The sequence below is a fragment of the Natator depressus genome, chromosome 8, assembly GCF_965152275.1.
Source record: "Natator depressus isolate rNatDep1 chromosome 8, rNatDep2.hap1, whole genome shotgun sequence".
Lineage (NCBI taxonomy): Eukaryota > Metazoa > Chordata > Testudines > Cheloniidae > Natator > Natator depressus.
Genome location: NC_134241.1, coordinates 15,138,619 through 15,261,504, shown reverse-complemented (window position 1 = coordinate 15,261,504; position 122,886 = coordinate 15,138,619). Strand labels below are relative to the sequence as shown.

General features: G+C 43.9%; 1 protein-coding gene and 2 long non-coding RNA genes across 4 annotated transcripts in view; 1 reads left to right on the top strand and 2 right to left on the bottom strand.

Annotated features, from left to right (window-relative positions):
- Positions 1–2,566: 2,566 nt before the first annotated feature.
- On the bottom strand, positions 2,567–70,859 carry LOC141992750 (uncharacterized). Its single transcript, XR_012640639.1, has 4 exons — positions 70,758–70,859; positions 33,885–33,942; positions 32,843–32,998; positions 2,567–3,595 (listed from the first exon to the last, which is right to left on the bottom strand). It is a non-coding gene; the product is annotated as an uncharacterized LOC141992750 (long non-coding RNA).
- Positions 70,860–89,210: 18,351 nt separating this feature from the next.
- Positions 89,211–98,664, top strand: IRF1 (interferon regulatory factor 1). Of its 2 annotated transcripts, none has more exons than XM_074962085.1 (10): positions 89,211–89,337; positions 92,297–92,388; positions 93,353–93,452; positions 93,647–93,823; positions 94,296–94,345; positions 94,480–94,615; positions 94,849–94,971; positions 95,936–95,979; positions 96,792–96,924; positions 97,540–98,664. In XM_074962085.1, exons 2-10 carry the CDS (start codon positions 92,302–92,304, stop codon positions 97,644–97,646), a joined length of 957 nt encoding a protein of 318 aa, XP_074818186.1. In that variant the 5' UTR covers positions 89,211–89,337; positions 92,297–92,301; the 3' UTR covers positions 97,647–98,664. The 2 variants fall into 2 exon arrangements, with proteins under 2 accessions (XP_074818186.1, XP_074818187.1); XM_074962086.1 differs by lacking the exon at positions 89,211–89,337 and adding an exon at positions 89,499–89,617.
- A 17,738-nt stretch (positions 98,665–116,402) lies between these two features.
- LOC141992751 (uncharacterized) overlaps positions 116,403–122,886 on the bottom strand; it is a 23,539-nt gene continuing 17,055 nt past the window's right edge. The window contains exons 2-3 of the long non-coding RNA XR_012640640.1: positions 118,614–118,791; positions 116,403–116,954 (exon numbers count right to left, since the gene is read on the bottom strand). This is a non-coding gene — a long non-coding RNA (uncharacterized LOC141992751). The remainder of the gene's footprint in view (positions 116,955–118,613; positions 118,792–122,886) is intronic.

The following is a 122,886-nucleotide window of genomic DNA, read 5'->3' as shown; positions in this document are numbered from 1 at the left end:
ATTAACACCAGTTCCTGTTTCAGCTCTACACTGTGGGAAAAGGAAATCTCTTCTAACCAGAAAAAATGTTTTTGATCTCGGTCTTCCTTGCCAGTTGCTCAAACCTACTGCTGCCCTCTAGCTGAGCCTAGGATATCCTGTTGGTGGACAATGGTGTAGGCAATAACTCCTATATTTAAGAATTCCAAAAGGTCTTTTCATTCAATTAATGAGTTTCTGTGCTTCAGTGAATCTTTATTTTGCTGAATTTCAGAATTAATCATGGGAGTCAGAAACATAGCTTTTCAGTTGAAATATTTTTAGCCACCATATTCTGCAAGACAAAGCAATATCTATTCATATTCATAAAATTAGTACGTTATCCAGAAAATAAGTTCTGCCTCGGCTGACTTGTTTATGTGACATACGTCTTCTGTTGCCTTTAAAAGGAATCTATAAAGTAGGAAAAAGTTCAGAGTACATTCTGTAGTACAGAAACAGGGTGACTCTTCTATCCTGTTGTTCAGAGGTATGTGTTTAACCTTTTTTAGCAAGTTTTTTATGACCAATTTTTGTCTTCTTATAAGCACTTGGCAAACATATTATGGTAGTTTTTGTTCTTTATGCAGACTCCACCGATTTTTCAGCACATGCACCTTCCCTTGAAAAACTGAAAGACTTCTCTGTACACACATTTTAGGGCTAATGGGTGCTTTCGTTGCTAGTTTCTACTCTAATTTCTATCGTGGATTAGCTAGTTGACTTTGGTCAGCTAACCCTTTCTGTGCTTTGGTTTCTCCATCTGTAAGGTTAATAATACCTAGTACATTTCACAAAGGATAATGAGAGTTAACAAAGTAAAGTTTATAAAATGCTCAGAGATTCTTTGGGCTTTTAAAATGAGCTATTATTATTTACAAGGAAGAATACCAGCTTTACAACTGATCCGGCAATCAAATTTTCCATTGAATGGAGGATCTCATCTAAAATAAACCAAACACAAGAGTTCCCCAGGTGTCCAGGTTTCCAATGTGACGTCTGTGATGTGAAAGCATGAGCAGAATCACACATCTATATTTAACAGCATGAGGAATACTCCCATTTCCTTTGTAAAAGTTTTTGGTATCATGTAGCAAAATGACAAATCTTATCTGCAAAGGTATTTTTCCCTTTTTGATGTCAGAGTGAAAGGAAACCCCCATCTCCCACAGTGAGGCCTCCCACAATATGTAAAATAATTACGACTCTGTACTTGTACCTTTTCCTACATGAGAAAATTTTCCCTTTATGATACACAGTTAATTTAATATGCAAGGTGTAGGTGAGTATATATAAACAGGTTCTGATGTCAAAAATGCATGAATCAAATATAAGCTTTCCTAGAAGTGAAAATGCTGTTTCTCTATTTGTTCTTGTTGAGTTGTTGCCTATCACTCTCTGTGGGCAATGAGATAGAAGAATTTAAAGAAGACTTGGAAGCTTTTATGAATTTGACAAAAAAGCAGGTGGGCCATTAACTTTTCCCCTTCATTTTCTTTCGCTTTTTTGCATTGTAGCATAAAGTTCGCCACTTTCAACTCTGGTTTACAGACATGGTTTCTTGTTTATTACAATTGAATGTTCAAGGTAATGTGTGTTGAATCCTTTTCTGAAGTCAGTGCGGCAATTGCTTACCCAAAGGAAGTTCAGAAATAGAAATGTAGATGAAGATGATATGAAGCTAGAGATAATGAACAATGGCAATGTACGTTTAAAAGCATCGGTTTACAATATTCCTTTTTTTTTTAAATTTAGATATTTCTTCCAATACTAAAGAATTGTGAGGTAAGAATTTTTTTAAAAGTTTTTTTATTGTTATAATTATTTCATATTATGGACATCCACCTAATGCAAATTATTGATATTTATCTGTAACACACTGTTAAAAAGAAGATAACTCAGTGATAGTAGCAGATATGTACTGTAGTTTAGTAGAAAGATTATACTAACATAGACTACTGTAGATTAAATGCAGTTTATATATTTGAAAGGTTTAATTATGATCTGAGATACAAGTATATTTTAAAATTTCCACTAATTATTATTATTGTTATTGTTATTATTATTAATTCTGTTACATTTTAATTGAATGGTTGTAGACTTCCAGGGTCATATTTAATGCCAATAATGTTGAGGACAGTAAATTGTTAAACAATGCCATGAAAAATCTGATCCTATTACCACTGAAATCAATAAGAGTTTTGACATTCACTTCAGTAGGAGCAAGACTGAGCCTCAAAAGCCCTGATCCTTTTAATATTTACTCATTGGCCTAACTTGCTGCATATGAGTAGTTTCACTGAATTTAATGGAACTACTCATGTTATTCCAATAAAATAAAAACCAGCAGGATCTTATTAAAGGGAATAAGGCAAAATGCCACATTTATTGTGAATACAGAAAGAATCATAGTAAGCAGTTAGTTATAGCTATAACATTTCATTCAATTTCATATTTATTCACACATTCATTCACACACACACAGGTTCTGCAAGGTTGTTATCATAGTTACCAGCCTTAGAGCTGTGCATGCTAAGACACTGGACAGGTGGCCTGGACACGAGGAGGGAGCAGGGCCTTGTCAGATGAGCATCTGATGCTCCTGGAAGTTGGTTTGCAGAATCAGACCCCAAAGTTCTCAGTTGCTAGAGTCCATTTTTATAGGAATTTATTCCTATGCCAGTCTGTGGGAATTGCTTCAACATGCTGTTGCTGACTCAATCAGCAGATGGCACATTCCTGATGGCTCTGTGCTGCCAGATGTTATCTTGTTCCTCAGTTCTCCCATCCTTGAGGCTGTTGGGTGGATTCCAGTCTGCCCTCCGGGGGTCATCTCGTTGTCTCCACTCTGTGCATTCGTCGGCCGATCAATACTGAACTCCCAGGCTGGCACCTCCCTGATCATTCATTTATTATCCACACCATGCATACATCCACATACATCCTCTAACTCTATTTTAGTCACAATTGTTAACAAAGCGAAATAAATACAGCAAAAGGGCGGGGAGTCTCTGGGTGCTGTTTCTGTTGTTACAAAGTATCGCTTTGAGTCTCTCTCTCTGTGTGATAGTAGTTGTTACAAAGTATTGCTTTGAGAACAGACTCTGTCTTAGGATGTATTAGCAGCTTGCAAGTTTCACACAGAGAGGGAGAGAAACAGTAAAAAATAAGAGACCAAAACCCAAGAGACCTCTTAATTAGTAATACCCTGGAATTTAAACTATGGGGAATGAAACTCATTTGTGATTTTAATACAGAACTTCTTTAATATGATCCAACATAACTCTCATGTGCATAAAGTTAAGCACACGTGGTAAATCTTTGCAGATTTGGGGCTTTAGTCTGTCTAGCATGTGAACTGCAGTGCATATAGTTGGTTACTGAGTTGTGTGTGAGTGATTAATATTTAATTTGTTTGAGTAGAATATAATTTTGTCATTGTTTTATATTATAGTGCAAATGTGCTCATGATTACCTTAATAATACTGAGAAATATCTGGAAAAATTAACAGAAAGATTTAACGATGAGCCAAAGGCGAAGGAACATCTTCGTCTGATGCGATTCAATATGAAGAATCTGATGTATAGATTAGAGAAAGGAGATAAAGTAAGTTTATTGGTATGTTTCTGATAATGGTTACACAGGCGGAAACCTGAGATTATTACTACAGGTCTGCTTATTTGTCTGCATTAACAAATCCAAAACAAGCCTGGACAAAATCCTGGCCCCTTTGAACTCAATGGAAAAATTCCTGTTGACTACAAAGGGACAGAATTTCATCCTCTGTACCTACAAATTGTGCAGACAGCTAGTCTATACAAAATCATATTTATATCATTGTTTGACCAGACTCATCTCTCACCCCCATGTGTTTGTTTTGCCTACCTGTTCCATCTTGTCCTCAACTATCATTGTAAACTCTTAAGGGCTCGATCCTACAAAGTACTGAGTGCTCTGTTTCCCATCCAGCAAAGCACTTTTGCCCATTTTTATCTTTAGGCATGTGAATAATCCCATAGAAGTTAATGGGGTTTGGATCAGACTCTTAGTCCCCTAAAAGATGTATTAGATTTTAAACTAAAGGTGCACTTGAGATTAGCTAAAAGACCAAAACGACATGTGAAGGTCAACTAAAACCCATTAAACAGACACACAAAATAACCCAAAAAGAAACATTCCTGTTTTTCCAAGGTCTTATTTTCTTTGTTCACTTATGTAGATGATTTCTCTCTCCTTCCTGAAAAATGTACATTGAACAAAATGTCATTCTTAATTTGTGCTGCTTTTTTGTTTCAACCAATGTTTCCTTTTTTAAAAAATGTTGACTGTTTATAGCAAGCAAAATATTAACTCTTTAATTTTTCTAGGTAAATCCATCTAAAAGCTGTGAGACAAAAGAAGCAGGACTGAAGAGGGCATTGCATTTCTATAAAAAGTTCTTTGAAAGACTGAATGAATTTAATTGCATTAAATCCCAGTGAACTGAGAGGAGCAACCCATTCTAGTTGGATGTATGTTTTAGGTTACATTAAGTATTAAGAAAATATTGCAAAATTACCATGGAAATACATAAAGACACACAACGTTAACGTGAATATTTAAAACATACCAAATGTTTGTAACTTAAATTTATAGTGCATTTATTTATTTATTTATTTTATTTTATTTTATTTTATTATTTTAGAGGGTGCCTTTATACTTATATAAAGCCATAGCATTCAAACTATGTTACAGAATGAAAGGGGCAACTAAAATAATGAATTCTATCTTATTCTTTCATGAGGTATTTTAGTATTTAGTATCTTTTTAAATGGTCAAAATTAAATCCTGTAAATGAAAATTATTTAAAATGCATATTAGATGGTAGAATTCAGAGTTCTGTCTGTCGACATCTTTGAAAACAGATAATAAAAACTGGCCTAATCATTACAGCCTCAAATCACAAAAGCACTTCAGAAAATACTTACCTTTCACTCCCATGGCTGTCAATGTACTTTCCTGAATCAGGGCCCAACTGCATTTCTGTGGCACCCATTACGGCTCAGTATATTTATTGTATCAATGTCATAGCACAGTGGTTTTCAATCTTTTTTCATTTGCGGACCTCTAAAAAATTTCGAATTGAGGTGTAGACCCCTTTGGAAATCTTAGACCCAAGGCTGAAAACCACTGTTACAGTATATTTATGTCAACAACTGTATATTCATGTCAACATATTTATTGTGGAAACAGAATGTTCATATTTTATATAATTCCAGACTAATATTTATTGTCAAACTATGTTAGATTGTAAACTCTTCGGACAGGGACTATGCCTTCATATCTGTTTGTAGAGAAACTAGCATAATGGGGCTCTGATCCTAAGTCTTCGCACTACTGCAATATAAATATTATATTAGAATAATAATAAATAATTATATAAATTTAATGTTTAATTTGGATGTACTAGTTTTATCTAAAATTTTGTTTGGAATAGTTTTGAGTTAGTATTTTTATAAAATGAATTCTGTATTCATGATTTATTTTCATAAATAAAGATGTTGCTTTACATACACTAACTACAGTGTGAGATGAATAATCTGTGGATTTTTTTCTCCAATCATAATTAAAAATGATACTCTAAAAATAAAAATAAATTGACCACATTTTACATACTAGAGAATATTTCTGAAATCAAAGGCAAAGGTATTTTTCACACTCATTAATCTAGAGAATTTTTTTGGCATTGTAAGGATGTGTTTAGACTCTATAAAATGCTTGTAAGTTGCTGCATATATTAATCTTACTTGTAATGTATCTATCCCAAGCAATAAGGTAATATGTAAGTTTTGCTTTATAACTGTAAAAATGCCTGCTCTGAACTTGTGAACTCAGGCAAGAGAAGTGGTTCTCCCGCCCCCGAAGGAGGACTATCAAAACTAAGTGGGCCAATGTGAAGAATCACGATAAAAAGACAGGCTAATGGCCCTCTCACACCCGTAAAGGTGCTATGTGTAAGGAAGCTTCTCCCATCAACCTAAATTCTGGAAGAAGGAAATAAAGATCTCTGACATGAGAATTCTTCTCTCTTCACTGTATGAACTCTGATAGGGCTGGGGCTAGGAAAAAAAAGAAGAGATCCCTGTGGTCAACCTGGATTAGCCCTAAAAGACATTCAGTGCTCACAGATTACATCTCTGTCACCTTTTGGAACCATAGATGGTTGCCAGCTTCAACCTGTAAATAACTCTCATCGCTTTTTCCTACTTAATAAACCCTTCGTTAGTTTATTACAGGTTTGGCTACAGTCTGGCCTGAGGTTGTCACTCATAGTTTTCTTTGGGGTGAGATCTAAAGTACAAATTGACCTGAGGTAAGAGACTGGTCACTTGGGACTGGGAGCAAACTGAATATTTTGTGATCTTTGGTGTAAATGACCATTTATCACTAAGTCCAGCTTGCCTGGGTGGCAAGGTACACTGGAGTCTGTGACTCCATGGTCAGTCTGTTATAGTGCGTCACGAATTAACATTTGTTACTGGGTTGATGAAATCTACTTATAGAACATATCAACAGTTTGAGGTGTTTGCCCTGCTTTTTGACAGTCTGCCCTGAGGTTGTCACTCATAGCTGTGAACCACTCCAGACAGAGCCAATGAGTACTAATAAAATGATCTCAAATTTCAATTTCACCCTTTCCAGCAGGGGTCATCAAAAGGTAATCAGTCTTACATGATTTTAATCAATTAAAGACCCTTTGGCTAGAGTCTGGATATTTAGTATACTTGTTAATTCAGGGCTGCTGAATACAGAAAAAAATCTGAAATTTGAACTCTGAAATTTCTTCCACATAGGTCACCGATTAATAATTGTGATGTAGGGTCACATGCATCCCAGAGTAAGAAATGGAAGGACTCAAGAAATAGAAGAGCAAATCCCAGTTTAATAGCAACAATTTAAAAACCCAACAACTTAGATATAACCTGTGCCTCCAGACCAGGCTCCCTTCACAGAGGCCTGCATCCCATACTGCAGTGCCTTCATATTTTACCAGACCTTGACCCAGACTCCCTCCAATCTGTTAACTCTCATTTTATATGTTGGATAGGGTTCCCAGCACCCCCTTCCTCTTAAAGGGATAGCACCCTATCAAACTGATCCATCTAGTTTTACAAAAATTGTGTTAATTTCTTTCATGAGGTACATTGGGTAAGTGGCCTCCAATTTTTGACAAATCAAAATAATTTTAGGCCATCAGTTCTGCTGATCAGATTTTTAACCAAGAAAACTGCCAGAAGCAGGTGAGTGTGCCATAGGCAGCAACAATGAGAGTCAGATTCCCCTAAAATTCTGCAAACACACATCAGTTTTCTATGTGTTATCTGTTCCTCATGCCATGCTGCACCTGATCCCTTTTCTCCCTCCAACTGGCTCAGGAATTGGGGCTGAAATAGAGGGAGGGAAAGAGCTGGAGAAAGCATGTTGCATCTGGAGGGTTAAATCAAAAAGGTTTGCAGACTGCTTCAGATTTTCTTACGCCAGTCATGGGTAATACTAAGTACTGGCATGATGGAACTGACTAATAGCTACTCAGATGTTGGTAATACAGAATAGGAGGCTCTGAGTTGCATTTTGAGAAAAGGGGGAGACTAGAACTGGGGTAGGAAAGGAGGTGGACTTTATGTTCCAAATAACCTGTGTAGCAACAGAAAAGGAACCACCTCTGCCAAAAGTGGGACCTGAGGTCTGAAAGGTCGTCACAACTAGTAGAGCAAAGAAAGCAATTGGATTCACAGAGGTAAATGGAGTATTGCAATGCAGAGTCTTGGTACAATTAAATTAATTTTTGTAGTGATTAGGGAGCTAGTGGAAGTCTTTCAGGTTGGGCATGATGTGACATTGGTATGAATGGATGAAAGGGCATGCTGCAGAGTTCTAAGCAGGATGGACTTGGGATAGGTGTGATTTTGGGAAGCCATAGAGGAGAGACTATAACAAAGGCAAAAAGTAACAAATGTGTAAATAAGTGACTTGGCAGAGTAAGGATCAAGGTGTTGGCTGAATCAGGCTGTGTTGGAAAGATCATAATAGGCAGACATGCAGAGTGCAGTAATGTGAGGAGAAAAGGAAAGCTCAGATTTGAAAATGACTCCAAGATTACAGATAGGCAAAACGAAGATCAGAGCTGAGGATGTCCATCTTGGGACTTTCAGCTGAAGAAAGCTAAGCTGGAGACAGGTGTTTTGGTGAAGACAGATTTGAGAGAAGTCAATGGAGAATTGAAGAGAAAGAGAGAGTTGTGCCATTAGAATAAAAGTGGCAGTTGGAGTTGAATTGTAAAATGTTAGGCCCACATGGGAAGAAATGTGAAGGAGGAATGCAAAAACTTGGGACAATTCCACTAAGGAGTAGTTTACTGTCTATGGTGAGGTTGCAACTAGAGACAAAGGTAGTGGTGGAGAGAAGGGAACAACCCCAAATGAGGAGAGAGCCATCAAGACCAGAGTAGTGTTTAAACTTTAAAGCATTCAGGAAGTTGCAAGGCATTTAAGGTGTGGTCCAGATGCTTCAGTGAACACCTGGAGGATAAGTAATATGAAAGAGCCAGAAGCAGCAGAGTAGAGGAAGGTGGTTCAGTGCTGTGGAAGAAATGGAAACCAGAATGGAATGGATCAAGGATTCTGTGGACAAGGAGGTGGCTGGAGAGCTGGAGAGGCCAGCTCCAGTATTTTGCTAGGAAAACATAAGATAGACACAGAGCAGGAGGGGTTGAGGGTGTTAGGCGCACTGAATAGTGTTGTGCGTGTTGCAGCGCAGGGCAAGTTTGTTGAGAAGTGTTATGTCACCTGCAGTTTGGTAAGACTACTGTGTGCACTTGAAAGTATGATGTGTTGGATTACAAATACCCCTTGCCTTATTTTTACTTGCTTATTGCTGAAATATAAAATAGACAGATTTTGTACCGAACAAACATCCTGTCTGGGTAACTCATACTCTAATGTCCTCTAGTATTAAACTGAACATAAAAGTGTTCTGATACTTCAGTGTTAAGTATAGTGTAAGTAAACCGGACAAATAGATACATAAAATAAATATCAAGTGGTAATGAGTTTCATGTGTTAATTAAACATTGCACAAAAAAACCTATTTCCTTTTATCTTTTTAAATCTTTGTCTTTTCATTTCATCTAACATCTTCTTGACCTAGTACCAGGGGAAAGAGCAAGGGCATTCAGCTGGCCTTTACCATGTGTATTATTTATTTTTCATTCAAGCCTTTCTAAAGTAAATGTTACTCTTTTAAGATTGCTCCTTGTTATGAAGAAACCCCACACCATTCCACCCTGTTTTTGTTTCCCTTTCTGATTCTGCCAGGTGAATGAGTACTATCAGTTTATATTGCAACCATCAAAATATCCCACATATTATTCTTTGTCCCTTCATTACTACAATCTACCATATTATCTGCAGAGTTCTTATTCATTGCTCCCTAATTATCAGTTTGAGATGATTTGCTATTTATCATGTTATACCAATAAATTAAAAACCAGCAGGATCTTATTAAAGGGAAAAAGGCAAAATACCACATTTATTGTGAATACAGAAAGAATCATAGTAAGCAGTTAGTTACAGCTGTAACATTCCATTCAATCTCATCTTTATTCACTCATTCATTCATACAAACACACACACACACACACACAGGTTCTGCAAGGTTGTTATCATAGTAAGCAGTTAGTTATAGCTATAACATTCCATTCAATCTCATATTTATTCACACATTCTCACACACACACACACACACACACACACACACACACACACACACAGAGGTTCTGCAAGGTTGTCATCATAGTTACCAGCCTTAGAGTTGCTCATGCCAAGCCACTGGCCAGGTGGCCTGGACATGAGGAGGGAGCAGGGCCTTGTCAGATGCTCATCTGATGCTCCTGGAAGTTGGTTTGCAGAATCAGACCCCAAAGTTCTCACTTTTTAAGAGTCTATTTTTATAGGAATTTCTTCCTATGCCAGTCTATGGGAATTGCTTCATCATGCTGTTGCTGAATCAATCAGCAGATAGCACATTCCTGACGGCTCCAAGAAGTTATCTTGTTCTTTGGTTCTCCCATTCTTGAGGCTGTTGGGTGGATTCCAGTCTGCCCTCCGGGGGTCCTCTGGTTATTTCCACTTGACGCCTTCTTCAGCCGATGGACACTGGATTCTTAGGCTGGCACCTCCCTGATCATTCAGTTGTTATCCACACCAAGCATCCGTCCACATACATCCTCTATCTCTATTTTAATCACAATTGTTAATACAACAAAAGGGCGGGGAGTCTCTGGGTGCTGTTTCTGTTGTTAGAGTATTGCTTTGAGTCTCTGTGAATTGCTTTGAGAACAGATTCTGTCTTAGAATGTACTAACACAATTAGCAGCTTGCAAGTTTCACACATAGAGGGAGAGAAACAGTACCAAAACCCAAGAGACCTCTTAATTAGTAATACCCTGGAATTTAAACTATGGGGAATCAAACTCATTTGTGATTTTAATACAGAACTTCTTTAATATGATCCAACATAATCCCCCTTTTGACACTAAGATTTATAATCGTCAGTGTCACTTTCTATGTAGCCTATTCAAGAGAAGGTACTGTGAGGCAATTTGAGTTTGTGATTCCAATTCATGCCACATACACGATCCTAGTGATGTATCTTTACTACAAGGTTCTGGGGCAACAGGCAAGGTGAGTCACACCCACTTTTGAGGAGTCCATTCGGTACAACCTCTAGTGTCCAATAGCTTCCCTCCCTCCCCAGCCCACTGGCTCAAGGTCCAGGGTAGCCAGAAGGATCCCATGTGTAATATGGGGAGTGGGTTAACCTTCAATACCTTTGCCTCCAGGGACTGTTGGTGTGCAATTTTGACAACAATTTCTCCCATTAACAAGTCTGGTTTCACAATACTGGAAACATATTGCATCCATTCATGTTGATAAGTGTCAAACAATGATCTCTTTCTTTGTTTTAACAAATGCATCAAACCCTTAATATTTCCCAATATGACGCAGAACATTTTGTGTTCCAAAGTAGCTCGTGCAAGTATCTGCATTTCAGTGCATCCCAGAGCTATGGCTGTGTAGTTTCCTATTTCTAATATTTTTTTTTAATGGATAAGCCATGTGGTAGTATTAAGCCATTACTAAAGATTCCATCGGCCTTTTAGGTTACCCAGACCAATTTGGACCAAGTCTACGTTGGCATGTACTTGTTTTTGTATCAGGCTGTCCTGTAGCTGGGACAGAGAGCTTAATTTATTTTTAAGTTCCTGCAGGTCTTCAGTATCTTTTTTTTTTTTTTTTTTTTTTTTAACACACAACAGTGCTAGCAACAAGACAAAACACAAGACAAAACATAGAACACAAAACACAATTTCTATTGTGACAGTAGATTCATGGTATTGGGTTACTTTTCAGCTGGCATCAGCTTTTCCTGATTTTTCTGAAAGACAAAAAGAACATGTTTCTACCCCTTTTGGGGTGGCAGATTATTGCTTAAAATATTTCTTTTACAAATACCCTTGCTGATTGCAGGCAAAACAGAGGAATTGCCCCCACATTTTCCTGTTTTTGTTCTATAGGTGGGCCAGGTTTCAATGGCTTTTATCTTTTAAGGGTTATGGGGAAATTATCCCACTGTTTAGTCATTAAATCCCTGAGTTTTCCTTCTTATACAGCAGACCAAGTTTATAATGTTTTTCCTGCTGTGTTAAGCTTTAAGTTTTATTTACAGGTAATAACTGAGAAGCATCATTACCATACGACCTTAAAGGGTTTTTCCAAAAATCATACACACTATACGTTGTTACAGGGATACTTATTATCATTAAATTTATTAAAATTATCTTGTTATCCCATGCCTTTTATTTAGGCAATTTGTTTGCTGACCAGGTGTGTCCTTTATCTGCAGCTCCTTTGTGCTGCTAGTTCTTTCCTTCCTTTATCATTTAGGTAATTTGCATTTTCACAGAAGCTTCCTGCTTTTGGATTTAAAGCCATCAGCAGCTCAGAGACTCTATCTTAAAAGGGACACAATCAGCTTTCACCAGAGTTTTGATTACTTTTAACTTCTGCTTCCAAAACACACAGCAATCTGAAAAAGAAAACCCAACCTATTGTGGCTCCCTTTGGAGCCCTAATAGCATTTTAATTAAGTAGCATGGTATGTTTGCATTTCTTTTGCCCCTTCTACAATATACCCTGCACATGTTCTGGGGCAAATGCACATTCCTTCCATAGTTTAACTTCTATAACATTATCCAGATCCATTTTTACATAAGGTGTCACTATTCCTTTTTTTTGCTTGCAGAGGTTTCATGTACCTTTATCAAAGTGACAGTCTGATTACTCAGAGCCATTTTAAGACTCAGTGTTTCTCACATTGCTTCTTTTTGTTTTGTGCACCTCACCCCTGCTGTTGCTTCAGAGAGGCACTGTTTTTTTAATTTTTTTTCTACAACTCTCATCTGTTATTTTGTTACAAAAACAAACAAACAAACAAAAAGAATCGAGAAAATTTTTTTTTTTATATTCTCCTGATTTTGACTGCCCAGCTGCAGCCACAACTTAAAAACATTTTAAATTTTGTAAAGCATTGAGTTACCTTTTAAGGGTTGAATGCCAAATCCCAAAGCCAAACAGCACTAATTACCTGTGTCTAGCAAAAAGGTCTGTCAGTTTTGCAACTTTGAATTAAAGAGTCAAATGGATTTTTAGTGGCATTATTTAAAACAAAAACAAAACCAACTGGTCCTTAGAACTTTACATATTTACACACACACAGATAGATACATACACATTTTCTTTTCTTTAACATCCCTTCCACGTTGCTCTGTTTTTTTACATCTTACATTCCCTTTATACATTTGAGGCAGTTAAGTTCCAATAGAACCCCCTTATGTTCTTTTAGCAAATTTGACTAAATTGTCCAGTCAAATGATTTTAATCAGTTTCTTTTGCCTGGCTAATTTACAGACATTCCTTTGGAAAAGGGCCCATTTTTCCCTCAGAATGGCTGCAAAAAAACCAAGAATGCTCTTTCTCTAACACTTTTTTTTCCTTTTTAACATTTTCACAAAGTTTAGCTGCTTAATTCCCTCCAGCCTCTGCAGAGTTAACTTTTTTTTTTTTTACTCTTTCTCTTTGTAATTATGCCTGGGGGTGCCATACATAGGACCTTCTCCCCCTTTACCTGCCTCCCTCCAGCCTCTGCAGAGTTAACTTTTTCACTCTTTTTGTATTCCTGGAGTGCCTCTTTCACTATTTTCAGCTGGCTTTGGGTATTTGTAGCCAGCACCTTCCAATTGTCTGCTCCCTTTTCCGTTTGTGCCTTTTCCTCTTTACATGAAGACAAGCGGAGGGAAGAATCCTTACATGCCTCCCACAACAACCAAATTGCTGCTGCATCTCTTTTGGCAGCACTAGAAGGTTTGTATATGAGGATATACTGAGCCAATCTATCCTCTAGGTCCGAAATAGTGCAGAGATCAGCTAGGGCTTGTTTAGTCCAAGGACTGTGCCCAAATTTTTGAAGGTTTTGTTTAAAAGGTGTAATTTCTTTAACAAAAGGTGAGGTTGGAGTTCCTTCTGACTCCATTCCTCCCTCTGGTACTGGCTTACCCTGTTTTCTTTTAAACATCTTAACATGGATATTTCAATCTCTTTGTCACTGCTGGTATTACTTAGCAAGTGACACAGCCTAGATTCTGAAATCATAGCTTAATCTATGCGTTTTTCCCCTGCTACCTTCCCGGAGGCCAGCAGGTCCCCTGCTACCTTCCCGGAGGCCAGCAGGTCTGGTTAACCTATTTCTCCCTGCTACCTTCTCGGAGGCCAGCCGGTCCGGTTAACCTGTTCTTCCCTGCTACCTTCTCGGAGGCCAGCAGGTCCCCTGCTACCTTCTCGGAGGCCAGCAGGTCTGGTTTAATCTGTTTTTCCTGCTACCTTCTCGGAGGCCAGCAGGTCCCCTGCTACCTTCTCGGAGGCCAGCAGGTCTGGTTTAATCTGTTTTTCCTGCTACCTTCTCGGAGGCCAGCAGGTCCCCTGCTACCTTCTCGGAGGCCAGCAGGTCTGGTTAACCTAATAGAAATGCCTAGCTCACTAGAGCTGGCGGTGTGCACACCAATATTTACAATAACTGAGGTTTTTTACCAATATTCCCCCTTTCGCAATTCTCCACCAAAATGTTATACCAATAAATTAAAAACCAGCAGGATCTTATTAAAGGGAAAAAGGCAAAATACCACATTTATTGTGAATACAGAAAGAATCATAGTAAGCAGTTAGTTACAGCTGTAACATTCCATTCAATCTCATCTTTATTCACTCATTCATTCATTCATACAAACACACACACACACACACACACACACACAGGTTCTGCAAGGTTGTTATCATAGTAAGCAGTTAGTTATAGCTATAACATTCCATTCAATCTCATATTTATTCACACATTCTCACACACACACACACACACACACACACACACACACACACACACACACACAGAGGTTCTGCAAGGTTGTTATCATAGTAAGCAGTTAGTTATAGCTATAACATTCCATTCAATCTCATATTTATTCACACATTCTCACACACACACACACACACACACACACACACACACACACACACACACACACACAGAGGTTCTGCAAGGTTGTCATCATAGTTACCAGCCTTAGAGTTGCTCATGCCAAGCCACTGGCCAGGTGGCCTGGACATGAGGAGGGAGCAGGGCCTTGTCAGATGCTCATCTGATGCTCCTGGAAGTTGGTTTGCAGAATCAGACCCCAAAGTTCTCACTTTTTAAGAGTCTATTTTTATAGGAATTTCTTCCTATGCCAGTCTATGGGAATTGCTTCATCATGCTGTTGCTGAATCAATCAGCAGATAGCACATTCCTGACGGCTCCAAGAAGTTATCTTGTTCTTTGGTTCTCCCATTCTTGAGGCTGTTGGGTGGATTCCAGTCTGCCCTCCGGGGGTCCTCTGGTTATTTCCACTTGACGCCTTCTTCAGCCGATGGACACTGGATTCTTAGGCTGGCACCTCCCTGATCATTCAGTTGTTATCCACACCAAGCATCCGTCCACATACATCCTCTATCTCTATTTTAATCACAATTGTTAATACAACAAAAGGGCGGGGAGTCTCTGGGTGCTGTTTCTGTTGTTAGAGTATTGCTTTGAGTCTCTGTGAATTGCTTTGAGAACAGATTCTGTCTTAGAATGTACTAACACAATTAGCAGCTTGCAAGTTTCACACATAGAGGGAGAGAAACAGTACCAAAACCCAAGAGACCTCTTAATTAGTAATACCCTGGAATTTAAACTATGGGGAATCAAACTCATTTGTGATTTTAATACAGAACTTCTTTAATATGATCCAACAATCATTCAGGAAGATTTGGCTGTAGTACTTGCTGAGAATCAAGATACTGAAACTTGTCAAAACACTGAAACGTTTCATAGAACAAAAAGTGCCCAAAAAATTCAATTTAGAAGTGTCAAAATTAGGGCTGTCAATTAATCACAGTTAACTCAAGACAAATTAACTTGATTAAAAAAATTAATCACGATTAATTGCAGTTTTAATTGCACTGTTCAACAACAACAGAATACCCATTTAAATTTATTCTAAATATTTTTGGATGTTTTTCAACATTTTCAAATATATTGATTTCAATTATGCTAAACATTCGTATGCCCCTTCATGCTTTGGCCACCATTCCAGAGGACATGCTTCCATGCTGATGAAGCATGAAGGGGCATACAAATGTCTAGCATATCTGGCACATAAATACCTTGCATTACTGGCTAGAACAGTGTCATGCAAACACCTGTTCTCACTTTCAAGTGACATTGTAAATTAGATGCGGGCAGCATTATCTCCCGTAAATGTAAACAAACTTGTTTGTCTTAGCGGTTGGCTGAACAAGAAGAAGGACTAAGTGGACTTGTAGGCTCTAAAGTTTTATCTAGTTTTATTTTTGAGTTATGTAAAAAAAATTCTACATTTGTAAATTGCACTTTCACAATAAAGAGATTGCACTATATTACTTTTACAAAGTGAACTGAAAAATACTATTTCTTTTGTTTATCTTTTTTACAGTGCAAATATTTTTAATCAAAACTAATAATATAAAGTGAGCACTGTACACTTTGCATTCTGTCTTGTAATTGAAATAAATATATTTGAAAATGTAGAAAACATCAAAAATTTTTAAATAAATGGTATTCTATTATTGTTTAACAGTGTGATTAAAACTGTGATCAATCATGATTTTTTTTTCTCTCATGATTAATCGTGATACATTTTTTAATCCTTTGACAGCCCTAGTCAAAATGTTTCCTTTTGAGTTTGTTCATCATTAAACTGCATCTTCCTTAGGTGCTGTGGTGCCATGGTGCACTGTGATGGCTCAGCCAGAGGAGACTGCAGGGCATCATGGGAGACACAGTCCAGCCACATAGTCTGCCCGATAGAGGAGAAAAGGGGCATGAGACACTTGAATGACAGCTTCCATGAGGCACTGTAGCAGATGCAGTTAAATGCTGAACTAATTCAAACCGAAATGTTTCATTATTTGTTTCATTATTCATTCAGCATTCCATTTCAATTCTTCCAAAATGCCAAGAAAGACCTCTTTATGCTCTTGAACTGATTCAAGATGAAGTTTACACTAAAAAAATGTTTGCTGGTTTACTATATCAGTACAGCTATAACAGCAAACCCTCCTAGTGTAAACGCCGCTTATTCTGGCAATAAAGTGTTTTTGCAAGTTTAGTTTATACTGATTTAGCAAGGAAAATAAGCTGTACTGGCAAAAGTACATTGGTATAACTGTGCCTATGCTAGTGCTTTTGCCGGTATAGAAATGTTGCCAGAAAAAAAAAGGCACACTCCTAAATGAAGCTGTCAAAAGTTCCTAGTGTAGACCTGGCCCAAGGCACACAAGAGGTAGGTAGCCACTTGTAATGGCAAATAGCTTGCTGAAAATATTGAATGGAACCTCTCAGCAAGTCCATGATGCCAAGGTGCGGACTATAACCACGGGATGAAGGAAAAGCCAGAAGTCACTCTCTAAGGATATTCTTAAAGAGCCTGCCTGGGATCCAGTGAAAGGCTGCAGGCTCCCACTCAGATTGGGAGTAAAAGACATCATGGAAGCGCTCCATAGTGAATGTGGTGAAAATCCTCAACAGTAAACACAAGGACATGAATTAAAATCCGAGCACCTTGGAGCACCCGTAGATATGGTGCAGGAGACCTTAGGTGGGAAGAATTTCGGAGGTAGATTTCAGAAGCCGCATTCCCTATATGCCGATCCCATTCACCAACTGCAAAGAGGAAAAGGTGGAAGATTCAGAAAAGACCTATCAGACAGAAAAGCAAAAAGACGAGGGACGTTTACTCATAAATTGCTCATGGGTCACTTCTCAGGAAATTAGAAGTTTAAAACACTGATTGTGGAATGGGGACATTGCCTAGAACAGTTGGGTGGATATTGGGGTTGGAGCAATGAGGGAAGTGTTGGAACAGTGCAGGAGAGAATGGGGTGGAAAGCAGGGAGTCAGGACTGTGCAGTGGTGGATGTTGGGGGCTTCAGCTCTGTCATTCCAAAAACCCCATATCCATCAATCAATTATAAGTTCTTAAATGACTCCCTATCACTGTAGTATCTGAGCACCTCTCAATCTGTAATGTATTTATCCTCACAACACCCTAAGAATTAAGGCAGTACTATTATCCCCATTTTAAAGATGGGGCTCTCAGGCACAGAGAGACTTAATAACTAGCCTAGGGTCCCACAGGAAGTTTGTCACAGAGCATGAATTTGAACCCAGGTCTCCCAGGTCCCTGATCCTAACCACTGGCCTATCCTTCCCTTGTCTCCTCTGACTCCACTCTAGTCCCTGCATCCTCTCACCAGTTCCTCAGCCTGTGGTTCCCAGGCTGACACCTCCCACTCAGTGGAGAAGATGGCTAGGAAAGGAGAACCAGACTATATGGACATTAAGAGAAACGGGAGATGATGCAGATGCAGTGAAGGGACTATCATGCAGCCAGTGCATTCTGTGTCCAGGGTAATCATTGCTGAAGAGCCAAAGGCCGTGGAGGGAGACAACTAGGTTGTGGTAAATGAGGGTGCTTTTTAAAAATCATGCAAATTAAAGGCCTAAAAATGTAGTTAACACAGAGCTAAAGTTGTCTAGTGGTCTCTAGTGTCCTTCCATAATGTAGAGAGAGGCTAAATTTAGACTGACAAAAACCAGAAAATGTAGAGTTAAGGCTTCATAAATTTAAGCCTTTGAAAATCAGGAAATACAAAGTCAAAGTACATGCCAACCCCACAAGTCATGGCAGGAGGAGGGCTAGCTGGAGTGGGAGGTGATGGGGCCTGCTTGGAGAAGGGGCGCAAATTGGGTGGGCCAGGGTCATGGAGACTATGTCAAAAACCTTTCTAAAGTCAAGATAGATGTGATATATCAGTTTTAGTAAGGCTTTTAACACAGCTTTTAACACATGACATTTTTATAAGCAAACTCAGGAAATGTGGTTTAGATGAAATTACTGTAAAATGGACATAGCTGATTAAAAGTTCACACTCAAAGAATAGTTATCAGTGGTTTGCTACCAAACTGGGAAGGCATATCTAGTGGTGTCCTCAGGGGTCTGTCCTGGGTCAGGTACTATTCAATAATTTCATTAATAGGTTGGATAATGGAGTAGCGAGTATATTTATAAAATGTGCAGATGACACAAAACTGGGAGGGGTTGGTAGCACTTTGGAGAACATTAGAATTCACAATGACCTTGATAAATTAAGGAATTGGTCTGAAATCAACAAGATGAAATTCAATAAAGACAAGTGCAAAGTACTGCACTTGGGAAGGACAAATCAAATGCACACATAAAAATGGGGAATAACTGGCTAGGTGATAGTACTGCTGAAAAGGATCTGGGGATTATAGTGGATCACTAACTGAATATGAGTCAACAATGTGATGTAGTTGCAAAAAAGGCTAATATCATTCTGGGGGATATTAACACGAGTGTTGTATGTCAGACACGGGAGTGGGGCACTGGTGAGGCCTCAGCTGGAGTACTGTGTCCAGTTCTGGGTGCCACACTTTAAGAAAGATGTGGACAAATTGGAGAGAGTCCAGAGAAGAGTGACAAAAATGATTAAAGGTTTAGGAAACCTGAACTATGAGGAAAGGTTTTAAAAAAATGGGCACGGTTAGTCTTGAGAAAAGAAAACTGAAGGGGGACCTGATCGCAGTCTTCAAATATCTTATGGGTTGGTACACAGAGGACAGTGATCAATTATTCTCCATGTCTACTGAAGATAGGATAAAGAATAATCAGTTTAATCTGCAGGAAAGCAGATGTAGGTTAGATATTAGGCAAATCTTTTTAACTATCTGGATAGTTAATCACTAGAATAGGCTTCCAAGGCAGGTTGTAGAAGCCACATCATTGGAGGATTTTAAAAACAAGTTAGACAAACACCTGTCAGAGATGGTCTAGATCTACTTGGTCCTGTGTCAGCATGGGGTGCTAGACTAGTTCTCGAGTTCCCCTCCAGCCCTACATTACAATGATTCGATAGCTTGGGAGGCCAGGCCAGAGTGGGGGGCGGGGTGCCCAGCTGAAGTGGAGGAGCATCCTGGAGCTGCAGGGTCTCTCTTGGTGCACAGTTTGACCTATGTTACCAAGGAACTATGTGAGCCTCCTCCAGTAACCAGCTGCCTCTAAGAGGAGTCTGTAGCCTCAGAGAGCACCAGATACGAAGAAGCAGCTTTTTACATGCTAGCTAATGGGCTTCTCAAGTGCTAAGGGCTTAATGGGACCTCAGCACTGTTAACCCCAAAGGGTCAAACCTCAAGAGTCAGACCTCAAAAACAATAAGATTGGCCCCAAAATCATGAGTGGTTATATTCTTTTTTTAAGATTATATTATGGTTTTTTTTGATCTGTTGTTTGATTTTGGAACTCATCCTGCTCCTCTCCAGGGCGTGCATGTGTGTCACAATTAGTATTGCCCACTCATTCAAATTTAGTGGGAAAGGCCATTTTGGGCCTCGCTTAGGGTGACCACCCATCCCTAATTGGGCAGGACAGTCTCAGAATGTACACTTCAAGTCCTGATCCAGAGTTGAAATACTCTGGGACAGCATTCATCCTAGATTCCCTGTGGTGCTGCTCTGCATCTGCCCGAGGCTCAGGGGCAGCACCAGCTTCTTCCCGGTGGGGGCTGAGGTGGGCCATAGCCCCCCTTGCCATGAGGCTCCACCCCCTTCTCCTCCTCTTCCCCCCAAGACTCCGCCCCTGGCCAGGCCGGAAGGCCAAGCCGGGCAGTAGTACGAGTCCCCCAGGGAGCCCGGGTGTCCTGTACCCTCAACCTGCCAAGGGCAGCATGTCCTGGGGGGCAGGGATATGGGCTGGGGGCTACTTTTGGGCCACCTGACCCTTTGCCCAAGGCAGGTGGAGGGTCCAGGGTTCCCCACAGCAGCCCAGACTCCCTGGGTGGTTCTTACCACTGCCCAGTTAAGGCTTCCAGCCTGGCCAGGGGGCAGGGCCTCAGGGGGGACTAGGAGGAGCAGGAGGCTGGCCATGGGGCCTGCATGTGTCCCATTTTTGCATTTTGAAATGGTGGTCACCATAGCCTCGCTGCAGGAACTCTCACTCCCACATCTACCCATCCCCTGCCTGCCCAGCAATTAGTTCTTTGCCATAGTCTCCAAATCTATCCTGTCCTCCAGTTCTCACATCAGTTCTATCCCCCCAAGCTTGGGTGGGGGCAGATGCAGCAGGGGTCTCTTCTCCCCCTTCCTGGGATGGGTGTTTCAGGAAGGGAAATGGGAGGGGGTGAAGCAGGGAGGAGCCTGCTGTTACTCATAGGAAGGGGCTGGGGGCTGGGTGCAGAGTTGTTCTAAACTCCTGGGCTTTCTGCTCCCTCCTTCCCCATCTCTTGTAAGAATAGTGTCAGCTCCCAAAGGGAGAGGGAGAAAGTACTGCCCAGGGGTGGGCAAGTGGGGAAGACAGCCAATCAGAAGGATTTCCCCACAAGGCAGCCCCGACATTGCTGAGTGGGGTTGGAGCATCTTGTGTCACATCAAGACCAGGTCCAGCCCCAGCTGAATTTCCATAACTCATGAGAAAAATCCCAAGTTGGCAACACTAGGACAGGAAGGGAGAATTAGCTGAAAATGTTGGTGGGAAGGGGAAACTATATTGTGGGGCATGGTAGGAGAAGGGAATGGAGAAGGAGATAGACACCCTAGTCTTCACTCACATGCTTAATATTATTGCAACCAGCAGACGGACCATGTTGTGGTTTCTCTCACTGGATTTCTTGGCCAATCCCCCCTCCAAACATTTCAAAGCATGACCCTTACCACCATTCCACCATAACAGAGTGTATAGGGTGGGGGAGACGTCCTTTCCTAGCATCCTTTCTTTAGCTAGCTTCACCAACACTTCTACTGAAACCTATGTGAACTACAGCTTCCTAAATGACAACCAACTTCTACAAAACACATTTTTCTTTCTGGTAAAAAACACAAACAAAAAGAAAATTAGGCAATTCACTGACATTAAATTTTGTTGACACAGAGTTAAGGTTGCCCTGAGAATCGTGTGCTCTTCTGGAACATCAAGTTCAGCAAAACCAAACCTCAGAGAAGTAGAAAATAAAGAAATCAGGTGCATGCAGACATAACCTTAACTCCACCCAATACATCCATAATAAAACATCCTTGCACTCTGCCTTTGCCTGGGAATGGGGAGCATGATGACTGGAGAACAGTCTAAAGCCTTCGTTTTGCTAAAGCAAAACTTGTGTCTCGGTGTTCTGAGCAGGAGCTACCCACAGCTGCCATTCGCATAGACACTGAAGCTGTTCCACAAACCCCCACACCTACTATGTTGTACAATCCCTTAGCCCGTGCTAACAACGTCACCCTTACACACAGGCTTCCATAACAGCACTTTTCCTTACCCATCATAATGTCCTCACACCACTCTCATATCCCATCTCGCGGCTGACAATCCCCCACAGGAAGGAAATTCCTGGATACCGCTGCTGACACACACTACACAACTCAGCACTGAAATAAGGCAAACTGCATCCCTCCGAGTACATGTGCACCTGTTTCTTTTCTTTACACACATGGGGTGAAGGACAGACAGAGGCACTCAGATCCTCCTCCCCTGAGAGGCAGGCCCCCGCCCCATGTCACCTCATATCACAGTCACAGCTCTGCCAAGCTTCTCCAATTAATCCCTCCACCACTCAATACAGCTACACCTAACACACTGATGTTGCTGGAGTGCATGCAGATAATTGCCAGTGGTAATAGCAGCTTTGCGGGGGTCAGAAAGAAGTTTGCATTGGCATGTTCTGCAACCTTATTTCCTGGTTTTCAGAGGCTTGAGTTGTGCTGAAATCAGTATTCTGTAAGGCACAAGATATCCCTGGGCAATCTTAACTGTCTGTTAAGTAAGTGGGGTTTTTTTAATCAGTGAATACACTTTATCTTATCTACATAACTCTAAGGTTATCTAGATGAAGTGAGCAAAAACTGCCATTGCAGACAGTTGCAATTTTCACGTAATGATTCCAGCTACAGGTTTTAGTGTTTACATAGTGCATGGTAGCCTGACAGCAGTTCCCGTAAATAATTTTACTTTTATCCCCTTTGTATAGTCCAAAATTAGTAACTATCAGGTCATTCTTCAACATCCTTAACTGCGCTTTTAACAATTAAAGGGGCTTGATTCTGCGTTCTGCAAGACCAGAGTGCAGTATGTGTAGGCACAAAGGATAAAAAGTGATCAGCAAGGGAAAAAACAGAAAGGACCCAGGCCCTGCATCAATGAGGATGCTGCTGGTGGCTGCCCAGTAGCAGGAGTGAAGCTTAAGAGGTGAACACATAGCTAAGCACTTCATTAGCATGATGAGCTTCAAACTTACACCTGGTCATTGGAGAGTAAAGTAGCAAGGCCACGGTGAGCAGAGACTTTCCACAGCCTACTGACTACACCAAACATTTAGCCTTAATTGTATCTGCATGGATAAAGAAACTGTGTGTCATGATTTTATCAGACCAGTCCTGTTTTCCACATGATGCCCCAAGGTCCCAAGAACTTCTTTCTGAATGCCTGCAATGTCCTGGTATTTCAGTTCATCAATCAAAGCATTCAGGGTTTGAGGGGTTTTATGAGTATAGTAGAACCTCAGAGTTACGAACACCTTGGGAATGGAGGTTGCTTGTAACTCTGACCAAAACTTTATGGTTGTTCTTTCAAAAGTTTACAACTGAAACATTGACTTAATACAGCTTTGAAACTTTACTCTGCAGAAGAAAAATGCTGCTTTTAACCATCTTAATTTAAATGAAACAAGCACAGAAACAGTTTCCTTACCTTGTCAAATCTTTTGTTTTTTTTAAACTTTCCCATTTTTTTTTAGTAGTTTATGTTTAACACAGCACTGTACTGTACAGTACTTGAATTTTTTGTTTCTGCTACCTGATTGTGAATTTCTAGTTCCAAATGAGGTGTGTGGTTGACCGGTCAGTTCATAACTCTGTTGTTCATAACTCTGAGGTTCTACTGTACAAAAGATGTGTTGGAGACATACTGCTTATGACAGGTTTCAGAGTAGCAGCCGTGTTAGTCTGTATTCGCAAAAAGAAAAGGAGGACTTGTGGCACCTTAGAGACTAACAAATTTATTTGAGCATAAGCTTTCGTGAGCTACAGCTCACTTCATCGGAAGTGCTTATGTTTCATATGCCCTGTTCCATTCTTGTCATGTAGCAAGCCCGTTTCATGTCAACCATTGCTCAAAGCCAAAGCTTGTCATAATGTGCCAGGTGGCAACATTGCAATAGAGTTCGAATGAACTGATGATTTGGGTGGAGCTTTCAAAGTAAGGATCCAGAATGAGGAGCACTTGAGTATTTTATGACTCCAAAAAATGTTATCACAAAACTGTCCTGATATATTTTTTTGAAAATATGACACTTGTAGCTTCCACACACACTGGTGTTAGATTTTCAAGAAACTTGCACACCATGCTGCCCTAGGCAACAGAGACTTAAAGGGTCAGACCAATGTGTTAGGGACCAATCATACTTCTATTTAAGCCAAATGGCCCTACCTTTAATGCTAGCAAGATTGGGCCCTTTACTTTTAGTTGTCTTGTCTTTATAGTTAGGGAGACTTAGGAAATAAAACAGAGTGTCAGATTTTAATTAATTGACTGCTAAGTATTTTCTTATTTCAATTATACAAAGTACATCAAACTTCTTTGATGTACTTCCGCTGAATATCTATTGTGTGATTCAGTGCTGTATCCAAGACTTCTGAGAGCAGTTTGCCACAGGTGCCCATACAGCTGGCATCACGTGCATTTAGCTGGCATTTTGAATACTTTCAACCCTGTTTCATTTTCTTATTCAGATCATTATCTGATTTCTTCCTTTACGTCAGACAGTTTCATCAGCTGTGGAAATCACTCACCAGCCCCAGAATAGATGTTTTACCAGTTGTGACCTTTTCCATTTGATACCAGTTTCAAAGGTCACTGATTAATTCACTAGCTTATATAATATCACTGTTCAATCAACATTTTCTTTGGGTCACCAAGGGCCAAAATGCCAGCCTCCACCGGTATCTAGAATGTATCCCCCTTTTCTGCCTTTCAACTTGGAATCATTTCTTTTTGCTTCCTATTTCTAGTGGTGCTGGTGCTTAAGACCCTGACCCTACCGACACGTACACATCTGAGTAGCTTTACACACCACTGAGCTCAACGGGACTGTCTCCATGCTTAAATTCACTTACATGCGTAAGTGTTGGCCAGACCAGGGTCTACACTTGCTTGTATTGCACTGTTGTTTTTGTCTATATCTATGTCTAAGCATTGCACTCTTGCCTTCTGGACAATGTTCTGACGTGCGAACAGTGATTTGCAACTCAACATATCACAATAAGAAGTCAGTGAGGTGGGGGGGTTGGCTGTCTGAGGAGCAGGGGATTCCTTAGGACACCAATAACACAAGATTTGAGAGTCATACTTTTGATCCACAATGTGTGCTGGACTTAAATTAGTATAGACCCAGCTCAGCTGCCCCTGCCAATATGCCTGGAAAGCAGCACCTCTAGCAGTGAGAGTGGAGTCCATTCTCCATTGAACGTCTATTTACCTTCCAAATGCTGCTCACTGCTCTCCTGCATAAGAGCTCCTTCTGCTTTAGGTGATGTTACAGTTACAAACCAGTGGCCTTGCTTCTTTACATTCTGCTCCTTTCAAAGCCACTTCTGATGAAGAAGAAGGGCCAAATCCTGGACCCCAGCTCAAAGCAGGAGTAAATAAAATACACTGCTCCTCCTCCAGAACAAGGGATCACCAAACCAGCCACTGCAACAGCCCTCAGGCTCAAATAGATGGGGATCCCAATTAAAATAATTCCTTTCCTCTCTGGGGTGTTGCGAGGATAAATTCATGTCTCTAGAGCACCACTGCAGTTTTTCCATCCCAACCACCCCACCAAGCAATGGTGGCGCCAAGACCACTGTCCAACCAAGACAATGCTGAAGCTTAATGTCTTGAGGTGAAGCCTCAACTGTACCCAAGTTGTGCTTGGCAGAGCTGAGGAAATGGGCGCAAAGGTGCCTGTAAACCAGCTTTCTGTACTCCGGGTCCTGGGGACAATTAACAGTTGCTTTGCCCCTTAGCACAACTCAGATGTGTCTGCAGAAACTGCATTTGTACACCTTGATTGCAGCTGATAGCAGCGAAGCTGCGGCAACATGGGCTCGACAAACCCACTTAGGACCCTGGGTAATTAAGTGAAATTTGATTCTGCTACAGTTTCACTACTCCCGTACCTGAGCTAGCTGGATTAAAGCTAGCTCAGGGATATTTGCATGCGCTGTGATCACACCCAATGACTGCAGTGTAGACATAGCCCTGTAGTTACCCGAGCTCTGCTACAAGTTGGACTACTTGGTTATGACCCCAAAGGGGTGGTTCCACAAACTCAGGATTGCCAGAACCCAGCAGTCCTTGAGCCACACCCCTTCCAATAGAGGAGCAGGGTTCTTGGCAGGAGTGTGGCTGGTGAAAAGGACTGGGCTGAAGGAGTACCCTCTACATATTCCCTAGAGAAGGACAGTCCAGTGGCTAGGGCACAGGCCTAGGGAGATCAGGGTTCAAATCCATGCTCCTCCACAAGCTTCTTGTGTGACCTTGGGCAAATCACCTATCCTCTCTGTGCCTTAGTTTCCCATCTGTATAGTGGGAATAACAACACTGCCTTACCTCACAATGGTGTTGTGAGGGTAACAACATTAAATAGATTGTGGTAGTGGCCACATAAGTACCTAAAATAGATAAATACACTGGAGCAAAGAGAATGGGCAGAGCACAAAGCTGCATCTGTTGAATTACCACCACCTTGGGGATTGCCCTACACTGGGAGAATGTCCAATTGGCCTAGTTCGTACAGTTGCTGGAGATTTATGAAGGAGACAGACAGATCAGTCCTGAGATGGAAAGCACTATATATCTGAATTTCACTTTGCTTCTTCACCACACAGAGTGCAGCCTCTTTGAGTTTTCATATTTTCCTGCCTCTTCCAACTTCTGGGCTGTAAGTTAATTTTTGTAAAATAATGTGAGATTTTGTGGATTTTTTGATATTCTAATAGAATTTTGCAAAACTCTCACAAATGGCTTTTGCCACCTTACTTTTTTTTTCTGGGCAACATTCCACGTGTTTTGCATAAAACTCCTTTTTAGCACAGCCTCTTTACATATCAAAACTATTGCGTTCTTCTGCTCATTACTGAATGGGCTGGCTTTGTGTTTTGGGAAATTAATCAGAGTGGCAGCAGTTCAACAACAGGTCAGGTTATTATTTATTTAAATGATAATATGTAGAACAAAGATCCAGCTCCTGACATTTTTTGTTACTCACCTCCTTGGAGGTTTTACTTGAGTAAGGAGTGAGATGAAGGTGAAAAAAAATTTACTGGAAATATTTTGTTTCAAAAAGTCCCACACAATGATTGTTTTATCAACCTCAAAAATCAAGAGAAATTATTCATTTCCTTAAAGAGAAACCATAAAATGGTAGTGTATAAGTCCAGGAGTATGCGTTTGCAGACCCTCTTTGAGCATTTCAGAACAATGACGTTGAATGTATATTTTCTTTTGCTAGCTTTGAGTATCTATGCTGCTCCTGACTCTATTACAGTTCGAGAAATTCTGAAATCAACAAAAATGATTAAAAATTTAATGAAAGAAGATCAGGTAACTGTCAACTTAAACCTTTCTGAGAATTGATACATGCAGTCATTTTTATCCGTGTTGTATTTACTTTTTACTGAGATGTGAAGATGTTAACCAACTTACTAATACTATGCCACATCTTTTATAAGTGTTATGAAAACAGTATTTGAAGACTTTAATTGCTATTTTCTCTTTCAGAGTGTCAGGATACCAACCCCAGTTCATCAAAATGTAAGTAAAAATTTGATTAAAACGAGCTTCATGATACTAGAAGAGTACACATTACTAAGTTGTAATGTCCTAAAATTGTGCAGCCAGTAGTTTAGAAAAACGGATTGTTCTTTCAATTTAATTTTCAAATGAATATTTGCCTTTTTAAAGCAGTTATTATATTAGTTACCATGAAATTAAAAAGCACTTGCTCCAAATAAACCTTGAATAAACATTAATTCAAAGAAAAATATTTTGTGATATGAAAGGAAAGCAAGGACAGTGAACAGTTTGTTTTTATATTTTACATATACATACACACATTTTGAATAGAATTGATTTTCTGAAGTGACATGTTTAAATGAGTCGATGCTTTGATCCAGGTCCAAGAAGTCAACCACATTATAAAATACTTATCACAGTAAAAGGCAAACAAAAAGGGAAATAAGGATTAAAATGTCAGCACATTCCCTACATATGTGTATATGTTCTGCATTTCCTACATATGTGTATATGTTCTGCACACACAAATACATTCTCGGTAAAATTCACAAAACGACAGAGCCTCAAAATGTTTAGTGTAGTTTTAACACTGTTTAGCTAGTGTTATAGTGACATCCATAAGAGTGTTTAATAAAGTAATTGTAAAAAAAATGAGATATTAGGGTGTATGCTTATTAGATATTAACATTTTCCCCCAAGTAGTAGACATTTGGTTTAAACACATTTGTAAAATGTTCCTAAAAAGTTTTCTGTATGTAATGTTGTTACTTCCATAGTACTGATTAATTTCAAGAGAATTTAATTCCTCTCTCACTCAATGTAATATTTTATCAGTCAGTTTCAATTGCAAATATGTGAAGAGCCTTACATTGAAACTGCAGCCACAAGGCCATAACCTCCTGTGGTGGAAACCGAGGTAGCTGCTTTATTTCATCTGACCTTAACGCAGTGAGGACCCTGTTTTCAAGCAATCATGCACCTAATTTGCTTAAGAAATTACAAAAAATCATGCATGCCAGATCAGCCATTTGCACATTGTACTTAATGTGTGCCTGCAGTCTTGGTACATATACATATAAGTTAGGTATGCAATTGGTTGCCTAAATTACTTGAAAATCAGGCCATTAAATATCAGAGCCAGTTTCACAATCCATTTGTCACCCTGCTGTGTGAAACCTAAGTCAATATTTTTTTAACCACACATTTCCATTTAACAGCTGACAATTCTTGAATCTCATTTTGAATAAACATCCTTTTCCTTTAACTTTTTTTTCTCAGATTGCAGATTGTGTCAGCACAATCTTTGAAGGGATAGACTGCCTGGAAAAATATCCTGGAATGCAAAAATTCTCAAATTTTTTTCTCAACCTCAAAATGCTAAAAACATCACTTCAAAAGAACATGAAAACACAGGTAGCTTTTTATTTCCTCGCTATGTTTATTCTTCCAGAGATCACACATTCTTCATAGGCAGCATAATTTAATGGATTGATCAGGAACTTCTAGGGGTCATACCATACCATTGTTTTTTAAGCTGTGTTGAATGGGGACTTCTGCTTAAAATGAGATGGCAAATTTTGACTCTGCATTGTGATTGCTGTAGCATGGACAAGCCACTAAACATCTCATGACTCCAGCTTCAGCTGATCTCAATGTAGTTTGTTGTAGTCAGACCAAATATTTAGTTGTCTTTTCTCTTTTATCTGTTCTTCATCTCTTTCTACTGAAAGTTTAAAGCAGTTCATGAATTCCAGTTCTCTCTTTCTGCTACTCTGTCTGACTGTGTTTCTGTCCCCCTTTTTCTACATTTCAGTTTGACCCCTCCGCAGAAAGGGATCATAGTACAGTATAGAAGAGCCACGTTTATCCGACTAGCCACTATCCGGCTCCCTGTATTAACAAAGTGCATACACGGGATCGTTACAAAGCAATAAAACCTAGCGCACCCCCCCTTCACTTACAGCGTATATGAACTATTACATCTACAGTACTAGTTTTTAAAAATGCAGCAATGATAAACTCAAGCAACTCAAAAACAGTACAGGATTGCTGTTGTTGCAAGTTAAAATGATCATTGCTGCATTTTTAAAAACTGGTACTGTACTCTTTACTAGGAGTACTGGTTCATGCATACTGTAAATAAATAAATACTGTAATTATGTTTTAATGTTTTTCTGGGAGGAGTCAACTAGTTTAAAAGCAACTCTGCACCTTAAAATAACAACTAGAAAGCTTTTTGCCCATTCTCCAGGTTATCCAAATTTTTGATGATCTAATCTGGCCCCTGTCCCAATTAGATCGAATAAACGGGGCTCTGCTGTACTTATGCGCGTACGTACATGACTGCAGGGTCTGCAAGGACTCGTGAATGTTTGTCCAATGTTTTCAAGATATAAAGAACTATAACTGTTAAGTATTTATTAGGTAATTTCCAATTTTTGGTTCATTTTGCAGGAAAGTTGTGATACAGAAAATGTGACTGTGAGTAAATTCATAAACCAACTAGAACATTTCATCAAAACACAATACCTAACAGCAAAACATTGAGAGTGATGTTATTAGATTCTACAGTCAACACAAATTTAAATGAACAGGGGACATTCATATTTCTTTTAGAGTTATTCTTTCTCTGTCTGAAGACGTAGGAGATGTGTATATTATCGCCTCCTCAGGCACTGTACTGATTTGTGTTTGGAATATTACCTTTGCAACCATCGGGACCAAGAATGTAATTTTTGTTTTTAAATGGAATTTTAATGCTGCAGAAACAGAAATGCCAGTGTGGTATATTCCCATGTCCCAGCTCAGAATACCTGTTTTATCTCATCTAATGGGTCAAACTCACCTTGGTATAATTGTGATTTCAGCACAGATACACAGAGGATGAATCTGGACTACTGTGTCTAAAGTATTTTTGCTTTCCTGGTATTTTGAAGAGCATTCGTCAGGATAGAAACAATAATGTAACTGGTGTAAAAGTGGCTTAGAGATGTCCACAAATGCAGTATAAAGTATGTTTGAATATTATATACACATTCACAGACGAATTATATTTATACGACTTATCTTATTATGAGAACTACTGCATGAACTTGTGTTATGTAAACTAAGGTATAAAGTTTGAGTCATATACAGTGATGATGATGATAAGATGTGGTATAAATATACTTCCTTTGCATTTTAATCTTGCAAAGATTATCTATTTATGGGGATATATTTCATGAGGGGACCGAATGTAGGGGATGGTGAACCTTTCAAGTTTAAGGCCAAGCCTACATTAGAAACATGTGCCACTATAGTAGTGAAAAGAAAAGGAGGACTTGTGGCACCTTAGAGACTAACCAATTTATTTGAGCATAAGCTTTCGTGAGCTACAGCTCACTTCATCTCACGAAAGCTTATGCTCAAATAAATTGGTTAGTCTCTAAGGTGCCACAAGTCCTCCTTTTCTTTTTGCGAATACAGACTAACACGGCTGTTACTCTGAAACCTGTCACTATAGTAGTGGTGGGCAACCTGTGCCTGTATAGTAGTGGTGGCAACTTGTGGGAAGCGGCAGCCAGCACATCCGTACAGCCTTCGCTGCTTCCCGCCGCTCCCATTGGCTGGGAACAGCAAACCACGGCCACTGGGAGCTGCGGGCAGCTGTGCCTGCAGATGGTCAATGTAAACAAACCTGCGTGCAGTCCATGGGCTGCAGGCTGCCCACCACTGCTGTATAGCAATGTCAGTTAGGGGTGTGATTTTTTGCAATATTTTTATATCAACAAAACCCCAAATGAAGATCATAGAATCACAGAATACCAGGGTTGGAAGGGACCTCAGGAGGTCATCTAGTCCAACCCCCTGCTCAAAGCAGGACCAATACCCAACTATACTGTACAGTGCCCTCTATTTTGTGCACAAGCAATTCAATGACTTGCACAATGTCTTTTATTCAGGATGCAAGTTCTGGGTGAAACTGCCTTTGTACCTATTTCTTGCTATTTATTATCAGTATTAGTATTATTTTAGCACTTATTTGGTGCTTTTCATCTTCAACTCAGGTTCCAATAACTGGGCCAAATCCTGCTTGAGTCATATGAATAATCCCATTGGAGTCAACAGGATTGCCAAATGGGTAAGGTCAGCAGTATTTTGCCATTAAGTAAGTTTTCTGACACTGCTGTGAGGTAGATAAAAAAATTAAAAGAGCCACATTTCATACATGGAGAAATTTAGGAAAAGAGGTTAGGTGGTTTGTCCAAAACTACAGAAGGAGTCGTTGTCAGAACTGGGATTAGAAGGCCAGAATTCCTGATTCCCCATATACATGGCTGCTGTAGTCGTGCTTCTGAAGCCTGGATATCACCCCAGAAGCTTACAGGGTGAAAAATAATAGTGGAAGGGATGGAATTTATCATGAGTCTGACTATCCTATTCAGTGTGCTTTTCCCACATAACTCTGCCAACCTGCTTTGACAATGACCGGCACACCCCATGCCAACTCAAGGAATCGCCGAAGCAGATATCAACAACCATAGCAAGCTCTGTGGTGGTTTTATGATGTGGACAAGCACACGTAGTGACAAGTATATAGTGTATGACGTGGACAACCATATTTGGTGACATCACTAAAATCAGGTACACTTGTGTCATAAACCAGATTCAAAGTAATCTTTTCACAGGTGGCATTGCTATATGACTATATAATACCACCAAGCTCCTCTCTTTAAACATCTTTGATAGACAGCTTACCTGGAAAAGTCATGGACGGTGGTAAAGCAAGGAAAGCAAGAAGCCCAAAAATAAAGATGAAGTTATACCAGCGTAAAAGTGCTTTTTCTGGTATAACTTATTTTGCTCAGGGAACTGGCATAAGCTATACTGGTTAAAGCACTCTTTTGCTGATACAAGCTGTGTCTACATTAGGAGGGTTAGTCGGCATGGCTATACTGGCAAAACTTTTCTACTGTAGATTTGGCCTTAGTCACTGGTTTGAAATGAACTTAGGATAACTAGCAAAATTCATTTTCACCTGCTGTTTGTTTGGTGGTCTCTCTAGACTTGGCTGTAGAGCTTATTTTGTACAACGATCAGCAAAGAGTAAAAAAGCACAGCGGTTAGCAATGATTTAGGTATTGGTGTAGACAGCACTCAGCTTGTTGCAGCATCTTATCAAGAAGATTTGACTACATTAGATGTTGAACTTGGTGCAACAGCATCCATTGATGGAGATTAGGTACAGACTGTGTGTTAAAGTACACCTGCCACCTTATAAAACTTACCACCTCTGGACCAACTGTTGGCAGAAGTCTCTGCAGAGAAGCCAGGGACTGAATGAGCCATCAGGACTGAACTCCCTCCTCCACACCAGAGGAGGTCTTCCAGGAAAGAGATGGAATGCCGAAGCTGGGTGGGGGAAAGCTTGCACTCCACCGATTCTATGGGGAAATGGAGGACTTCAGTCTCCTAAGCCATCAGCTCAACAACTTTCATAAACATTAAATCACTTTGAAAATTTATGTATTTTCCTAGGACAATATGAAATAATATGAGTGCTCAGCTCACTGAGATAAGAGAAACTTATTTTGTGAAGTTAACTTAATTATATTACATTTTACCGGTATATGTATTTTGTGGATAAATATTTATTCTATATTTTATTTTTTAAATTGTGAATAAAATTGTTCTGCCTCTCAACAAATTTGTTTCTGTACGTGTTCATGTCTAGCAATTGCCAAATCACTTTTGTGAATTAGACTCTTGGTTTTTGAGAAGCATGGGTCAAGTTGTTGCTAGAGTCAGTTTTTAGGGAGGCACAGATTAAGCAATAGGCAACAACAGGATGTACACTATGGTGCCTGCCTTGAGTGCATTGTGAGGCAGGAGAGAAACTGCCTGCAGGCATACCAGTAGCAATAGCCCATAACTGCACTTAGCAGAGCCATCCAAGAGATCAGAGGTTCTCCACTGGTGGCCCCAAAAAACATGGACATTTGTTGATGAGCCATGGAGACCTGGCTAGTCACATGTTGCTGACTCCTTTTCCTCCTCCTTTCCGGCTCTTAAAGTGGGAGGGGAAGTGATCCACATGACAATCCTGCTACAAGATGTGCCCCCATCCAGTGATAAAGTTTCAGGCCCTTTGGAACAGGTAAAAGCCAACAGCCCCGCTGTTATATGCCCACCCTCAAACTCAAGAACTGCCAATATTTTAACGAAGGTCTCTGTCAAAGAGTGATTGGCTTCTTTAAGGGGTAATGGGTCCATCCCTGCACATGATTCATTCATCTCTCCTCCCCAGATAGGGAAAATTAGTGTAGTCACCTGACAGGAAGGTCGTGTGGTTAAATCAGTCCACCCTTGGAGACAAATGAGAAGCCTCCTGAAAGACAAAGAAAGGAGACTGCAAGAAGGAAGGCTGTCGGGGCCCTGAACCAAGGAGCAAAATCTTGCAGAATCACAGCACAGGCCTCAAGAAGGAGGTCTTTGGGGCCCCAGAAGCATGGAGAAGGTACCTTGGGACTGAGGGCCAAAGAGTCTGTATTCTGAAAAGACTTAGCAAATAAGACCTCATAAAGGGGGAACTTACTTTAAGTAGATACATAGATATTAAGGTCAGAAGGGACCATTATGATCATCTAGTCCGACCTCCTGCACAATGCAGGCCACAGAATCTCACCCACCTGCTCCTGTGATAAACCTCTCACCTGTGTCTGAGTATTGAAGTCCTCAAATCATGGTTTAAAGACTTCAAGGAGCAGAGAATCCTCCAGCAAGTGACCCATGCCCCATGCTACAGAGAAAGGTGAAAAACCTCCAGGGCCTCTTCCAATCTGCCCTGGAGGAAAATTCCTTCCCGACCCCAAATACGGTGATCAGCTGAACCCTGAGCATATGGGCAAGATTCACCAGCTAGATACCCAGGAAAGAATTCTCTGTAGTAACTCAGATCCCACCCCATCTAACATCCCATCCCAGGCCATTGGGCCTATTTATCATGAATATTTAAAGATCAATTAATTGCCAAAATCATGTTATCCCATCATACCATCTCCTCCATAAACTTATCGAGTTTAATCTTAAAGCCAGATAGGTCTTTTGCCCCCACTGCTTCCCTTGGAAGGCTATTCCAAAACTTCACTCCTCTGATGGTTAGAAACCTTCATCTAATTTCAAGTCTAAACTTCCCGATGACCAGTTTATATCCATTTGTTCTTGTGTCCACATTGGTACTAAGCTTAAATAATTCCTCTCCCTCCCAGGTATTTATCCCTCTGATACATTTATAGAGAGCAATCATATCTCCCCTCAACCTTCTTTTGGTTAGGCTAAACAAGCCAAGCTCCTTGAGTCTCCTTTCATAAGACAAGTTTTCCATTCCTTGGATCATCCTAGTAGCCCTTCTCTGTACCTGTTCCAGTTTGAATTCATCCTTCTTAAACATGGGAGACCAGAACTGCACACAGTATTCCAGGTGAGATCTCACCAGTGCCTTGTATAATGGTACTAAAACCTCCTTATCTCTACTGGAAATACCTCGCCTGATGCATCCCAAGACCGCATTAGCTTTTTTCACGGCCATATCACATTGGCGGCTCATAGTCATCCTGTGATCAACCAATACTCCAAGGTCCTTCTCCTCCTCCGTTACTTCTAATTGATGCGTCCCCAGCTTATAACTAAAATTCTTGCTATTAATCCCTAAATGCATGACCTTACACTTCTCACTATTAAATTTCATCCTATTACTATTACTCCAGTTTACAAGGTCATCCAGATCTTCCTGTATGATATCCCGGTCTTTCTCTAAATTGGCAATACCTCCTAGCTTTGTATCATCCACAAACTTTATTAGCACACTCCCACTTTTTGTGCTGAGGTCAGTAATGAAAATATTAAATAAGATTGGTCCCAAAACTGATCGCTGAGGAACTCCACTGGTAACCTCCCTCCAGCCTGACAGTTCACCTTTCAGTATGACCTGCTGTAGCCTCCCTGTTAACCAATTCCTTATCCACCTTTCAATTTTCATATTGATCCCCATCTTTTCAATTTAACTAATAATTCCCCATGTGGCACGGTATCAAACGCCTTACTGAAATCGAGGTAAATTAGATCCACTGCATTTCCTTTGTCTAAAAAATCTGTTACTTTCTCAAAGAAGGAGATCAAGTTGGTTTGGCACAATCTACCTTTTGTAAAACCATGTTGTATTTTGTCCCATTTACCATTGACCTCAATGTCCTTAACTACTTACTCCTTCAAAATTTTTTCCAAGACCTTACATTCTACAGGTGTCAAATTAACAGGCCTGTAGTTACCTGGATCACTTTTTTTCCCTTTCTTAAAAATAGGAACTATGTTAGCAATTCTCCATTCATACGGTACAACCCCTGAGTTTACAGATTCCTTAAAAATTCTTGCTAATGGGCTTGCAATTTCATGTGCCAATTCCTTTAATATTCTTGGATGAAGATCATCTGGGCACCCTGATTTAGTCCCATTAAGCTGTTCAAATTTCGCTTCTACCTCAGATATGGTAATATCTACCTTCATATCTTCATTCCCATTTATCATGCTATCATTATCCCTAAGATCCTCATTAGCCTTATTAAAGACTGAGGCAAGGTATTTGTTTAGATATTGGGCCATGTCTAGATTATCCTTAACCTCCACTCCATTCTCAGTGTTTAGCAGTCCCACTTCTTCTTTCTTTGTTTTCTTCTTATTTATATGGCTATAGAACCTTTTACTATTGGTTTTAATTCCCTTTGCAAGGTCCAACTCTACTTGACTTTTAGCCTGTCTCACTTTATCCCTACATGTTCTGACCTCAATAAGGTAGCTTTTCTTGCTGATCCCTCCCATCTTCCACTCCCTATATGCTTTCTGCTTTTTCCTAATCACCTCTCTGAGATGCTTGCTCATCCAGCTTGGTCTACAACTCCTGCCTATGAATTTTTCCCCTTTCTTGGGATGCAGGCTTCCGATCGCTTCTGCAGCTTTGACTTAAAGTAATCCCAGGCCTCCTCTGCCTTTAGATCCACAAATTCTTCAGTCCAATCCACTTCCCTAAATAATTTCCTTAATTTTTGCAAGTCAGCCCTTTTGAAATCAAAAACCCTAGTTGCAGATTTATTTTTGTTTATCCTTCTGTTCAGTTTGAACTGAATTAGCTCATGATCACTTGAACCAAGATTGTCCCCTACAACCATTTCTTCTATGAGGTCCTCACTACTCACCAAAACCAAATCTAAAATGGCATCCCCTCTAGTCGGTTCAGCAACTACTTAATGAAGGAATCCATCAGCTATCGCATCTAGGAAAATCTGAGCCCTATTATTATTACTAGCACTCGTCCTCCAGTCTATATCTGGGAAGTTACAGTCTCCCATGATCACGCAGTTTCCATTAGTATTTACTTCATTAAAAACATTAAAGAGGGCTCTATCCACATCTAAATTAGATCCTGGCGGTCTATAACACACCCCAAGCGCTATCACAGGGGAGGCTCTAGTAGTTTTCTTCCCCAATGTGATTTTTGCCCAGACAGACTCTGTCTTATCCATTCCATCGCTTCTTATTTCTTTACATTCTACCTCATCATTGATATACAATGCTACTCCACCACCTTTACCTTTATTTCTGTCTTTCCTAAACAGCACATACCCTTCAATACCTGTTATCCAGTCATGACTACTATTCCACCATGTTTCTGTTATCCCTAGAATATCTGGTTTCACTTCCTGCACCAGTAGCTCTAGTTCCTCCATTTTGTTACCTAAGCTCCTCGCATTGGTTTACAAACATCTTAATTTTTGCTGTTTGGCCTTGTTCACATTCTGTACCCGATTAGGCACGGTCATTCTACAGCCAGTATGACCTATTAGACTGGAATCCACACTGCCCTTCCTCCTTATGTCCATTTTCCTACCCACAGCTGTATCCTTTCTTACTTTGTTTTCCTCCCTCTCAATGCTAAAATCCGGCGTGGAGATTACCTGGACATATCCCAACCATCTCCCCCGAATTCCTAGTTTAAAGCTCTCTTAATCAGTTGTGCCAACCTCCATCCTAGAAATCTATTTTCTTCCCTACTCAGATGAAGTCCATCCCGAGAGAACTGTCCTCTGTCCATGAATGCCTCCCAGTGGCCATACATCCCAAAGCCCTCCTTATAGCACCACTGCCTGAGCCATCTGTTGATAGTCATAATCTTGTCACACCTTTTTTGCCCTTCTCTAGGAACAGGCAGAATCCCACTAAAGATCACCTGAGCCTCGATTTCCTTAAGCGTCTTCCCCAGCCTAGCATAGTCTCCCTTGATACGTTCCAGCGAGAATCTACCGGTATCATTTGTTCCCACATGAAGGATAATTAGGGGATTCTTTCCCGCTCCCTTTAGGATCCTTTTCAACCTCAGGTCTACATCCCGTATCTTAGCACCTGGAAGACAGCACACCCTTCTATTCTCTGGATCAGCTCTGGTAACAGGCCTGTCTATTCTTCTCAATAAGGAGTCCCCGATCACGTAGACCTGCCTTTTGCTGGTGACGGTGCTATTCTCCAGTCTATCCCCTGTTCCCAAGTTCTTTCTATTCCTATTCTCCCTTGTAATCCTCTTCAACCCATCCTATATCCTTCTGGGACTCATATTGGGTGTAGTCTCCATTGACTCTTCCCGTTTTCCTATAGGACTAGCTGCTCTTCTCTTCTTCCTTGCCCTTCCACCTTCAGTGACCACCTGCTGAGCCCCTTCTTCATTTTCCAACTCTGCAAACCTATTCTTGAGCTCTATTTCTCCTTCACTAGCCCGTCTTTTCCTCTGCCTGGTTCTTTTAGTCACATGCTTCCACTGTCCACTTTCCTCACTCAGCAGTCTTCCCTCAGAATTCCTCAGTCCTGCTTCCATCTACAAGTCTGAGCTTTTCCTTTCGGCTACCTCATGTCTTTGCTCCATAATCTGCTCAAACCTCCTTCTAAACTCAACCAGACTTTCCACCTCCATCTCCAATCCTCGGATCTTTTCCTCCATCAGCTCTATCAGACAGCATTTCATGCAGACAAAACTCTTACCAGATACCCCCTCCAGGATCATGTACATACCACAGCTTCCACATACAGTCATCTTCATTGTGTCTTCCACTACATGGGTCACTCCCACTGCTGCCTCTGTATCTGTCATAGCCTTCCCACCTAAATCCTGGCTTCAACCCCTCTCTGGAAGTATTTTGGCTTGTGAGCAAATTATTGCAACAACCACGGGGGAGCTGAGGGTGGGGTGGCTTCAGGGCCATGCTGTGCCACAAGGGGCCAGGCTCAGGGATGGCACCCTGCTAGTCTCCCAAACAAATCCTTGAATGTAGCCTGCAGTATATGCTATGTATCAGGTTGGCAGATGCTGCAGAAAGGAGTGAAGACTAGAGAGTCCATCCATTTATTTAAAGAAAAATGCTTTCTTACACCCACAATAAGGCAAGAGGCTGCACCACTGGGTAACAAACTCCTGGAAATAGCTTCAGTGCATCCCCGAGAGCTGTACTGAGTTTGCTGGTAAATTTTGACAAGCATCCAACTTGTGTAGCTGGAAGTTTGGGATTGAGATAAAGAACATGTGGGGAATTCAGAGGATCCACTCCCTCTGAGAAAAGTTTGGAAAAATCCCTGCACTTTGTGCAATCTGGTCAATTCCAAGGGCAAAATTTTTGCAGGATTCTTAGGAGACCCAGGGATGAGTTGTCTCTGGCATAGATAACTAAGCAGCATCCAGAGAGGGGTTGAAGTCCACCAAAGAAGGACTGAGTGGTAGAAGCTTAATGCAGTGCTCCTATGAGCCACTCTATCACATTACTGCTTTGTAGCATAAAATATCCCTACAAAAAGAGATTGGAAAACAGCAGGGGAGTGTTGTGTTGTTGGAAGTTAAGTAACAAACTCATAATCAATATGTCTTAGTTTATTTCTTTTCGTGGTTTGAATTTGGTTGGGAGTTGGTGTACAGCTCTGACATCTCTAAAAGACCACACCAAAGGCCGTCAGAGCATGGTTTAGGATAAGCAGGGCTTGATTTTTAAATATCATGTTCATGCAGAATTGCAAAAACATGTTTAATTTTCTGTATGTACTTTCTGTGCCTGGCCACAAATGGCCACCCTCATAAACATTACTAACAGAATGGTTCAGAATTCAACATGCATGCTTTTCTGTAGAAATGATTTGATTAGATCCTTTTATTTGTTTCACCCAAGAGGTAATAGATTCCCAATACTCTCCTTGAATCTGGACACAGCAAATCCTCGATTATCCTCTCTCTTCTGGGTTAGCTTTGGTCCACTTCTTTTTATGTTCTGGTTATATGATGATCTATCTTCTTCTTTAAAGAGAGCTGAATTACTCTTGCTATGTGAATTAGTTGTGCGAGTCTCCTACCACTTTGTGGCATTGCTATTATGAAGTACAGTATACTCAAGGCAGAAGGTGCCATTGTCAGGGAAAGGCCCAGAATCAGATAACTTTCTAATTAAATTCTATCAGTAATAATGACTCAGTGGGAATACTTTTCCCGCATCTCTATGCACAATATACAAAGAAAGAAAAATCCCAAACACTGCACTGAACCAAATATCCCTAAACTTTGGACAGGTTCAAATAGGACTTAGTCACCTAACCTGCTTATGTGTTTCTGATGTTTGTGTCCCACTAGGCCTCTATCTGCATCTTCAGGCATCTAAATACCTTTGAAAATCTGGCCCTTAGGAGCCTACATTCCATTTTGACAAGTGATTGAAGCATTTAGGAACCTAGGTCACTTAGCCACTTTTAACATTTTTACCCCTAGTCAGTGATTCGTAGTGGCAAGAATACAACTGCAAGAGACTCTTGTGCTAAAAGGCATAGGTAAATCTAGCTTGGATGCTTCTAAGGTGCCATGGTATCTAAACCCTATGGAAGGGGCAGGTCAAAGGGGTGATATTTGTTAAACTTGTCAGTAGATCCAAAACCATACCAGAGCTGTTTAAATCCACTGATTATTTCACAATCATCTCTAGAGATCAGATAAACTGATCGGAAGTAATCTTATGTCAATGGGATACTTCAACGCATGCTTAAATAAACATTTCAAGTGCTCGTCTTTCAGCCTGAAGTACCTAAGTCAGTTGAAAACATATTTGCAAAAACCTATTAAAACAAACACTGCCACCATTACTTCTGGGGCATTTAACCATCTCTGTCAATCTTTAGCAGGTGGATACAGGGCTAGTAAGTTGAAGTTGAGCCTTATCACTTAAATAATCAAATGGATTTGGAGAGTTGGAACAAAACTATTATGGGGCAAAATCAAAAGGGCAGTGTCAACTTGACTTTTTTTAAATGGACTCATTTAAAACATTGCAGTTCCTGTTTGAGCACTGTTCAAATGGTGGCCCTGATTCAACAAATTCCTTAAGCATATACCTAACCTAACCTAAAGCATGTAAGTGGTCCCACTACAGTCATTTAAGTTAGGCACCTCATTCAGTACGTTGCTGAATCTGGATCAGTCTGTTTTCAGTATATGTATATTTTTTAATTCTTTAAAAACAGTTTTTATACAGATTATTCCAGCTCTGGTGATATTTATAAGGGTCTTCTCAGCAAGAGAGAGACAATGTAGGGGAACCCAGTAACACTGACTACCCAGAAACTGCACAGAGTTTAAAAAACAAAACACCACACAGAACACTGGGAAAAAAGAGCGTTTTCATTACCATCTTTCCGTTATCTTATGTGTCACTAGAATTTTCAAGGAAACGTGATTATCAGACAGCAGCCATTTAACATTACCAGAATTACCATTTGCCTATGATATGTAGAAGGCTAATAGCAGAGAATGAGGGAGATCTCTACAATATTCTTATGATTATTATATGCACATCAGTTTATCTGCTTGGTATTATTCTGTATGAATGCATGGAGTTAAATCAAAGAAGTTAAAATCAAGCCCTCGGATCGCTACCCCTTCCTGCTTCTCCACGTGGGCACCAATGATACTGCCAAGAATGACCTTGAGCGGATCACTGCGGACTACGTGGCTCTGGGAAGAAGGATAAAGGAGTTTGAGGCGCAAGTGGTGTTCTCGTCCATCCTCCCCGTGGAAGGAAAAGGCCAGGGCAGGGACCGTCGAATCGTGGAAGTCAACGAATGGCTACGCAGGTGGTGTCGGAGAGAAGGCTTTGGATTCTTTGACCATGGGATGGTGTTCCATGAAGGAGGAGTGCTGGGCAGAGACGGGCTCCATCTTACGAAGAGAGGGAAGAGCATCTTTGCGAGCAGGCTGGCTAACCTAGTAAGGAGGGCTTTAAACTAGGTTCACCGGGGGAAGGAGACCAAAGCCCTGAGGTAAGTGGGAAAACGGGATACCGGGAGGAAGGACAGGCAGGAACGTCTGTGAGGGGAGGGCTCCTGCCTCATACTGAGAATGAGGGGCGATCAGCAAGTTATCTCAAGTGCTTATATACGAATGCACAAAGCCTTGGAAACAAGCAGGGAGAACTGGAGGTCCTGGTGATGTCAGGGAATTATGACGTGATTGGAATAACAGAGACTTGGTGGGATAACTCACATGACTGGAGTACTGTCATGGATGGTTATAAACTGTTCAGGAAGGACAGGCAGGGCAGAAAAGGTGGGGGAGTAGCACTGTATGTAAGGGAGCAGTATGACTGCTCAGAGCTCCGGTACGAAACTGCAGAAAAACCTGAGTGTCTCTGGATTAAGTTTAGAAGTGTGAGCAACAAGAGTGATGTAGTGGTGGGAGTCTGCTATAGACCACCAGATCAGGGGGATGAGGTGGATGAGGCTTTCTTCCGGCAACTCGCAGAAGCTACTAGATCGCACGCCCTGGTTCTCATGGGTGACTTTAATTTCCCTGATATTTGCTGGGAGAGCAATACAGCGGTGCATAGACAATCCAGGAAGTTTTTGGAAAGCGTAGGGGACAATTTCCTGGTGCAAGTGCTAGACGAGCCAACTAGGGGGGGAGCTTTTCTTGACCTCCTGCTCACAAACAGGGAAGAATTAGTGGGGGAAGCAAAAGTGGATGGGAATCTGGGAGGCAGTGACCATGAGATGGTCGAGTTCAGGATCCTGACACAGGGAAGAAAGGTAAACAGCAGGATACGGACCCTGGACTTCAGGAAAGCAGACTTTGACTCCCTCAGGGAGCAGACGGGTAAGATCCCCTGGGGGACTAACATGAAGGGGAAAGGAGTCCAGGAGAGCTGGCTGTATTTCAAGGAATCCCTGTTGAGGTTACAGGGACAAACCATCCCGATGAGTCGAAAGAATAGTAAATATGGCAGGCGACCAGCTTGGCTTAATGGTGAAATCCTAGCGGATCTTAAACATAAAAAAGAAGCTTACAAGAAGTGGAAGGTTGGACATATGACCAGGGAAGAGTATAAAAATATTGCTCGGGCATGTAGGAATGAAATCAGGAAGGTCAAATCGCACCTGGAGTTGCAGCTAGCAAGAGATGTTAAGAGTAACAAGAAGGGTTTCTTCAGATATGTTAGCAACAAGAAGAAAGTCAAGGAAAGTGTGGGCCCCTTACTGAATGAGGGAGGCAACCTAGTGACAGAGGATGTGGAAAAAGCTAATGTGCTCAATGCTTTTTTTGCCTCTGTCTTCACGAACAAGGTCAGCTCCCAGACTGCTGCGCTGGGCATCGCAGCATGGGGAGGAGGTGACCAGCCCTCTGTGGAGAAAGAGGTGGTTAGGGACTATTTAGAAAAGCTGGACGTGCACAAGTCCATGGGGCCGGACGAGTTGCATCCGAGAGTGCTAAAGGAATTGGCGGATGTGATTGCAGAGCCATTGGCCATTATCTTTGAAAACTCGTGGCGAACGGGGGAAGTCCCAGATGACTGGAAAAAGGCTAATGTAGTGCCAATCTTTAAAAAAGGGAAGAAGGAGGATCCTGGGAACTACAGGCCGGTCAGCCTCACCTCAGTCCCCGGAAAAATCATGGAGCAGGTCCTCAAGGAATCAATCCTGAAGCACTTAGACGAGAGTAAAGTGATCAGGAACAGTCAGCATGGATTCACCAAGGGAAGGTCATGCCTGACTAATCTAATCGCCTTCTATGATGAGATTACTGATTCTGTGGATGAAGGGAAAGCAGTGGATGTATTGTTTCTTGACTTTAGCAAAGCTTTTGACACGGTCTCCCACAGTATTCTTGTCAGCAAGTTAAAGAAGTATGGGCTGGATGAATGTACTATAAGGTGGGTAGAAAGTTGGCTAGATTGTCGGGCTCAATGGGTAGTGATCAATGGCTCCATGTCTAGTTGGCAGCCGGTGTCAAGTGGAGTGCCCCAGGGGTCGGTCCTGGGGCCGGTTTTGTTCAATATCTTCATAAATGATCTGGAGGATGGTGTGGATTGCACTCTTAGCAAATTTGCGGATGATACTAAACTGGGAGGAGTGGTAGATACGCTGGAGGGCAGAGATAGGATACAGAGGGACCTGGACAAATTGGAGGATTGGGCCAAAAGAAACCTGATGAGGTTCAATAAGGATAAATGCAGGGTCCTGCACTTAGGACGGAAGAACCCAATGCACAGCTACAGACTAGGGACCGAATGGCTAGGCAGCAGTTCTGCGGAAAAGGACCTAGGGGTTACAGTGGACGAGAAGCTGGATATGAGTCAGCAGTGTGCCCTTGTTGCCAAGAAGGCCAATGGCATTTTGGGATGTATAAGTAGGGGCACAGCGAGCAGATCGAGGGACGTGATCGTTCCCCTCTATTCGACATTGGTGAGGCCTCATCTGGAGTACTGTGTCCAGTTTTGGGCCCCACACTACAAGAAGGATGTGGATAAATTGGAGAGAGTCCAGCGAAGGGCAACAAAAATGATTAGGGGTCTGGAACACATGACTTATGAGGAGAGGCTGAGGGAACTGGGATTGTTTAGTCTGCAGAAGAGAAGAATGAGGGGGGATTTGACAGCTGCTTTCAACTCCCTGAGAGGTGGTTCCAAAGAGGATGGTTCTAGACTATTCTCAGTGGTAGAAGATGACAGGACAAGGAGTAATGGTCTCAAGTTGCAGTGGGGGAGGTTTAGGTTGGATATTAGGAAAAACTTTTTCACTAGGAGGGTGGTGAAACACTGGAATGCGTTACCTAGGGAGGTGGTAGAATCTCCTTCCTTAGAAGTTTTTAAGGTCAGGCTTGACAAAGCCCTGGCTGGGATGATTTAATTGGGGATTGGTCCTGCTTTGAGCAGGGGGTTGGACTAGATGACCTCCTGAGGTCCCTTCCAACCCTGATATTCTATGATTCTAAGACTGTTTGGGAAAAAACACACATGAAACAAAACAATGACAGAGATCAGATTCCTCCACAGAGAATACCAAGGGTCCTTAGGAGAACAATGGAGGACTATTAATTGGGAAACGCCCACCTAACTGGTTCCAGCCAATTAAGCAGATTTGTTTTCCCAAGGCCAGAGCCTAGGGTCAAATGGACATAAAATCATTAAAACCTTTTTAAGAGGAAGTTGGGAGCAGGCAGCAGGTGCTGGAAGGGAGAATGGAGTAGTGTAGCCTGCTGGGTGAATAAACAATACATTTCAGAGCAGTAGCCGTGTTAGTCTGCAAAAACAGACCAGGAGTCCTTGCGGCACCTTAGAGACTAACAAATGTATTTGGGCATAAGCTTTCGTGGGCTAAAATCCACTTCATCTACACAAAAGAATAAATGGACACAAAGCAGACATCAAGAATTGTAACATTCAAAAACCAGTAGGAGAACACTTCAATCTCCCTGGACACTCAATAACAGACTTAAAAGTGGCAATTCTTCAACAAAAAACCTTCAGAAACAGACTCCAATGAGAACTGCAGAACTGGAATTAATTTGCAAACTGGACACCATCAAATTAGCCCTGAATAAAGACTGGGAGTGGATGGGTCACTGCAAAAAGACCCTTGGGTCCTGATTCTGTCATCTCAGATCTGCTTGAGGCTTCATATGAGGGAAGTGTAAGCCATAAGGACTAAGATCCCAGTCCTAAGCTGGAACACACTGCAATGATATTGGACATTGGACTATAACCTATGAACTATTTCTGTAAGATCTCTTTGCAACTACAAAACTCAATGACATTACTTCACCCAAGACTCATCTAAATGTTAATATTCTCTTTTGATCTCTGAATTAGTAGGTACAAAGCTCTCCATCTCTGCTGTGAATCTAAACCTCAAGAACTGAACTCATGTCCGTATGTATATTGATCTTTTAGCCTATACTCTCTCTTTTGTTTTTTTAATAAATTTTAGTTTAGTTAATAAGAATTGGCTGTATGCATGTATTTGGGTAAGAACTGGAATATTCACTAACCTGGGAGGTAATGTGTCCGATCCTTTGGGATTGGTAGAACCTTTTATTTTATATGATATATGATTTTCAGAAATCTTCATCATATTTGACTTGGGTACCTGGATGCAGGCCTGAGACTGGGTCACTTTTTTAAGGGAACTGTCGTGTTGGTTTTTGGGCAACCAGTGAGGTAATAAAGAAGCTGTTTTATGCTGGCTTGGTAAATCTAAGTATTGGAATATCCACCAGCTTTGGGGTTTGTCTGCCCCACTCTTTGCAGTTCATCCTAACTGAGTGACCTCAGCTGGCCCCACTGAGACCCCGATCACACAAGCATAAGAAATTAGTTCAAAAGAAAATGATATTTAAGGGGGGAAATTTTCAGACCCTTCCTCATTGCACCTCAACATGGCAAAAAGCCATTTCTAACTAGGAAACAACCTGATTGTCCTTTCCTGACAGAACATCACAAGGAATGACACAAATGTGAGCTCAGCTGGTACACAGAATAATAGGGATCATTTAGGCTAAATTAGCAGCATCGTCCCTCTTTGCTGCTCCAGGTTGGTGCAGTGCAATGAAGAGAGCACCCTGCAGCAGCACTCCACAAAAGTGGGTGCTGCCAAAAGGAAAAAGGCATGGCTAGAAGAAGCCCAGTCCTGCGTGCGCCTCTCCCCATATTATATATCTTTATATGTGCGTGCATGTATATATGCATGAACAAACCCCAACAAATACTTTCCAAGGGGAAATCCATGGGAAATATTTTTCTTTGAAAAAACATATACTTTTGCCAGTAACTGATTTGGGAGTGATTCACTCCTACAGTAATGAATGTGCATAATTATGGTACAAGGTAAAACGTATTGTTTTACAGGTTTTTATTTCATGCAGTTACATTATGGCTGCATTTTATCATTTGGTTCACAGGAAGCTAACCTTTCCTTTGATAGGCATACACCTAAGGGGATTCTGGCTATATTACTTTCCCCTGTGACAGGTAGCAAATGGCTACAGTCAGCAGTTTTGTTCTTGAAATAGGTTTGCATTTCAGTGGGTTCCAGATTACGCATTGCACAGTAATAAATAAATACTAATCTAGCTATACCAATTAGAAATCAGTTAAGGCATATTACATTTTCTAATAGATTGTGGCAGGATGGGCTATTACACACAAAAAAAGGTTCAAATAATGTTATTGAGGTTGCAAAGTCAAGCACTCAGAAGTTGGCAAGGGAGTCACACTGGTGTCAGGGATGTGCTTTTAGTCATCCTAGTGAAAATTCACCCAAATTTGGCCAAGCTTTGAGTCTCTGAAAGACCTAATTTCCTCTATGCCCAATAATTTGTTAGAGTTTGACAGCTAAATTCTCTAGAGATTCTGCCTGCACTGAGCATGTTCCAGTCCCTGTTCTATTCTAGATAAGGTATCATACTGCGCTCATCACAGCAGCATCTGTGTTGTGACTAACACCTGTCATATGTTTGTTCTCTCCTCCTCCTCCTCCCAGGGGAGCGTTTCATTTTGGAGTTTTGTTAAGAGAGCATGTGTGCGCTTAAGCTGTGTGGGGACAGGGCTAGATTACACAGCGGAGTTTACAAATTGATAATGCACAGCCACTGCACATCCGTTACCTCATATTATCATTAGCAATCTGAATGAGCTGCTGTGTGACTGGTTGGGTCAGCGTATGGAAGATGAGACACCTTTGGGGAGATCAGAGGGACAGATCCTATTTCAGGAAGGGTTTTGAAAATACCTGCAGTTTGATGCAGTCAGGTAGACAGCTATTCTGATGGGTTAGGTCCTCTCTCCGTCCAGCTTAGGCGTTTCAGCCCAAACTTCCCTTCATTTTGTTGGCAGAATTTTAACAGAGTTTCTAAGAATCCCCGCCACACTTTACAGTTCCTCAGAACAGTTTCTGATCCAAGCAGGTTTTGCAGCTGCTTTGCAGCAGTTATATCAACTATGCCATGTTTTTGGACAGTATAGAAATGAGGTGCTCCATGGGAGTTATAAAAAGCAGATACTCTAAAAAGATGTGACCCACTAGCTGTGATGCAGATCCCTGTCCTTCTTGGCTGGTTAAAGGAGAGTCTCAAGTAACTGGGCTCTCCATGTCAAGAAGGAATGGAGAAGAACTTTGCTTGAGAGACATTAGTCACTGTTGTTACACAAAGTCTTCAGGGACACTTTGATGCCATGGTGGTGAGTGGGATCTAGAACCTGAACAGAGAGAATAGTCCGTAACTCCACCAGATTAGAAATGTACAGAATTTTAACATGGGGTTTGTACTTCCCCTTTGCTGCTCAATGCTGACTGCCACCTTTATCCATGATGGTTGTGGAATCTCCATCATTTGGAGATTTTTAAAAACAGGTTAGAAAAACCCCTATCAGGAATGGTCTAGAAAATACTTAGTTCTGCCATGAGTGCAGGGGACTGGACTAGATGACTTTTCGAGGCCCCTTCTAGTTCTATGTGCAATTTTTTGACTGAATGTGGATGCTCACTACTCAGCAGTCCAACATGAATACACAGATTCAAAAATCTAACAGCCTCAGACTGACATCACTTCAGAACCAGTGGAGTGTTGATTCTTGACAGGCACAAGAGGATTAAAGTATTTTCCAAATGTCAAGTGATTCACAGAAGGTAAGAGGCTACATTTAAATCAATACATACAATAGGGCTTCCTGGAGCCCCTACTGAAATGACATCTGCTGGGTCACAGACCAAATCCTGCTGAGAGGTGAGAAGCAGGGACTTTCTTTCACACATGGCAGAGGTGTGAGATAGCAAAACTATTCTGGCAGGCCATGGAGATGGTATATGTGGTCCTGGGGATTTCACTAAGAAAACCCACATATGTTCAGGTTAGGTCATTTTTTCCATCAAACAATTTAAACAGCAATCAAGAAAAATGCCTACAAAGAATTTCTTTCAAATTACTTTACTGAAGAGTTAACTCAGGCTCTGACTCGGAGTTACCTCTATCCCCCCTCCAGCCCACACACAAAAGCCACTCACCTGAAACGAGTAATACTTTCAGCTCAGGCTAGCTAGCCCTGCTTGGGTTATGGCTTAAAACCTGTGTGCTGCTTTCACTTAGGCTAGTAACATGCTCCTTTTGCGGTGAGGATGTAGGCAAAATCCTGAGTATTTATAGTCCTCCTAAGCCTTCCCACAATTCCCCATGCCCCCACAAGGACAGACACGTTCTCCCACGAGTCAATGGGAGAGAATCAGAGTGGCTCAGGTTACTGCAAAACAAAGAACCATGGAAGTTCATGGAAGCCCCCAGAAGTTCTAGCAATGCACATGAGAAAGCGCATCACCAGTGAGGATATAGTCAGACATTGCCATGTGGCTGCTTACACCTGGGGTAGGCTAACCCAGGGGCTCAGATCCAGGTGCCAGTCACCTGAGTTAACTTTGCATGAAGACATACCCTATTGGATCATTGGAGAAGTATCTGAAACAAAGTGGTCCCCTTTCATTGATAGTTTTTATATTAGTCAATTCTAAGTATGTGTTTCATTAATCCTGAGCTAATGGCTAACAACAAGAAAGCAATGTCTATCTTGGCCTCTGATGCACAACTAAATAGTATGGAGTAACGTACCCATTTTTAATTAGTTAGAGCTATGAATTGTTTCATATTCCACAAATGGAACCTGATGTTTAAACAAAAAGAGTTAAAGGAACAGGACATTACATCCACTGTCAAATGCATTTAACAATTTGCTCTGAAATATGGACGAACAAGTGAAACAAACATTTGCAATGTTTACATTAGACTTGTTAGTCTATTTTGTCTTGTGGTAGCTGTACAAACTCTGAAACTTGAAAAAGACTTCTAAAGAAAAGCTGAAGTAACAGGTATAACTTGCTTATATTCTTTCCCTATCTCCTCTGATTTTCTTATACATAAGACTGGTCCCCTATGCTGAAGAGTTTACAAGCTATGCAGTCCCCCTTCTGAGCCCAAGGACAGGAAAATGCACAAACACTAGACATAAGGACTAGAAATGAGGAGAAGACACAGAGTTGCTATCCAAAACGATTTTAAATAAATAATTGGTATTCTGATTTTGTATACAAAGAGGCCTGAAGCTTTGAAATTCAGATCTAGATCCAAATCTCGCCAAAGTTCAGGGGGATTATGACCAGTGTTCTCATTTGTGGCCACCTCTAATAAACATGGTGATTTAACCTGTACCAAATTTGTATTGAACCTTTTGAAAGAGTGTGAGCAGGTGATTGCAGTTTAGGGTCCAAGCACCACTGAAGTCAGTGGAAACACTTCCAGTGACTTTACTGGGTTTTGGATCAGGCCCTTGAAGGAGGAGAACAATCTAGTCAGAAAATGTCAGCCAGCGACCACGGACACTATTAAGTCACTCTCACTCTTTCCAGCTCCCGGTGCAGAACGTTATTGTACATCCTGCTCCAATGTGAAACCAAATCTAAGAGTCAACGTTCTTAGAAATCATAAAGGGCAAATCCGTAACTTACCTCGTGGACCAACAGAGGGAAGCAAGATAAAGAATTGTGTAAATCAAAGATAAGATTACATAAATCTGCCATCTTATGGTGCACAGGACTAACACCCATTTCCAAATAAGCGCAGATCAATAAAGGGAGGACAATTAACCTGATGTCAGCCTATCTCCACCAACAGAGTGTTAATACTCTAGTGTTATCCTGCCCTAATCTGTCAAGCAACCTCCCAAAATGAACATCAGAATCTAACCTCCCATTTCTGAGCAAGCTGATCAAGCTAGGAAAGAACTATCTCCAACCATACCCATCAGCTACCAAAAAGAAGAGGGGAAAGAGGCTGCATAGGTTATGCTGATCCAGAATGACGTCCTCTTCTCCATGACCCAGGGGCATAGATCCATACTCATTCTCTGCATACCACAATGGCATTTGATTCTACTGAACATAAAGTATGGCTGTCCCACTGTAGAGACATAGCAGTGAAAGGGATCAAGCTGAAATAGCTCCTAATCTTTCTCTGAGAGGGTCATTATGAGCAACTCTTCTTCCCCTTCAGACCAGTTTCAGAAGGATTATTACTTTACTGAATGTTTCCATGAAGTCACTGAGGGAGACCATGTGTCAACACATATTCAAATGCCAGTAACACAAAGACAATACCTAACCCTACCTCTTCATGGAAACAGCATTATCTTCCAGCTCGTTGCCTTGGAGACATGAAGCCCTGGACAAAGAACAGCTGGCTGAAACTGAACCCAGACAACTCTGGTGGGAAGAAGAAACTGTTCTGAAGAGCATTCCCTACTATCCCCCTCCATCAAAGTCATCTGCTCTCTGATTATTAAATCAGGCCGCAGCACTCCTCACTCAATAGGATGTTCAATTAACCACAACATAACGGTGTAAAATGCCCTGTTCCATCAACAGCTGGCCAGAAGACTGCCCCCCATGCCATCAGACTCAGGCTTGGCTATAACAATCTATGCATTTGTGACTTCCAGCTTTGATTACTCAAGAACATTACACCTAGGAATGAAGTTGCTCTCTCTGAGAAAGCTCCCATTGGTACAGGGAGCATCGTCTCACAGGACTCGGCCTATGCCTGCACTTATGGCAGTAGGCAGAGTACACACTGCATGCCCCCCTAGCACATAGAGACAGTGGTGTAGATGGGGAGGCCCTGTTAAGGTGAGTACAGAACAGACACGCCAGAAACGTAGGGTCTGTACTATACATGGCTCTCCACGTGCCCGAGCCATGCCACTCCGCTGCTGTTTTTAGCAGTGTAGTGTCCCACTGCCTCCCTGCTGCTGGAGCTTTTCCTGCTGCAGGGAAAGGATCTGGCAGCGGGGAAAGGCTCTGGTGGGGGAGGCAGCAGAAAAAGTCTCCGGCAGCCTTTCATTGCCATGTGTAGCTACTCACTAGTGTGGATGCAGCCTGCTTTTCACTGCAGCACGTACCTATACATATCCTATATGCTGCCGTCAACATAAACAAGGCCTAAAAGCACATCACCATAGTGTTCAGTTCTCTGCACCTGGGCCCTCTTGAATGCCAAGTCACATCCAAAGTTTTGGACCTGATATTCAAAGCCTTTCATGGGACTGGTCCAAGCTGCCTGTGAGAGATCACCTCTCCCTCTGAAGCCATGACACCCTGTGACAGCTACGTTCCTCAGGAGAAACAGCTGTGTAAATGACAAGCAAGAGAGTCTCATGAGCACAGGAGACAGCTCTCATAATGCAGACTTCATTTCCCTACAAGATTAGAATGACAGCAAACATCAGCACCTTTCCAATAAAAGGGCAAAGTTCGCCTCTTTGATTTTACTTTCCACAATAGTTAAAAATGTATTAATGCTAATGTTAAAAAAATTGTATAGTATACAGGTTAAGAAAAGAGTGTCTGGGTATAGTGCTTGGATTATTCACAAATACAAAGTTTGTTTTTAAAGTCATAAGATTTAGATATTATCATCCAAGTATTCAGGTACATCACTCATGAAAAGTTATACAGAGAGTTAGATGTGAAAAGCAAATATAGTAATGAGTGAAGATTGTCCCTCAGTAATTGAGAATTTAGGGTAGGTTGTTGTGAACACTCTGTACCTCAGGGGAACACCCTGCACCCCCATGTTCATCTTTATAAAATGATTGTGTGGTATCCAGTGCAAAGTTTGTCATGTTGGGTGTCTTCGGAAGGCTCATAATGCACTGAGCATGGTTGTTATAGTAATTGTTACAGTAATGTTATAGTAAGGTTATAGGTTATAATTTCATGTATATAGTTATGAGGTTGAAAATGTATCCTCATGACTTAAAGCAAGCCCATGCAAAAACTCTCCAAGAGCAGAGAGGCAGTTCATACCTCGTCAGGGCATGGATGGGACAAACCCAGTCCAGCCTCACAGGAACAATGGATGTTGGCTTAGGCAGCAACAAAAGAATCTGTTAGACCCTCAAGGGAGTCACCTCCTTCCTTTGGGCAGTTTGGAACTGCGATGAGGTAATGCTTACCTGACTCTAAAGTGGGGGGGAGCAAAGCCATTTTGCCATGCTCTCTCTCTTCCACCTCCATCTACAGACACCACCACCACCAAGTGACTGAAATGCTGATCAAAGGGGAGAGCCTGACTGAAAAGTAACCAGCCAGCCTGTGGTGAGAAGCATCTAAGTTTGTAAGGACATTGAAAGTGTTAAGATCAACTTAGAATGTGTTTTGCTTTTATTTTATCTGACCAAATCTGACTTGTTATGCTTTGACTTATAATCACTTAAAATCTACCTTTATAGTTAATAAATTTGTTTATTCTACCTGAAGCAGTGCGTTTGGTTTGAAGTGTGTCAGAGGCTCCCCTTGGGATAACAACCCTGGTACATATTAATTGCTTTGTTAAATTGATGAACTCATATAAGCTTGCAACTTCCAGAGGGCATAACTGGACACTCAAGATGGAGGTTCCTAGGGTTGTGTCTGGGACCAGAGATATTGGCTAGTGTCATTCGCTCACAAGTACCTGGGAGCAGCTTACATGCCAGAGGCTGTGCGTGAACAGCCCAGGAGTGGGGGTTCTCACAGCAGAGCTGGGTAAGGCTGGCTCCCAGAGTCAAGGATTGGAAAGGCCGAGCAGATCACTGGTCCAGATAACACCAGAGGGAAATGTCACAGTTGTCCATTTAGAAAATACAATCCATGGAGAAAGTATTTCAGTTACTTTCCCGACTGCACTTCTCATCGGCACTCCAGCTCATCCCTCCCCGTATTGCTGACGTGTTCTATGTAGATATCCCTCAACCACCTGATGGCGTCCTACACCATGAGTTGCGTAGCGTCGACCAATTCTACATTCTCTCAACACTCACTTGTTACTGGGGTCCCATGCACCCAGGGCTCCGACGATCAGCGCGTGTGTCTGGACCTGGTAACCCTTAGCTCTCAAGGTGTCGGCTAGATGGGCGTATTTCTCCAGCTTTCGAGATCAGGCATCGTGGAAGGCCAGGGTCCTGTTTTCAAAGGGAACTGTGACATCCACCATGATGATCTTCTTTCAGTCCTCGTTGATGATGATGATGTCTGGTTGGGCTGTCAGTTCCAGGGATGGCAGAGTTCACGGCAACCTTTCCCACGAGCGGTGGGATGGCCCTGGCCAGGCAATCTTGGATGGCACTGTGGCGCAGCTGCCAGGCTCTGGAATGGGGCTTGCAGCTACACAGGACACGGGGGAGCATCTCATTGGCATAGCCACACTTCCTGCATCACTTGTCCCAATTCCTGTGGCGGACGGCTCTGTTCAGTGGGACGCAGTTGAGCTGGGCCCTGTGGATGAACCTCTAGTTGGCAATTCAGGAGAAGTTGCCCCCGGGGAGGAAGTGGTTGTTGGCATCCCACTTGCATGTCACCTCGAACACCTTGCCCTGGTCTGGCTTCTGTTTCAGGTTTTCCACGTATTGGCAGCAGATGGCATCCTTCAGGGTCCTCTCCAGCATGGTTCTAGCTCTCAGAGTGATGATAGTACGATCCATATTCTTCATCTGTGACACCAGGACTCCCATCTCTTGGCATTCCTCACACACCACGTCCAACGGCAGCCGATACACTTCTCCAGTCATCGCGTAGCGTTCCGGGCACGAGTCCAGAGCGAAGCAGTCTCCCCCTCTCTTCCAAATTCTCCTTCCAGGGAGCCACTCAGGTAGATGGCGACATCTTCGTTGGAGGGGTCCTTGCGATTCCTTTCTTGATGGCTTCCTGCATAGCACTTTCCGCTATGTTCCTCACCATTGCGTCCGGGCACGTCAGAAGCCGTAAGTGATTGCCACAATGTCACACAGATCACCCATTCGAGGGACACTGGCGCCACCCTGCCCATGCAAGATGTACACCAATTCGTTGCTGACCCTCTGGGGAAGAAACATCCACTTCTTCACCAGCTGCCTGATGGTGTTGTCTGCCTTGTTAAGAGCTACCTTCACCATGGCAGACCCCCCTCAGGACGAATAAAATATGGGGAATCAGGAAGGTGTTCAAGGTGTTGATCTTCTGCCATGGTGCCAGTAGGGAGGAGTTAATCCTGGCCACATCTCATAGGATCCCCGTGATGGTATCCCCAGGTGTCTGCTGGATGCAGAAACCCGTGGGGGTGCCAAGATGTTGGTACGCTTGCCCATCCTCGAGGAAGATCATGGGTTCGCCCTGGATCTGAAATGGCGTCGCCTGAACCGAGTCCCTTCCACAGCCATCAATATGCAGGGATGCGCACTTCCTGGCATTGAAGTGGAGTCCCATCCAGTTGGCAGCCTGGCTGGTGATTTCAAGCATTTGTTGGAGACCCTCAGGGTTGTCTGCAATCAGGACCAGATTGTCTGTGTAGGCCAGGATATTCTACTACTAAAAGCGCCAGTGCTATAATTGCCACACCCAACATGCAATCAGTGGGAGAAAAGGAGAGAAACAGAGGTAGATTTTAACTTTAAAACAGGTCAGGCACTCAAATACAACAGCAATAAGTCTGGTATAAACACATGGGGAATGGCAGAGAGTTGCTACTATGGGGTCACAGGGAAATCAGATATGATGGCAATTAAAGCTTTGTTTTAAAAACTACCTGTCATTGATAGAGCTTACTTCATTGGTAATGCAGCAGGCAGAGTTGTAGGAAAGAGATCTTTCCTGAGTTTGCACAGAGGCCAGTCTTACATGCGGATCAGTCTATATTTATCCAGTAGCAACCTCACCACTAGCTTGCACTCCTGAGCTCCAGGTGTTGAACCAACTGAGGTGTGACAATCAGGGTCCAGACACCTCAGTGGGAGAATAGGGGGTCTGAACCCCAAAGAGTAGCCAATTGAATCAACCTTTTGTAGATAAGGTTATTGGGTATAAAAATATGCTGAGTAAGGTCTTTTATGGAAGCTTGTAGCATTCTGAACTTGACGGTCATTGTGAGATGGATTTATAACCGCAGTCTGTATACCTATGTATTTATGTGTATAAAACCTGTGCTCGTAACCTGTACTACAGACTCAAATACAGCTCACAACAGAGAGGGGCAACTCCTGGAACCTGACCCTCTTCCATTACTTACTGCAGCTCTGACTTCAGCTGGTGAGTGAAAAAAAAGAGTTCCCCAGGAATATTAATTTGGTGGTGTTAATGAATTTGCCTTCACTGTCTTCATGTCCTGTTTGTGTTCCCTTTCTACAAATAGGACTTGCTGGCACAAATGCTCATGAAAAGTGAATTTAAAATGTGAGCAGTGAAGAGGGAAAAATTGGTCTGTGCTCTCTTTTTGTCTCTACAATGTATACAAGCAGCCTGGAAGGTTTCTTATTGAAAAAAGAAAGGTGATGAGGATAGTAGGGGAAAAGGGTTCCTCTTGTTTTTATGAGAAAAAAGGATTTCAGATCTTAGAAGACTCTAAGCTGACTAGAAAACTACTGAAATTATGAGATCACAAGAGACTGAAGTTGTGCAATTGAAAGAGGAAGAGATTTTTAATTAGATGGTTTAAAACTATTCCTATCTGGGTGTTCTTGTTAGCACTTATTTAACTACAATGAAAAATACACAGTTTGGACAAATATTGTCTTTGTTAAAGATTCCTCATCCCTTCAGTAAAGATGCCGGGCTCACAATACACGTGCTCTGAGTTTTCCCCAATGTCAAGAAGTCTTCCTACAAAACCTAGGAAGACTGGTCTTGACATTCTTAATTTTTAGGTAAGAAAGTAAAACTGTAAAAAAAAAAAACAAAACAAACCTGTTGTCTCTGTATACAGTAGAAGCAAAATCTCTCTCTCATACCCATCACTGTATCTTGGCACCTCAGAATCTTTAATGTATTTCTCTTCATAACAGCCGTATGAAGTAGGGAAGTGCTAGTACCCTCCTTTTACTGATGGGGAACTGAGGCACAGAGAGACCAAGTAAGTTATTCAAGGTCACACAAATAGTCAGTAGAGCAGGGGATTGAACCCAGTTCTCCCAAGTCCCAGGCTAACCATTAAACCATCCTTCCTCAACATTTCACTTCTCTGTTTGAGGACAATATGTGAGAGAGAAAGAGGCAAAATTAATCAGCTAAATTATTCATGATGACTGGTTTGCTATGTATAATGGTAACCTATCACTTCATGCACCTAAATCCAGTCTTTGAATTGCTGAGTTCTGGAACACCCTCTTATGTTCCTAAGGGTAACTATGGAGAAATACATAACTACAAAAAAAAAGAAAAAGGAGGACTTGTGGCACCTTAGAGACAGACTAACCAATTTATTTGAGCATAAGCTTTCGTGAGCTACAGCTCACTTCATCGGATGCATTCAGTGAATGCATCCGATGAAGTGAGCTGTAGTTCAACAAAGCTTATGCTCAAATAAATTGGTTAGTCTCTAAGGTGCCACAAGTACTCCTTTTCTTTTTGCAGATACAGAGTAACACAGCTGCTACTCTGAAACATAACTACAGCAGAGGGTAATCATTCATGCCCAATGAGAGTACAGCTTTCAGACAGCAGATGGCAGCATTAGACTAGAAATTGAGAAGGACAAGGTGGGTGAGGTAATATATTTTATTAGACCAGCTTCTGTTGGTGAGAGATAGAAGCTTTTGAGCTTACATAGACCCGAAAGGTCGAAAGCTGGTCTCTCTCACCAACAGAAGTTGGGCCAATAAAAGATATTACCTCAACCACCTTGTCTCTGTAATACCCTGGGACAAGCACACCTACAACAACACTGCATATAAAAATTAAGAAGACTTCCGGCATCAGAACAACTGCACAATGTGTTTTCTTGAGTTAAAAACAAAAGTTATACAATCCCCCTTTTCATGCATGGAGAAACTGTTTTTTGTGTTTGCGGAAAATCCATGACATCCAGTTATCCTAAAGTTAGTTAGTTTTAGTGGATTTTCAGTTTAAAAAAAGTCAGTGTCCATTTTGTAAATATACAACACAGCACTGTGTGCACTGACAGGTGTGAGTAACTCAATCAGCCACCAGGGGCGTGGCACACGCAGCCTGCCTATAATCCACCTTAAAAGATCAAGTTAAACTAGATACCATGGTTAAACTTCACCCCAGGTGTAGCTGATTGACTTCAGTGGAGTTGCACCAAGCATTAATTTAACCCAGCGGTCTAGAATTTTCTTCAGATTTCAGACAATCAGAGTATTACAGATGCATTGCCAACCAAGCGAGCGATAGTAGGAGTGCTAATGCAGACAGGCTGCTGACGGGCTATATCTACACTTAAAATGCTACAGCGGCACAGCTGCAGCATAGATAATCCATCTCCCTGAGAGGCAGTAGCTAGGCTGACGGACGAATTCTTCCACTGAACTAGCGCTGTCCACCCTAGGGGTAGGTCAATTTAACTAATCTCTCAGGGGTGTGGATTTTTCACATCCCTGTGAGATGTAGCGATGCTGATGTAACTTTTCAGTATAGATCAACCGTAATGCTGAGCAGGTTTAGGTGACGTTGTGGCCAGCCTGCACTAGCTCATTTCCCATCGCTGTCCCTGGTGGGCTGCACCTGCTGATGCAATGGCGGGAAACGTGAAGAAAAACGCTAGCGCATTCACAGCCATTGTGTCATGTTTAACTCATTTTTCTTACTTGGCTTTTTAAAAGCGCGTTAAGAGCCAGAATCTTGGACTTCTACATGTTTCCAAATACAGGACATATGGCTCTTCTTGGGTGTACGTGGCTGGCAACTCTGACCTGGGCCCTCCTTCCACGTCATTGTCGCATTGTACTATAGCCAACATACCATTAACTTGCCTGAAACTTTGCCAGTGCCTCACATAGCCTAAAAGAATAGGAGTTCCCAGAAAGGGCCCTATCCTGCAAGCAGCTAGGTGCTCTCAGTCCCACTGAAGTCAATGGGCTCAGTGCTCAGCACCTCACATGAGTAAGGGCTGTGTAACCAATACTAACTATGTGCCTTAACCGGTACATCTGGCTATAAAATCTAGTGTTGTTATAATTTCAAAATGTGGTTGAATTTTATTACTTTGGCTACCATAAGAATAGAGAAGGCACCAGTCACCCACAGTTAAATAAAGCACCTGTCATGTGCATGTTGAAGGTGTGGCAGTAAAGGAAAGGGCGTAGCCAGAGCTCACTTAGCTGTAGGCCATCAGGGAAGCCCATAGGTAGCCATTCAATGCTGCCATAATTCAGAAGGGAGACAAGATGGGTGCGGTAATATCTTTCATTGGACCAACTTTTGTTGGTGAGAGAAACCAGCTCTAGAGCTTACACAGGGCTCTTCTTCAGGTGTGGGAAAGGTACTCCGAGCGTCACAGCTAAATACAAGGTGGGACAGATTGTTTAGCATAAGTAATTAGCACATCTTCTAAGGGACCATCATTCAAGGGAGAGTAGGATGGACACGGATACAACTACTCTGCATATAATTTAGAAGGGCCACTCTAAGTTGTGCCAGGCAGGAGTCCAGCAGGGCCCAGAATCTCAGAGATATGAAGGGTATGACCCTAAATAGAGCTGCATGATCTTTCAGTACAGGAGACATTCTGCGATTCAGGGGGAATTCTCTCACAGGCTCTGTGCTCATCAGCATTTAATGGCATTATTTATCAGCCAGACCCTCCCCTCGTCCCACTTTGTCAGTTTCACAGGCAAGGCCATGCTAGTGTACCTCAGGTACCATATGTACCAGCTGTGAGAATGGCAATAGGCTGTGAAATGGGAAATTAAAGATTTCTGGTTGCACACACAAGCCAGCACAAACAACAGGGGAGCACTGAAAGCTGAAACGGAAACACTGAAGCGAGGCAGAGCCTCATTTTAATACCACAAAGCCATTTCTGAGGAGCCAAACTGAACCAAAGAGCAACAAACCAATGGGTGGGAAGGTAACAATGCTGTTGCAACTATGAAAAGCAGATGGTATTTCCAAGAGTTACCTCAGAAAGGATGTAAAAATGGAACAACACAGGATTCTGCTGGCAAAATGTCTTATTAATTACACTGGCTCTTTGCTTCAGGTCTCACTGAGGAATGGATAAAACTGGTGACAAAAGTCACAAGACTTTTCCCAAGATTTTTCTGTATGATTCTGTGTCCTCTGAAACGCAGAATTAGTGAAATTTCAGGAGACTGAAAATATTGGGGGTTGAATAATGACACAAATGCAAAGTGCTTATGAAATCATGACAGTTTCACCAGGAAGCATAGCGGGAATTTTCAAAGTTGAGGCCTGCAAAAATTTCAGCGAGGAGGAATGGTCTCTCCTCTTCCATCCCACAAAAGCCATGTGAACTACTGAATTAAAGACAGGGCAGAAACCAACGAGACCCCATGTTCTAGTCCCAGTGATTGGCCTTAATCCTTTACAAAGTTTAGTTAATTATTATTGTCCCCATTTCATAGCTGGCAAAACTGAGGATCAGAAGTGACTCAAGGTTGAGTCACTTGCCCAAGATCATACAGCAAATCAGTGTCAAGGAAAGATTACAATCCTGGTCTAAACAACTACCATAGTGCTCCAAAAAGCAAGTAATTGAACCTCTGAGTCTCAATCTCACAATTGGTTAAAAAAAAAAAAAGGTTGCTTTTATTTTCCACAGGTAAAATTTGCTACATGCAGGATTTATGTTACCCACCGTTACATCCAGGCTGGTTAGTATTATCTCATAAAGATGCTACAGATTTAAAAAACCAGGCTCAGAACGTGTAGGTAAATTTCTCGAGGGGCAATGGAACTCTGTGGGTTAACTCTATCTTAAGGTAATTTTTTTTTACATGTAATAATAATTCTATTACAAAATATCATTGCTTCAAATATCTCTGCTGGCAAGACTCACATCTACAAATGGAGGTATTAAAGCTGAATGTTACACAGGGATTTTAGAGCAGAATTGGGAATAGAATTCAGATCTCCTGACCTCTTCTGTCCTGTTCTAATCACCTGATCGTACTTGCTCTGAAGTGCAAAGATCTTTTCTTACACGTTGGCTTTAAGACCACATCATGCAGGCTAAGAAACCCACTAAAGTACATTTAGGTTAAGAGATGCTCAAATATAGGGCATGAACTCAGTCCCTGGCAAGGCAGGATGGGGGCCACACAGAACCTTGGCAGGGGGATAAATTGGGGGATCTTTGCATGGGGGGAAGGAAAGAATGGGGGCACAGAGGAAAGAGAGGAATGGGGGTGCACACAGACCCTCCACAATAGGGAAGACAGGTATGGGGGGATAGACAGAGCCCCTGGCTTGGGGGAAGGAAGGGGGAAACCTGACATGGGGAAGAAGGAACGCAGGTGGTGGAGAGTGGTGGGAACGGGGGCACACACAGAGCCCCTGCCATGAAGGGGAGAATGGGGGACCTTGGAATGGGAGGGCATACCCCGGCAAAGGGCAGCTGGGGGAGTTGCAGGGAGTCCCTGAAATAGACAGAGTTTGGGAGGATGGCACACTGAGGGCTGGTGGGGTGGAACGGAGGGACGTCAGGAGCCCCTGGTGCGTGCAATGATCTTGGCCAACGGAAGCGATGAAGTGGGTGACCTCCTAGTAATTCTCTGGTGTACTGCAGATGAGAAAGTGCCACTGAGTGCAATCTCATCCTGCACTCTTGGGACTGTCTAAAACACCACATTGCTGTATTAACATCTGTGTGCTATCTCCCTGCACAGGTATCAATGTTTCAGTTTCAGAGACAGACGCCTTTATCAAGATCAGTGTTTCTAATTGAAACTTTTTAGTGTGTGCAGAGAGCACAATTCTCGTTAATATTTGAACTAGGTTAGATTTGGTGTGAACCTGTTCCCATATATTTATTTATAGTAGACTGTATGGGTCAGCTGAAAATGGCAGGTAACTGACGGGAAAACAGGTGTGCACTAACACGTCAGACAAATGCAAATACCCAGTCATCTCATAAAACATGGTATAAGCTACACAGACAAAAGTACTTAAGGTAAAAGGCAACACTTCAGGGATCAACAGGTTCAGTGTGCTCCCGTTCCAGTGATAGCTGGCATGTAAAGAAATAGCCTTAAACAAGAGCATTCCCATCTTACAAGACTAACGAAAACCAGGAGTGAGCAACAATAAATGAATGCAGAATGAAATACCTGAATGGAAAAGAGCTGTGGTGAAATTAGTATTATGCATTCACAGATTCTAATTGAAATCCATCCACATTAGTCACATAAATCAAATAAGGCAGGTCATTTATCTTTGAAAAGCAAAACTTCATACAGTCTTATAACAGCTCTCAGATTGGTCTGGATTTAACAGAGAACAGAATTCTGGCCAATTTTTTTCCTAGACTCTCACCTCACACCATAATCTACAGTGCACAGTGTAAATGATCACTGCTATATTATACAGAATAACTCTTTCTCAATAGGGAAAGCTCATAACAACTGTCTCTGCTGACCTCTGGTAAGTCCCAGAAGAATTGAAATACCCTTTAAATTAAAGACAAATGTCACAGCTTCACCCCAGCTGTACCTGTGCTCCTTTACAGGAACAAACTCTAGGCTTCCAGCTCCCAGCTCTCACCTCTTCTAGGTGGAGACTTGTGTCTCACTCCCTTCTGAGCAGGGTTTTAAGGCAGTACAGCTCCCTAATCTACAGTGTGATATCCCCAGCAAGCCATTACTGCCTAAACAGGCCAGTGCCTGCGCTTTGCTTTCTCTCCAAGGGCTCTGAGCAGTGTATTGCCTGCAGTTATCAGTTACCACACAGCTCCTTCTAAGCAAGCACATTTATTTTTTAAGGTAAAACCATTACAGAGAAAACATGTAAGAACAATAAAAGTTCCTGCTTACCGGATGTCATCCATTAGTCCAGGGGTCGGCAACCTATGGCATGCGCGCCAAAGACGGCACGCAAGCCGATTTTTAATGGCACGCTGCAGCCTGCTGGGTCCCAGCTGCCCGCCCCACTCAGACCGCTGCTGAACCCAGGCCGGGACCCCGGCAGGCAGCAGCGTGCCATTAAAAATCCTGCCCACCCCGGCCCGCTCTTCTCTGCCCCCCCGAGCGGAGGCAGGGTGAAGAAGCTTGGTCCTGCCGGCTGCTGCTGCAGGGCAGGTGAGCTCCCCCCTCTTCCCCCAGCGTGCGGCGTTCCTGCCCCTCCTCCTCTCCCTCCCTGGCACCCATCAGCTGATGGCCCTTGAGAGGGAGGGGGAGAAGTGGAGCTGCAGTGTGCTCGCTGCTCCAGGGAGGAGGCGGAGAAGACATGGGGACGGGGTCTTGGGGAAGGGGGGTGGAATCAGGGCATATCCCCTCCAGCCCCCTGCTGTGAGCCGCCCTGGGAAGGAGGCTGGGAGTGCCCCCACGACCCTAGCCCATACCCCCAGCCCTCTGCCCTGACCCCTACACCCCCCCACACACACCCCAGCCCCCTGCCCTGACCTCTGCACCCCCCACACACACTCCCAGCCCTCTGCCCTGACCCCTGCACCTCCCAACCCCAGCCCTGACTCCAGCACCCCCCACACATACCCAGCACCCCCACACCCCATGCCCTGACACCTGCACCCCCCCACATGTCCCCAGCCCTCTGCCCTGACTCCTGCACCCCCAACACCCCATGCCCTGACTCTTGCACCCCCCACATTCCCACCCCCACCCTGAGCACCAAACGGGAGCTCCTGCACACACCCCCACATTTCCACCTGCACCCCTCGCACCAAATGGGAGCTGCCCAGATAAGCACTCCATACCCAAACCTCCTGCCCCAACCCTGAGCCCCCTCCCTCATTCTAGCTCCTGGTCAGACCCTGCACCCTAACCCCCAGCCTGCTCCTTCACCCCCAGCCCTGTGCTCAGTGCAGTCCCACCCTCAGCTCAGTGCAGAGAGACAGGAAGAGAATGGGCTAGAACCAGGGAGAAGGTAGGTATCCACTCTATGTGGGCAGGGCTGGGATCCCAGACCAGCAGCGGGCTGAGAGGGGCCAGCAGCCGGGACCGTGGCTGGCAGGAGCCAGCGGATGGAACCCCAGACTGGCAGTGGGCTGAGCCGCTCAGCCCACTGCCAGTCTGGGGTTCTGGCTGCCGGTCCCTCGCCAGCTGGGGTCCCGGCCACAGGCCCGGCTCAGCCTGCTGCCAGCCTAAGTGAACGGAACCCCAGGCTGGCAGCGGGCTGGGCGGGCCCGCGGCGTAAGATCAACATTTTAATTTAATTTTAAATGAAGCTTCTTAAACATTTTGAAAACCTTGTTTACTTTACATACGACAATAGTTTAGTTATATAATATATAGACTTATAGAGAGAGACCTTCTAAAAAATGTTAAAATGTATTACTGGCATGTGAAACCTTAAATTAAAGTGAATAAATGAAGACTCAGCACACCACTTCTGAAAGGTTGCCGACCCCTGCATTCATCTGATAGGGCCCTAGAAGGTCAAGTCCTTCCAACCCTACTGCAAGGATTGGGGCCCCTCTTGGATAGAAGGTCCTGTGGGTTTGCAGGATCAAAAAGAAGCCCCCTGATTCAGTTTAAATTCAGGCTATTTATCCAAACATCTTTTCTTTGTCTGTTGGTCTCCGCAGCATCTAGTTTGAACTAGTATATGCCAGCCTCCCCAGAAGAGAGTACCTCTCTCTCCAGCGGTGACAACCTGGCTGATCTGCCCCCAACTGTTTTTAGCTCCTTACTGCTACATGATGAACTAGCAACCAGCTGAGCCCTCTAGGGTTAACCCACTGTTGCTAATGTAGCCTCACACTCTACAAGGCAGCACAAATGGAGGGAGGGGAGACAGCATGGCAGACAGAGACACACACCCTGTGTGTGGGAGAGGGAGGGAGAGAGAGAGAGAGAGAGATGTGCATTGCCCTTTTAAGTATGCTGACCCCACTCTAAGTACACTGCCTTTTTAAGTAGATCAGCAAGTTGAGACAGAAGCTGCTGCCAGGAAGCTCACTCTGTCCTGAGCCCTGTCGTGTATCCCCCCCCCGCCCCCACCCATGGAAATGGGGTAAGCGTGGTGCAGGGGCAGGGGGGAGGGGGACACCCTGACATTAGCCCCCCTCTTCTCCCCCTCCCCACGCACAGCAAGCAGGAGGCTGCCAGGAGCAGCTCCAAGGCAGTGGGCAGGAACAGCACACAGCAGTGGGGGGAGGGACAGCTGAACTGCCAGCAATTGGTAGCCTGCTGGGTGGCTGCTGCACAGAGAACTTAGGGGAGCGGGGAACTGATGTGGGGGCTGTCGGACCACCCTGGTTCCAAGCTCCCACCAGCTCGCTCCAACGGGCTGCTCTTCCTGCAAGCAGTGGACAAAGCAGGGGGCTGCCAAACGACATTATAAGGGAGCATTGCACAACTTTAAACGAGCATGTTCCCTAATTGATCAGCAATGTAACAATGAAACAACGTTAACCGGGACAACTTTAAGTGAGGAGTTCCTGTACAACGATAACTCGACCTACGTTAGTTCGACTTACAGCCACACCATTAATTACTGTGGTGGCTGGTGTCCACACTACCCTCCTTCCGTTGGTGGTGTGCATCCACCGACTCCAGAGGGGCAGTGTGGGGGACTGAGAGCCAGGGCTCTCAGCTCTATGCAGCTCCCATCCGGAAGTCCAGCTTCCCCCCAGGGCTTCTCGCCTTTCCCCGCCCAGCCGGGAGCAGGGGGGCAGCCGCTGGGGGCTTCTCGCCTCCGGCGGAGGGATCCATACCCAGAGTCCAGTCAGCTCTGCCAACCTAAGCTACCACCTTTTGGAGAGACAGATTACCTAGGCCAATGGGAGAACCCCCTCCACCGGCATAGGTGGTGTCTTCACTGAAGTGCTCCCGTGGCACAGGGTTCAATTGTGCCGCTGTAGTAGTTTATGTGTAGACATATCCTCAGCTCACATTGCAAAGTTTATCTTGGCAATCATAAGGGCAAGAGGCTTAAATTTAAGGATTAGATTCCAGAACACAATTAGGCAATCCTGAAATATCCAGAGTTATGCAGCAATCTGTGCCATTACACACAGGGTGCTGCTCATAATTAGGTGTAGTTGCTCTTCTTTGAGTCTCAGGGTCTTCTCTTGAGGAGTCCACGGCCATCCAAGACAAACTTCAATTATAATAAAACTTGGTATTTCTAAAACACTCTCTTATACGAGGCTCTTAGGGGCTTTCCAAACAATTAAGTAAGCTTCACAACACTCCTGTGAGGTTGGCCAGCACTAGCATTCCCACCTTACAGATGGAGAAACCATAGCACAGAGAGGAAAAGTGACTTGCCCAAAATCATAGAGGAAATCAATGGCAGATTTTTCTGGACTCCATCAAACTGTCTCCTATAACAACACAAACAGGACACACTTTGATCTAGAGAGAGTAAGATAAAATGTTTCCATCTGTACTAAGCAGCAGCTGCCCTTCATTTTTAGTTTGGGGAAATTTTGTTTTTGTGGGAATTTGTGCCAACTAGATACAATTTTGCCAAAATATTCAGTTTAACTGAAACAGGATTTTCCAACGAAAAATTGTTTTTGACAAAAAACATGTGTCAGCTCGACTATGGGCTGGCCTTGTCATGAGGCGAAGGGAGGCGGCCACTTCAGGTGCCAGACTGGGGGGGGGGCGCCACTAGGACCCAGAGTGTAGAAAATTGTGTCTGCTGCTGGGGCATATGTATTCTCTCTGCTCGAGATGCACAGAGATGGTGGAGTGCTGTGCTGGAGGAAGGAGGGCACAAGAGACATAACAGGCAGGCAGGAGAAAAGGTGAGAGGGAATAGCAGAAAGCAGCAGGAGCTGCAGGGAGAGAGAGGAGGAGGAGCCTCTTATGTACCTCTCTAGCACCCCCAGGAGCCTGGACTGGTTAACCCCAGCTTCTCAGGGAGCTTCCTGTTTCCTGCTGCTTCCCTGAACCCACTTGAGGAGAACAGGCAGTCAACTGAAGCACTAGGAGCCAGTTAGGCCCTTAAGACGCTGATACCTTCCCTCACTCAGGCCCTGCTACCAGCCTGCTTATTTGTCCCCTTCAACTGGGTGTTGAGAGCCACTATAGCTGGCACAGAACAGCAGTCATGAGTGAAAGAAGAAAATGCCCCTCTGTGGGCAGCATCACTGGGTCATACCGAGGCTCTCCCCAAGCCCATGCTGTCACCATTCTCTCCTGTTAGTTCCTGAACTCTTCAAGACCATGCTTAGGCTATTCAGGGGAACAAACCTTCACCTGTCTTATCACAGCTAGTTAAGTTCATCTTCCCTATAATAATAGTACCTGAGGTCACCACCTCATCACCCCAGCCGCAATCACAATCCATGCCCTGAACCTCCTTCCTCTTCTGTACATCTCTGGGAGATGTGTGGCCAAAGCTACCCAATGGGCCTCACAGGATCTTGAGGCTTTGCAGTTGGTAGATGCTGGGAAGGGAAGAGTTGTGAAAGGAAAATAAAAGGCCCAACTATAGCATCTCAGGTCACAAATAGGACCAAACCCTCAGCTTTAATTCATAGGCTATTGGGCCCATGCTGTTACACTGTGGGTTCTTGACACTGCAGAGACAAGGTGCCTTGTTTTTACACTACCAGAGTGGTTCAGGGAGCCTCAGCATTATTGAGAATCAGGCCCATGGATTTTCAGGCCAGTAGAGTCCACTGTGATCATCTAGTCCAGTGGTCACCAAGTGATCATCTAGTCCTAGAGGATCTCCCAGTTGATCACAATCTCCGGCGGCTGCACAGTGTGGCCGCCACTAAGGCAGACTCCCTGCCTACCCTGGCCCCACACTGCTCCTGGAAGCAGCCACTGCAGCCCCGCAGCCCCAGAGGCGGGGGGCAGGAGTCTCCCTCCGCGCAATGCTCCTGCCTGCAAGCACCGCCCCCGCAGCTCCCATTGACTGGGAGAGCTGTGGGGGCGGTGCTTGCAGAGAGGGGCAGTGCACGGAGCCATGTGCCCCCCGCCCTCCCCACCCCAGGGGCCTCAGGGGTGTGTTGGCCCCTTCTGGTAGCAGTGTGGGGCCGGGGTAGGCAGGCACCCTGCCTTAGCCTCTCTGCACCTGCCGCCAACTGGGAGCCACTGGAGGTAAGTGCTGCCCTTACCCCATCCCGAACCCCAACCCCAACCCCCTGCCCGGGGAAAGTGAGTGAGGGTGGGGGAGAGTGAGTGATGGAAGCGGGGGGGGGGATGGAGTGAGTGGGACAGGGCTTTGGGGAAGGGGCAGGGCCTCAGGGAAGAGGCGGGGTAGATCCTGAGTTGCCCTTAAATTCAAAAAGTGATCTTGGGCGTAAAAAGGTTGGAGACCTCTGATCTAGTCTGACCACCCTGCCTAGCACAGGCCATAGGAATCCACGAAGTGATTCCTGCAGTGTTTGTAGAGCACCACAAGTACTGAAAAATACCTTGGGCTACTGACATGCAGCATAGGCCCAAAGCTGGAATCCGGCCAGGGCACTGGCACCAACAATACTCTGACATGAGCAGAAAGTCCCATCTTTCGCAATCCCAAATGAGTAAGGCATGTTTTAAATCTACTTCAGAAAGGTTCACCGGGAGCTTGGGAACCCAGCTGGGGCATTGGTTCAACAGTATCTCAGGGAGAATAGCATTCAGAGAGAACAGTATTAACTACTGAAACTCCAACTCCTCTTCTTGAACACCGGGGCTTTTCCTCCAAGGTCTTCTACCTAAGCACTGACTCAGCCTGAAGATGCCTCGCTAATGAGATTTAGTAAATCCACAGCCCAAGACAGAATAGCTGCAGAGCACTATTAAATTATAGAAATCAGAGATGGGAAAGATGTATTGGGTCATCTCCCTGCCAATGCAGGATTAGTTCAGAGGCAGGGGACTTAGAAATAACCTCAAATACAGTTCAGCTGCAATGGGGCAGGCATCATTTAGAGGCCAGCTAATATTTAGCAGAAAGAAGTTCAATTATGTTGGTCTCAGATACTGTGGAACAGTTTGATAGAGATTATAGCTCTGGGACATCTACTGTGGATATTGTGGTTACGTGAATGATCCTGCACTAGCCTATACATGAGGGGTAGAGGGATGTCATTTTAAGGTGGCCGATGAGCACAGCTAGTCTCAATCTGACCAGGAGGTGTCTCTGAGTGAACAGGTACATCCCGGGGAATGCTCAAGAGACAAAAGCATCACAGTGACTAGAGAATCTAAGGATGAGTGTATAGGGCTGCAGAATAGCAGGTAGGTAACTCACATGGGGTTAATTTTTTCAGTTGTCTAATTTTGTAATTAACATTTGCACAGAGAGACAATGTGGTTGTACACCTCACCTTTGCACATGTCAAATGGGTACCCAGGTATTTGTGTGCTATTTAAGCTTGTAACTGCTTGGCGCAAGGACCCTCTCTTATTTATGTTTGTAAAGCAAAGTGTCATTTAAAAGGAACCTGTGTTTATTAATAATATTGATACATGCTGTAAATACCTTTTGATGGGGAACCCTTTACAGCTCTGTAAATAAAACCACCCCTGTTCTGCGAATGAATTCCACCACTAAACAGGTTATTTTCATAGGCTCAGCCTGCATTTCACCCTGACTCATTTCACACCATCTGCTCATCCAGATTGCAAGGGAGCCTCTCCTGGTTCGAGCGGGAGGCTGGGAGCGATCTGGATCATGACTCACAAAACCTTTACAGAGGGCTGCAGTATCAGAATATAAACAGAGCAGATCCTCTGTGCCTCACTGCCCCTCTTGGTAGCTACCTCGCAGGGATGTTGTGAGGCTTAATTATTGTTGGTGAAGCTCTCTGCGACCCTACAATGAGAACACCTAACTGTTACAGGTAGACACCACAGATGCATCAGCACCATAGACAGACAACTGAGCAGAGGGGAAAGGAGTACTTGTGGCACCTTAGAGACTAACCAATTTATTTGAGCATAAGCTTTCGTGAGCTACAGCTCACTTCATCCGATGAAGTGAACTGTAGCTCATGAAAGCTTATGCTGAAATAAATTGGTTAGTCTCTAAGGTGCCACAAGTCCTCCTTTTCTTTTTGCGAATACAGACTAACACGGCTGTTACTCTGAAACCTGAGCAGAGGGGCTAATTCATATGAAGAAGGCTGGCTCAGCCCTTTCCAGGCGGTGCTTGTGCAAGTCAAAGCAGCATTATTTGTACAGGCAGAGCAGGGCGCTGGAACAGCCTGGCTGCAGCCACACAGCAAACCCCTCTCCCTGGGGCTGTCAGCGCCCCTGGACGGACACAGCTGGGGCTGTTGGACAGCGAAGCCCGCCCATAGCTGTGAGCCTGGCTGTAAAACAGCCCGCCCCATTTCGGCAGTGAGGACGAGAGTAAACAACCCTCTGGAAAGGCGGGGGGAGCGCGGAAAGTCAGGTGCCTTCTCGCCGGGCTTTTCCCCACGGCACGGATTTTCCCAGCCCCGGCGCTGGCTTCAGCGCCGGACCCCTGCCCACCCCTGACTCACCGCTGGCCCAGGGATTCCCCAGCCTCCGGGCTCTCTGCTGTAATGCGCCTGGCAGAGGCACCAGCCGCGCACCGGCCCGGGCGCTGAGCCACGCCGGGGGCGGCTGCCGGTGAGGGCAGGAGGGGGTTGCTGGGGGGTTTCACTGAGCCCTTCCTCACTCACTGGTACCATCAAATCTAATCCACTGCCTGCGGGCCAGCTGCAAGCTGACCAGGGTGTAATCGGCCGCACAGAGACGCTCACCCAGGGGTCTCGCGCCCAGAAACTGGAGCTGGTAGGAAAATGGGGACCACACAGGCTCCCACCCAGAGAGATCCACCCCCTCACCACCTTCCAAAGCAGAGCAGGTTCTCTGCACCCCGCGGCTAGCCCGGGGACCCGCCAGCCCCACTGCGTGGTGGGGAGGGGCCTGCTTTCCCCTCGCCTACTCGCCAGGCACCGACCTCTGCCCTGGCGCTGCAAGCTGCTTGCAAGCTGCAAAATCCCCTCCCTGACCTCTTCTTCCTCGCAGCTGCTGGTGCCGGCGGCTCGTGCAGGCGTCACTCCTCAGTGGCTCAGCCCGGCCTCCCCCTGCTGGCCTCCCGCGGCTATTACCAATTCCCGGAAGATTCTCCGTTTCATTCACAGCGCGCCTTTTGCAAGAAACCGAAACTCCAGCCTGCCGGGGAGCGGGAGCCCTGCCAAGGAAGAAGGAAGAGAGGGAGAAAGACGCTCCGTCGGCGGGGGCCGGTTGTATCTTGCCCCGCCTTTACCCGAAGAGTGAACCCACAGCTCGTGACCTCTGCAAGGTTTAATAAATCGCCAGAGTTTCTAAGAAACCAGCAAAGAAAGAGGAACGAAGAACTGGCCCCTTGTAGGGCAGCCAAAGTCAGGACCCCCAGAGCTAAAGCCCTGCACTGAGACTAGTTTAGTAGCAGGTCCCCCGCCCGGCAAAGCTGACAAAGAAGCTTGGAGAAAGAGGCTTTAATTGGGCTACAGAGGACAGATACTGGAGCCTAGGTAGAGTCTGAATTTATTTATAGCAGCATGGGCTTGCCTACTCTTCAAACACTACAGCAGGAGAGCAGCACACTGTACATAAGAACATAACACAAGAATGGCCCTACTGGGTCAGACCAAAGGTCCATCCAGCCCAGTATCCTGTCTTCAGACAATGGCCAATGCCAGGTGCCCCAGAGGGAATCATCAAGTGATCCATCCCCTGTCGCCCATTCCCAACTTCTGGCAAACAGAGGCTAGGGACGCCATTGATGGACCTATCCTCCATGAATTTATCTAGTTCTTATTTGAACCCTGTTATGGGCTTGGCCTTCACAACATCCTCTGGTAAGGAGTTCCACAGGTTGACGGAGCGTTGTGTGAAGAAATCCTTGTATTTGTTTTTAAACCTGCTGCCTATTCATTTCATTTGGTGACCCCTAGTTCTTGTGTTATGATAAGGAAGTGTTGTTTATTGCTTATCTACTTTCTCTATTACCAGTCATGATTTTATAGATCTCAATCATATCTCCCTTTAGTCGCCTCTTTTCCAAGCTGAAAAGTCCCAGTCTTATTAATCTCTCCTCATACAGAAGCCGTTCTATACCCCAATCATTTTTGTTGCCCTTTTCTGTCCCTTTTCCAATTCCAATATATCTTTTTTGAGATGGGGTGACCACATCTGCAAGCAGTATTCAAGATGTGGGCATTACATGGATTTATATAGAGGCAACATGATATTTTCTGTCCTATTATCTATCCCTTTCTTAATTATTCCCAGCATTCTGTTTGCTTCTTTGACTGCCGCTGCACATTGAGTGGATGTTTTCAGAGAACTATCCACAATGACTCCAAGATCTCTTTCTTGAGTGGTAACAGCTAATTTAGACCCCATCATTTTAGATGTATAGTTGGGATTATGTTTTCCAGTGTGCATTACTTCGCATTTTCAACATTGAATTTCATCTGCCATTTTGTTGCCCAGTCACCCAGTTTTGAGAGATCCTTTTGTAGCTCTTCGCAGCCTGCCTGGGTCTTAACTAATTTTATATCATCTGCAAATTTTGCCACCTCACTGTTTACCCCTTTTTCCAGATCATTTATGAATATGTTGAATAGCACTGGTCCCAGAACAGATCCCTGGGGGACACCACTATTTACCTCTCTCCATTCTGAAAACTGACCATTTATACCTACCCTTTGTTTCCTATCTTTTAACCAGTTACTAATCCATGAGAGCACCTTCCCTCTTATTCCATGGCATCTTACTTTGCGTAAGAGCCTTTGGTGAGGGACCTTGTCAAAGGCTTTCTCAAAATCTAAGTATGCTGGATCTCCTTGGTCCACATTCTGTAGCACTTCAGGCCACGTCTACATTACAAAATTATGTTGAGCTAATTTACATCAGCAGTTGGCCACCACAGTTATTAAATTGCCTATGAGCGTGCATGCTTGGCTGCTTGTATCAGCGGTGCGTGTCCTCACCAGGAGCGCTTGTATCGATTGCACTGTCAGTGTGGGGCATTGTGGGATGGCTCCTGAAAGCCACTAACAGTTAACGTAAGCAATGTAGTGTCTGCACTGACATTGCGTCACCTAATTACATCAATCGTGACGCTACGTCGCTCTCAGGGAGGTGGTGTCACTAAATTGGCATAGAGAAGCACTTAGGTCAGCGGGAGCCAAGTTTAAGTGAAGACACTTCCACAGCTAGGTCGACGCAAGGCAGCTTACGCTGACCTAACCCTGTAGGTTAGACCAGGCCTCAGTGTACACATCTCCTATGCCAATAGGGAGGGTTCTCCCGGCAGCCTAAGTAATCCATCTCCTCAAGAGGATTTAGGTCCAGTTTAACTACACTGCTCAGGGGTGTGGATTTTCTAGCGCAGACCAGGCCTTAGCTTATGTCATTTTGGAAGTGGTTTACACTAGACCTGAAAAAAGCCACTTATTTCAGAATGAGGTCTGGTCTACACTAGAAAATTAGGTCGGCTTAACTGCATTGCTCAGGGGTGTGAAAAATCCACACCCCTGAGCAGCATAGTTCAATTGACCCAAATCCCACTGTAGACAGTGCTAAAAATTCTTCCATTGACCTGGCTACCATCTTTAGGAGGGGGGTGGATTACCCACATCGAACGGAGAACCCCTCCCATTGGCATAGGGAGCATCTACACTTACACGCTACAGTGACACAACTGTGCTGCTATGGCGTTTCCAGTATAGACATGCCCTAAGGCCTGGTCTTCACTAGGACGTTAGGTCAGTATAACTACGTCGCTCAGGGGTGTGAAAAATCCACATCCCTGAATGACAGTTAAACCAACCTAACTCCCTGGAGTAGACAGCCCTAGGTTGTCGGGAGAAGTCTCCCATTGACCTAGCTGCTGCCTCTCAGGGAGGTGGATTACCTACACCGACAGAAGAGCCCATTCTATCAGCATAGGTAGCATCTTCACTGCAGTGCTACAGTGGCTCAGCTGTGCTGTTGCAGAGTTTTAAGCGTAGATAAGCCCTAGGTGGGGAGTTATACTTGTATAACTATGGCACTTTAACTATACCTGTATCATTTTACTGGTATAACTGGTAACACTTTTCTGTGTTGACAAGCCCTGAATTGCTGTCCAGCATTAAAGCAGATTGGTTTCACACCATTTGCTTTGGATATGATATGATTTTCTCCCACCTTCTCTACTAAACTTGGTTTTCTTTAAGATATATGGGTTCTTTCATGTGGATGTCTATTCCTGGAGGAAAGAAAACATTTCTGACTTTGCAGGGGTTGCTGGGGGGAGCAAAAGGATGGGGGAGAGATAGGGCTGGGAAACTAGATAAAATGGCAAAGGGCAAAACGTTACCCATCCCCAAGGGATAGCTGGGGCAGCAAGGCATGTGGACAAAGCGCAATGACCACTAGGAGTGTGTGACAGGTTCGGTCACAGAGACCCCCTTGGGACTGTCACCTGATGTGCAGAAACTACCTCTGAGCCCATTTTCTTTGCCAGCTTGGGACTCCAGAACCCTGCCTTGTTGAGCCAGACATGCTAGCCTCCTGCAACACAGACCCAGGGTCTGAACCACGCACCCAATTCTGCAGACTTAACTGAAAACAGCTCAGCAAGTATTCCTGTCTCCAGCACCCAGACACCCAGCTCCCAATGGGATCCAACCCCCAAATAAATCCATTCTATTCTGTATAAAGCTTATACAGCGTAAACTCATAAATTGTCTGCCCTCTGTAACACTGATAGAGAGATATGCACAGCTGTTTGCTCCCCCAGGTATTAATCACTTACTTTGGATTAATTAATAAACAAAAGTGATTTTATTAAGTATAAAAAGTAGGATTTAAGTAGTTTCAAGTAATAACAGACAGAACAAAGTAAGTTACCAAGCAAAATAAAACAAAACATGCAATTCAAAGCCTAATACATTAAGAAACTGAATACAGGTAAATCTCACCCTCAGAGATGTTCCAATAAGCTTCTTTCACGGACTAGACTTCTTCCTAGTCTGGGCCCAATCCTTTTCCCTGGTACAGTCCTTGTTAGTTCCAGCTCAGGTGGTAACTAGGGGATTTCTCATGACTGGCAGCCCCCTTCGTTCTGTTCCACCCCCTTTTATAGCCTTTGGCACAAGGTGGAAATCTTTTGTCTCTCTGGGTCCCCCCACCTCCTTCTAAATGGAAAAGCACCAGGTTTAAGATGGATTCCAGTAGCAGGTGACATGGTCACATGTCCTGTGAGACCCCAAGCCTCCATTCTTCCCGGCCTGACTCACACAAACGCAGGAAGGCTTGCAAGTAAACAGAGCCATTTACAACAAACTGTCCTAGTCAATGGGAGCCATCAAGTTTCCAAACCACCATTAATGGCCCACACTTTGCATAATTACGATAGGACTTGAGTTATACTTCATATTTCTAGTTTTAGATACAAGAATGATATATACATACAAACAGGATGAACACACTCAGTAGATTATAAGCTTTGTAATGATACCTTACAAGAGACCTCTTGCATGAAACATATTCCAGTTACATTATATTCACACTCATTAGCATATTTCCATAAAACATATGGAGTGTAACATCACAGAGTGACCAAAAGTGACATGAGCGCTTTTATCATCTTCTGCTGATACAGCAGCACTCATGCTCGCTGTGCTTTGCAGAGCACACAAAGAGAGCTGGGCCAAAGCTTGGAACCTCAAATCCACCCCCCTTTGTTGGGTTCAAGCTGGGGGCTAAGGGAGTCACAATTTACCCCACCAATCTGAACCAGCCAAGAGGGTTTTGGTTTACGGTGATACCAAAAAGCAGTATGTGCCTATTTTCTGGTTCGACACAGCCAACTTCATGCAAGAACAGCTGATCTTACAAGTTTTCCACCATTTGGGGTGGAAATTTCATGAGAGCTGCTTTCAAAATTTTGATACCTGTGAATCTGAACCCAAACCCCAGTCATGGCTCAGCCTTGAATCCAGATCCCAAGCTCCAGCCTAACATTAATCTGGATCCAAATCCAAACACCACCTAGAGTAAAAGACAGTGGGCAAATTCACTCCTGGGGAATTTGGCCTGGTGTTGCTGCCCTGAAGAATTTACTATCTGAGGCCCCTTCTAAATTGTGCTGGTAGCCACATTCATAGAGCTGGTTTACACTAAGTTGGCTGAACTCTAGTGAGACTGCCCATTGTGAACAGGGCTAAATTTGTCAGCTAAACCGCATTTAAACCATTTTAGCTTGAATGTCTTTAAAACCATGTTCTAAATGGTTTCAGTGAGTAGTTTGAGTCCCATTACAAGATGTGGCATTGGCAACCTCATGTCATTCAAAGGAATTTTCCATCCACAGGGAAGATGAATGACAGAGACCAAAAATTGCTGACTCAACAGTGAGCAATAGTGACCAATCAGGTTCCTTCAGCTAAGTGCCATATCATTCATCAACCGTCCCCTGCTAAATGACAACTTCTCCATTCAATGCAAATAAGTCAGCAATTCGAGATGGAAAAATGTTGAGTAATCAAGACCATCCCACGACAAATTCAGAATGTAGTTATAGTCACTCAGACAGCACACGCCTCCAATATTAAACTGATAAAACTTTTATCAGAGAATATTCTAGAGCACAAGTTTTTGAACACACATTATAAATACGCCAATTATATCAGTTCATGTTTGTCAAAAACAAGGTTATAACCATGAATTGCAAATGAAGAGAGAGAGAAAAAAGTTGTGTGAGCTGACAATTGCCCACAGTAGAAAATACAGACAAAAGGGTTAGTGGTTAAGCATATAACAGAAAAAAAAAGTACAGTAGTTAGTTAAATCAGTTCAAAGATCCTTCAGTCTTGTCACTTCTCAGTTAGTGGTCTGGATCATGTTATCCTCATATCGGTGGTGTGCAGTCACATGTTCAATATAGATATCCCTTGATCAACGGATGGTATCGGAAACCTCAACTGCCTCATCAGCTTGGTGTAGTGTCTGGGCACAATACAGTCCCTGAGCAGAGTCTCGTTCTTGGGGCCCCAGGCTCCCAGTGCTCTGATGATCAGCATGTGAACGGCAGTAGAGTATCCCCCTTCTCTCAAGGTATCAGCCAGGTTTGAGCTTAGCCAAAGGACTCAGGAGAAGTGACGCTGCCTCTCTGCCATGGCAGAGAAGCACTTGCCTGAGATCGTAGTGCAGGGCAAGGGGAAGCCAACAACTACTCTCAGAATGTGCACCAGAGGACTTTTAAAAAAAATGCTTACCATATTTGTCTGAGTATAAAGCTTAGACCAGGTTATGAGCAGGGGAGACTTTTTGGGATGGGATTGTTTAGGGGTAGTAAATGAAAGTATGGTGGGGTCACCATCCTTTAGGACATTTTTCATGATAGAGTCCCTATGCTAGAATTCACCTCCCTCTCTGGGTCTGACACAATCCAGAAATGTGGTGATCTTCAGAGTGTTCTGCAAGCCTCCTTTGTTTTCCCATCATTTTCCAGCTAGGGGACCAAATGTGACTGAAGCAAAGGGAAGGGAAGAAGTTTATTTTGGTGGGTTAGGAGGGCTTTGGGACCTAATAAGTTTGTCTATTTGTTTATGATGACTGCTCAGCCCCTGGAGACAGCAGAGAGCCTTAGAGAGGTGCCTTTTCTCTCTTTGCCTCCTTTGAATCTTCAAGGACTATCGTCTGCAGGAGCAGGCTACCATTTTGCATTCATTTCATGGCAGGTTGTTACCAAGGGTACAATGTCATGTGATCCCTCCTCAAGAATTTACTGCTTCCTTTTGTTTTTTTCTTAAATCTCAAATCAAAGGTTATTCTCACAAAAAGTATTTTTGTGTATGGAAAAATATTTAATTAGAGGAATTCACTAGAGTACTGATTCCTTAGTACATTAGCAGCCATTCACTGGATGGCAAATGTGTTGTCTTTTGAGAGACAACCCCTTTTGGGTATGTTTTGGTTTAGTTTGAAGTGAGGAGATAGTTCTGCACATTCCCTTGGAGGAGCAATGCTTAGGTTTCTCTTCTGTCACTTATTTGATGCACTGATACCAAAGAATGTAGCAGTTGTTTCAGTACCCTCACATGCCGCATGTCTGAGTCCAAAAGAATTGGGACCCCTGCCAGCTTCAGCAGAGTGGAAGTGAATCATCATCGGAATCCCTTTCCTTACTGGAAGGGGATATCCAAGGGATTTTTATTTATTTTGCCATGACATTTTTTTAATGAAAGGGACAGGGTCTGAGTCAGAGAGGCAGCTGCAGGAGCTGGATTTCTCATTTGCCTTTCTCATATGACACATCTCACTGGAGTAGGTGAGATTCCACAAAGGAAGTTAGGGTCTGGCCGTAAGGGAGGCTGAATAGATACAGGACATTTAGAGACAAATCCAGAGTCAGTGAAAAGACTCTCATTGGCCTCAGAGAGCTGTGGTACAGGCTTGTAGCACTAAACAGCATTTCACCTCTTCAAAGCCCAGCACAAACATAATTAACCCTCACAACCCCATAGAAAAGCATTCATTGTATACGGCCTGAGCCAATGCCCACTGAAGAGCATAGGAGTCTTGGCATAAACTTCAATGGGCCTTGGATCAAACCCTTAGGGTCAGATTTTCAAACGATCTCAGGCTCAGATTTCCCAGTGCTCGGCAGCTACAACGAGGGTCAGATTTTCATAAGAGCTCAGCTGCCATTTAAGCACCTGAATAAGGGGCAGATTTTCATAAGTATTCAACGCCCAGCAGTTCCCATGGCCAGATTTTCCAAAAGAACTAAACGCCCAATGTGCATCCAACCTGGTGAGCTGTTGAAAATCTGGCCTTTCATTGTGGTGCCTAAATGGGAGCTGAGTTCATTTGAAAATCTGGGCCTGGCTGAGGGGGCTGAACCCTTCTCAAATGGCTGGTCCAAATGCCCAAAGTGTGCTAGGCACTGCACAAGAAGCTGACAGGATTGTTAAATCAATATTGGTAAGTTTGCCACAGGCAATTTTATATCAAAGCCAAGTCCTGTTGGGTTGCATCTCCTGTTCCAATGTAAACGGACTGGGACTACAATGGCAATGAATGGCTGCTGGCACCAGCTATACCAACTGGCATCAGCCCCATGTTTTGCTTGAGCAGCAAGCAATCATTCAGACAGTGGTTTGCAAGCTCTCTGGTGTTCAGTTGCTTAGGTTATCCCTCCCAAGAGGTTTCCCCGCTCTGGACAGCAGTCCCCTCACTGACCTAACGGAAGAATGGTGTTTGTTTAGCAGACACGTCTGCAGATAGTGCGGCAGAACTGGGTTTGTAACATATTGTGGGCGGTCTTTGTGCACAGAGACCAAACTACATTCATCCCAGTGCAGGAACTACTCAACAGATTTGAAAACATTGAATTAACACAGTCCCCACTAAGCCAGTCACACAGCATCATCAACTGGTTCTGCTCCAGGCTTGATCCACGTTGAAGCATGTGTCCTGAGCACAGCTGTTTGGGGTCAGCATCAAACAGCAAGTTAGTGGGAGAGCTGGAACACACTCCAGTTTTTGTAACATGTAGTCAAGGGCTCTGTCATTTGTAGGCCAAGCTCTTTACTGCACCCACATTATCAGAGTCGCAGACATACACTTTCTTGTTCCTTGGCACCCAGCTGCATTAAGGAATTACCTTAAAACTCTGGTTGCAAATTTGCACTAGCTGGCAGTCATGTCATGTCCTTGACACCATACATTCCCCTAATGCAGACGAACAAAACTGTTGTGAAAATGTAACCAGCCTAGATACCACAGCTACTCATCTGCCCTTGACAATATAAATGATATTGTACCTACCCATCAAAAAGATTCACTCTGTGTGCAGCGAGTGGGTGAGTAGAATTTTGCAAGGCAGTAAATACATCGGTCAGACTGTTTACCTAACACAGCGGTAAACTCCATTATGTAACAGCAACAGTAACATACAGATTCTTCTCCCGGGAAGGTTAATAGCAAAATCCCCTATGGGCCAGTACTGCACAAAGCATTTTGAGATCCTTGAACATAAAGCTCATTTATATGTGACTACAACGAGTGCACTCCAGACACAGCCTTTCTAAGAGACTGTTCACGGCTCTGGTCGTGATTAAATTATACTCCTTGTAATTTCCAGCCCCCCCCCAGCTCGCCAAAGCTTGGTACTGTGCTTCTTTCAAATCAGACAGTCAAGGGGATGCAATACAATAATCTCTTGATTTGAGCATATCTGCCTTTTGGACCCACAAAACCATGAGCTCCAAGTTGCTGAACACTTTCTATGCTCTACCCTAGCCTCCTACCATCTGCTTTTTCATTTGGGCCAGCGGTTCTTACAGCTAGCAAAAGCAAGCACTCTCAGACTTGGGCTATGTCTACACTACAGACCCTACAGCGGCACAGCTGTACCCCTGCAGCTGTGCCACCATAAGGTCTTCTGTGGAGCCGCTCTGTGCCAATGGGAGATAGCTCTCCTGCCGGCATAATTAAACCACCCCCAACGAGCGGTGGTAATTATGTCAGCAGGAGAGCTTCTCCCCCCGACATAGCGCTGTCCATGCCGGCCCTTTTGTCGGTGAAACTTATGTCAGTCGGGTGGGTTATTATATCTTGAGATATTCAGAGATTGAGGGTGAGATCATGACATATGAATCGCTGCTGGTGGTATGGGAGGCACTGACCTAGCAGAAGATCCTGGACACACTGCGTGGGCCTGATTTTCCCCTTGCTTAGAGCAATGGAGTAACGTCTCCGAAGTCAAGAGGGTTACACTCTTGCAAAAGGAGTTAAAGAGGAGAGCCCACTATGCCTGAACCAGGTGCAAAGACTCCAGGAGCACGGGACCAGTGACACTCCTCACTCAGGCAGCCTAGCTCCAAGAACCAGTGAGGAGGGACTGTGTCCTGCACAATGAAGTTAGGACTGAAACTCGTGCAGAAACTCTGGGGAGAGGTGACCTTTGGTGCACTGTCTCCCTCACTACCCCCTTCTGCTCTCATGCAGGGAAAACCACAGTCTCCCTCCGCCCATTATCCTCAATCAGCTGCTGAGTACGGATGTGGCTTTTAGGGTGGTGCAGATATAAACAACAGGCCAGTGACCTAGCCTTGTAAAAAATGTTAGAGATGTAACAAGGCAGCTATTTTGCAAACAGCATGACAGACAGGGATGGCAGAGCCTTGTTCATGCCCTAAGTGAGCTCAAGCAGAGTGGGAAGGATTCAAATTCAGACCTGGACCCTGAGTACTGAGATTGCCGAGAGCCCTCAAACCACATGTGGAAAATGCTGGCACGGGGTGCTCAGCACTTCCCAGGATCAGACCCCTTGGCAAATTTCCCTTCCTGATGTACACATTTGATAAGGGATCCAGCCCTTCCTGTGGAACAACATTACAATTCAATAGTGGTGACGTTTTGATGGAACTGGTAAAATTCTCTAATTTTTCCCCATACAGGCAAAACAGCTAATTTTTAAATTAATAATAATTATTATTATTTATTATTAAAGTAGGAGCTTGATCCAAAGTCTACTGATGTCAAAGGAGAGATGCTGGTAGATTTTAATAGACTATGGATCAGGCCCTAAAATAAGTCATTTGGATTCTGGGAAATTGTCACCACCCTCTCAGAACATATTTACTATATTCTGAATAACTCAGCCAGCAGGGATATCACCTAATGCCAACTGGGCAGCACTTCAACATTCTTGGAGCTATTTTCCTACATGTACAGCAACCAAGCTTCTTCCTTGTACAAGAAGCATTTATAAGAAATGGAAACAGTTTAAAGCTACCTTGCTGCAATTCACCATCTAGACGACTGGCGGGAAATGACAGCCCTTTGTTCTTTGTCTCATATGGAAGTCTGTGGACAAATTTTGCATGGATTTAACCCCACACAGCTGTGTTAGCACCGTGGGTTGGACACGTACATCGCTGTGGGTAACACTGGGTCCTAAATCTGGGAACAATTATGGGATGCTCAGTATTAGAGAGTGGTGGGAGCTGTTCCGTAGCTGAGATTGAAGGTAGCTTCCCATTTATATATTCCCAGCCTAACTCCTCTAAAAAGTAACAAGTGCCCCTAAATTCGGGTGAGGGTGAAAGGAGGGAGAGAAGGAGAAATGCAGGAGAGCAGGAGGATGGAGGGTGAAGGGACAATAGAAGAGGGGGGCAAAGAACCCCCAAGTAGGGTAGGAACTGGGGATGGACACTATGTTCCCTGGACTCAGGATGGAGGACTTTTGAGGAAGCAAGAAGAGCGGTGCACAGGGCGGTTGTAGGAGACTTGTTGAGCATGGAGAGAGTTAAAAGTGGTTCAAGGCACACCAGTGTCATGGGGGCAGGCAGAAGGAGGGCATGAAAAAGGTGCAGGGAAAAAAGATATATGTTAAAGGGACTCGGAAACTGCATGGGACCTGTGAGGAGCATGGAGAGGGGTGACAGGTGGGTGGACTGGGGAAGTCAGACAGGTGCTTAAAAGGAGGGTGAGGGGAATGGAAAACTGGGTGTTGGTGGGCATAGAAAGGGTCAGGTGATGAGGGATTTGGGGGGGAAGGAGATAGGATGTGTGATGATTTGGGGAAGCTATGTATACTTTATGAATTCTGGTTATTAGGAAGTTGTTGGCGTGAAAACTGCTTTATCATCATGAATGCCCCTCTGTATCTGTGGGTTCCCCCATTGCTGAAAAGGCTGTATCATGTCTTCTCCAGACCACAGACAATGGCGAGTGGTCAACCTTATGACTGTGCTCTGACCATACAATAGTTACTTAAAAAAGTGTCTGAGTAGGGAAACAAGTTTGGCCAAGTGATCTGCAGCGGTGGGGCTTTGGAGAGTGGAAATTCTCCAAGCCGAACAGAGAGAGGTGACCAAAGCAGGAGGCCATAAAACAACTCAGGGAGACATGCAGGAGAGGGCATGGGACAGACAGGCCAAGGTCAGAGAAGAAGAGCTGGGAGGAGAAGGCATGATGTTTCAGAACACAAACTATGCACTGGCGGAGAGGACTCTGGATCCCAAAGGACTCTGACCCCAGCCCAACGAGTGCTTCAGAATGGTGAGGAAGTTGAAGCAGGGAGAGGTGTGTAGGGTTTATTATTTGTGTATAGATCTATGTATTTCTCCTCTGATTAAGTAAAGAACAATAATGCTGTAGATTCCAGTGCAAAGACAGGGACAGTGCCTGTTCAGATTCTGGAGGCTTAAAACATTCAGGATGCAGCTGCTAGGTCCCCTCACAGCAGTCTGGTGAGTGGCATGGAAATTTTCCATGTGGATAAAGCCTCTGTCCCTAACACTATCCTCTAACCCCATGTCCCACCCCACTGTAACTTATTATCCCCACCAAAATCACACACACACAGGCCCCTTCTATGGACTTGCTCACGCTTGCAGGAGGGAAGCCCTGAACTGGCAGGCCTCATTCAGCTGGTCAGAGCAAGTGTCCCCTCTGCAGACCTTCTATGCCAACAAGACTCAAACTGTTGGTGCCATTAAAGAAAAAGGGAAGTCACAAGCAAAAAACTTCATCATATAGGGTTGAAATTAACAATGTGTTTCAGTGATGGCAGCTGACACTCTGCCTGCCAAAAGAATCCTTTCCTTTTTAAAAAAAATCAACACCTTCATTAAAAATAATATTAGCACACCGGGACGTGCACTGATAAGGGATCCTGTTAGCTTGCCAGACTCATGTAATCCTCCATTACTCATGATCATATCACCTGACTCATGCTGCCCCTTCAGCCTTAGCATTACTTCCTTGTTTTGTTCTGGCATTGAGTTATGCTCGAGACAAGGTAGATTCCTAGATTCCAAGGTCAGAAGGGACCAATGTGATCATGTGGTCTGACCTCCTGTATAACACAGGCCATAGACTTCCCCCAAAATAATTCCTAGAGTATATTTTTTAGAAAAACACCCAATTTGGATTTTAAAATTAGAAGCAATAGAGAATCCATCACAACCCTCGGTAAATTGTTCCATCGGTTAATTACCCTCACTATCAAAAATTTACAACTTATTTCCAGTTTGAATTTGTCTGGCTTCAACTTCCAGCCTTGGATCGTGTTATACCTGTCACTGCTCGACTGAAGAGCTCATTATTAAATATTTGTTCCCTATGTAGATACATATAGACGGCATGAGGCAGTATCTTTTATTGGACGAACGTCTATTGGTAGCCAGGACAAGCTCTCCAGCTTCGCAGAGCTCTTTCTCAGGTCTGGAGAAGGTAACCAGAGTGTCTGAATGAAATACAAGATGGGTCAGATTGTTAAGCACAAGAGGTTCACGTGGGGCGCTATAGAAGACCACTTACAATGAAGTGGGCAGCAAAGGATTAGCAGCCAGTCAGGCATGTTACAAGTTGTTGCAGTGAGCCATAAAACCAGTGTCTCTGTTAGGAATTTAAGTTCCCATGCTCATCTTTTGAAGGTGGTGTGCAGGCATCCTTTGAGGACAAGGACTGAAGTATGCTGTTGATTATTTACTCAAGAGGATGGCCCCGTGGTTAAGGCAATAGCCTGCAACTTAGAAGAGCTGAGGTCAATTCCCTTCTCTGCTACAGACTGCTTGTGTGACCTTGGGTGAGTCATTTAGGGCTAGACTTTTAAAGGTATTTTGCGCCGGTTTTTAAAAATTTGGCCTTTAGTCTTTCTGGGCCTCAATTCTGCATCTGTAAAGTGATGATAATAGGTCTACGCTACCTCACAGTGGTGCATGCAGATAAATACATTAAATATTAGGAGGTACTCAGATACTACAGTAATGGGGCCATACAGGTGCCTAAGCTAATTCAATATCAAATAAAGTAGGACAAAGGAATGTAGTTTCTGGGTACATTAAGCAATGTGTGAATTCTTCGATCTTCTTACTGTACACAACATGCGCTACTCCACGATGTGGAGCAGAATACTTTTTTATGAATGATACGTCTGTTTCTCGGAGTGTGTTGATCACACAGTGTTTGCTGGTTTGTGTAAATATGCACAGTGTCCCCATGTTTGTAATTTTTACTGGTTCAGTAATTACCCTAAGCACTTTTGTTTGTTTTGTTTTTTGTATTGAGTAGGGTTGTTAGTGTTTTAGTATATAAATAAGAACGGAAAATAGGAGTTTAGTTCTCTCTGAGTCTAATTAGAGCATAACGTACAAAGGGTTTTTTATCTGATTTTTTATTTCTTGGTCCCAGGCACCGGAAAGAAGCAAACAAATGAAACAAAACAAGCACCACCCTGATTTGGGTAAAATCCTTTGCAGTCACTCTGAGTGGGATCTGTGGGCCAAATTCTACTCTCACTTAAATTGCATTGCACTGAGTGAAGTTACTGCTGATTTAACTCTTTGTAAGCAAGAGCAGAGTTGGGATCAAGGTGTTACTCTCCCTTTGTGCATTCCTACTCTGCATTTATTTTGATTCCTACTGTAAGTGCCTAGTCACAGCTCTAGATGAGTTTATAGATTTAAAATACGTAGCAAAGAAGATTACATTGTGCACCCCACATACCAAACAGCACAGCTGCTCAAAACACAGTCACATGTAGTACTGAAGAATACTGGCCCACAACACCTGAAAGGCCCAGAATAGCCCTTCTTAAATTGACCTGCAAAAAGGGGGGAGGGGGAGAGATTTGTGCCCTTTTTTCCCAATCTTTATTATGTATAAAGAAGCTTGTAATGTTTTCCTAATACTATTACTTTTTCCCCCCAAAAGACTATTGGATGACTGGACATACATAGGATGACATAAAACCCACTATGTAAACGAACCCTAATTAGTTCAGATAATAAGTGATTGATATTTACCCTCTTTACAGCTCTTGTTTTGCATGCCTGCTTTTGTTAGCATCTGTTAAATTCAAATGCCTGAGAAACAACTCGGAGAAAAGATGTTTTCGTTCAAAGTTCAACATCTCCAGCCCCTCTGTTCAGAGATGAGAAAAATGATACAATAGTAAGAATTTATAAAAAATAGTTTTTGGAAGCAATATAAGCATTCATGCTTCAAGGCAAAAACCAAACCTCTAATGCAGTGGTTCTCAACCTGTGGTCTGTGGACCACTGGGAGTCTGCAGACTAAGTCTAAATTTTCCAGAGGGGTCTGCACTTCCATTCAAAATTTTTTAGGGGTCTGCAAATGAGAAAAATGTTGAGAACCACTGCTCTAATGGAACCTTTAGGAAGAAATTTTCCCTGTGGGCAGATAATTGCATAACTGCCGCCTGTAGGTTTCTTGTAACCGCCTCAGAAGCAGATGGTACTAGCCACTATCGGTGGTGATAGGATACTGTCCTAATCCAGAATGTCAATTCCTATACACCTAAAACTCATCATATCTCTCTCTCTCTAAAGACTTCCGCACCTCCAGCAAAGCCAGAGAAGGTCATTCTGATACTTCTAAAGTTTACAAGTGAGCGGAAAACAGGGCTTTAAAATAAAACAAACAAATCTTTCAGGCCAGCTTTACACAACACAAGTCAGTGAAAAAAGGTAAATAAACTTTCTCCTTCTTTGCAGGTCACCTTTAGAATTGAATGTTACAGCATTTCAGATCAATTGTAGCTCATTGTCTGGAAGTGGAGAATGTGTTTGTTGCCCCCGATTGGGGAAGAATTGCACACACCATCTCAGTTTTGCGGCCTTGTCTCCCTCTCTCCATACTGACCTGCTCATTTGTCTCATCTACCTGTTAGGCCTGGTCTTTTAGACTGTAAGCTCGTTGGAGCAGAGACTGTCATTTTCTGTGTGTTTGTACAGCACCTTGCAAAACAGGCTCTGACCTGGCTGGCATGAAGGTCCTACCATAGCATAAATGTTAAACAATATATAATAATAAAATTATAGGCTAAAAAATTAAGAGATTTCTGATTTTTGCTTCTTTCTTTAGAATCTAAGCTTTACTTTTTTTAAAGAGTATGCTTGTGTTTTTCATCATGAAAACAACAGGCAGATGCTGTTAACCTAGATTTGAAAAAAAAAAAAAAAAAAAACCAACCCAAACCTACCTTCCTCTTAGATGTGAACTTCATACCTTACTTGGGGACCATTAAAATACTAGCATGAAATGACTAATGACATTTCAAAATTACCTCACTCTTTGCTGGAATCAAGTCACCTATCAAAACAGCATACCCAGTGCTGCTCTCAGGGCCCAATCCAGCTCTCTCAAAATAAACGGGAGTCTTTCCTTGACTTCAGTGGTGTGAATCAAGTCCTCACCTACTCCTGTACCTGCCCAGAGGCATACAAGAGGACAAAAAATGGTCACCCTTCTTTCCTTAGGATAGTTATTTCAAAGCAACACATCCCTGACACACTGCCGAAGCTGGAGGGACCGTCCCGGGGTGCTTTCTTTCCCAGTGTTTGCAAAGTGTCCTTGTTTTCCAGTCCCTCCTCCTCCTCCATAGTGATAGTTTTGGAGGGCAGATACATAGGATGAATTTTAAAATTTTTGCTACATGCAACTGTATGTATCACCTGGCAGATGGGTGCTGTGGAAGTAAAGAGTGTCTTGGGACTCATGGGAGAACTAAGCAATGTTCTATAACCCTATGGGAGTGAAAGACTGAGACCAGATTTCAACTAAGAGTTTTATGAACAGAGACAACAAAGTAAGACCCCATCTGTGTTTCAACTATAACCAAATTAAAGGACCCAATTAAGATTGTCCAGGTTTTTAACCTAGTCACAGGACATGGTCAAGTTTTGTCTACACTACCACTTTTTGCCAGTGACACCAGGTGGGGACTATATTATAAGCAGCTCCCCTGACTTAATTATTTTTATAGTGTACACAGAGACTTGTTTGGTGCCTGCATTCACAGAGGCCCCTACCTGCTTCTTTTAGACCCAAATGTGCATTCGCTGAACATTCAACACTGCTAGGTTTTGAGTTTTGAGTTAATGCAGGATCAGACCCTTACTAAGATGGATTGATTGTATCTGCTTATGCCATTTTAAAGACACACCAGTAACTTCACGTTACCTTGACTCAAGAAACTGAGCAAACAGGCTTTTAGCTATCACTACATGCTACAAAAGTTCAAAAAGAAAAAAGGAAATCAGGAACATTCCCCACACATTCATTTTTCCTGATATTTTCTTCTTGCTTGGTTTCCACTGGTCATCATAGCTGCTTTTTATTTCAGGTGCTGCTACATACTTTCTTATGTAACTCTAATATTGACTAACTATATACATGGTTACAAGGTCCACCTTAGGACTCATGAACTGTGTTATCGGTGAGTCTTTCTTTCTAGTTTGTACTAAACTGATGCCCTAGAATGGTGTTAAGGGGCAGTCTCTTCAATGAGACGTTAAAACAGCATCGATCCTTGCCAGTTGGTTACAGTCCCACAACCCTTTTTGCAAGAGTTCGGAATGTTAACCCTGAAGTCCTGGCTAAATAGGGTTTTTTGCAATTTCAGCTGTATGCAGTATTTTCATTCATTTCCTGTTCTAAATTGTTAGTGTTATGTGCTTTCAGACAAGCTGTTGCTCTCCCCCGACACCTCCACTGCCACATTTCAGGGGTGGATTCAACAATCCTTGTGTGTAGCATCCTAGTCGGTCTGTTAAGCGCTTTAGGAGCCTTTAGAACGAAAGGTAATATTAGCATGCAAGATTTTATGCAGAGGGAGCTGGTCTAGTGGTCTGAGCATGGGACTAGGTGCCAAGTTCTCTTGATTTCCAGCTGTGCCTCTCTGAGCTTGCACAAGTCATTTAACCTTTTACGCCTTGAGTTCTCTCTCTGTAAAATGGACATAACACCTGCCACACACGGGGGTTATGAGGCTCAGTTCATTAGTGTCCGTGTAGTGCTTGGAGATCCTCAGATGGAAGGCACCCAGAGCACAGGGTCTCACCAGTAATGCCAACACACCTTGCACTGCATAAAGGTGCGCAAGAGACAAGATCCCTGCTCCAAAGACCATGCAAAAGGGGCCCAGAGCTGAAAGCGGGACACAGCACCCAGATCCCTATTTGGATCCCAGCCCCACAGAAGTACAGGGATGGATTTGACCAGTTAGAGAAACTGGGACAGTGGGACCCAGACCCTGTCTCCCCCCCTACCCCCACCCCCAGGGATAGGGACGGGGGTGGGATGGGAATCCACCTGCTCCTGTGACACTGATGGGTGCACGGTGGGTGGGGAGGCAGTTTCAGAGGGCTCCTAAGGAGCCTCTCACTTCTCACCCCCATCCCTCCGCTCCCACACCCAGGGAGCAGCAGGGAGACGGGCGGGGGAGGGGGAGCCGTACTTCCCCTTCAGCTCTAGCGCTACAACAGCCTGATTTCCCCGAAATGATGCTCGCCAGCCAGCCAATGAGCGGCGGGCGGAGCCCAGTCAAGCTCTGGGGCGAATGCTGATTGGTCGGCAGGAGACGTTCTGGCCAAGGTGGTGGGGAATCCCGGCTAGTGTAAGGATATACTGAGACCACTGCGCTTCGCCGCCTGCAGAAGTCGCGGCTCGTTCAGGGGAGGCGGATCTACCGGCTCACCGGGCACCTTTGCAAGGCTGTGCACTGGAGACCGGAGAACAAGGTGGGTCCACGCCTGGTGCAGCTAACAGCCGTCGAGTCTCCTGCCAAGAGTCTCCTGCTCTCCGCTCCTGCCAAGAGCACTCGGTGCAGGACAACTTGGGAACTAGAGTTGCAGGACTTTGCAGGACTTTGCATTCGGTCCTGTAACCAGGGAGGCCAACAAGGAAATAGCAGGAAAGCAGCTTGTCTACGGAGGCTTGGCAAGACAAGGGATGCACTGAGTATTTAGTCGTGTGAGCCAGGGGACAGAGAGCAGAGATCAGTCGCAGGAAGTTTGCATGGCAAGTAAGATGCAATAAATGGCCTTAGCCCTGCAAATCAACTTCTGAACTGGTAAACGAGGAGTTTAGCAAATTTGCGGAAACTTTAGCGGCTGTGCACGTAAGAGGTTCAGTCACTTTCTGGCGACAGAAGTTATCTTGTTAGGGAGGAAAGGGTTTGTTGTTGCTTTTACTTGTATGTACAGTTATGCAAAGACAAAGTAAGAAGCACCTCTAATTCTGTGCTTGTGCATCAGACTGCTTTCTGAGGTGAGGGTGGGGGAAGAGATTGAGACAAATACGAGCAACTGTGTGACAACAAAGGGTGCTGTTGCTGCTCTCTGATACACAGGAAGTAAAGGCTGAAAATAAAATCATGCTTTTGGCTTCAACACCGGAGAGCAGCGTTCATAGGCAGCAGAGAGAATTAAAGCATTTGAATGCAGATGAGGTTGGGAAAAGCTAAAAATAGTCAAGGTTTATGGGGAAGGATCTGTGGGACCAACAAATAAAGAGTCAAATCTTCAGACATTTGCAGAACTGGCCACAAAAAAGGTGACTGCTGTATTTTATGATTTAGTGAATTTGAGGATTGTTTGTTCAATGAGCCATGTTGCAAATTAACATTTAAGCGTGTGAAATTCAGGTGTATAATTATTAGCTAGAGAAATATAAGATCGCGGGATGTATTTTGAAATGTATTTTGGAAATATATATTGTATAAATACGCATATAAATACAACTTTAAACAAAAAATCACCGCAAGAATTTTGGAGCTAGCACAGTTGATGGCATTGTTTTAGTCTCACAAAACCAATGATAAGTAAAATGAACACTCACAAACTGTGTGAAATTAATGGCAAATCTCTAACTTTACACCTCCCAGTGCAAGGAAATGCTGAATGCAAGCATGCTTAATAAACCCATCTGAATCTGAGTAACACAAGAGTCATGGAGAAAAGTATAACATTCTGTATTATAATTTGCCCAACGGGGTAGGTAGTGAGAGTGGAAGTCAGAAACCTTAGTTATTGGCTGCTTAGGAATGAAAATATTGCATAACATTTCTTCATGTTAGCATAATCTATTGTGTCAATACATCCATGAGGAACAGTAAGCATACGGTGACAGGGCCCCATGCCTTTCTGTATATGTGTACGGAGGGCCTGATTGCGATTGGGGCCTCAGGATGCTATTATCAGACACATTACATCATAAATATAATTTGCTGTTCAGGATTGCTTGCCAGGGTCTAGTAATACTATTTTCAGTCACAAACATTGCATTCCTGTTTCAGTTTATATACTTGTCATTAAGTATGAAGGAGCTGCATAAAGCTGAAAGTAATGTCAACTGAGGCTTTTTGGTCAAAGTCAAGAACCACTCCTGGCTTGAAATTGTCTAATTAACTGTGTTTTACAATAGGGCTCCAAGCTTCATTCCTTGAGTTCAGTTTTGCAGCCCTTCTTTAAGCCTATCCTAGCACCAAAGCTAAATGCTAATGTCCACATGGAGGCCATACAGGCAGGAATGTGTTCTGGGAAAAGAGGAGCCCAGTGGAAAAGCTGCATGTTAACCTGGAGAAAGTATTTATTTGATCTCCTCTCCCATTATAAAGGGGAGTTGGGTTATGTAAGCTTAACCCCACTGCCAGCCCCCTGAAGCTGTCGAGGAAGGTCTAGGATTTGTAAAATGCTGAATTCTATTGTTTTGGAAATGCTGATATTTCCATATAAAAAACAAGACAAGAAATATATTTATGCCAGTAGGTCTTAGTGTAAGGAGAAATTTGTAGCAGAGTGCAATGTTTATAGACTAATCTACTGCAATGTTGTTGTTTTTTTTGAAAAGGTAAACATTAAGAACAGGGGAAACTTGGCACTGAAATAAGTGGCAAGGAAAAGACAAGTAACAAAGACACTCCCTCAGAAAGAATTTTTTTGCTAGACTATACTTCCTCTGGAGCCTAACACTCACGCTTCACATGCACACGCCCCCTCTCCCAGGTACAAAGACTTAAGAATTTTTTGTTCAGGAGATGTGCAGGTGTGATAGCCCTGGAGACTGACATCCATCCTTTGGTATGGCACAGGACAAGTGCAGCACAGGACTTAGCAATTCACACTGCCCTGCCAGCATGCCTTGGCCACAGCTTGGAGTGACTAACACTGTGGTTGCAAAGAGAGAGTTCAGAGTCCATGAATCTCTGACTCCTTGCCTTCTGCACCAAGCCTGGGAGGCAGAGAACCAGAAGTGTCAGAGGCTTGTGAGATGTGGCAATTTGCTCACTGGGTAAAGGTTTGAGACCAAACTCTCTTCACGTAAGTCACCAAACAGCACCTACAGTAATACTTCTCTCTCACTGCAGGGCTGAGTTCTGAATGGTATCCTAGATGGGAAGTGCTCTGCATCCCAGTACCAACCTCTGGAGCCATTCAGTTTCCCAAATTCAATAATTTTACTTATCTACTTAAGGGATCATGTAGCCAGATTAGAACAAAAATTGCCATTCAGGAACTGCCAAGAAGTTGGAAGAGAAATTATTTATTGATTCTGGGCCAAGTTTTGGTTTTGTTGAATGCATACTACCCATTACTACGAGTGTTGAGAGTAAGCAGTGAGGGATGTCATTACAAAATGACCAGCATACCAGAATATTTACTCTTTTGCTTACCTGTATTTATTATTTTCCTTTCACAGACAACATGCCAGTAACAAGAATGCGCATGAGGCCCTGGCTGGAGTTGCAGATTAATTCCAATCAAATACCAGGATTGGTGTGGATCAACAAGGTGGGTTTCTTTGTCATTACTTTTGTATCTTTAATCATCCTCATCCTGGTATTCTTAGCTGATGTTATATAAAAATCAAGGTCACATAAATAGATTAAAAGAAAATGGAAAGAGTTTACACACACTACATAAAACAGCATTTTTTTTTTCAGAAAACAGTAGCTTTAATTGATCAATGATGAATGGAGTAGACCTGACTTTTATAGGGGAAGTACTAGGAAGGAAAAAAAATGAGAGCAGTCAGGCCATAACATTGGGAGCCAAGAACATCTGAGATCTGCCTCTGTCAAGTCATTTATCTCAGTTAAGGAATCAGTGTTACAGTCTCAACCACTGAATGATTGACTACTCTCACCAAATCTTGAGAGATACTGAGCACCTGAACCATTGACTTCAATACTGTATGCCCACCACTTCATTGAGAATTACAGCCATATGACACGCACCCACAATAAGATTGTTTAGGTTTATCCTCATTGATTCAGGACTTTTTGCTCGTTGAATATTTTGAACTGTAAAGTGTCTTGAAGCGCATATGAAAGGAGCTATCTGAGCTAAATTAGTGTTGCACTGGAGGAAATATTTTTCTTATGGTGTCCATAGGTCCTTATTGTTAATTTTTAAAAAGATTCTGTGCAGACAGAGAAAGACACAATTTTATGATAAACATAAGGATCAGAGACAAACCAACAGACCAAGGTAGTTCTGAGATGAGGCTGACAGTGTCCCTCATATCTATTATATCTTGTTATACAGCTCTTTGAAACTCAGAACCCTTGGGGAACATTATATGGGATGTAGCACATAATATGGTACTAAGTGAATCCTACAGTAGGAATCTGGTGGCAGCCTTAATGCAGAGTTCCCTTGGCGTGACTGAGTTATCTTGGATTAAGTCCATATTTAGTCACGAGTGGGTGTATGGTATATTCCCTGTATTCAAAACCGCATTGTTTAACTACAGGATAAGATGATGTTCCAAATCCCATGGAAACATGCAGCTAAACATGGCTGGGATATAGATAAAGATGCCTGCCTTTTCCGGAGCTGGGCCATTCATACTGGTACGTGCTTGTTTTTAAATTCTGTCTATCACATAAACAGGTAGAGCCTAATTCTACCCTAATCTACATCCCATGTAACTATATTGACTGCCTTATATGACTGAAGAATGGAACACAAACTAGTTCTTTTGGGAACGATCACTGCAGAGTAGTCTGAAAATTCTGAATACTTACGCACCATCCCTTATTTATAGGGAGATACAAGATAGGCGAGAAAGCACCAGACCCCAAAACTTGGAAGGCAAATTTCCGCTGTGCCATGAATTCACTGCCTGATATTGAGGAAGTGAAGGACAAAAGTGTCAACAAAGGCTGCAGCGCAGTCCGGGTTTACAGGATGCTACCACCCTTAACAAAGCTTCAGAAAAAAGGTATGTGTATTACAGCCTATCCTCAAAATAATTTGCCTTAAGGGGACCATTACTGCAGTTTATAGTCTGTTTACATTTCCTGTTCTGCTTGTGAATAGGTACAGTATAAATTCCTTGATAGAAGTAAAGTATTGCTGTGAATAGGCAGTCTTATTACTGTTGCTAAATATTACTTTGGATGTAGAGCTCCTTTCATCCCAAGATCTCATGGCACTTTTTTGAAAATTAATTCATTCTCACAATACCCCTAATGGGATCACTTCATCAGGCACAGAAGTGCGCTCCCCACAGGGGTGGGAAGAATACAGCAGTCACTGCTGTCACTGAAATCAATGGCAAAACTCCCAGAGCACGATCATGCCCTTGCAGCGCAAAGCATTACTACACAGAGCAATTGCGGTCGTGTATGATTGGAGCCATCTGAAGTGGCTGCAGGCTTTTTCTCACGGTCACCGTGTTTTTGCTTTCACAGAAAGGAAGTCAAAGTCATCTAGAGAGTCAAAAAACAGGAGTAAGAGAAAGGTATGTATTGACTCTGGCAGTTAAAGAAGTCAGAGGTTTGCTTTGAAGTTTTGACAGATGTTTTGACATTTTGGGAACAAATAGATCACATCTTGGTCTAATAGATCTTTCATTCAATGCACGTGTCTGTATAGACATACGAAGACCCGAGGATGGATGAGGCAATAGAAGCACTGAACAGCAGCAGTCTACCAGATGACCACAGTGGTTATACAGTTCACAGCTATGCAGAACAGGAAGTGGAGATTGAGAACGCTTCCATCACCCTAGGTGAGATTCAATTTTAGTTCTTCTAACTTAGCAGAATGTGCTGCACTTACCAAACCCCAGTATAGGAGATAGCCTCATAATCAGCGATAACGGTGGCTTTTCCTTGGCAGCTATATAATGGGATATATGCAATGTGCTGTAGCATGGGCCATGAGGGATTGGAGGCTATTCCGAATCAGAAAGCCTTTGCATTTCCTAAAAATTCTAACTCTTCCTTTCTGTGCATTCCACAGATCTCTCACCGTGTGATATGAATGCACTGACAGATTGGAGAAATCCAATGGAAATAGCAATGGCTGACAGCACCAATGACCTTTACCACCTTCAAGTGTCACCTTTGGCTTCATCTTCTGAAGGTTGGTATTTTATTGGTTGAAACCTCAGGTCAACCAGATAGAAATAATCCTACCACTGATGGTTTCAGGGGCAGAAGCAAGACATGAAGCTGCATGGGGTGCCAGAAAAAACAATAGGTCCTTTGTACAAGTGGCAAGATCTAGGATGCGTTCCAGGGTTAATGGGCTCTACTCATCTGTAGTGAAATTTATTACAAAAACAAAAAGCTTTAGTTTGTTAAAGTTGAAGGGCCTTATGTTGCATCTCTTATACGTGCAAAGCTCCTGCTGAAGTCATTGGCAGTTTTGAGTGCACAAGGACTGAAGGTTTGGATGAAAAATATTTTCATTAGCTGCCTGAACTGTGCTGGGATATAACATGTCTCAGACTACTCACTTCCAGGTATAAAAGTGTCACCATCAGGGGTAAGGAAGAGATCTCTGATCATGATACATTGTTGCTCAGTGCTTTGTACTGGAGAGCTCCAGGGGGAAAGATTTCTTCCCCCAACCTGCTGGGAGGGTGTAGAGCAGATGCACAGCCAGCCTACAGCTGTCACTGAAGTCCATGACCTCTAACAGAAACTGGGTTTATAAGAGGACAGGGGAAGTTTGAGAGTGATGGAAGCCTCCAGTTGTGGATCAGCTGTCCACTCCTCTGATGTGATCTATCCCCAAAACCATGTCACATCACTGCAGGAGGAGGGGTACACAAGGGGCTCAGAGTTTCCTAGAGTGGTGATGTCTATAGCCTGCAGAAATTCCTAGGGCTTCCTGTTACCCAGAGAGGTGGCAGAAGTGACCCTGAATCTCCTGGCTTATAAGATGTTTTAGTGCTATTATGTCAATTGAAAACGTGAAGTAGCCTCTGGTGATAACTGAATGGAAAAGCTGGGAAGCTGATCTGTGATTTTTGCCAGTGAGAACACCGAGTTAATGGAAACATGTTTTCTTCTTTTCCCCATGTCTTCATAAAACCTAACAGTAACAGATGATGATGCAGAAGAAATGAGAGAACAACTTTACAAGGTAAAAAGATTATTTCTTCTTTTCAGAATAATATTGAATAAGTTGCTATTTGTATCAAGGGAGGAGGAGAAAACAAAACATATAAACAGAGTTAGGTGTACTTGTAAATAAAAATCCTGTGTACAGCCAGAATATGGAGAACACACACAGGTGGAAATACGTTATATTCTTCTGTCACTTTGAGAGCACATGTACCATTTGAGAGACAAACATTGAAAAGCCTAGTGATGGATCAGAGACTGAGAAGACATTTACACTCTAGAAGGAATCTCTTCTATACCCCCAGCTAACGTGGTGCATTTAAATCAATTTAGCTATACATCTATGCATGTAACACATTAATCACTATTATTTATAAGCATCTTCTTTCTTGGGGTGTTCTCTAGGCACGTGTTCTGCATTAGCTTGATCCCTACTTAAATTAATAGGAATTTTACAAGTATGAGCAAGGTTTAGCATTTATGAAAGTGAGGGGCTATTAGCAGTAACCATAGTGTGGGTAGGTTTTGTGCGAGCTTCCCTACAGGGGTCCTCAGTACTGATCCGCAGTACTTATGCTGGTCCAGTGTTAGCTCTCTTGCGTGAAAATTGACAATCCCAGCAAATTGTGAGGTTGTTTTATGATGTGTATTCATAGTTATCTACATCATGATGAAATCTGCCCTTAAATTTAACTGCAATGCCAGCTGGCATCATCAGCCTTTTGTAGGAAATATTATTGATGCTGATCTGTTTGTCCAATCAGGTTTGGTTTGTTCTCTTGAACATTGTAAGGCCTGCACATTTCAAACCTTCCCCTTCGTCTCTTACAGCTGTTTGAACAACAAGACTGGCATGCAACCAGTGTCGGTGGGAAAGGGTATCTCACCAATGAGCCCGGCACACAAAACATTTGCAGCAACTTCAGCTACAAGGAGCAAGATTCTGAAATAGATACAACCTCAGGTACAAATACCTTAATTTCTGAAGCAGAGTTACTGAGAATGCAACCAGAGGCAGAGGGAGAAGCAGATTAAGCTCTTTAGGCAAGATGACTTAAGTTGGGTGGAAAACCAAAAAGAATAGAGCAGTTCATGCATTACTCTGTTTTATTTGAGATTTCTGACCAGCATGTTAATTTCAAATTGAAGGAGTTTGCTGGGGATTTTTTAAAAGACAATGTGTACTAGAAAATGTACCACAGATTTGTGTTTCAAAGTTACGTTTATATGCAGGCTTGGCTCAATTAGTGGGAATTCACAGAAATACGTGCTTAACTCAATTTCCATTTTAGCCTTACAGATTTTACTTTGAATATGTGTCAGTTTCCAGAGTTAAAGTTACCTAGCTATATCGTGAGTGAGAGTGTTTAAAAAAAAAAAAGTTGTAATAAGGATTTCAGCAAATTTAAAGCATTTTTAAGATAAAAATCTTGCTGATATATTCAATTTTAGTCAGAGATCATTTGAACAGTGTTTAAATTTCACTATAGTATTATTAGTATACATTCAATATTTTGCTGCTACTGCTGCACATGGTAAATTTCTTCTCATTTCTTTCTTTCTTTTTTTTTTTTTTTAGGGGAAATAGAGTTCAGATTTTGTACTGATCTGAAAAGCAGTCTAGAATTCTCTTGGCTGGACACAGTTCGATCCACTGGTATACAAGCCATTCCATGTAGCTTGTAATCCTCTTTTGCTTCCTCAGACTGTGAACTGCTTTACTTCTCCTGTTCCTCATGAAAGTGAGCAGAGTGGAAGGCATTTGTTTGTCACTGACTGTGTGAGAAGAAAGAACCTCTACTTTCCGTTTAGCTTCTGGGACTGAACAGATCGAGCCATCAAAACTCCATTATTAAAAAAACCTTAGCAGAACTGCGTGCATTGACGTTGGTTGACTAAGCCATTGTCCTATAAAACTTAAAATTGCTTCTGATGTGAAGCTGTTCCTACATTAATGTCAAATGCGGTTCTGACCTTTTTGTTGGGACACAAGTGAAAGGTGCTGTGGGTCAGTAGAAGCTGGGCTAGGATCCCCATTTCTCTCTCTGTGTTTCATATTATAACTTAAAAGCACTGCTTTTGGAGGAGATCTACAGTTTCATTTACTCTCCTTTACCAAGCCAGTGCTTAGGGGGCACAGGGCAAATGTGCCTATTCATGTTAGCTCTGGTTGCTACATACCTGGTGAAGTACTTTTGAGCTTGATGACAATCATTACAGATTTTTGGATTCAACAAAAATTGCACTAATTGACCCTCTTTCCTTTGATCACTCCAGCACACGTTTGATCGACAAATCAAATTCCTCACTTTTGTAAATATGTTTAGTCCAAGAAAATGTGAAAATCAGCTACAGGCTTTGCTTCTACGTATTACAGTTGTTCAGAAGATCTGCTCATAGGACATTCTATTCTGTTGTCATTATGCAGGACGTCTACCAATTTTTCATTTAATAATTATGAAAGAGCAGCCACACTTTGGGACCCATACATTTTTGCACTGATGGGCATAACACTTTATTTATACAGTGCCTTTCATGCTCTTTCAAGCCAATTTAATGCTCTTCATTGCAATAGAGCACATAGACTACCATGTACAGTATATACCCAATGAATTGTGTAGAGAAGATCTTTAGAGAACCAAAAGCTATAAGCCTATGCAGAGCAGTACAAAGTACAAAAAGGAGGGAGGTCTTTTTGATTTATGCTTAAATATCTGGAAACACATCAAATCACTAATTGTAACTGAGCATTTTCCTGTACATAGTTGTGTATATAAAAAGTGTTGTACATTTGTTTTAATAAAAATGTTTTATATATGAAATGTATTTGACTTACTTGAAAGCTAATGAGAAAATGTATTCTGGGTTGTTTGGGCATTTCCTGAGAGTCAGATTGCTGGAGGAAATACTCCTAGTGTCACCATGTTTAAAGACGGGATCTGTTGTGATCCTGACTAGTACCCAACAGAACACTCGTTGACTTAAATGGGATTCCTTCCATCACTTTCAACGAGAGTCAACTGGGAGCCATAGGCCTGGTCTGCATTGGAGACATTTTAAAAAATTTCCACCATTGAATCAGTGGCTTATTTTTACCAGTGTTAGAAACATTGAGAAACCCTAGTTTAGGTGGGCCACTTTCTGTCACTGATACTTTAAGTACTATGCCAGTTAGACCTGCTCTGAGCAGCGATAGAGGACTTGGTACTTAAAAGAAAAAAGCACCAGTGGCCTGTCTGTGCTCTGGCTCCCAATATTGCTAATACCAGTGGAGTCAAGCTGGTATCAGTGAAGATGAGACGTTTTTAGAAGTGTCCTGAGTGTAGATATAGCCGGACAGGCTAGACCACTCGAAGTAGAAAAGCAAATAGACATTTAGCTGCAGAAAAGAAGCTTAACTTTTTACTTGGTTTTGTTTTTCCACATGCTGGATTGCAGTAAGCACTACGCTGCATTAGAAAACACTCCTTCTGGGGCAAGTGGAGAGAAGGGACAGATAGGGCAGCACACGTGGCCTGAGTTAGAGACCCTGAAATCCAATACTGTTTACAACATGGTGTGTGGTACTCTTGCGTGCAGCTGAGTTTGGGACAATGCAAATTCAAGCTCCAGCTGAGGAAGAAGCTGGGTCAGATCAGTCTCTGGGGTCAGTGACATGTTTGAGGAATAACACCCTTAGTCTGAAATGAGAAAAGAGATTGGAGAAGTCAGAAGACAGCTGGCAAGGATGCACACACAGACACAACCAGTAAATAATGCTTCTATCCCCTGGCAGCTGGCCTTGATGTGCAGCGTGACTAATGCTGAGCAAATATCAGAACACTTAGAGAACTTACGCTCTTGATAAGGCTTGATGCTTCATTCCTTGCTTACTCAGGCAAGATTCTTATGGACTCAAATGGGAAGTTTTGCTTGAAAAAAAAAAAATACTGCAGCATCAAGCCCTTAAAGAAACACCAGGATAGGAAGTTAAGACCAAGATCTAAACACTGGGGGCCTGATTCAAAGCCCACCGTGGTCAGTGGAAAGATTCCTATTGACTTCAGTGGGTTTTGACTCAGGCCCTTATTGGGCATGAACTAGAGTGTAAAGAAACATGGGGAAGTATACCCCAATAGTCAAAAGTGGGTCATGTAACTCACCACTAATGGAGATACAGAGGAAAATAGAGAAATAAAAGCAAGGCCATAAAAATTAGGGGTTACTGAAAACTAGCATATTTGTGCAAGATTGATGGCCTCTGGAAGCACAGGGAATGAAGTGGTGAAGAAAGATTATTTCATTATCTGTCACTATCACCAACCCATACATTAACTTTGATGCAACTCAAAGTGGCAGACAACTGTGGGCAGGGGAGAAAAGCACCTTTCCCTCAGCTAGGTATCAAAAATGTCACAAAAGTGTTTCCCCATCATACTGGCGTTGCTTGTGGTGTAGCTGCAGAAGGGAATATTGCGGTTAACCCATTACTGATATCAGCCTCTGTGCTTGCTGGTGCCCAGTAGTAAAGGTAAGAATTTGAATGGTGTCAAGATGGATGGTCAGTAGTTAGGTGGAATCAGTTGATCCATGTGGTGGGTTTTACTCAGCTGGAGAGTACATGTCCTTTAAGCACTGGGTTCATTTACATGGTCTTGCATGCAGTTGCTGCTCAGAGCAGATAGCATCTCACCTGCCTGATGTGAACTGTATCTACTAAATAGATATTGGTGACGAAGACATTGTGTTCTCCGACGTTCCCCACAAAAGGGGCTATTCCCACTTGCATGGTAATGAAGCACTCCCACAATGCGCCCTGCAAAATCTTCATGGAAGCCACCTAGAGAACATGCTGGCTGCCCTCTGGCTTAGATCACAAGTAGGACTGGAAGTGGGGAAAACACTTTTGCTAAGTGTAACGCCGCATCGATATAAACCTAGAGAGGGATTAGGCTTAGCGCGTAGCAGGGGAAGGAAATCAACTTTGTTTAAAAAGCTAAAATTTTTAATTTAATTTAATTTAAAAAGCATTAAAATTTCCTATGTAGCAGGGAAAATGAACTATATTAGCCCTGGTCTACACTAGGACTTTAGGTCGAATTTAGCAGCATTAAATCGATGTAAACCTGCACCCGTCCACACGATGAAGCCCTTTATTTCGACTTAAAGGGCTCTTAAAATCGATTTCCTTACTCCACCCCTGACAAGTGGATTAGCGCTTAAATTGGCCTTGCCGGGTCGAATTTGGGGTACTGTGGACACAATTCGACGGTATTGGCCTCTGGGAGCTATCCCAGAGTGCTCCATTTTGACCGCTCTGGACAGCACTCTCAACTCAGATGCACTGGCCAGGTAGACAGGAAAAGAACCGCGAACTTTTGAATCTCATTTCCTGTTTGGCCAGCGTGGCAAGCTGCAGGTGACCATGCAGAGCTCATCAGCAGAGGTGACCATGATGGAGTCTCAGAATCGCAAAAGAGCTCCAGCATGGACCGAACGGGAGGTACGGGATCTGATCGCTGTATGGGGAGAGGAATCCGTGCTATCAGAACTCCGTTCCAGTTTTCGAAATGCCAAAACCTTTGTCAAGATCTCCCAGGGCATGAAGGACAGAGGCCATAACAGGGACCCGAAGCAGTGCCGCGTGAAACTGAAGGAGCTGAGGCAAGCCTACCAGAAAACCAGAGAGGCGAACGGCCGCTCCGGGTCAGAGCCCCAAACATGCCGATGAGCTGCATGCCATTTTAGGGGGTTCAGCCACCACTACCCCAGCCGTGTTGTTTGACTCCTTCAATGGAGATGGAGGCAATACGGAAGCAGGTTTTGGGGACGAAGAAGATGATGATGATGACGAGGTTGTAGATAGCTCACAGCAAGCAAGCGGAGAAACCGGTTTTCCTGACAGCCAGGAACTGTTTCTCACCCTGGACCTGGAGCCAGTACCCCCTGAACCCACCCAAGGCTGCCTCCTGGACCCAGCAGGCGGAGAAGGGACCTCCGGTGAGTGTACCTTTTAAAATAGTATACATGGTTTAAAAGCAAGCATGTGAAAGGATTACTTTGCCCTGGCATTCGCGGCTCTCCTGGATATACTCCCAAAGCCTTTGCAAAAGGTTTCTGGGGAGGGCAGACTTATTGCATCCTTCATGGTAGGACACTTTACCACTCCAGGCCAGTAACACGTACTCGGGAATCATTGTACAACAAAGCATTGCAGTGTATGTTTGCTGGCGTTCAAGCAACATCCGTTCGTGTGTTATCCTCAGGAGAGTGAGATATAATCCATGGTCACCTGGTTGAAATAGGGTGCTTTTCTTCAGGGGACACTCAGAGGAGCCCATTCCTGCTGGGCTGTTTGCCTGCGGCTGAACAGAAATGTTCCCCGCTGTTAGCCACAGGGAGGGGGGAGGGTTGAGGGGGTAGCCACGCGGTGGGGGGAGGCAAAATGCGACCTTGTAACGAAAGCACATGTGCTATGTATGTAATGTTAACAGCAAGGTTTACCCTGAAAGAGTGTAGCCAGTGTTTTATAAAATGTGTCTTTTTAAATACCGCTGTCCCTTTTCTTTTCTCCACCAGCTGCATGTGTTTCAATGATCACAGGATCTTCTCCTTCCCAGAGGCTAGTGAAGATTAGAAAGAAAAAAAAACGCACTCGAGATGAAATGTTCTCCGAGCTCATGCTGTCCTCCCACACTGACAGAGCACAGACGAATGCGTGGAGGCAAATAATGTCAGACTGCAGGAAAGCACAAAATGACCAGGAGGAGAGGTGGCGGGCTGAAGAGAGTAAGTGGCGGGCTGAAGAGAGGGCTGAAGCTCGAATGTGGCGACAGCGTGATGAGAGGAGGCAGGATTCAATGCTGAGGCTGCTGGAGGACCAAACCAGTATGCTCCAGTGTATGGTTGAGCTGCAGCAAAGGCAGCTGGAGCACAGACTGCCACTACAGCCCCTGTGTAACCAACCGCCCTCCTCCCCAAGTTCCATAGCCTCCACACCCAGACGCCCAAGAACGCGGTGGGGGGGCCACCGGCCAACCAGCCACTCCACCACAGAGGATTGCCCCAAAAAAAGAAGGCTGTCATTCAATAAATTTTAAAGTTGTAAACTTTTAAAGTGCTGTGTGGCATTTTCCTTCCCTCCTCCACCACCCCTCCTGGGCTACCTTGGTAGTCATCCCCCTATTTGTGTGATGAATGAATAAAGAATGCATGAATGTGAAGCAACAATGACTTTATTGCCTCTGCAAGAGGTGATCAAAGGGAGGAGGGGAGGGTGGTTAGCTTACAAGGAAGTAGAGTGAACCAAGGGGCGGGGGGTTTCATCAAGGAGAAACAAACAGAACTTTCACACCGTAGCCTGGCCAGTCATGAAACTGGTTTTCAAAGCCTCTCTGATGCGTACCGCACCCTCCTGTGCTCTTCTAACCGCCCTGGTGTCTGGCTGCGCGTAACCAGGAGCCAGGCGATTTGCCTCAACCTCCCACCCCGCCATAAACGTCTCCCCCTTACTCTCACAGATATTGTGGAGCACACAGCAAGCAGTAATAACAGTGGGAATATTGGTTTCGCTGAGGTCTAAGCGAGTCAGTAAACTGCGCCAGCGCGCCTTTAAACGTCCAAATGCACATTCTACCACCATTCTGCACTTGCTCAGCCTGTAGTTGAACAGCTCCTGACTGCTGTCCAGGCTGCCTGTGTACGGCTTCATGAGCCATGGCATTAAGGGGTAGGCTGGGTCCCCAAGGATACATATAGGCATTTCAACATCACCAACAGTTATTTTCTGGTCTGGGAATAAAGTCCCTTCTTGAAGCTTTTGAAACAGACCAGAGTTCCTGAAGATGCGAGCGTCATGTACCTTTCCCGGCCATCCCACGTTGATGTTGGTGAAACGTCCCTTGTGATCCACCAGAGCTTGCAGCACTATTGAAAAGTACCCCTTGCGGTTTATGTACTCGCCGGCTTGGTGCTCCGGTCCCAAGATAGGGATATGGGTTCCGTCTATGGCCCCACCACAGTTAGGGAATCCCATTGCAGCAAAGCCATCCACTATGACCTGCACATTTCCCAAGGTCACTACCCTTGATATCAGCAGATCTTTGATTGCGTGGGCTACTTGCATCACAGCAGCCCCCACAGTAGATTTGCCCACTCCAAATTGATTCCCAACTGACCGGTAGCTGTCTGGCGTTGCAAGCTTCCACAGGGCTATCGCCACTCGCTTCTCAACTGTGAGGGCTGCTCTCATCTTGGTATTCATGCGCTTCAGGGCAGGGGAAAGCAAGTCACAAAGTTCCATGAAAGTGCCCTTACGCATGCGAAAGTTTCGCAGCCACTGGGAATCGTCCCAGACCTGCAACACTATGCGGTCCCACCAGTCTGTGCTTGTTTCCCGAGCCCAGAATCGGCGTTCCACAGCATGAACCTGCCCCATTAGCACCATTATGCATGCATTGGCAGGGCCCATGCTTTCAGAGAAATCTGTGTCCATGTCCTGATCACTCACGTGACCGCGCTGACATCGCCTCCTCGCCCGGTAGCGCTTTGCCAGGTTCTGGTGCTGCATATACTGCTGGATAATGCGTGTGGTGTTTAATGTGCTCCTAATTGCCAAAGTGAGCTGAGCGGACTCCATGCTTGCCTTGGTATGGCGTCCGCACAGAAAAAAGGCGCGGAATGATTGTCTGCTGTTGCTCTGACGGAGGGAGGGGCGACTGACGACACGGCTTACAGGGTTGGCTTCAGGAGGCTAAAATCCACAAAGGGGGTGGCTTTACATCAAGGAGTAGTTCAGGCAGGACTTCACGGAGGGTTCCAATATGAAATGGTGCACCTAAGTTATTGTTCTTATTGGAACAAGGAGGTTAGCCTGGCCTCTGATTGATACATGGCTAGATCTACCTCGCAGCACCTTCTCTGTGAGTGACTGCAGTGTGACCTAGAGGAATGAGTTCCCTAGACAGGGGAGGAGGCAAATGAGTACAAAACAAATCTGGTCTATTTCTTGTTTTGATCCACTCCATCTATCTTTTACATCTTTGGCTGGCAGCAGACGGTGCAGAAGGACTGCAAGCCATCCACATCTCATGGCTGCTCGGCAGAAGATGGTACAGTACGACTGCTAGCCATCCTCATCTCTTGCCTGCCTGGCAGAAGATGGCACAGTACGATTGCTAGCCATCGTCATCTCTTGCCTGCCCGGCAGAAGATGGTACAATACGATTGCTAGCCATCGTCATCTCTTGCCTGCCCGGCAGAAGATGGTACAATACGACTGCTAGCAATCCGTATTGCCTGCCTGCTCACCATTAGACGGTTCAATACGACTGACTGCAGGACTAAAGAGAATGACCTGGTCAAGTCACCAAAAATTTAGTCCCTGCGCCCATGTCTGCCCAGGCGCTCCCAGCCGACGTGGCCAGGAGCACCTCGGACATGACGAGGACGGCTACCAGTCATACTGCACCGTCTGCTGCCAGAAGGCAATGGGTTGCTGCTACTGTGTAGCAATGCCGTACCGCGTCTGCCAGCACCCAGGAGACATACGGTGACGGTTACCTGAGCGGGCTCCATGCTTGCGGTGGTATGGCGTCCGCACAGGTAACTCAGGAAAAAAGGCACGAAACAATTGTCTGCCCTTGCTTTCACGGAGGGAGGGAGGGAAGGGGGGGACTGACGATATGTACCCAGAAGCACCCGTGACAATGTTTCAGCCCCATCAGGCATTGGGATCTCAACCCAGAATTCCAATGGGCAGCGGAGACTGCGGGAACTGTGGGATAGCTACCCACAGTGCAACGCTCCGGAAGTCGACTCTAGCCTCGGTACTGTGGAAGCACTCCGCCGAGTTAATGCACTTAATGCACTTCTGTGGGGACACACACACTCGAATATATAAAACCAATTTCTAAAAAACCGACTTCTATAAATTCGACCTTATTCCGTAGTGTAGACATACCCTTAATGAAGATTTTCTTCAGCCCATAATAGTTTATTCAGTTGGGTAAATTCATCTACACATGAAAGGAGAGAACGTGTCTACAGGTTACACCGTGATATAGGAGGATGGGTGTTTGGGAATTTTTTTTTGGAGATTACAGGCTAGAGACATAGATTTGGGGACAAAGTGGGCAAGGCTGAAAGGAGGACACTACCTTGCAGCTGAGAGTCACAAAAAAGACCTCCTAAAATATCCTGGGATTGTCTCTAACCAGCCCCCACCTTCCTTAGTGACTTCCTAAATTAGGGTATATAGTTCAGTGCAGCTTTTCTATGATCTGCTTTGCCAGTCAAATTAGCTTGTATGTAAAAGAGCTGGAATTGGAAGTGGTGACTACGAAACTGGGAATATTTTCGGGCAATAACCTCGGATGGAAATAAACTGAGCTCCGACCTCAGAGGAGGCTATGCCAGGAGTACAGCGCTGGCTGGAGTAGTATTAAAATAGAACCCTGGAATGGTGCAGCATAAACTGAACACTCTGGAGGGTGCCTCGCACTGCTATGCAGCTTGTTTAGCGAGGCCATCATTTCCAGTATTTCACTGCCCTTCTGGTGTCTTTAGTAGATCTTTCCTGGAAAACATTTTCTTTAATGTCACAGGTTTCTTTCAGTATATTTTTAGGAAAGATGCCGTGCCGCTTGGGCCTTGAGAAACATCCTGAGCACTTAGCTTTGGACAAACTTCATGCCACTAACATAAAATGACATTCATTCAAGAAGCTTGACCCTTGGAGCAGCTGGAAAGGCTCAGAAGCTGCACTCCTGAAAGATAAATGCAGAACTTGCCCCACCTGAACATTAGATCTATACAAAGTGTGCATTAAATATTTAATATTATTTGTATTGCAGTAGAGCCTAAGAGGTTCAGACATGGACCAGGCCCCACTGTGCTAGGAGATGTATAAACACAGAACAAAAAGATGGTCCCTGCCCCAAGGAGTTTGCAATCTAATAAGCCTCCATGTGAATTTCCCTAACTAAATGAGAGCCACTGTGGCTGTGAAGTTGTCATAGGAGTTTGCACTATGCATACATCTGGCATGGGGAAATTCCCACATAACAAGGGGAGCACATCATTGCAGTGAATCCAATTCCGCTCTGATCTCAGCCAAAGTAGCTAGATGGACATCTTTGGATGACATGAGAATATCTCCCTCTCATTTTGCATAGTTCGCAGAGGTGGAGTTTGTACTCTTTGTTCCCCAATAACGTCACCGTTTAAAATAAACAGAACCCTTCCCCTCCCCCGGTTCCCCAAAGGATAAATCAGTGTCTAAAGTGTTCGGTGCCAACTGCCCCAATGTAATCAATGGGAGTTTTGCCACTGCAAAACTGTTCTATGAACAGTTCTATAGAACTGTTCTGTTCTATGGGAACAGAATCAGGCCCTCCCTTTCCAGTTACGTTCATTTTCATCTGCAGTTGTTTTTATTCAGGTGTTTACTGTAGTTCCCCTCCTCCCCCAAATCAGTTCATTTGCTGGAGAAGGAACGACAAAATCTACCGGAAACAAATTCCGATGGACTCCCATAGACAGCCCCACAACATGACACCTCATGACGTAACGTCAACACACACACACACACACACACACACCTTGTTGCAGCGACTATGGACACTTTGTGACTTTAAAGGCAGAATTTCTGGGGCTTTAAATCCAAAGGTTTTCATTGCTGCGGATACACTGCCATGCAAAGATTGGAGAGAGCTGCCTTTGGATATTATTGCATTTTCAAGAGATACCTGTGAAATAATGCAGTGAGAGGGTGCTGATTTTCCCTGTTTTAACCCAAGCTGCTCACACAACTGCACCTGTCATGATTTAAAAAATGGCATGTGCATTTCCCTCCCTTCACCCTATGTAAAGCCTTGTTAATCAAAAGGGTTTGGTGAGAATTGTACAGCCTATGGGTGGGATTGATCCTCCCCTGTCTGGCCCCTAAGCTCCACTCCCATGCAAAGGGAGTGGAAAGCATTACCACCCACTTTGCATAGGAGTAACTGCACCAGGCAGTGGAGACTCAGAGCCTGTAAATAACTCTGTTTGCAGCATCCTGAATCCTGACTAGTTTTCCAGTTAATCACGTGACTTGCCATATCAGATCCTATAATGGCTTATGATTCTTCAGACTAAAGGTGTAAATGTACAATGGGGAAAACAAAAGGGGCATATTTTAACTTGGAGCTGCAAGACAAGCTATTTAAATAGCAACGTGTTGAATCAGAGTGCAAACGCTGATCTTCTTTACATTGGTGGACCTTCCCACCAGCTGATGTAATCTGATAATTTTGTAGTGCTCTATATTGAATCTATGTTTTCACTGCCTTTTGCTCCTTCTCCAGAATGATACCTTATGTTCCTAGGTGTTATTGCTTTCACCAGGGAAACAACTTAAATGTCTTTATGCCTTAGTTACTTAGATTGTAAGCTCTTTGGGGCAGCGACCAGTTTTTGGTTCTGTTTTTGTACAGCACCTAACACAATCAGGTCTTGGTCCAAACCAGAGGCATCATAACAAAAGTAAATACATAATCTGTAAAATAGAATTCTGCAAAGTGGATTACAGAGATTTATTTTAAATAAAGACACTGTATACAGAAGTCTCATTCAACATCTCCTTACCAATGCAAAGGGAAAGCAGAGTCTCCATTTGATCAGATTCCCTATGGTTCGATTTTTAAGTGCATCAATTGTCTGGATATTAATCATTAATTTCGCAGAATAAAGCGATGGGCAGAACAGAGTGAGGATAGGGAGGCACCAGAACTCCTGGATTACAATCAAAGTGCTGCCTTTGACTCATTCTGCCTCAGTTTATCCACCCGTAAAATGGGGACAATATTAACTCCCTTCACAGGGGTGTTGTGGGGGGCTATAAAATTAATAGTCTAAAAATGCTAATTAGTTGTTTCTAAAGTGCTATAGAAGTAATAGGGTATTTTTTACCATTACAAATAAATTCAGAGTGCAGGGGCAGGTTCCCATAAGCACCATGTCATAGCTACCCTGATGAAATGAACTGTACAGGACAAATTCATTGTAATTGCAAGCCCTTGAAAAAGCTATTCAACTGTGATAAGCTATGTTAAATCACATTCATATTGCAGGCAAGATCCCCAGCTTGTGTAAGTCGGCCTTGAAGCTGAGCAGGAACTGGATTTTCTGTTTTGTAGAAAATACCACCATTTTGAACTTCTTCCCCATTCCAAAACTGAACAAAATCTAAAAGTTTTGAAATTTCCCATCTAACAACATTCTGAAAAAAATATTTTGGATCAATTGAAAAGTTTTGTTCTGAAAAGTCAAAACATTTCATTCCAATTTTGACTTATGTAGTATAAATATTTTATCAAAATTAAAAAAATTAAAACAAAAAGTTGCTTCGGAACAAACAAAACATTCCATTTGGAAAAAGGTCAAAATGGAATGTTTTGATTTGATGGGAACGTTTTGGTCTGATTTTTTTCCCCACAGTGGAATTTCATCAAAATTGCTGTTTCCACAAAACATTTCGAGTTTGACGACTCACCATTTTTGACCAGAAAAACAGTCTGGTGGAAAATTTCTGACCAGCTTTAATTGGTATAGCTTTGCCATTTATACCAGCTGAGGATCTGACCATTCATGTCACCATAATGGTTACATTCAAGCAAGCAAAGAAGCTGAGGAATAAGGCTCCCATAGCGCCCTAATATCTACCTGGGATCCTGTCTCCAAGAGATAGACCCACAATACAAGACAAAGTCCCACAGGACATGACAGAGAGGAATCCAAACTGCAAAGTTTGGATCAGGATCTGGATTCAAACTTTTCCTAAATTCCAAGGATTTTGCTTTAGGGCTCATTTTTAGTTACATTCCAGGACAAGTTCATGGCGTTTGTATATTCATGCCAGAGGAATACACCATAGCTATAAATCCTACCATTTGAGGTGAGTTCAGATAAAAACAGAATAAAAACAATTTCATTTTAGAAATGATTCTTCGTGCTTTATTCCAAGTGTGGGAGGTGAAGCACCTCTTAACAAGCTTTCAGGTTACAGAGCTGAGCAAGTTGTGATTTCCGCCAAAATGATTGAGTCCCAACTTAACGACTTCGCCATTATGTACTTAGAAGGTTGATGTTTTCTGTGCCTCTTTGCTGAGAAAGCCCATCCATGTGCGTACTCAGCCTGTGCACACAAACACGGGATTGGGCAGTGAAAATATGGGCATATACACAAAATAGATGCCTCCCTTCTCTGCTGACTGGCTGTTTGCTCCACCTCTCTCCCACCCCCTTCTTCACAGTCCTTTCACCTTAGCCTCACTGCACACCTGCCTTCCACCCTCCAGTTCCTTCTCCCTTTTTCATTCCTTTCTTTCCTTCAACGTCTCGCTCTTTTCCTTTGTCGGCTTTGCTAATTCCTCCCCGACAGGACTTCACCCAAAAAAACAGAAAAGAAACAAGCCAACAAGAACAAAAGATAGTGGAGCGAGCCTGACATTTGCGATCATCACACTGTTCACTCTGCTTGTATGTTAGATCCCTTTTGTGACCTTTGTCTGTCTTTTCTATTTTGCTGGCAAGCTCATGTGGGCTCTAAGCCCTGGTCTACACTAGGAGTTTAGGTCGAATTTAGCAGCGTTAAATCTATGTAAACCTGCACTCGTCCACATGATGAAGCCCTTTTTTTTGACTTAAAGGGCTCTTAAAATCGATTTCCTTACTCCACCCCTGACAAGTGGATTAGCGCTTAAATCGGCCTTGCCGGGTCAAATTTGGGGTACTGTGGACGCATTTAGATGGTATTGGCCTCCGGGAGCTATCCCAGAGTGCTCTATTGTGACCGGTCTGGACAGCACTCTCAACTCAGATGCCGTGGCCAGATAGACAGGAAAAGGCCCGCAAACTTTTGAATTTCAATTTCCTGTTTGCATGGTCACCTGCAGCTTGCCACGCTGGCCAGACCTCATCAGCAGAGGTGACCATGATGGAGTCCCAGAATCACAAAAGAGCTCCAGCATGGACCGAACGGGAGGTACGGGATCTGATCGCTGTATGGGGAGAGAGGAATCCGTGCTATCAGAACTCCATTCCAATTTTTGAAATGCCAAAACATTTGTCAAAATCTCCCAGGGCATGAAGGACAGAGGCCATAACAGGGACCTGAAGCAATGCTATGTGAAACTTAAGGAGCTGAGGCAAGCCTACCAGAAAACCAGAGAGGCAAACGGCCGCTCCGGGTCAGAGCCCCAAACATGCCGCTTCTATGATGAGCTGCATGCCATTTTAGGGGGTTCAGCCACCACTACCCCAGCCGTGTTGTTTGACTCCTTCAATGGAGATGGAGGCAACACAGAAGCAGGTTTTGGGGACGAGGAAGATGATGATGATGAGGTTGTAGATAGCTCATAGCAAGCAAGCAGAGAAACCAGTTTTCCCAACAGCCAGGAACTGTTTCTCACCCTGGACCTGGAGGCAGTACTCCCCGAACCCACCCAAGGCTGCCTCCCGGACCCGCCAGGCGGAGAAGGGACCTCTGGTGAGTGTACCTTTTAAAATACTATACATGGTTTAAAAGCAAGCATGTTTAATGATTAATTTGCCCTGATATTTGCGGCTCTCCTGGATGTACTCCCAAAGCCTTTGCAAAAGGTTTCTGGGGAGGGCAGCCTTATTCCGTCCACCATGGTAGGACACTTTACCACACCAGGCCAGTAGCACGTACTCGGGAATCATTGTAGAACAAAGCATTGCAGTGTATGTTTGCTGGCATTCAAACAACATCCATTCTTTATCTCTCTGTGTTATCCTCAGGAGAGTGATATCATTCATGGTCACCTGGTTGAAATAGGGTGCTTTTCTTAAGGGGATATTCAGACGTGCCCGTTCCTGCTGGGCTGTTTGCCTGTGGCTGAACAGAAATGTTCCCCGCTGTTAGCCATGGGGAGGGGTGAGTGGCTAGCCATGTGGTGGGGGGAGGCAAAATGCGACCTTGGAACGAAAGCACATGTGCTGTGTATGTAATGTTAACAGCAAGGTTTACCGTGAAAGAGTGTAGCCATTGTTCTAGAAAATGTGTCTTTTTAAATACCACTGCCCCTTTTTTTTTTTCTCTGCCAGCTGCACGTGTTTCAAGGATCACAGGATCTTCTCCTTCCCAGAGGCTAGTGAAGATTAGAAAGAAAAAAAAAATGCACTCGTGATGAAATGTTCTCTGAGCTCATGCTGTCCTCCCACACTGACATAGCACAGACGAACGCGTGGAGGCAGACAATGTCAGAGTGCAGGAAAGCACAAAATGACCGGGAGGAGAGGTGGCGGGCTGAAGAGAGTAAGTGGTGGGCTGAAGAGAGGGCTGAAGCTGAAAGGTGGCGGCAACGTGATGAGAGGAGGCAGGATTCAATGCTGAGGCTGCTGGAGGATCAAACCAATATGCTGCAGCGTATGGTTGACCTGCAGGAAAGGCAGCAGGAGCACAGACCGCCGCTACAGCCCCTGTATAACCAACCACCCTCCTCCCCAAGTTCCATAGCCTCCTCACCCACACACCCAAGAACGCGGTGGGGGGGGCCTCCAGCCACCGAGCCACTCCACCCCAGAGGATTGCCCAAGCAACAGAAGGCTGGCATTCAATAAGTTTTAAAGTTTTAAACTTTTAAAGTGCTGTGTGGCCTTGTCCCTCCCTCCTCCACCACCCCTCCTGGTGCTTCTCTCCTCCACCACCCCTCCTGGGCTACCTTGGTAGTTATCCCCCTATTTGTGTGATGAATGAATAAAGAATGCATGAATGTGAAGCAACAATGACTTTATTGCCTCTGCAAATGGTGATCGAAGGGAGGAGGGGAGGGTGGTTAGCTTACAGGGAAGTAGAGTTAACCAAGGGGCGGGGGGTTTCATCAAGGAGAAACAAACAGAACTTTCACACCGTAGCCTGGCCAGTCATGACACTGGTTTTCTAAGCTTCTCTGATGCGCACCGCGCCCTCCTGTGCTCTTCTAACCACCCTGGTGTCTGGCTGTGCGAAACCAGGAGCCAGGCGATTTGCCTCAACCTCCCACCCCACCATAAACGTCTCCCCCTTACTCTCACAGATATTGTGGAGCACACAGCAAGCAGTAATAACAGTGGGAATACTGGTTTCGCTGCGGTCTAACCAAGTCAGTAAACTGCGCCAGCGCGCTTTTAAATGTCCAAATGCACATTCTACCACCATTCTGCACTTGCTCAGCCTGTAGTTGAACAGCTCCTGACTACTGTCCAGGCTGCCTGTGTATGGCTTCATGAGCCATGGCATTAAGGGGTAGGCTGGGTCCCCAAGGATAACTATAGGCATTTCAACATCCCCAACGGTTATTTTCTGGTCTGGGAATAAAGTCCCTTCTTGAAGCTTTTGAAACAGACCAGAGTTCCTGAAGATGCGAGCGTCATGTACCTTTCCCGGCCATCCCACGTTGATGTTGGTGAAACGTTCCTTGTGATCCACCAGTGCTTGCAGCACTACTGAAAAGTACCCCTTGCGGTTTATGTACTCGCCGGTTTGGTGCTCCGGTCCCAAGATAGGGATATGGGTTCCGTCTATGGCCCCACCACAGTTAGGGAATCCCATTGCAGCAAAGCCATCCACTATGACCTGCACATTTCCCAGGGTCACTACCCTTGATATCAGCAGATCTTTGATTGTGTTGGCTACTTGCATCACAGCAGCCCCCACAGTAGATTTGCCCACTCCAAATTGATTCCCAACTGACCAGTAGCTGTCTGGCGTTGCAAGCTTCCACAGAGCTATTGCCACTCGCTTCTCAACTGTGAGGGCTGCTCTCATCTTGGTATTCTTGCGCCTCAGGGCAGGGGAAAGCAAGTCACAAAGTTCCATGAAAGTGCCCTTACGCATGCGAAAGTTTCACAACCACTGGGAATTGTCCCAGACCTGCAACACTATGCGGTCCCACCAGTCTGTGCTTGTTTCCCGAGCCCAGAATCAGCGTTCCACCACATGAACCTGCCCCATTAGCACCATGATGCCCACATTGCCAGGGCCCGTGCTTTGAGAGAAGTCTGTGTCCATGTCCTCATCACTCATGTCACCGCGCTGACGTCGCCTACTTGCCCGGTATCGCTTTGCCAGGTTCTGGTGCTGCATATACTGCTGGATAATGCGCGTGGTGTTTAATGTGCTCCTAATTGCCAAAGTGATCTGAGCGGGCTCCATGCTTGCCGTGGTATGGCGTCTGCACAGAAAAAAAGGCGTGGAACAATTGTCTGCCGTTGCCCTGACGGAGGGAGGGGCGACTGACGACATGGTTTACAGGGTTGGCTTACAGGGAATTAAAATCAACAAAGGGGGTGGCTTTGTGAGAAACTGAATGGCCCCATCAGGGATAGAACTCAAAACCTCAAGGATAGAACTCAAAACTGGGTTTAGCAGGCCGTTGATTTCAGAGAGGGAAGGAGGGAGGAAGGAGAAAATGAATACAAAACAAATCTGGTCTATTTCTTGTTTTGAGCCACTTCATCTCTCTTTATACATCTTGCTGGCAGCAGACTGTGCAGTACGACCGCTAGCCGTCATCATCTCCTGGGTGCTTGGCAGAAGACGGTGCAGTATGACGACTAGCCATCATCTTCTGCTGGCTGGAGGTTAAAAGACAGTGCACTGCTGGTAGAACTCAATCGCCACGAGACGAAACAAGGGAAATGACCTGGCTGAGTCTCTCCCATGTTTGCCCAGGCGCCCGGTTAAAAGAGCACCCAGGACCACATCGATGACGGCTACCAGTCATACTGCACTGTCTGCTGCCAAAAGGCAATTAACTGCTGCTGTGTAGCAATGCAGTGCCACGTCTGCCAGCACCCAGGAGACATACGGTGACGGTTAGCTGAGCGGGCTCCATGCTTGCCGTGGTATGGCGTCTACACAGGTAACTCAAGAAAAGAGGTGCAAAACAATTGTCTGCCCCTGCTTTCACGGAGGGAGGGAGGGAACGGGGGCCCGACGATATGTACCCAGAACCACCCGCGACAATGTTTTAGCCCCATCAGGCACTGGGATTTCTACCCAGAATTGAAATGGGCGGCGGAGACTGCGGGAACTATGGGATAGCTACTCACAGTGCAACGCTCCGGAAGTCTACGGTTGCCTCGGTACTGTGGACACACTCCGCCAACTACATGCACTTAGAGCATTTGTGTGGGGACACACACAATCAACTGTATAAAAACGCTTTCTACAAAACCGACTTCTGTAAATTTGACCTAATTTCGTAGTGTAGACATACCCTAAGTGTATACACACACTAGCACAATGGGGTCATGATCTTGGTTGGGTCTGAATCAAAGGAACCAATGACTACGAAGTGAACTGATAACGATGCCTTACCCAGCCTTTTGCTGCATAAGTGCCAGAGAAATACCCAGGATGAAATCACTTTTATGCTGCTCACTTGCAGTGGAGGGATAAAAAGGAGTTTCTCTGGAAAAATGACAAGTTCTGCTGGCACAAGCTGCCCTTCTCGCCTCCTCCCATTCCGCCGGAATGAGGGTGAAATGTGCTTAAAGCAAAGACAGAAAACAACATTAACTGCCTTGGGAGAGATTTTCCTTTCAGAGTCCTGGGTATGTCTACACGGCAATTAAACACCCAGGGCTGGTCCATGCCAGATGACTCAGGCTCGTGGGGCTCAGGTTAATGGGCTGTTTAACTGCAGCGTAGACATTCGGGCTCAGGCTGGAACCCTGGCTCTAGGACCCCGCGAGTTGGGAAGGTCCCAGAGCTCAGGCTGCAGCCCAAGTCCAAATGTCTACACCTCAGTTAAACAGCTCCTTAGCCCAAGCCCCACAAGAGTGAGTCAGCTGGCATGGGCCAGCTGCAGGTGTTTAATTGCAGCGGTAGACATATCTGAGAGCAAAGAAAAGTAACTGAAAATGATGGGCCGATCTTCACCCTGACAACCAGGCTTGCTCTAGGCAGCCTCCTCCCAGAAGAAGGGTGAAATATGCTGATACACGCTATTCATTTCACTCATGATTCATAGAGAAACTTCTTTATGAAACTTAAGGAAACCCACATAAAATCAGCACCCTGGCACGAAGTGAGGGCAGGCATGGAATCCGCGCATCCCAGCTTAGCTAACCTGCGTGCCCATCCTTTGAGGAAAGCTCCAGATTTTCACAAGGACTGAGAAGATCCTGAGAGGAGTTAAACAGCTGGACACTGCAGCATGGAGTTACACCAGCAAATAATTTGGCCTCAGAAGTCCAGAGTCTCCACTAGCTGTCTTTTTGAGTTATAGGAACACTTGTTCGAAGAAATTATGGGCAGGTCACTTTTCACATGCACCTGATGTGCAGGTAGTTGTATCTCAACCATCAATACCATAGTTTTTGGATTCTTCAGCAGTGGGATGGAATTAGTTTCAAAAGGGCTTCCCCACCAACAAAAAATGACCAAAAAGCAATCAAAGAATCTCTGCCGATATTGATACAGTATAAAGCATCGGTTATTAATCTCTGCAGGCAGCATACTGGATCATACAGACCAACAACCTGCTCTGGTATGGCAAATCCAACATCCCTACTGTCTGTCTCCAATGCATTCAAGAAATCATTAATCTGTCATAAGTGACAGGCCATACATTGCCATATACACAGAACCTTGGTAGCAAGGGGAGAGGGATAGCTCAGTGGTTTGAGCATTGGCCTGCTAAACCCAGGATTGTGAGTTCAATCCTTGAGGGGGTCATTTAGGGATCTGGGGGCAAAAATTGGGGATTGGTCCTGCTTTGAGCAGGGGGTTGGACTAGAGGACCTCCTGAGGTCCCTTCCAACCCTGAGATTCTATGATTCTAAGCCATGAATTATGCACCTCCCCTAAGGGATTTTAGGGGAAATCCAGATGTGTTCATATAACCGCTTGATCAGAGGCTGCTGCTTCTTCTACTACTGATGATGATGACAACCTTTGCTTCCTTTACTGTAACTTATCCGATGAGAGAACACAAGTCAGTGGTCAGAGTGTGAGTTTCAGTGCTAAAAAAAAAAAAAAAAAAAAAAAAGGCTGTAATTGCCTGTATAGCTTTGAATTTGAGCAACAGGAGAGGACATAAAGGTGTTGCTCATCTCAAATCAAATGATATTTCTCCAAAGGACACAGCGTGGGAGACAAGACTGGGCAAAGAGCAGGATGAGTCCGGCCATCATTCAAAGTTCAACAACCAGCATCTCACAAAGTAACTTGCAAGCCTGTGTGTTCAGCAGGAGTCCCATTGTTTTATAGAAACCTGAGCATTTGAACTTCCAGTGTTCTACCATGCAGATAATGACAAAGGTCTGTTTCACTCTGTTCATTCTGTCAACCACTAATGGATACCATCAACAGGGGTGAAAGTAACTTAAAGAACTTACCAGTACGCAGGGTGGCCGGGCTCCTGGGCAAGGTGGGGGGGGGGGCGGCTCTGGGCCCCTGGAAGGGGCGGGGCCAGGGCCAGACTCCCCCCCACCAGCCCATCTGTGCTGCCCAGCCCGTGTCGCCCAGGGCTCCAGCGGCGATTTAAAGGGACCAGGGCTCCGGCCGCTGCCGGGAACCCCAGGCCCTTTTAAATCGCAGAGCCCCAGGGAAGCTGCCCCTTCCCCACACTATGTCAGCAGCCTTGCTAGTACGGTCCTTAAAGCGCTGCCATGGCAGCCCTTTAATGTTGTCTGTGTGCCGGCCCATACCAGCGGCCACTTTCTTACCGGTACACCGTACCAGCCCATACAGGCTTACTTTCACCTCTGACTATCAAGGTCCTGTCCACAGAGTCCTTAAGCTCTTTAATAGCACAGTGTGTAGGGAGCTATGCGTCAGCTCGATTGTCAAGCCCAGTTAGCGGGCATCTGTGTTCCAAGATGTTTTTTATACTATGGACAGGACAACTGTCCGAAAACAGCACTAGGGAACAGACAGGGATGGACCTACAAAAGAATAGCTATACAGAGGCCTGCTCCCAATCCTAGTCTCGCAGACAGCTGCTGTAAATCTCAGAACAGCTGTTTTTTAAAATAAAAAACAAATTGAAATTATGTAAATATACATCATCCACGGGGGCAGGGGAGAGGGAAGGGATTTACATATCAATATCAATTTGTAAATGGCAGATATTGAGACTGACAAACAAACCATATTTGCAAATCTACACATCATAGTCCCCCTGGAATCAAGAAGCTCAGCCCCATGTAAATGTTCATTTAGACCATTTAAAAAAAAAAATTATTTTAGTGCCATTAGACTATGTAGCATTTACGCTGCACTGTTCTTTTCCTCTTCAAAGTTCTGCACAAATGTTAACCTTCTGTAGACCATAGGCACGTTACTATAAATTGACTTTATTGCTCTGTTGTGAGCAATTAGGTTAACACTTAAGAACTAGCAGAATTTTGGGTCTCATTCATCCCTCCCTAGTGTAAGTCCATTTGCTTCAATAGTTTTACACGAGGGTTGGATTTGACCCAATGTAATAATTGACCCAACCACTTTCTCCACCAGGTTATCATAATTCTTGGTTTACTCATCATGAATCTATAGAGTATCTTCTCTACGAACCCTTCCCATTCCCGGAGGATACTTTGCTCATCTAGTGCATCGCAGACTGTAATTACTATCCGCCAAATGACCTAAGCAAAGTTATTTGCCATGATATAGTGACTCACCCAGCTCTCATTACAAAGCGCACAGCACGGCAGCAGGTCTCAGATTGTGCACTGTAACTTGCTGCTCCAGCTCGTGTAGAGTGTGTGAAGGAAAAGGAATTTCCTCTCAGTGTTTTTATTTCCAGCATGCTTAGCCTTTTCGGAGAAAGTCCCCTTCAAAACCCACTCAAAGCGAGCCCTGTAGAAGAGAGGGAGGGAGCGAAAGTGCTCAGATGGGACCAGACAGCTCTACAAAACTGTGTTCAGATCAAGGAAAAAGCATCTTAAATGTTGCCTACAGAATGTTACTTATAAAATGGGGAGTGTTAATGCTTCCTGACAGCCACTAATGCCAGACCCCTTACAAAACGGTCCCACGTTATTCGGCAGCAGTGGTCCAAACCACTACAGCTTGTACGGGTGTTTTGCAAGTGTAGTAAGATCCCCTCCATGTGTCCACATATGAGTTGTTCAGATTGGAAATATGGGTTCTCAAAATCATTGAGTTAAAACAATGAGCGAGCAAGGTCACTGCCCTGGACTATGCTTTTACTTTGTAGTATTATATTGTACTTGCCATTATTCCACTCCATTGACCCACAGTATGTCTGCACTGTCGGCTGGCCCGTAGCAGCTGACAGGGGCTCACAGGGCTCGGCTGTGGGGCTTTCATTGCTGTGTAGACTTCCATGCTCTGAGTTGCATCCCAGGCTCTGAGTCCATCCCGCCCCACAGGGTCCCTGAGCCCAGGAGTCTACACAGCAATGAAACAGCTCCCACAGCCTGAGCCCCAAGTTGTCTTTGCTGTGTAGACATACTCCAAGAGACTTGGGAGGGACAGAGAGAGAGAGAGAGAGAGAGAGAGAGAGAGAGTAAAAAAAAGAAATTCTATGTTTTAAAAATATCTAGGGACCATCCCTGCCACATAGTGACAATGGCTGTTATGGGCTTGATCCTGCAGTGTGCTGAAAGCTCCCTACTGCTATTGACATCAGCTGCACCAGGTCCTTACTTCCCGTCAGTCAGTGTACTCTGCTGGCTTCAGCAGAGCTGTGCCAGGGTACAGCCATGAGGATCTGGCCCAACTGGCTTCCTTGGGAGCTGAACGTACTCAGCATCTCTCCCCAGCTGCTCACCACCTTCTGACAGCAATAGCTACCCAGGGAGGCATACTGGAGTTGCTTGCAATGCGCACATCACAGGGCATCTTTGCAGGACACAAACCTTAAAGGGATGTTGTCAGCAGAAAAGGCCCCAATCTGTCTGACGTGCTTTTTTTAAATGAACTATTGTTTGCATGTAACACAGAAGAATTACTATAAATGAAACAAATTAAGGGGGGAAAAAAGAGTCTCTGTGTTATGTTTCACAGCATACAGACAGAGAAGTTAAATAAAACAAAATACTCTTGCTGGAAGGTTGCAACATAACTCTACTTTATTTCTTCAGTTCAGAAGAATAACACACAAGAACCCCAAAACAGAGAGAGAAAGAAAGAAAGCAGGCTGCTTCCTAAAACAGAGAGGCACATCTCACTCCACCACCTTACTCTAGACTGGCTGTGTGCAGACTGACTGCTGGCAGACCCAGATCGCACCATGCTTCCCGGCAGAGCTCCCTAGTCTGCAAGCAGGACCAGGAAACTCCTCTAAGCATTTAAAGTGACAGCCTACAGTTTCAATACTCCACATTCTTTTTAATTTGGTTTGTTTACTTTGGCATTCCACAGCATACTGCGTATAATCAGTTTCAGTGTTTTCCCTTATATAGTCAGTCTGTTTCCCTTGCTCTGTGTGTGGGCATCTTTCACTCTATAACAGAGGCAAGAAAAATAATGTTAAAGCACAGGGCGATGATGATGAAACACTAGGTACAGTACTTGACACTATTTTTTAACTAAGTTCTTGCAATTGAAAAGATTTCAAATTGATGGTGTCCCTTTATTTAGAGGCCACTGCTGTGACTTGTAACATCCTTTCTTAGCTGATTTAGTGTTATCTTCACCTGTGATCTGAACGAGAGTCCACTGAAGTCAATGGGAATCTTTTCATTGGCCTCTGAGAGACTTTGGATCAGGCCACTAGAACCTGCTCCCACTCCCTTTAGGGGGCATCTTCACTGAAGGAGTAACTTTAAATTCTGTTCTTGGTCCAAAAAATCACATTCTTTGCAGACTTCACATTGGAGATACACCAGAACTTTGGTGTCAGCTCTGGCCAGCCGGCTGCATGCTGGGAAGATGTCCTTTTGGTCACCATTCCAGTCAGATGGAGTTCTGTACTGGAGCTGGAGAAGTGCATTTGCTGGTCCTGGAAGCCAGGTGTGAACGTGGTTTCGAACTAGAACATATTTTTTGCAGTGATTCCCTCTGCATTCTGTCTGAGTAAAACCAGATGTGGAGCAACCAATTAGTCTGAATGCAACTCACCCTGGAGTAAGCAATGACTCAGAGTTTTTTGGTTGTTTGTGGTTTTTATTCCCACCCTCCACCCCCAATCATCATCTTTTACAGGTAGTCTCGCCATGCTGATCTTTATTAATAGCATTCTGCGTGATAGGTTTTTAGAGTCTGAGCCAAGTCAAGTCAAAGGCAAAATTCCCATTGATTTCAGTGGAAGCAAGATTAGCTGCCTACTCAAAGCCTCAGGGCACATGAGACACTTTGGGCCTGGTTTTCAGAAGTGCATCCATAGCCCCAGCTGAAGTCAGTGGGAGTTGCAAGTGATCAGCACCTCTAAAAAATCAGGCCTTAAGTTTAGTTCTTAAGAACTGAGACACCTAAAAATCAGAGATCACTTTTAAAGTGACTTGTTTAAGGTGGAAAGGAGGACTTGTGGCACCTTTGAGACTAACAAATTTATTTGACCATAAGCTTTCGTGAGCTACAGCTCACTTCATCGGATGTTTAAGGTGGCACACTGAAATTGACAGGGCGAAATTACAGTTCCCACCTCACTTCTCTAGTTCAGAGGCTCTCGTTCTTTTACCAACTGGATCATGTCTTGTGGACACATCCCCAGCCATTCACGATGGCATAATACCCTTGAGCCAACTGTTTACATGGAAAAATAGTGCTAGGAAAGTAATGCGTTTTTAGTTTCTCTTACTGTGATTTAGCAGCTGGAAACAAGGAAGAGAACTCATGCTATGGGGCCAGTCAGCTCCCAACAGGCCATAGTTTGAGAACCTCTGCTCTAGAGCACACTGCCCTTGAAGGAAGTGTTCATTTAAGGAGAGTCAGTCCACTTTTTGAGTAGGATTCTTTGAGGAAACTGCCTCTGAATTTCCCAGCAGGAGAAAAACTAACTTCCCCCCTGTCCTATCAAGATTTCCCATGGGTTGGAGCAGCACATGAAGTAATACCTTCTTGGCAAAGGAAACAGTGAGGGAATCCTGGATGGTTAGCGAAGAGGTAACAACTGAGAACGGGTGATAGCTCAGGGAAAGCAACCACTAGCTTTAAACATCTGTAACACACGGAGTGTAAATGTGTATCGCCTTCTTTTATAAAGTGCTTTACATTTTTATGCACTGTAGAGACACTGGGCACTTAACTCTTGTGACTCCCTATGAAGGAGGCATGTTCCATAGATAGGAAAAGCACGGCACAAACAGGTGAAGTAACTTACTCAAGGGCACCCAGCAAGGCAGCGGCTGGGCCTGGATTAGAACTCTTGAACTACTGAGTCTCCTCTCTGTGCTCTTTCTTCTGGACCATGCTGCCACAAATAGCTCAGCTGTAGCCCATGTCAGATGAATTTGTGGGCTACACTAAAGTTTCCAGTTGTGATGTTCTCTCCCCACGTAATGCAGGATGTTACACGCCAGGTAATTGTCACACGAAGAAAAGAATTGTCAGATGAAGTCCCATCCCATCTAGATTGAGGGCTCACAGAAAGAAACTGGCCAGCGTAACGCACACACCAAATACCAGATAAATCTCAAAACATTCACCAAACCCATACGTGCAGTCGTAGAAACGAGCAAGTGCATAAATCATTGGCCCCGTTGGGCAGCCTCAGCAGAGAGAGTAAGGCCTGACTTAAACAAGAGGTAGTTTTTAAACAGCAGGGGTGCACTGATACGGTGACCAGACTGCAAATGTGACAAATTGGGACAGGGGGTGTGGGGTAATAAGAGCCTATATAAGAAAAAGACCCCAAAATCGGGACTGTCCCTATAAAATTGGGACATCTGGTCACCCTGTGCACTGATGAGAATGGGAGCAGCACATGTGGGAAGCTGGCCCTGCATCTGCTGTATGATAAGATGTCCTCAGGCTCATGGGACCCCT

Bases quoted from the DNA above. Each gene is read 5' to 3' on its own strand.
- IRF1 (XM_074962085.1), top strand. From the start codon at position 92,302: ATGCCAGTAACAAGAATGCGCATGAGGCCCTGGCTGGAGTTGCAGATT. The intron at 93,824-94,295 runs GTATGTGTATTA...TTGCTTTCACAG, and splicing joins AACAAAGCTTCAGAAAAAAG to AAAGGAAGTCAAAGTCATCT. The intron at 96,925-97,539 runs GTACAAATACCT...TTTTTTTTTTAG, and splicing joins TGAAATAGATACAACCTCAG to GGGAAATAGAGTTCAGATTT.